Source organism: Stenella coeruleoalba (assembly GCF_951394435.1).
Source record: "Stenella coeruleoalba genome assembly, chromosome: 1".
Taxonomy (NCBI): Eukaryota; Metazoa; Chordata; class Mammalia; order Artiodactyla; family Delphinidae; genus Stenella; species Stenella coeruleoalba.
This window is the reverse complement of record NC_137169.1, coordinates 183,929,420-184,073,598: the sequence shown is the minus strand read 5'-3', so window position 1 is coordinate 184,073,598 and position 144,179 is coordinate 183,929,420. Positions and strand designations below refer to the sequence as shown.

Below are 144,179 nucleotides of genomic sequence, written 5' to 3'. Positions count from 1 at the left end.
TTTGATTTGCATTTCCCTGGTGATTAATGATGTTGAACATCTTTTCATCTACCTGTTAGCCATCTGTATGTCTTTTTAGGAAAAATGTCTTCTCAGACAAAGATTTTTAATGGGATTGTTGGGTTGTTTTTTTTTTTCGGGGTGTATGAGTTTTTTTTTTTAACATATTTTGGATATTAGCTCCTTATTGAATATATGATTTGCAATTATTTCTCCTATTCAGTAGGTTGCCTTTCCATTTTGATGATGGTTTCCTTTGCTGTGCAGAAGCTTTTTAGTTTGATGTAATCCCACTTGTTTAATTTGCTTTTATTACTTTTGCTTTTGGTATCAGTTTCAAAAAATCATCACCAAGCCAGGTGTCAAGGAGCTCACTGCCTATGTTTTCTTCTAGGAGCTTTATGGTTTCAGGCCTTACATTCAAGTCTTAGTTAATGTTTGGTATGGTGTAAGATAGTGGTCCAAGTGTCATTCTTTTGCATGTGGCTGCCCAGTTTTCTCAATACCATTTCTTTTTTTTTTTTTTTTTTAAATTTATTTTATTTATTTATTTTTGGCTGTGTTGGGTCTTTGTTGCTGCACGTGGGCTTTCTGTAGTTGCGGTGAGCGGAGGCTACTCTTCCGTTGCAGTGCGTGGGCTTCTCATTGTGGGGGCTTTTCTTGTCGCGGAGCATGAGCTCTAGGCACGCAGGCTTCAGTAGTTGTGGCTCATGGGCTTTAGAGCACAGGCTCAGTAGTTGTGGCGCACGGGCTTAGTTGCTCTGGGCATGTGGGATCTTCCCGGACCAGGGATTGAACCCATGTCCCCTGCATAGGCAGGCGGATTCTCAACCACTGCGCCACCAGGGAAGCCCCTCAATACCATTTCTTGAAGAGGCTGTCCTTTTCCCATTGTATAGTCTTGGCTCCTTTGTTGTAAATTAATTGACCATGTATGCGTGGATTTTTTTCTGGGATCTCTGTTCTGTTCCATTGACCTGTGTCATTTACTTTAATTTAATTCAATGAACATTCTGTGAAAACCTACTGAGCAATAGGCATTGTGTTGGGTGTTGTAGATCCAACAGTGAATATCATTGTTTTCTGCTCCTGAGAAGTTTGTGATCTAATTGGGCAGCAGAGGTAGGTTGACAGATAATCACAATGAAACGTTAGAAGTGCTGTGATAGAGGTATGCACAGGGTAGTAGGAGGGGTGGGGAAGTGAAGAGAGGGTTTCCTAGGAGAATTGTCCATAAGCTGATTTTAAAGAGCACTCGATATTGGATCTAGTGCAAAAGGGCAGCCTCTAAGGGGGTGAGGAACTATAGTGGTTATACGCTTGGACTCTACTCACGCTGGCTGAGTTTCCTCATCTGTAACACCAAGATAGTAATATACCTTATAGGGTTGCCATACAATTAAAGGAAGTAATTATGTACAGCACCTTAGCACCTAGCTCTCAGTATATATAAATTATTAATTCACTTTAAATGCAGTATTACCTGATGGATCTGAAATTGTGTTTGGAGGGCTCTTACTTTAGGGTTAATTCTGTGCTTAGAAGTCTTTTTTTTTTCTTGTAGAATATTACACAAGAGTCAACAGTGGTGATGTATTAAGGAGTTGATAAATTAATTAGAAATGTGGCAGTGTGGAGGTTTTTTTTGGCTGCTTTGGGTTTTTTTTGGCTGCTTTGGGTCTGCTGCTAGGGAAAGCACGTGGGCTTTCTCTAGTTGTGGTAAGTGGAGGCTACTCTTCGTTGTGGTGCACGGGCTTCTCATTGCGGTGGCTTCTCCTCTTGTGGAGCACGGTCTAGGTGCATGGGCTTCAGTAGTTGTGGCACACAGGCTCAGTAATTGTGGCGCATGGGCTTAGTTGCTCCATGGCATGTGGGATCTTCCCAGACCAGGGATTGAACTCGTGTCCCCTGCATTGGTAGGCAGATTCCTAACTACTGCACCACCAGGGAAGTTCCACAGTGGTGGTTTTAAAAGGAGTTAATAATGTTTAACAAGAAGGTACCTCAGCCCAATCCAACATTTGCTCTCATTCATACTCATACTTGAGTTCCTATTGTGTACTGTATGGAAGGCTTACAAAAAAGATTCCAACATAATACTTTTCTGTAGAAACTCACAGTCCAATGAGAAAGACAACGTGGAAACAAAGCATTACAACACCATATGATAAGTGTGATCATAAAGTCGTGTGCAAAATACCGGTTATGACATTATTTGGATTATTTGGCTGTGTAATACTTAACTGAATAAGCTGGAGAAAAGCATGATCAGAACTGGGTCTGAGAAAGAACAAACAATGGCAGCTGAGTGGAAGGAGGAAACACCAGTTGGAGAGAGATCAGTTAGAGGCTTTTGCAATAATCTGGCAAGGTTGGTAAATCTTGGTAGTTTCTAGCTGAATATATGGTCTGGCCCTAGGAAGAGAGATCTGGACTGGAGGGTCATGTCTAGGAGTCATCAGTCTAAAGGTGGTATTTGAAGCTACGGGTACCAATGAAATGTAAACCTTGGAGCCACTCTCCTAGCTATGCTTGGGCCTTTGACATCTATCTAAAGTACAAGGTCTCACTAGTATCATATCTCTCCCCCAGGCATTCAGTCTCCCAGTGTTCCCACAGTCAATAGTTATAATAATGGCACTGTATCAGTCAAGTCAGATTCTTATTCTTTTCTGACTGACTGTAGAAAATGAAGTAGTATTTTCATTTGCTGCCACATCCCTTTTCAGTGGCTTTCTCCCCTGCTGTGGCACCCTCATTCCACATACCATCTCACATTCCATTTCCAAAGTGCTAGACTTTCTAATTAATCACTGTATGTTACCCTATCTAAGATGCCATCCATGAAAAGATGCACCATTATTTTATATACCAATAAAGAAGGGACTTCCCTGGTGGTCCAGTGGTACAGAATCTGCCTTCCAATGCAGGGGATGCGGGTTCCATCCCTGGTCGGGGAACTAAGATCCCCCATGCCGTGGGGCAACTAAGCCCGTGTGCCACAACTACTGAGTCCGTGTGATGCAACTAAGACGCAACGCAGCCAAATAAATACATAATTTTTTTTTTAATGCCCAAGATGAAGAATCTAATGGGAGACCCCTACATAAAGCTGAGACACCAAAGGGCCACACTTTCCATACAGAAGTAAACAAGAAATAAACTCACCACCCAGAGAGAGACAGCAAAAAATCTTGCGTGCCCCGGTCTCGGCACCGATGGAGAGAGGGTGAAAAACATCTCATGTGAGAAATGAAACTACAAGCTGGCACTCATACAAGTGGTCTAAGGTCACACTGCTAGTGTGGCCCAAATATTCTCAATCTCAGAATGTAATTTGTAGTCGTGTCACAGTGACCAGTAGAAGAAAAAGTAAATCCTCACAACCAAGGTTCTCAATGCCCATATGATGGTCCACCAACTCTAGCAGTAATCAAAATCAATACATTCTACTGAAACCAAAGGACACTGAGTATCTGGTAGGCTTCCTTGTGTAAGGATTTGGACTATAGTCTCTTTCCTGTGAGTTTAAATTATGAAGGTAATATTTTGTCTATTTAGACCACTCCAAATTACAGATGGAGAAACCAAGGTTTATATATAACCATGGCACTGGGGTGCTCATTTAGTGCTCCCCAAAACTACTTCTTTTTCTCGGAAAGATCATAACTTGTCTGTGTCTGGCATCTTAGGCTCTTCCTGGAATGAGGGAGGGCTAGATGGTAGCTTTTATTAAGTATCATGTTGGCATTTACAGACATGAACATAAGTTGCTGGAGCCATGAGTCGTAATGTTGACAGAACCTCACTAGAGACTAATTCTGGGCTCCGCATCTGGAAGTTACAGATGCTGGTAAAGGTTTTGAGAAGAAACATAAAAACTGTTGTAAAACAGGAACTAGGTAGGAAGGGTAAAATTCTGGGCTTTTTTTTTTTTAACCGGAAGGAATTCCAGAGACCATCTAGTGCAGTTCCTCAGGCCATCTGGCAGGGCTGCTATGCAGATCAGATTTTTGCATGGCTCAACCTTTTGCATAAACTCTGTTTAAATGCCCCCTTTTCAGAGAAAACCCCTTTGATTATCTCATCTATAATAGCCTACCTACAATCCAGGACGCTTAATACTTTATTCTGCCTCTTTTAATCATGGCAGTTATCACTATCTGATACTGTCTGAAATGATTAGTTAATTGTCAACTTGCTTTTTTTCTCTCTTCTCCCACTAGAATGTAGAGACCTGGTTCAAACAACTCTGTAAACCCAGAGCCAGAACAATACCCCTAAAATAGAAACTCAAAAATATTTGTTGAATGACTGAACAGTGAATGAATCAATGAAGAAAATAAGGACAGAAGCTGTTATTATTTCACTCAGACAGATAAGATTCCATATCAGGTTTAGACTAGGTTTTAAGTGATTCATTTTCTCTGAGGAACTAGCTATAATGTTTCTGTGTCACAGCTCTTAGCATAGTGCCTGCCACATACAAGGCTCTCAGGAAATATTTGCTGGGTAAAAGAATGTGTATCGTATACCCCATAATGATGAGCTGCTATAATTACCAGGAAGAGTAATCAGGGAACAACATATAATCTTATTAACCAAAAAAAAATTGGGAAATACAGATAGATTTTATATGACATGAAGATTGAAAGAGATGAAAGATTTAAAGATTTAAAATAACATTTTTAGAATAAGAAGTGGAAAATCATTAAGACTGGGAATGGAATGCAGGGGACTTTTAAGGAAGAAGGAGAAATTCAAGATGTCATGATTGTCCATGTTCCTCTCATCTCCTTTGTTAAGTAACCCGGGAAGGTTATAAAATCTTCCAGGAGGGCTTTAAAAATAAGAGCACTGGGCTTCCCTGGTGGCGCAGTGGTTGAGAGTCCGCCTGCCGATGCAGGGGACATGGGTTCGTGCCCCTGTCCAGGAAGATCCCACATGCCGCAGAGCGGCTGGGCCCGTGAGCCATGGTCGCTGAGCCTGCGCGTTCAGAGCCTGTGCTCCGCAACGGGAGAGGCCACAGCAGTGAGAGGCACGTGTACCGCAAAAAATAATAATAATAAAAACTAAGAGCACTTTCTCCTTGACTGGAGTGCCCCCAGAATGAGGGATAAACCAAGCAGCCTTTCCAACATCTTCCAGCCTCATGATACTCTGAATTTGGACACTGAGAAACTACTCATTTGTAATCCAGCAAACACTTACAAAGTGCCTCCAAGTGCCAGAGAAGAGTCAGGATCCTTTGGCTGCAAGTGACAGAAACTCAATTCATACAATTTAAAGAGAAAAGAAAAGAAAAAAAAAGGACGTATGCTTGAAGGATACTGGGTTTTCTCCCAGAGCAATAAACCCACTAAAAGGGCAGGGATGTAGCAGACCCTAGGAACCACTGGAGCCAGGAACTTAATATGGTGTGGATTCTTTCTCTACCTTTTCCCTTCTTCCTGGTGTTAGCTTTTTCCTTCCCCTGCTGCAGACTGCCTATTTCCCCATGGCGGAAAACCTGACAACAGGCATCTTCTAAGATTTATGCCTTATAGCTTTTGGCCACTGTGGTTCCAAGCTGAAAAATCTAAAAGAAGGCACCTAGCCCAACTTGAAAACGCACACGATCAAATCAAGGCATTCAATTATGACCATTGCAATGGGATTAGATTAGAATTCCATAAAGATTAAGTGGTGGGGAGAGAGAAACAGTTTCTAAAGGAAGTGGGTGGGGCTGAGCAGGCAATGCCACATACACTCATTATGGTCTGGCACCGTGCTGGACACTGGTCAAAGGTGACTGAGGCCTTATACCTGTAAAACCAAGGTGTCATCAACTACTGAAGCACACAAAAATGCTGGCAGCGATATCAACGGGAAGTCTGACGTGGTGCTGTGTTTGGGTGCGGCTGAGTTTGGTGCCTGTCTCCGAGAAGGCAGCCTCCAATTTCCTTGTAAAAGGTGTATCCTTGTCTCTCCAGTTCAGAAGTCTGACCTGTCCCTTGGAGCTAGTGATGACAGTGGAGGTAAAGGTGATGGTTAAGGAACTGGTTTGTCAACACTTGGGAACCTGCAGAAGAGGTCACTGTGACACTCTTGGGGGTGAGCATGATCAAGTAGAGTAGATGGAGAGAAAGAAAGAGAGGAAACAGGAGAAGAGTGTTGTGAATGAGGTTAATGTCAAATTAACCCCAAAGCTCACTTCCTCGTAGTTCTGCATGTCTTCCTCCATTGAGGAATGAGAAAGTTAAGCTCTCCTGGAAAATACTAAGAGTGTAAAGCTTTCTGATCTGGAAGTCTCTGATCACAGACTGTCCCTTCTACTCTGTGGCTGTGTCTCCTCAGCCCCGCCCCCCCGGCCCCCCACCCCGCCGCCCCAGCAGTGCCTGCTTGGAAAGGGGGTATGAGACTGAATGAGCTATTTCTGTCCTAGCTTTGTTTCCATGACAACTGATCCTCAAGCATTGCATTTAGGCCCTTCTAAGTCACACCTTCCCAAGCAGGACTCTGTAGGTTTGCGGAAGGGATGGAGTTGGCTTCTGGTCACATAGCTGGGCTTTTCAGAGATTCTCCAAAGGGCTGATGTATCTTTTAGAAATATTTCTGTTTTCAATGCTTAAAGTAATAGTAATTCTTTCCTAAATGACTTGAAATCAAAATTCTTCACTTTTCCCTTTAGGCAATGGCCGCAGCCCGCTAACTCCCAAATAGGCCTATAAGAACAGCACGGGCTAGAGTATGCCTGCTCATTTGTCAGTCAAACGGGAAAGTAGGAGGAAGTAATGCATTGGTGACAACTGACTCAGCCAGTCAGCCCAAGTCAGGAATCATCTCTCTTTTCCCTGAACTAGAGTGACTGTCCAGAACTGGAGCATTTCAGGGGAAGGAGTGTGTTAAGATTTCTTTCAAGTTAAGAGACACATGTGGCAAGCATCACAGAGGAGATGGAAGTGTTCAGGGAGATGAAGCTGATAAACATCCGTATTGTAAGAATGTCAGTGACTGACTCTGAGTTCCTCCTTTAGGCTTGAAGGAAGAAACCATGACTTAACCATTTCCCTGTATCTAGCTAGCATGGTGCCTGGCACTGAGCCGATACTCAGTAAGTTTTGGTTGATGGACTGATTAAAAGTAATATGTGGTATTTGCAAGCGTATCTCAGGAGCTATGCAGAATCTGGGGCTTCCTAAAAGCACCAAACTTGCTCTCTAGAAGTAAAAGTCATCCTTTTTAAATTTTTAAATGATCACTCATTTAACTCTGATGGATTTTTCTTAATCGTGCTCCATGTTAACTAGGAATTTGATTCCCCAAAACTGGTTCTGAGTGAAATAGAGGGAATTAGTTTTCTCTCTCATCATCCTCTAAAGGAGGAGCAACTCATTCTGAGATCCAGAAACTGAGCTGAGGATAGAAATGCCTGTGGATTCCCAGCAAAACTCGAGTTTGAAATAAAGTGAAATGCCTTGTGGAGTTATCTTCACTGAGGGACCACGAAACCACCACAGAAACGTAGAAACAGAGTCTAGTCAGCATGGAATTCTCTTTGGTTTCCTTTCAATTTGTAACCCCCGTAGACCTTAGATAGTTGAAATCTGGAGTTTTTCACAATTAGACCTCTTATTTGTGCATGAGAATTGCTGAAGTAAACTGTCTTAAAATTGAAAAACAGCAAGGAAAAGGTAAGCAATGAGAATTGACATTTGTTAATGAAGAACAACAACGTAAGATGTTTATATTTTAGTGGCTGAGAGCAGGTCCGCTAGTGGCAGCCTGTCTGGGTCTGTGTCCTGACACTACACCTTCTTGCTGCCATGTGGCTTTGGGCGAGACTGTTGTGAGACTGAAATGTATTATATCAAGAAAAGTGCTCAAAATATGCCTGGTACATAATAAGTGCTCAATAAATATCAACGAATCTTACTATTATGATATTATTTTTAAATGCTTTGTAAGCCACAATTTTAATCAGTCTATCCTCCTGCTTAAAATACTTGAATGGTTTCTTGTTTTCCCCCTAAACTGCAAGTTCTTGAGCATGGCCAACAGATTATTCCAGTGCTGGCTTCTACCTACTCATCCCCTGCCTCTCCTCTCTGATCAAATCCTAAGCTCTGTTCTTAGGATTTGAGTTCTTTGATATGCCTTGTCCTCTTATGTCTCTACACATGTTCTCTTTCCAATGCTTGAAACACCGTCTCCCTACTGCTCACCTGGCTAATAGCTATTTGTCCTTAAACTAGCCTAGATATCTCCTCTTCCAGGAAGCTCCCTCTAACTTAACTAGTTTGGCTTAAGGACCCCTCCCACAAGCTCATCAATCCCCTTGTTCTACTGCTTTGCATTCCCTAACATACTCTGCTCACATCTTTCCTTCCCTTTCTCTCCCATGTGCTCCTTTGTGGAAGGAAATGACATCTTGTTGTCCAATGTATCCTCAGCATGTATCACAGAGCAGGTGTTCCAAAAAATGCTTGGTCTCTTAAGAATAGAGGAGGCTTACAAATGAAATCTTCTAGAAAAATCAGCAAAGGTAAAGAACTGAAGCCCACAAGAAAGAGAAATAGAGAAAATCTGTAATTCCCTCACGTCTCAACCCACTCCTGCACCCTCACATTTGCAGGCCTGGGATTTGCTCCTTTGCTGTCTTCCGTTCTCAAGTTGCCCTGAAGAGAAGGCCAGGAGTTACATTCTCTGATGACCCGTGCCTTTGAGGGCCACCTGATCCTGCTTTATTTCCTGTTGTGCAACCAAAACAGGCTGTGCACGGGAATTAGGGGGGTTACAAATTGAAAGGAAAGCAAAGAGAATTCCATGCTGACTGGACTCTGTTTCCACCTTTCTGTGGTGGTTTCGTGGTCCCTTAGTGAAGATAACTCCGCAAGGCATTTCACTTTATTTTCTTGATACTCAATGGAAAATCCGAGCAACCACGGTTTCAGATCCTTCTAAGCTGATTATGGTTCTTAGAGGTAAGGGAACCAAGGCTTTCCATAATCTAGACAATGCAGAGCTTGTCTTTTGGACTACCATCACTGGATAAATACTAATCAACTGCTTTTCTCTTTTCTAAGAATCCTAGAGGGCCACAGTTAATCCTTTAAAGGCTCCTGTGGGTGGAAACACCATTCTGTTACACATTGATTAGGAAAGTGATAGCTCAAGGTCATTCAGCAGTTAAGCGGCAGAACTAGGTGGTACTGGGGTCATATAACGCAAGTCAGTCTCCTTTTCCCTTTGGCATTTTTAATTCTGGACACAGAGCTACAGAATTAAAACCAGAGCAGGGGGCAGGCTAATGAGAAAATTATATATTTGAACAAGATTTAAAAATAAATAAATGATAAATAGAATTTATGGAATCCCTATGAACCTATTCCCAGCAATCTGGAAAGCATTAGCAAAAGCAAATACCCCAAGTTATCCCAGGGAATTACCCTACTATATTCATTTCTTTAGCATGAAAACCCCCCAAGGATCCAGAGTAAGGGTTAGAAGAGAAAGAGGAAGAAAAATATTTCTAAAGAATCAGGGATTTGATTTTTCTGCCATTTAGTAAAGATTTTATTTTGAGATGAATTGGTTACAAGCTTCTGAAATCTTTTTCTTAGGATGTTTGATCATGGAAAGTGGAAGAGACTTCAGACTATTTCAATCTCAAGTGTGAATAGATCCAAAGCTTTTCACCTGTCTCTGAAGTAGACAGGAAAATAGTCAGGGAGCTTCTCCAAGTTAATGAAGCCTCTTCTGGCCCAGAGATCATATATCACCTATCATTATGGCTCTTATTCTAGTAATTCTAGTATAAGGTCTGTCATTTAGCAGATGCGCAACAAATTTTGCTGAAAAAAATTGTGAATGCATAGCATGTTTGGTGAAGGGATAGTGGTCTCTTATTTTCAGTTCTCAAAGAAAGAAAAGCCCTGATTTATAGCATTTGCCAATTACTGTGGTGTAAATACTCCCAGCCAGGCCACTTTCAAGTTACCCATGGCTTAACAACAAGCTCACAAAGTTTCTAGAAATTTAGCCATTGGCTCTCGTGATGGTCAGGAGTCAATCCAGCACACCCATGCTTGTGGCAGTACATTCTTGGCTCCCCATGTATACAAAGGCAGAGCAGTACTGAATGTTTTCAGTATATTTAGCCTTCAGAAGGAAAAGGGGGTTCTAGATAAAGCCAGAGGTAGCTTGGGAACAGAAATTCTGCAGCATGATGAGGCCTCCCACGTAGAAAAGCACATCAGTCGTGTCCTGGGGGGACTGCCAAGGACCAGAATAATTTTATGTCTTTAGCTTAGTGTGAAACATTGAAGAAGTGCATGTCCAACACGCCTCTGCATTCTGCATGCCTCTTCCTCTAAGCAAAGAAGAAAAAAACCCTTGGAATTCCCAAACCCTCTTTAATAGAGCTGAGGTTTGTGTGAACAATTAAAAAACACTAATCCAGCTCTGAGTGTACTCAAATCACAGTTACCAACGTAAGATGTCTTTGTAATGTGGGGATTAGACCAAAGAGGGTTATTTCTAATTATCGAAACCAGGAATATTTTCTGTGTGTGATTGGCAATAAGCATTCTTCATCGCAGTAAATAGATCATTATTTCCATTCCCTCACAATTTACATCATTCATATAGTTTTTGTTCAGAGTTTCTCCGTTTGTCATGCTGCTGAATTAACAGGGTTTCCCGCTCCTGAGTGCTTAGGATGAGTGCTTGGTGACAGGTGTTTCTCAGAAACACATGTATGTAGCCAGTATGACTTCTTTCAGCCAATTCATCCTCTCCACTGTATGCTCTGGACAGAGCCGTAGCCTGACACAGGGGTTCTGATTATGGATCTCAGGAAAGTAGCTGGGACCAGGTCCCACCTGAAGCACATGTCCCTCCTCCCCAGTTCTGCCCTGTCCAGGAGGTGGGAGCCTTGAGTAGAGCCCGGGAAGGTGAGAGCCAGACCGGCAGGGCTTTCTTTCAAAACACACACTTCCCCCACCACCCAAACGGGCATTATGTAAAAGACGAGCCCCAGCCTGCACTTCTATTCACAGATTTAGTTAAACATCACTCACCGCAATCTTTTTACTTGTCCCTTGATCCTACTCTTGGTCTTTCTCACATTCACTCTGCTATTATTCTCTTCCTCCTTTCCTAAGATCATTCTTTGGAATTACCCTGTGCGTCTGGGTCGGCTCCACTCGGTTTAGCATAAGAGATAGCACAGAATCTGAGAAGTCAAGTGGTCTGGGTTTGTGCCTTGACCCCTTCACTTGCTGGCGGTGTGACCTTGGGAAAGTGACTTGACCTCTTTAAGCCTCAGCTTCCCCATACGCAAAACCAGGTCACTACAAGTCCCTATTTTATGAGTGTCGTGAGGTGAAAATGAGGACATACATGCCAAATTCCCAGCAAATATCTCAGTGGTAGACACGTAAACAGGTTAGCTCTTGTGACCATTACTTCCGTCCTTGTTATTATTGTTGTCATCAGTGGAAGTGATGTTTCCAAGGCACAACGCTGCCCCAAGTGCCTTGGGGGAGGCCCACACTGCAGCCCCAGAGGTTCCCATGGCCAAGGTCCCTGAGCGAAGTCTTTTTTATTTATTTATTTATTTATTTATTTTGGGCCGCATTGGGTCTTTGTTGCTGTGCGCAGGCTTTCTCTAGTTGCAGCGAGCGGGGGCTACTCTTTGTTGCAGTGCGCGGGCTTCTCACTGTGGTGGCTTCTCGTTGTGGAGCACGGTCTCTAGGCGTGCGGACTCAGTAGCTGTGGCTCGCGGGCTCTAGAGCTCAGGCTCAGTAGTTGTGGTGCACGGGCTTAGTTGCTCCACAGCATGTGGGATCTTCCAGGACCAGGGCTCGAACCCGTGTCCCCTGCATTGGAAGGCGGATTCTTAACCACTGCGCCACCAGGGAAGTCCCCTGAGAGAAGTCTTGATATACGCTTACCGTGCAGAGGTGCTTGTGAAAGTGATGCCAAATCTACCTCCAAGCACAGAGCCTGGTAATAATCTGTCCCTTGACGTGCCCTTCAAGTTTGTCGTGGATAAGAAAATCCTTAATGACTTTTTGATTTTGCTTGCCATGTGCTTTGTTATTGCTGACACAAAATTATGTCTAGAAAACATACATCTTTTCAAAAATTTAATTTGATAAACACTGACTTCTTAACCTTTAAAATGAATAATGACCATTGTAACAATGTCAGGAATGAAATGGTTTTATTGTTTGTTCCCCCTCTAAGAAGCTGAACCAGGGATGGGTAAGATGGCTTCTTATACCTCCTGTAATTAAGATCAGTCTGGAGTCCTGCTTGAAAGCCCCACCTTTTTTCACTTCCCTCCATTTATTCTGGGGAAACAGCCAAGCTCCTGAAATAGGACAGATGCTGCCTGGATTTTTCAGGTCTGGAAGCCCTTGAAACCGCAGTTGAACTCATCTGTCAGGATCGGCGGTTTGAGTTTACCTTCAAGGTCAAAAGTACCTTTGAATTTTCCAAGATACATGAAAAGAGATTCCATGTATGCAGTCATGTGCCACCCTATATGTCAGGGAATGAAACCATGCCTTCTAGATACTCCAACAATAGACTTTACAAGAGTCTGAGAAACCTGGAGAAGGCAGGAGATGGCCAGGAATAAAGGCAAAGAGGAGCACTTGGGCTTTTCCAATGAGCAGGAAAGGTCACTGCCCAGGGTCGGCAGTGTTAGGACTCCCAGCATTTCCTGACAGCACCGTGACCATGGCGTTCCACTCTACCCGAAGCCTGTCTCCACCCTCCCCCCCCGCAAACCCCTTCCTCTAATTCTTGGCCTCCTCCCCACCAGCCTGCCGTCCTGTTCCAATCTTCAATTTCAAAATGGTGGTGGTGGGGGGAGCTACATTTGACAAAAAGGTTCCTACAAGCTTTGCACAGGGGTCTATATTCCATTTCCCTCAGAGAGTTCTTTTGTCACATATTGGAACCTGCCTGTTGCTGTAAGGGGGGCTCAGAGCCCATCCAATACTTCCACTGTCAAGTCACAAGTCCTCAGCCCTGTCCTTGAGCAGTGAATTTGTATTTTACAAATTCAAATTCAATTTTCTGAAGAACTTTATGTATTATGACCAGCAAATCTAAGAGATGGAAGGTCATCAGAGGTCATCTTGCCCAATGCCAGAAGCCACAGGCCATTTACAGTGTTCCTCAAAGAGTGGTCTGGCCTTTGATTAAATACCAGATGACAGAGGTTGTCTCTTCAGAAGAAAAAGGAATGTCTGAGAAACAGGGATGGGAGGGGGACTAACCTTTCATAATATATTTTTTTGTTCCTTTTAAATTTCATCCTGTTGCATTGGTTGCCTATTCAAAAACAGTGAACTAGGTATTTTGAAAATACCTTTAGTATGATGAAACCCATTACACCACAAAGCAGATAGATCATTCCATTTCAGATGGCTGGCATTGGCAGACAGCAGTTTCTCCTGCTGAGCTGAAATTAGTCTTTGTGTCGCTTCTACTTTTCTACCCATCCCTCTTAGTGAGTCGTACAGAACCCGCCAACCCCTCTTTAGCATCAAAAATAAAAAAGTCAAATATATGAAGACAATCATTCTACTTTCTTTTAGTCATTTCTTCTTGAAGGACAGAAAGGTCACCCACTTTGCTACATCAGATCTCTCAGCTAGAAGCACTGGAGGAAAAAAAAAACGAATTTTAGTATTTATGGGGAAAAAAAAAAAGAAATTGGTCCAGGGATGAGTTTCCCTCGTGCTGTTTTGTTGAATCTGGCCTCCACTGCTCACTGAAGGGTAAGGATTGGTAGAGCCAAATTTTACTCCAAAATAAAGAGGTAGCTCTGGCCTTACCTTTGCAGCCTGAGGGGAGGGAAAGAGAGGCTCCCTTTGACAGTGGACATTTCCTATGAGCCTCAGAAAAGTTTCGTGAGCTTCTGTAATAGATTGCAAAGGCTTTGGGGGCAAGGGAATGCCCATTTCCACAACACAGAAGTTTTGCACAGGATTTCATCCAGAAGTTTATAAAGCCAATAAAATCGGGACTAAATTTAAGCTCACTGTTCTTGGATTGGAAAGACAATGGATAGACATGGAGCTTTGTACCCAATGCCTTTTTTTTTTTTTTTTAATTTATTTATTTATTTATTTTTGGCTGTGTTGGGTCTTCGTTTCTGTGCGAGGGCTTTCTCTAGTTGCGGCAAGCTGGGGCCACTCTTCATCGCAGTGCGCGGGCCTCTCTCACTGTCGCGGCTTCTCTTGTTGCGGAGCACAGGCTCCAGACGCGCAGGCTCAGTAGTTGTGGCTCACGGGCCCAGTTGCTCCGTGGCATGCGGGATCTTCCCGGACCAGGGCTCGAACCCGTGTCCCCTGAATTGGCAGGCAGATTCTCAACAACTGCGCCACCAGGGAAGCCCCCTTTCTCGATTTTTATTATCATTTCAACAAGTATTGTCTCCCCTCCCCGCTCCATCCCAAGTCCCCAGAACTGTGCTAAAATACAAAGGAAGCACCAGGATATGTACCCTGCCCTTCATCCTGAGAAGGCTATATGCACACAAAAGCAATAAAGTAAGAATACAAGACCGATTAGACTTGGCTAGAGAGTAACTAGTCACGGGGGCAGCATTCAGCCCATGGAGTCTTTCTGTAGCAGGTGCACACACAGGAACCCCTCACATATTATATGCCTTCCCAGACCTGAATATTGTCCTCATTTCCTCTCTTCTACAGAAAAAGGACCCTACTGACCTATTAGGAAATGACCTTTGACATATCTGTCCAGTTGCTAAAGAGGTACCCCCCCACCTACCCAAATACCTTTTCATCCTGGTTTCCCTTATGGCTAAGGTACACATTGGGGACCTACTGACTGGAGTAGAAGAGAAAGTCTGCAATTATGAGGTTTAAGGAGTAGTCAGAGAGGTTTGTCTGCCAGAGGGATATCTTTAAGGCTCAGATTCAGGCCAGAATAATGTTCACCCCTATGAGATGGCAAATCCTATAATGTCTCCCTTAGCCCACCTGTGGCACTCCTGAGCCCCTCAACAGCATGGTAAAGCCTGTCCGGAAAGCTGGTCTTCCAGAGCCTTGGCTTACCTTAGCAGCACTGTAAACACAGGAGGAGCTAGGTATCTAGAAAGGCATGAAACTGGACAGTAAGTGCTTCTGTTTAAGCCCGTGTTCTTTCGTCTCAGTGCAGGCACTCGTTCATCTGTCTACTCTGGCCCAGTTCACAACACGCTGGCAGCATCTCTCTTTGCCCAGCTCTATCAATTCAGCCCGGCTTTAAGCTGGAGCACGTCAAATGTGTTCTCACCCCAGTGTTTACCGCTAACCAAGCTGAACGACTCAGCAAGTGTTTCCTGCCTTTTATTGTTCTCTTTGAGGGTAGGAGTCAGGCCTTCCCCTGGTGGAAGACCCACAGCAGGCACTGAGCCTGGCGAGGAGAGGGTGGGCATGCCCAAAACACCACTCAGTGAATATTCAGTGATTACCCCCCATCAGCCTGGTGCTGTGCTTGGCACTGGGAGATCAGGGATGAATGAGGTGCTTCTGCCTTCACGTTGAGAGAGGGAAGCAGACAAGCTAGCAAGCCGCGCACGGTACAGAGAACCGCGATGAGAACCGGGGCCAGGAGTGCACTGAGATGGGCACCGAATCCAGCCTTGGTGAGCAGAGGGGCTGGGGAAGGGAGTCTAGGAAGCGTCGAGGGGAGTCACGCCCCACCTGTTGAGTAGGCGCTAGGTGACCCAAAGACAGGGCCGGGTGTGCACACAGAGAGGAGGTTCAGGAGCCAGTGGAGCCGCTGGGAGGTGAGAGAGCATAGGTTAGAACTGAATGATGGATCCTTGCATCTCAGAATAGTTTCTTATAGCTGGAAAGTTCTGAAGGTTTAATCATCCGCTTTTCACTCAGTTTAGTGATGGTGATTGATACCAATTCATATTCATATTCAGCCTAGGTTTAACAAAAGCCCTCTGTCCTGATCTATGAAAGGACAGCTTAAAAAGTGTGGAGGTCAGGAAAAGCAAAGGCTCAGTCTCTAACCCCGCCCCTCCAGCTCTGGTAGAAAAACAAAGGCCACTAGCAAGTGTCTGTCCTGCTGGAATGTGCTGGCGCAGCTCAGGGTTTGGGGAGCTCTTTCTCCTCTCTCTTTCTCTCCTCTTTTGGTCTGGTGAGCTTGAAAACAGTCTGCATTCTCAGAGCTGCCCCATCAGGTCTCATACACGACTCCCTGCTTGATCAGCCGCACACACCCGACAGCTTTCCTCACACACCCTCTTGCAGCCCTCCCCATGCCCACCTCCCCACCGCGCATGCCCTGGGGCCCTCAGAACCGTGACCGCTCTCCAGAGACAGAAGGTCTGCAAGAGGGCAGCCCGATCTCCTATGGGAGGACCTAAACACGGGAGGAGATGTGCATGTGATTTGTAGGTCTTTTCCTTAGGACCCAGGAGGAAGTGGGATGGGTCATCCTCTTAGGCAAATCCTTAAAAATCTCAAGAGAAGGAAAAGGACCTTCAAATCTTTGTTTCCACATTGCAAGTAATTAACATTCTTAGATCTTCAAATGAACGTTTGACGTGGATTATCTCACTCAATCCAAATGATAATCTTACGAGGTGTTTGCTATTATTATCTCTCTCTGTGCCTCTGTCCTCATTAGGGATATAATGGCACCTACCTCATAGTCTTGGAAGAATTTAACACACAAATAATAAATACATTAGAGCTGTGCCAGCTCTCAGAAAATGTATATATTATTGTGAGGAATCTGGGGCACAGAGGCTAAGTACTTTGGCCAGGATCACGCAGCTGATAAAATGAGGCCAAGATTCAAATCCAGCCAGTCTGACCCCGAGCCTGACCTCCTAATGGCAGCACTATCCACCCAGTGGCTCTGCTCCAAAGAAGGATTAAGGATGACAAGGAACCGGTGACTCTGGGTTTTGCTAGAGAGAAGCTGGAAAACCCCCTTGGCTGCGTAAATCAGTGGTTCTCAGAATCTGCTCCCAAGTGGCATCCTCAGCATTTCCTAGGGACTTGTTAGAGATGCATGCGCTCAGGCCCCACCCCAGCTACTGAATCTGAAGCTCTGGGGTGAGACCAGCATGCTCTGCTTTCAGGAGCTCTCCCGGTGACTCCGCGGCACACTAGAACCCCAGAAGCACCGGTGTAGACTCTCAACTCTCAGTTATCTCATACGTAATGTGCTCTTAGGCTCCACAGATGAACGTGGCTCTCAACCACATTATGATGAACTGTCCCTCACCCAACTCCAGGCGGAGGCTTAGAAAAGGCTTAGCTGAGGGCTGGCCACAGAGGGCTCATGGAAGCCCCAGCTGCCCTCGGTCTTTTGTCAGAGAGCAGATGGCAGTGGGACTTTCTCACCTTCTCTGATATTCCCTCCAGCAGTTAAAGAAACAATCCTCTGAAGAAACAGACCTCTAAAAATGTGGATTAATTTGGCCTCATGGCCACAGCACACGGAGGCCTCAGTTTTGGGAGACACTAGGTCTCACAGTGGAGAAAACAGATTTGGTACCCAGGTTTTGGTGGTGGTTATTGATTTCCCCCCAAAATTGACTGAAAGTAGAATTTAAGGGCCAGAAAGGCTAAAAAGTGACCAAATGAATTCTTCCCCTTGGGGAGTGTATCTATGGGGCGTAGGGGTGGGCAGAGGTATAACCGAGCTCTAGGCTCCATAGCATTAAAATCTGGGTGAGAGTTCATAAAATTTACAAAAGAAGCCCAATTTCCCCAAGGATCAGGGCAGGAGAAGGGTTGGCCCGTGGGTGGGCATGGGGATCAGGCTTCGTCACGTTCTTTAGCAACTTCACATTCTTGAATGTCTTCTACCTGGCTTAGTCTGCAGCAGCAACTTCTAGAGGGCTGTAAGAAGCATTATGGTGATGACTTAATACTGTCCTTTTCGAACATGTACCCTGAGGCAGGCACTATTCATTTTGCATGTGTTAACTCTTTTAATTCCCATAAGTCTTGAAGTAGGTATCATTTTTTCATCCTCCTATTACAGATGGATTTAAAATACTGAAGCACAGAGATATAAAGTAATTTACCTAGGGACAAACAGCTACCCAGTGGTGGAGTTCAGGTTAGAACCCAGGCATTGTTGGAACAGAGCAGGCCCTACGATGTGATTCCTCCTCTTCAGGAGAGTTTGTGCCCATGCCGGGGGAAAAGGAAAAGAAGGAGAGGGGGGAGGAGAGCAGGTCAGAAACACGAGGCCCTCAGCTGATCCCTGAGCCAGATTCCCTCCCTGACACTGCCGCAGCCAGCCGCTGCCACATCAGTCCTCCGGACTGGAGTATGACACCCACACCCCGTTCATCAGAGTCAGGTGGCAATGACACATGCAGTCCTTTGCCAGGGAGCATCCCGAGACAGGTATCAAAGTCCACCTCCAGCGCTGGACTGCACCTACCCCGACTGAGACCAGAGCTCAGGAGGGCACCCGGCAGAGCTGCCCTGGCCCTGGGGAGTTTTGCTCAGGCCCTGCCTGCCTCTCTGCTCAATAGGAAATGGGCTCCGCGCAGGATGTCCTGGCCCAAGGGAAGGGCCTGTCACTCCATGGCATCTATTTCAGCTGAGGAAGCCGGGCTGACAGATGTCACCAGGTGTTCCCTCACCTGCCCACACTTCCTAGAAGACAGTAGGAGGTTTCTCACTGAGAGTCTTTCTTCCTGGGCATTTTCAGAGGGAGGGAGGACTGCCTTCAGGTTTTCTCTGGGGGAAAGGAATTCAAAGCCAGCAGGCCTCTCCCTGGGAGACTGCAGCCACATGCCAAGGTTCCCAGGAAACAGCCAGCTCACCTGATCTGACAAGTGACCTCTCCTGACAAGTGGCCAATCGAGTTCCAAAACAACAGTGCCACTGACTAAGAGCAATTTGCCTCTTTTTAAGGAACACAAGGTGTTTTTGACAGGTGGGGGCAGACCCCCTTTGCTCTTCAGACGCAGGAACACGGAGGACTCTCAAGCCTACTCCACAGAGCAGGATATTTGGATCACCCCTTCACAGAGGGGCTGACACATTAAATGACCCTGCTGACGCGTGAGGGGATTGGTAGCTTGAGGTGGGCGCAGACCCTTGATACTGCTGACACTGTCTGAACACAGGAATGCCTACCATGGATCCACTCCTTCGTTGGGCAATGAGTGCTCGGACTTGTAACTCCTGGCCTCTGAACAGTGCATGTTTTGTTTCCTTGTTTGAAGCCAATTTTAAACTTAAATGTATGTAGGGGAAAAAAATCATGTTTTTGCTATTGGACAGTATAAAAAAACTGGCAAGGATACAAGGAGCCCTTGTTACCTGGACCAGGATCTGAGGAAATGCTCCTTACCCAGAAGAGGACTCTGGAACAAACTGTTCCTTTCACCAGGGCTGGCACAGCCCCCAGTGAGAACTGAGGGAACAGATGAATAAAACCTGAGGGCTGGAAGAGCCAGTGGGGCCTCCCAAAGTTGTCAAGCCCCACCAGGGTCCTCATCCTCCTACCTAAACCATTCTGGATCATTTAGCCTAAAATCCATCAGTCCTTAAACATCTTCTCCCACCTCCTCAGGGAAGATGTCTTCCTCCAGTTCCCAGAAGTTTCTGCCTTTCATTTCTGAGAGCTTGCTTTTCACCTGATGTTGAAGACCATCCATTCGAGAAGCAGGCTGGCAGGCTTCCCTCCACAGTCCGGCTGTGAGCCCTGGGATGCCTAAGCCTACATTGGAAGCACCCCACGTTAACCCTGAAACTGCTGGTGGACTCATTCACTGAGCAAATCTTTAGGGAGCACCTTCTACACACCAGGCCTGATCTAGGCCCTAGAGAAATACCAATGAACCAGACCCTTATCCCTGCTCTCACAGAGCCTACATCTATGGGCTTGGCCAAAACGTTTGTTTGGGTTTTCCGTAACATCTTATGAACTTTTTGGCCAATCGAGTAGTACATATAAATAAATAAAACACAAATTTTAAATATGGTATATTAGGAAGTGATGATTGCTGTGGAGAAAAGCACAAGGGGGTAGGAAATAACCAAGGAGACTGATAGAGACATGAGGACCCAGGGGGACCCAAATCAGGAGTGAGTCACTGGGTGGGGTTGTCTTTTGGCCTGAATGCCACAGCTCCCTTCACCCCACCTCCTGCACTTTTACCAAGAGCTCCTTCTAATGCCTGCCTCTCTTCTTTTGATCCTTCTGTTCCTACCCTTCCTCCACCACCAAATACCCTGGCTCTTCTTCTATCTTTCAAATTCTCCTGGTTTTCAAGGTCCAGCTCAAGCCCAGCCTTATCGCAGCTCCTCTGAAGTGTACAGATCTGTCCCTTCTCTGAGCTCTGTAAAAACAGTAAGCCATGCAAGTGCTGTTTTTTGTTTTTGTTTTTGGCTGTGTTGGGTCTTTGTTGCTGTGCGCCAACTTTCTCTAGTTGTGGCGAGCGGGGGCTACTCTTTGTTGCGGTGTGCGTGCTTCTCATAGAGGTGGCTTCTCTAGGTGCACGGGCTTCAGTAGTTGTGGCACGCGGGCTCAGTTGTTGTGGCTCGCGGGCTCCAGAGCGCAGGCTCAGTAGTTGTGGCTCACAGGCTTAGTTGCTCCGAGGCATGTGGGATCTTCCCAGACCAGGGATCAAACTCTTGTCCCCTGCATTGGTAGGCGGATTCTTAACCAATGCGCCACCAGGGATGTCCCAAGTACTACTTGATCTTATCTTGTCTTCTGTAAGTGTCTCTTCAGTAGCATTCTCAACTTGTGCAAAGCTATAAAAGAAGGAGGCTGAGCTCTCAGCATACGGCCTTGAATATAGGATGCCTTTAGTCATCATACTAAGTGGCTTCAGTGCAGTTTGCTAGGAGAGGACTTCTCTCCCCCTTCCAGGAAGCCGCAGCTTTTTCTCCTCAAGCCTTAACCACTCCCCCAAGCTCTCTCAGCAGAATCTCCATCTGATATGAATTCGCTCAGTGTTCCCTCTCCTCAAAATGTAATTTATATTTTCATCATCTTCTTATTTAAGAAGAATTAGTGCTGACTTTGTTCAAGACTAACAGTTTCATCTACACTTTCCCACCATGGCTGCTCATGGCTCCGGCATCTTGTTCTTTTCATTATCCAGAAATTCCTGTTCATCCTCTTAAAGGACTGGCTCCTTCTTAGCATCCCAGCGAGTTGAAGTCTTCCCCGTTAAAAATAAGAAAAAATCCTGATACTTCTTCCTCAAGCTACTACCAACTCATTCCACAGGGAAAAGTGACTTAGAACATGGACTCTTGAAAAAGATTGCCTGTAGTTTAAATAATACAGTTCTATTGTTGCTAACTGTGGGTTTGGGCAACTTACTTAACCATTCCATGCCTCAGTCCTCAGGGGATAATCATAATAACAACTATCTCATCAGGCAGAGCTGACAATGAAATAAATTAATTGTCAACCACTTAGAACAGTGTCTGATACGTTATAAATGCTATGCAATTGTTAATTAAAATATATAATTGTTAAGCATTAGCTATTACTACTTCTTTCATTTCTTTGGTCTTATTTCTTCCTAAAGCTACCATCCAATCTCTCTATTGCCTTTTATCACCAAACTTCTCAAAAAGATGGCTTACGTTGCAGATTCTCCACTAATTGCCTCCTTTTCCTCATGTCTTTCATTCCTCGACCCACTCCCATACTGAAACCACCCTCTTCAAAGACGCCAATGGCCTCTTAGGCTGCGAATCCAAAGTCTCTTTTCCTTCCATTTGCCTTCTAATATCTGACTTAGAATCTCTTCCTCCCTTTGGAGAAGGCACTCCAGCTTCCCCTCAGCCATTACCTCTCCATACACTCCAGCCCTTAACGCAGGCCTTCCCAAAGGTTCTTGGCCTCTTGTGCTACCCTCCCTCCCTGGTGATGTAATCCGCACTGCTGTCTTCAGTTACTGCCTACATGCCATTGCCTCTTACACCTGTTAGGCCTGACATTTCCCCCTGGGCACCAGCCCAAAAGCCTGACTGGCCAGACAGATAGATAACCTATCAAATATTCAGTTACAACATGTAAACCTTCTCCCTCTCATGTGTTGCTGCAAGTCTTTGTTTTGATATTTAGCCTCAAAAGCTTGAAATCTTAGAGTCTTTGTTGTTCTCTACCCCTACATGCCTTTGCATTTTACAAATCAGTTGTCACCTCCCTTAGCTCAGTTGCTCCCCACAATGACCCTAAGAGCATTATTTGATTAGTGATTTAGTAAGTCTTAATTTAGATGAGTCTTCTTTTCCCAGACTGACAAAATGAGCATATTTGCCAATTCTTTTAAGAAAGGCTGGTATAACTCTGATTTACAAAGGAAGAAAATGAGGCTCATGAAGGTTAGGTAACTTGTTCAAGGTGTTGGAAGGGTCAAGTACAATAGTATGTGTAATGGAAGCTTCATGGACCATAAAACATCGTGTAAATACAAGGGTTTCATAATTACTAATAAAATATTAAATTATTCCTGATACAACAAATTTGGTAAATGTCATAAGAGAAGTACTAGGTGTACAGAACTACAGAGGGGAGGGAGATCCATTTAGTTTGGGGTAATAAGGATCTTAGAAAAAGATCTGTCAAAATCAAGTGAAGAACATATGGGTTAGATTTCAGTTTGATTATCTTCTAAATGACCAGAGGTGAAGTCTAGCAGTTGCCAACCTAATTAGGCCTGAATGGGATGCATTCAGAGACTTTGTCCCTTTCTCCCCAATCTTCCAAGTACTACACTGTCACTAATGATGACCCCCCATTATTTAAATGATTGAGACAGTCTTAACTTGCAATACTCCTTTCCTCAGGCTGGCAAAATGGACAATTTGCCAATTCTTTTAAAGGACTCTTGTGAGGATTAGTGAGATTATGCTTGTACAGGGCTTGAGTTCCTATGAAGTAGAATGCTGAACAAATACTGAACATAGTCATTATTTAACCCAACTGACATTTCTTTTTGTTTTTGTTTTTGTTTTTTATTTTTTGCGGTACGCGGGCCTCTCACTGTTGTGGCCTCTCCCGTTGCGGAGCACAGGCTCCTGACGCGCAGGCTCAGCAGCCATGACTCACGGGCCCAGCCGCTCCGCGGCATGTGGGATCTTCCCGGACCGGGGCACGAACCCGTGTCCCCTGCATTGGCAGGCGGACTCTCAACCACTGCGCCACCAGGGAAGCCCGACATTTCTTTTAATAGTTACTCATGAATAGTGATATCTTGAGAACTAGGCCTGAAACTGGACCAGCTATGAGCTGTCTAGCCACAAAAATCAGGGGATGCCCCTTTACCTAAAAAGGTAGTCACAGAATGAGATATTGCCAGTCTGCTCTGACAGCTGTAAATAAGTTATGTCACATTTATGTTCAGATCACTAAGAGGTCCTGTTCCTGGTGGGCTGGGGAGAGGCCACTTTCTCTGCCTGAGTGGTCATCAGATGGTGTTCACCCAGTGCCCCAGCCTGGGCCGCTTTGTCCCAAGATGGGGGACAAAAGAACTAGAAGGAATAGAGCCAATCCCAGCTTACCAACAACTTCACAATCTGTTGAAGGTGTAAGAAAGCTTTGTTTCACAAATTGCAGTGCCTGAATTAAAAAGTGAGAAGAGGGGCTTCCTTGGTGGCACAGTGGTTGAGAGTCTGCCTGCTGATGCAGGGGACATGGGTTCGTGCCCCGGTCCGGGAAGATCCCACATGCCGCGGAGCGGCTGGGGCCGTGAGCCATGGCCGCTGAGCCTGCGCGTCCGGAGCCTGTGCTCCGCAACGGGAGAGGCCACAACAGTGAGAGGCCCAAGTATCGCAAAAAAAAGAAAAAAAAAAAAAAGTGAGAAGAGACCTCTCCTAGGTCCCAAAATCTTCCCTGTGGGTTGCAGTGGATGTAAAGGACAGGGAGTGGAGGAAGAGAACTGAGTCACTAGCCAGGGAATAATTCATTTAAATCTCTGGGTTTGGGGCTGTAAGTATTCACTGGTGCTGGCAGCTTTTCTCAAGGTTCTCCTGTTACCTACTTTCTTGAGCACCCCACCCCTGAGGAACACTAACCTGGAACGACAGTATCAAAAGAAACTCCTAAAGCTTAGTCCATAGCAGGACAGCTAGATGGTGGGAGGGCCAGCTGGAGAGGGCCTCATCTCTACAGCCAAAGGGGGTGTGGGGAAAGAACCTACCACAAAGTACAGTTGCAAAGTGACATGCTTAACTAGAATTTTTTACTACTTGCTTCCAGTTGAAAAGGAAAACCTAGCCTATGATGTCAAAAGTATTGTCACTCACACAATTATGTAGGCAGCATAATTGACTGACAACCTCACTGCTCCTCTGGACCTTCCACCGCGCTCCTGCTGAGGCCACACTTCCTACGGGCTGCTCCCAGCCACTGACAAAGCACACAGGGCATAAGGAGGCAGGCCCTTTCCTGCAAGACTCTTCCAGTAGGTGACTTTGGCTCAGGGACATCCTATCAAGTTGGCCAAACCCTTCTTGTAACTGTGCTGTAGTCCATGATTCTTCCTACCCATTTCCCCTTCCTTCCGCCTCCCCTTCACAGTTACCAGAGCTGCATCATGGTCTGAAAGCTCTTCCCAGCTTCTCTTCCTTCCCCCTTTAACCTTCACAGGCACCGACCCTGTGAATCTCCTTCACATCTAATCCTCTCTTGGCTCTGTTAAGAGGACCTGAATTAGCACAATCATTAACAATAATATATCTATTGCATTCTCTGTGGAGGGTACTCTACCAAGACTGAGGGATGGAGGAAGCATACAAAGAGATACAGGCTACAGTCCCTACTCTCAGGGAGCCTTTCACTGAGTAAGTATCCCACAGATAACAATGGTGAACAGTAAAAAGAAGTATATGCTTCTAACACAATACTGTAATCACCTATTTACATGACTGTTTCCCTTTCTATATCTCAGTGGGACCAGTGCTTTTTAAACTGTAAGTCAAGACTTATTAGGGGGCTATAAAATCATAACAGCAGGTCACAACCAGCATCATTTAAAACAAAATAGAAGGTACAGAAGGCAGCATACATAATAAATATTATATTGTGAAACTCTTGTGTCTATATGTGTGTAATGGGCTGTGATGTAAAATATATTTCTCACTGGAACACCATTAAGAAATTTTGGAAGTGAGTGAGCTGGACCATAAGCTTCCTGAGGACAAGGACAGTGTCCTTACTCAGGGCTACAGTCCCAGGGTCCAGGCACTCAATATTATATGTAGGCATTCAATAAATATTTGTTGACTGTGTGTGCTTTTGATGGTTAACTTTAGATGTCAGCTTGACAGGGCTTAGTGGTGCCCAGATAGCTGGTAAAACATTATTTCTGGATGTGTCTGTGAGGGTGTTTCTGGAAGGGATTAGCATTTGAATCAGTAAAGCTGAGTAAAGAAGATCACCCTCACCAATGCAAGTGGGCACCATCCCATCCCTTGAGGGTTTGAATAGAATAAAAAGGATGAGGAAGGGTGAATTTGATTTCTCATTGAGCTAGAACATCCATTTTCTCCTACCTTCAGACTTCGGTGCTCTGGTTCTCAGGCCTTTGGACTTGGACTTGGAATTATACCATTGGCTCCCCTGGTTCACAGGCCTTTGGCTGTGACTCCACCCCTTGCTTTCCTGGGCATCCAACTGGCAGACGATAGATTGTGGGACTTCTCAGCCTCTATAATCACATGAGCCAATCCCTTATAATAAATCTCTTTTAAAATATCTCTGTATATCTCCTATTGGTTCTATTTCTCTGGAGAAGCCTGCCTAATACAGTGCTGAATAAGACAAAGAGAGTCACTTCACAGAGGAGAGGAAACCTGAGTTAGACGTTGAAAAAAAGGACTGGATTTAGAAAACTGGAGAGGAAAAGCAAGAATAGGCAGGGGGCATGATATGAGCAGAGAATCAAAGGTCAAGATGCTCATAATATACTGGGGAGATTGAGTAGAGCAGTTATTTTGGCTTAATGCCCATTAGTGTGGAAAGAAAGAAGGGAGGAAAAAGAAGTTGGCCTGAAATGTATGTCAAAATGGCCAACACAGTTCTCCAAGCATGTGTTTTTGCAATGGTAAGGTGATAAAGTAATCATGATAATGACAAAATCATACCCAGAACTTATACAAGGCATCTTTCAAAGGTCTCAAAGCATGTTACCATGCTGCATTATTCATCTTCTTGATAATTCTGTGAGACAGGTTCAGGGAATTTATCAATCATCTCTATTATACGCATAGGGAAACGCGGATAGAGGCAGGTAGAGTGTCTTAATTCCACATCCCTATAGTGAGCAGGCTGGCGTTCATTGAAATGCAGTCGCCCCATTTCAGCTACCTTTCCTAGGGCCAGTCTCCGTTGTTAATGTGTGTCCCAATTCCCATTCTGTGTAAGTCTGTAGATGTTTATCTCTTCCAGGCAACTAACTGGACTTAAAGCCACTTCTCCACCTTGTCCCTTGGAAAGGTGGACTGGTTACATCTTCTCTTTTAGTGGGATACAGATATTTCTCACTGACACCTAAAATGAAATCTTTGTGTCTAAAGCTAATAGAGCCAAATGACACATGGGCTTTAAAGTGAATTTCCAGTCTAATATACATTCATTCTCTTTGTCTACTGGAGTCTTCTGCCTTTGAATTCCATCAAGTTCTCTCTCTTTAGGCTGTTCCTTTGCCCCTCTCCCCGCTTTTACCACTGATAAGACATGATACATAATCTCAGACACTGATTACCAAATCTAGTGAAAAAATTGAATGGTCCACAAACCTCCTCAGCCTCCAGTTACTGCCTTTTATTCCTCATGGCCCACAGTAACTGATTGGATCTCTGACCCAAGAGCTCCTTAGAGACTATTTTACTTACCCTATGGCAGATGCCAGGGCCAGTTATGGCTTCTCCTGGTTTTCCCGGAGCTCTGTTGAATAGCAGCCTACCTTTGACCTCTTCAAGGTCACCTGAGCTTGCCAAGAGTTTCCCAATCATATTTTACTTCTTCCTGCTTTACAAAGCCAATCAATATTCCTCCCATTGATTGAATGTAGACCTCTATTGTGTCAGGCTCATTCAGGTTACGTCAACAAGGTGTGCAATGACATGGTCGGCCATGGCTTGTACTTTCTTTCCTGCCTGTCCCCAAGCTAAATTGGCCGTACTTAATGCCAAAAGAGCAGCAGAGTGTTATCAGGAAGATCATGAACTCTGGAGTCCTGCTAGGTTTCCGGTTCTGCTGCACCTACTTGCTTGGAATCTTTAGATAACCCCTTTGAGTCTCAGTACACTGCTTTAGTCTTTCTCTTCAGTGCCTAGCAGAGTCCTAGACACAAAGTACATCCTTTGTTAGTTCCTGTGGACTTGATGTAACTGACCTGCCTATAGGACATCACAGCAAGTTTAAAGCTTCACCTCCCAAACTGTAGCTAGGTCAAAGTCATCAGGGAGCAAAAGAGACAGTGGTCATAGGAATGGCTTTGGCAGCAGCTGAACACTAGTTGATACTTTCTTTCCTCTTCCGGTTCTCCCAGGACTTCTTCCTACCTGATGGAGAACTCTCTGGTCTGGTATTGGAGGGTGGGTCACACTCTCAGGGAAACTCCTGAAGATTATACCAGAGCCCTGTTGCTCCCTTATGACATCAACAGTGACTGGAATAGGAAGAAATGGAAAACTGAAAGAAACACTCCTATCTCTAAAGCTAAGGCCACGTGAGAAGGCTGCTAAGGGACATGGCACCATCTGGTATTTATACGGGAGCACTGATGGAAGAGCAGCAAGGATGTTCCAAGGATAATGGCATGGCCCCTCCCTTCCTTACTTGCTCTCCCACAGCTTCCTCACATATGTGCCAAGATCCAGGCATACTGAACTGCTTGCAATTTCCTGAAAGTGCCTTTTTTTTTTTTTGCCTCTAGGCTTTTCTTTATGCTATTACTCTGTCTTCCTAGATGCCCTTCCCATGTCTGACTTCCTACTACTTATCTTTCTGGGCTCAGCTAGGTATTAATTTCCCTTCTCTTGTTAGCCTTCTTTCTCATCACCATCCCAGACTATGCTGTTTTAAGACCTTCTCCCAATCTTCATACAACACAAGGGATATTGTAATTGTTAATTTAAGATCATAATTGACCGTCCCCAGGATGATGGTGACAGTGAGATCATAGATGCCATCTATTGAGCTCTGTCTATATTCCAGGTACTATATTTTAAGCCACTAATTCTCACTCTAACCTCATGAAGTAGGACTGTTATTCCCACTTTAGAGATGGGGAAAAGGAAGCTTAGAAAGGCTTTGTCTGCCTTTATACAGTTAATAAGAGGCAGGGTCAGGATGAGAACATGTCTGGTTTTCACCTGTTGGGCTGTGTACAACCTGAAGGCGGGGCCACATCTTTCATCTCTGTATCCTCAGCGTCCAGCACAGTGCCTGGAACAAAGCAGCTGCTAGCAGGCACCCAATAATGTATTTGATAAATCAGTGAATGAATGGTGATGAGTTGCCATCACAGTCGGCCTTGGCTCAGACCTGATAATCTCGATATGTATTTCCTGGCCCTGGGTACCCATTTTAGAGAAATAGTTAAGTCCGAAGTAAAAAGATACTTCAAGGACAGCAGCAAGGGAGTATTTTGTAGCTTGGCTCTGAGTACATTAGGCATGATTGAACTGGGCTGAGTTACTGGGCTCGATAGCTATACAAAGCAGGTCAAGGATCCAATGAGGAAATGAATATAGATAAACTGTATTTACTCCCAGGAACTGCTACAAAGGGTTTAACAGAGTCTAACATTCTGCTGAGGCAAGGCTTTGGGCAAATAGCTTGGCTTTATTTGCACAATAAACAAGTGGTCCCCTGTATGAGCTAAATTTCTCAGCCAGGAAGGCTGCTTGGAAAGCAGATCTAGGCTCAGAACAAGTTTGAAGCGGCTTCTTTTTGTGGGAGAATGAAAGAACAGGTCACTTTTGGTGGAAATAATAAACCTGAAGAGAAGAGGCTTAGAAAGACCTTGTCCACATTCATACATTTAATAAGAGGCAGGGTCAGGAAGAGAACACGGGTCTGCCTGACTCTAAGCCCGATTTTCACCACTATGTCGTTCAGCCGTCCCTGGTTAACTCATCCTTGGCCACCAGCTGATTAGTGGCAGAATGTGGACTAGAATCTGCCAATTCCTCAGAATTCTTGCTTCTCAAGCAATGGTTCTCTATAGAGGGCAGACCTCAAGTAACCAGTACGTTCTTTAAGCTTCCTTGTGGAGCAGTCAAATACAAGAATTTTCCTTCTTCCTTGGGGAAATTCCTCCTATAAAAAAGAAATATATCTTTGTCCAAAGATGCCCAAAGATGCAGGGAAATAAAGGACTAAAAGGGGTTTTAGAAGAAAAGATCAAGGACAAGTCTTTCTCCATTCAATATTCAATGTTACCAGACTTAGTCTTGGCCCAGGTTATACTTAGACACTATAAAAGAAGATTTAAACAAACTTAATAACACATTAATAAAAAACTTGAAATGAATCTAGATGTCACCTTTTCAAATTCTTTCATTTATATTTCCTTCACACTAATCAGTAACATAATTGCTGCAAAGTGAATACACAGTTTGTTTAGTTCATGCCATGATCTGCCATCCCTCTTCCATTACAAATTCCTGATAATCTGATATGCCTACCTAGGTGAGAACCTGCCTACCTAGGTGAGAACCTGCCTACCTAGGTGAGAACCCTGTTGTCTAAACCTCTCCCTGACCTACACACACCATCAGCACTTGCGTTCTGGATCTAATTTCAACATGACCCTGCTCTCCACTGAGGAAAAAAAACCAGTGAATCAACAGCAGTATAGAGCCTCCATTAAAGGAGAAAATGGAGCTGGTCCAGAGACAGAGATGGATTTAGAGAACTAGGAAGGGAACAAGGGAAGCCAAAAGAGGAATGAGATTAAAAAAGGAGATGGTGAACCATTAGGCCAAATGCTGAAGAGCGGTCTTGGACAACTGAGAAGAGTTGGATTTAGTGATTAGAACTGATGAGCTGAGTAGAATGAGGGGAGAAAAGACAGAATGCAGCACGTTAAGGAAAAAAATCAGCCCGTGAAGAAATGGAGACAGGGTTATAAAAATAATGATGATAACCAATGTTTATTGGGCACCTTAGCTGTGTGTCTAGAATTCCACAAACCACTTGGCATGTATTATCTACTTACAGAGACCCTATTAAGTAGGCACTATCATTATCCCCATTTTACTTAATTAATTAATTTATTTATTTTGTGGTACGTGGGCCTCTCCCTGTTGTGGCCTCTCCCGTTGCAGAGCACAGGCTCCGGATGCGCAGGCTCAGCGGCCATGGCTCATGGGCCCAGCCGCTCCGCGGCATGTGGGATCTTCCAGGACCAGGGCACGAACCCGTGTCCCCTGCATCAGCAGGCGGACTCTCAACCACTGCGCCACCAGGGAAGCCCCATTATCCCCATTTTAGATGAGCAAATTGTAACACAGCCTGGACAGTAATTTATGCAAGTTAATTTACTATGATACATTACCCATAATCTGGAAATGATGAAGCTCAGATCAAACTCAGAACTGTTCAACTCTTCACTGCCAGCTTACTGTGATTCTCACTCTAGATTTGTTTGATTCAGAGGAAGGAAATAGTTTTATCTGTATCTCATGAGGAGAATGTGGTTTGGGGGAACTTTTTGTTAAGACAGGGAAGCTGTAAGGATATATGTCAGCAGATGGGAGAGGAGCACTGGAGATGGAGGTTGAAGATATAAAAAGAGTCTACTAAATGGAAACGTGCAATTGATGGGATAGAATTTCCCAAGGATAGAAAGAGCTCTGATTACAAACACAGCTGGAAAACTTAACAAGACATAAGAAAAGGAAGAAAATGCTTACTGGGTTTGATGATCAGGAAATAATTTTGTTTGCAATAGCTTTAAAACTTAGATTTTACAGAGGAAGTCAGTTGTTAACAAATATTCAGTTATTTCTCAGATGAGTTATGCACCCTGTCAAGTAGAGTCAACAACAGCATTGCCTGTCATTTCTAATTATTTTCTAGTCACTGATTATGATGATGAAAAACAATTTATCAGTACTCCATCATGTAAAATATTTACGTTGCTCCATTCATCTGAGAAATTATATTCCTCAGGTAGTCTCTGGATAGGTAGGGCATGTCAATTGGAATTCTTTTGATTTCAAGGGTCAGGAACCCAACTGGAACTAACTTAGGTAAAAGAGGATTGCCTTGTCTCACACAGCCAGACCCCAGGAAGGACAGGGATGTAGCCAGCCTTGGGAGAACAGGAACATGGGGCTTGAATAGCAGCAGGTTTCTCTATCCCTTATCTCTGTTTCTCTCTGCCGCTAACTTCATTCACTCCTACTCCAGGCTACAAGCTGTTCCTGGGTTCAGTCTCCATCCCTTCCCTACCAGAAAGAAAGAAAGACACTTTTCCCAAACTCCAGTGTGAAAATCCCAGGGAAAGGCTCAGAGTGCATTAACCTGGGTCATGTTCCCAACTCACGGGGCCAATCACTGACCAGAGGAGTGAGGTCAGCTGCCATGCAAACCACTTGCAGCCAGGTGCAAGGTGGGGAAGTTCAGTTCTTCTAAAATAAGGAAATGCTGTTTCCAGAAGAAAGAACGGATGATGGTCAGAAACAAATAATAAAAATCTACTGCCTAAGTGTAGTCAGTTCTTTTACTGATGGGGAAAGTGAAGTACAGAAGCATTAGAAAATCAACTCAGAGTCTTCTTGAGTAAGAACGGACAATAGATGCGGTTCTTTTTATTAATCTTGCTGCTAAATTATTCTGGCTATTGTGTTAAAAGTTGGATTTGGTTTTGGTCGTAATGATTGCTGTTCCCCAGTTGTATTCTTTGTAAGCAAAGAACAGTATGTGACTAGGAGTACGTATTTCTGGATATATCCTCAAGAGTCAGCTTCCCTCTTCTCCACAGAAAGTAGTAGGAAAATACTGATAAAAAATTTACCTTGGGCCACCAAGACTCTGCTTGATTCAGGCCTGTCTTCACCTGAGTTACTCATGGTGCTCTCAGAAAGAGCCCCACCTGCAGAGTCATAATGAGTGAGCTAAGAAATAGGAAACTTCAGCTCCATCTGGTCTGCGGACACAAGCCTTTGAGCTATCATTTCATTTGTCACAGTTCATTTAAAGTGAGGACTTGCTTCCTTCCCAGTCCTGAGAATATAGACATTTAGGCATTCTAGAATATGGACAACATGTCCAATTTGTATCTCTTCACTTTAAATATTTTAAAGGAGTTGGCATATTTCACACAGCTTAAGGATAATTTTCTCCTCATTAATGAAAGGAATTTACAAAAGTAATTATTGAATACTTAGAAGTAAAGCAGAACATAAGGATTATCATTGTAGGCAGAGCTCTTGGAAATACATATACATGAAAAGAAGGCAACGTGAACTTGAATAATGCTTATGTCTAAATTATTCTGTGCAGATCTTTGGCTGGAATGCTGAAAGATTCATTGAGAAAAACTCAATTCATTGTTTCAGTGTTGAGAAAATAAAAGGGACTTTTCTATTAACCTCCAGATTAGTAAGTACAATACACAAAACATGTTTCTTAACTAGCAGAATGGCTTTTAGGACTAAAATTAGTCCTAATGGATATTTTTCAAGTGTTTCCTTTTCTCTGCCACCCACTCATTCAGATTCAGATTCAACTAACTGTGATTGGCTGCTTTGTTCGGGCACTTTGCTACATGCTCCTATTACCTCGTTTGATTCTCACTTCAGCTTCCTGAGGAGTCTCAGCACTCTCATTTTACAGAGACTTAGGGAAATTAAGAGCCTTAAGTAAGGCCTGATCAGTGTTAAGTGAGGAGCTGGGGTTCTGGCATCAGAATCTGTTGTTTTCCAGATACCATGACCTGTGCTCCTTCCTCTGACCCTTGTCTCCATTTTATCAGAGTCAGTGAGTTGTATCAACAATTAGATATCAAACAGCAAAAGGAATGGGAGTGAGAAGAAAAATATTCTTTCTTTGCTAATTTCAATTTTATGAACAAAAAAATCAAGCCGTTTGCAGAGAAATAACAAAGAATAGAGCAACCATAGCTTGAGTAGTCATGAGGCATGATATAAAACCATCTGTTCTTTCCCATGTCTTTTGCGTGTGTGTCTGTTTGCTTTCTGTAGTGTCACCAAGTTCTCTGTGTGGCAGAAAGGCGTGAAAGATGAAACACAGCAGGTTTGAATTACAGGGTTGTATGGGTAGGAGCTATCCCCCCCACTCATGGAATTTTATTTACTGATTGAAAGCCTTGTGTAGCATGTGTTCAAAGATAGCTGTGTCTTGGAAGAAGCGATATCACACTGGTGATATCAGAGGGTCATGTAGCCATGTGGGACCTTAAGATAAACAGTCCTGCACAGTCTGTCCCAGTCAATACACAATTTGCCAACTTCACATGAAATGTCCTTTGGCAAATAAAAAGGTTCTCTTAGGGAAACGTAGGATGGATACATGCTGGTATTTTTACCTCAAATTAAAATAGAGTTATCCAGTGGATTATTAAGGAACAAAAATTAATTATTCCTGAACACATCACCCTAATAATAAAACTAATTTCATTTTTGTGTATTCCCTTCCTGGGGACATCACTGTCTTTAGGATGCATCACTTTGGCTCCTGTGATCTCTTTTGAAGAATGACAGTTTGCAAGAGTTGGAATGCCTGACCTTGTATGTTATTGTGCAGGGTCATGGCCCTCAGCAGTATGGTTGCATGGTGTTTGTTTGTCCTTTTATGCATTCCCTGGTGGTGTCTAGATGTTCAAACCAACATACTAAGAATAAAATAAGTGTGCTAAGGAAGACCCATTTCTCTGTAGCCCGGCTCTCCCCAGTCATTTCTGGTACAAAAGGCAAACCACAGGGACTGCTTCCTGATCATGCATTTTCAGTTTCTTAAGTAAGTGCAACAGGAAGCCATGAGGCTAGGCCTTATTTCCTAAGATGCATTGCTTTTGTCAGCCCATTGCTCCTATCACTATTCAGCTTCTAGCTTTTTACATTTTTAAATAAATCCCTTTTTTTTTCTTTAAAAAAAAAGAAAGAGGGTGGGAGGGAGGGAGACGCAGGAGGGAAGAGATATGGGAACATATATATATGTATAACTGATTCACTTTGTTATAAAGCAGAAACTAACACATCATTGTAAAGCAACTATACTCCAATAAAGATGTTAAAAAAAAAAGAAAAGAATTTTAAATTAATATGAATAAGAATTTCTCCTAAGAGCCTCTTCCATACAAATAACTATTAGGCCATGTCTCCCCAATCCTATCCTATCTATTAGCTTTTGATCGCATTTTCATTGTTGCTTTTAGTTGTAAATGACAGAAATCCCATTTCAAGCATCCTTAGGCAATTAAGAAACCAAACCAAACCAAACCAAAGAAAGGTCATGCTCAAAACGCAACACTCATTCCTGCCAGTAAAAGCAATGAAAAACAAAAAAGATATAGGAGCTTTTCCACTGTTCACTAGGCTTCCTTCGACTATAGGTCAACCCTTCCAAGCTTGTTTTTCTGTGAACAAGCAGGAGGACAGAGAAATAGCTTCAGGAGGGTCACCTCGATGCACACAAAGTTGCATGACTCAACCCATTTTAATCACTCTTCTCTCCCCCAGCTCCCCGCTCTCTCCTCTTTTTCTCTCTCCCTGTCCCTTGTCCATATTCTCCCCCCTCCCTTTTCTCCCTTATATCCTTTTATCTGGACAGGTTTTTAATATGGTCAGAATATTAAGATTAATGAAATAATACTTGAGTGTTCTGATGACCTCCGAGGATTGTTCTTTGGATTTCCTTGTTCTCTCATAACTAATGTCTTCTCTGGGAGTTAACAGTTCATCCATCAAGCATATTAGCTCTTCTCCAGCAAGTTAACCATTCATTAGGCGATTTTTTTTTTCCCAAGATTAAGGCCAAGGATCTGTATTGGCTCCTTGCGGGAAGGAAATGGAAACAATTCCAAGGGCTGCTGTCCTTGGGTGAAGAGGAGAGCAGTACCATTGCGGGGAGGTTGTGGGGGGACATTCAAGGCCTTCTATAATCTGCCCCAAACTACCTTTTCAGCCTTGTCTCCTACAATCCCTGACAGGCCTGTAGCCTTCTCCCAAGGTGAACTGAACTTCTTCCTTTTCCCTTAGTATATGAAGCAGGGCCCAGACCTTAGCTTATATGCTCTTCCCACTGCCTGGAAAGCACCATCCCATACCTGAAACATGACAGGCACACACGCAGTGCCTCACATGCTCCTTCTGCCAGGGAAAGTGCATCTATCCTTGAAGGCCCAGTCCTAGGCCCATCTCTTCCTCTGCCTTTCTTGAGTAGCTCACCTTGCTCCATCCCTTCTTTTCTTCTCTGAACACCTACAGCACTTACCTGTGTCAGGCAAAAGTTAACCTCCATGATGAAAACACATTGGCACTGAAACTGAATATGATGTTCTTGATAATATGTATCAGGCTTTGAAAAAGTGATGTGTGTGTGTATGTACGTGCGTGTGTGTGTCTTAGTGAAGAAGCTGAAGGCTGAGAGGGTGAGAAGAAGAGATGATGAATACAGAGATGAGAGGAGTGATGAAAATAAAGTATCACCTCCTGATCCTGGTCACTTATCTTACAGAACCCATTTTTACTAGTCCTCTCCCATAGCTGTGCTAATTCTCTCTCTCTCTCTCTACTTTGGCCTTCATCCTGCAGCTGCCAGTCTTATAGATGGTAGAAACTCACCAAGGCTTCTCAAACACCAGTTCAGGGCTTCCCTGGTGGCGCAGCGGTTGAGAGTCTGCCTGCCGATGCAGGGGACACACATTTGTGCCCTGGTCCGGGAAGATCCCACATGCCGCAGAGCGGCTGGGCCCGTGAGCCATGGCCGCTGAGCCTGCGCGTCCGGAGCCTGTGCTCCGCAACGGGAGAGGCCACAACACTGAGAGGCCTGCATACGGAAAGAAAAAAAAAAAAAAAAAAAAAAAAAGATATAGGTAACAGAGGAGAAATTTTCAGGCCTGGAAAAAAATTACATTTAAAACACTAAATAGGTGGTTCTGAAAGCAGGGGTAGTGGGGAGAGTTCTAGTAACACTTTCCTATTCTAAGAGAGAAAAATAATCAATAGGAAAATGTTCATTTGCCCCACATCTCCACTTTTTATTATCTTCTTCCATTCCATTCAGATTTTCAAGTCTAAGGACTGAATAGAACAATTGTGAAATCCACACATCGTAGCAAATAGTTTACTTTGTTCCACAGATTTAGGATAGACAAATGGAAAACATATTAAAACATGAAAAATATGAATTTATTTTGCCACAAATCACAAATATCATGATAAAGTATCTTAAGTTTTTAAAATTCAAAGTTATACATGCACATAAGAATCAACTAGTTCTAACAGAGTTATGAAGAAAAGCAGTTCCCTGCTGCCCTCCTTCTTTTGCTCCCTGTTCAAAAATCAACTGCTTTTACTACTTAAAGTGAGTTATTTTGATATTTACCTCCATGTCCTAAATAGCATGTGTTGTTATTCTTTGTTTTTGATTTTCCGAGTTTTAGGCATTATTGCTTGACTTTGTGCTATGGAAGCTGAGGGTTTTGCTCTTTTTCCTTTTTCCTGACCAATCACTCCTACCCGAGACCTATAATCCTTCCAATCCTCCCATCCTCCTGATGTAGTTATATCATAATTTTGATTAGATTTAATTTCATTGTTCTCAAGATCACGTAAATGCTATTCACAAATGAAACTTTCCTGCAGAGCTGTTTTCTAAATTGTTTTATTTTAGTTTTCTAAAAGTGCTTTTCACTAATCAACTCTCTTTTCAAAAGTGTCTAAGTTTCCCTCCAAATCACTCAGATGCAGTAGATGTTCTGTGGCTGTCAACTTCTCGAAGAGGTCTCTCTCAGTGTCTTCTGACCTGCCCCAGTCCACAGTGGCTGCCTCCTATGCCTTGATACTCAGCTGTCATGCTGGGTTCTTCCTTCACAATCACGCTGGGGATCCCCTTCACCTCTTTCCTCTGTACTGGATTTCCTGTTTCCTATATCAAGTGTCTTCTTTTTGGTTTCCTACCTTGTTTTGGTAGAGCAAAATCTCTTTTCATGAGAAATGCACAGCAGGTAAGTTTATTGAGAACTTGCCTGTCTCAAAATGTCTTTATTCCCCCTGACACTTGGGGATTGATTAATGGCTTGGATGAGCATATAATTCTTAGTTGGGAATAACCTTCCTTCAGTATTTCGAAGATGCTGCACTACTACCTTTCAGCTTTCCATGTAAATGTAGAGAAGCCTGAAACTATTGATTCCTGATTCTTTGTGCATGGTCTATTTTTCTCTCCTATCTCTAAAACTTCTGTGATCTTCCCTTTGCTTCCAGTGTTCTCAAATTTCCCAATGATGCAGCTTACTGTTGGTCATTTTTATCCAGTGTGCTGGGCACTTAGACTAAGGAATTTTCAATATGGAAACTCCCAACTGTAGAAAAATGTCTTCAGAATTGTTTATTACCCCATCCCTGCCTTCTCTCTTCTTCTATTGCAGGTATACTGGACCTCCTGGATTGGTCCTTTATCTTTTGGTCTACTTTCTAGATGATTTCTGCAACTTAATCTTCCAGTTTTTCTATTGAGTTTTTTATTTCATAGCTTTACTTTATAAGAGATCTTGTTGTTGTTCTTGACAGGTTCCTTTTTTATAGTATCCTGCTCCTATTTTATGGTGGCAATATCTGGCAATGTTAGAATTTCTTTCTTTTTCTTTTTTTTTATTTTAAGATTTCTTCTCACTGCATAGTCTTTTTCTTCTACTCCAAGCTGTTTATCTTTCCCTGTTTGTTTTAGTCTCTATCCATCATGTCAGAGTATTTTCTCATGCCTGGTAGTCATTAGTTATCTACTCCTTTTAAAGAATGGGGCATTAAAAAGCTGATTGGATACTCCGAGTACATGGCTGGGACTTGACTACACTTTCTCATAGGGCGAACCAGTTGGGAAAACTCAGGTCTCAGTATCTTTTAGGTCTTTTCTCTTGGGATAATCAAATTGCCCAGAGAAGACTCTTCCAGTCTCCCACCTGGAGAATGAGAGACTGCCTGCCAGTGCAGGAAGATGGCTGGGGTCTCAGCATCAGGTATGTGTGCCTACCCCCTCCAAATTTCTATTATAAATTTTTTTTTATAAATTTATTTATTTTATTTATTTATTTTTGGCTGCACTTTGTCTTTGTTGCTGCACGCGGGCTTTCTCTAGTTGCGGTGAGCAGGGCTACTCTTCGCTGTGGTGCACGGTCTTCTTATTGCGGTGGCTTCTCTTGCTGCAGAGCATGGGCTCTAGGCGCGAGGGCTTCAGTAGTTGTGGCACGTGGGCTTCAATAGTTGTGGCTCGTGGGCTCTAGAGCGCAGGCTCAGTAGTTGTGGCTCCTGGACTTAGTTGCTCCGTGGCATGCGGGATCTTCCCGGACCAGGGCTCGAACCCGTGTCCCCTGTATTGGCAGGCAGATTCTTAACCACTGTGCCACCAGGGAAGCCCTATAAAAATTTTAAACATAGAAAAGTTGAAGGAATAGTACAATGGCTACCTGAATACCCTCTATCTAGATTCAACAATAGTTAACAGCTGCGCCTATTTGTTCTTGCTCTCTCTCTCTCTCTCTGAATCTTTGAAGGTAAGGTGCTGTCACTATGACATTTTACTCTTCAATATTTCAGCATGCATCTCCTTAATGTGAGGACATTTCCTATATAATTACAATGGTATTGTCATATATAAGAAAAATAATTTATTATTTAATGACCAGTCCTAACTTAAGTTTCCCCAACCGATTGTCACAAAAATACTCTTGTTTTTTGCATGATACTTCTGCCTTAAACTATGCCAGGTGTTCCCAAGTCCAAGCTTTACCTTTTTCCCCCCCTGATAATAAATCTATAGTTTTTTGAGGGAGATGGGGGAAGGGCAGTCACCTAGCCATGTAGAGTCGTGGAGGGTCTCTAACTATTTCTTAATTTGCAACCCCCTCTCACTACTACCACCACCAAACACATTTACTGTTAACCTCACTTTCCGTCGTACTTTGGGCTGGCCTTTCCTGAATGAGCTTTCTGGGGATTTCCTGTCACAAATTGGGTCAATTTTTGCCACTTCCTATTGCTAAATTAGGGTTCAGTTTTTTCATGTCTGCTATGTTGAGGATTATTATCCATTGTTCAAACCAGAACATATTTGAAAGTAAAAGTTGGCACTATTATTAATTATGCCAGGACGATTAATAAGGGTAAACCAGAGTTGTCCTTGGAAGACCAGCATATGGTCACTTTAAGAAGTCGTTTCCTTACAGATATGCTTTCCAGTTTCAAAGTTTTGTTCTTCTGATTCTCTCTCCTGATCTCCCCATCCTTGTGGCTTTATGTACAAACAGCAAACAAAACTTTCCTGTTGTTTTGTGGGGTTTTGTGAGTAAGGTAATTGCATGTGTTCAGCTGCATTATCTTTACCCAATTTAATGATCCTGAACTCACTGTGATCACTTTGTACTTGGCACCACATTTTGTTATTTTAATGTTCTTGAAGGCTTTGTTTCAAAGAAGATAGTATCTCTAATGCTTAGTCTTTAAAGTCATCACATGACCTAAAGTGAAGTATTTTATGTAAATATTCAATAAATATCTGTTTCTTTCTTTCTTTTTTTGATGTCGTTTAGAGTTCACCATCACTGTTTGTGTCAAACGCAGAATACCAGATAAGTGTCAGGCAAACCAAAACTAGAGGGCACATGATAAAAATTGTAAAGGTAGTTTTTAATTAGATTATAGGGTTTACTGTTCCCTATACCTGAAATAGGTTCTCCTCACATCTCTATCTATGAAAATCCTACTCAGCTTTAAAAACTAATCTCAAATCTGCCTCCACCTTTAGGTCTTCCTTGATAGTTTCCTCAAAAGAAAAAGTAATTTCTTTTTCCTCTAAAATCTTGTGACACACATGATTTGTATTATTTGTGGCATTTGTTCTATGTCTTATGTATCTTATTTCCCCTAGTGCAGTGGCTTTCACTTTATTTTTACTGCAATCCACATTAAAACATATATTTTACATTGCAACTCAGTATGCATATACATATATAACAGAACACACACATATATACACATGTACACATACACAATACATACGTCACTGAAACAACAGTAACTGAGATAATACTACCCCTTACTGAGACACTGATATTTTATAAAATATTATCTTTTACTTTTTAAAAAGTACCCCTGGAGTCTCTTAAAATTGTTTTCTTGACTCTCTAACTAATTGTGACTCACAATTTTAAAAATAATGCCTCAGTGCAGAGCTTCTTAACTTGGAATCCACGTATACAATTCACTGGTCCATGAACTTGGACAGAAAAGTAATTATGTCTTTATTTTCACTAACCTTTTACTGAAATTTATAATTCTCTCTTATTACGAATGTAGGTAAGTAACCTTAGTAGTACTAACAATATCTATAAATTTGTCACTAATGGAAATCTTTATATCACATGATACATATTGTAGGTATCTTTTTAAAAATTAATTAATTAATTTTTTATTTTTGGCTATGTTGGGTCTTCGTTGCTGTACGCAGGCTTTCTCTAGTTGCGGTGAGTGGGGCTACTCTTCATTGCAGTGCACGGGCTTCTCATTGCGATGGCTTCTGTTGTTGCAGAGTACGGACTCTAGACGCGTGGGCTTCAGTAGTTGTGGCACATGGGCTCAGTAGTTGTGGCTCGCAGGGTCTAGAGCGCAGGCTCAGTAGTTGTGGCACATGGGCTTAGTTGCTCTGCATCATGTGGGATCTTCCCGGACCAGGGCTCAAACCTGTGTCCCCTGCATTGGCAGGTGGATTCTTAACCACTATGCCACCAGGGGAAGTCCCTATAGGTATCTTGAAATACCTTTTAAACTCATCACTCTTTTGGAATTATTGAAGCTACTAGACCTGCTGTTGAGTCTTATTATTTAATGTGTTAATAAAAAAGCACGTGTATTACTAATCACAAATTTGCTTTGTAATATTTTCACAACTGTATTTCAGTTTAATTGGTTTCCTTTGTAATCTATTATTTTATTTTATACCCTTATAAACCCTCTGAGAAGGGTCCCATGTGTATCACCAAACTGCCAAAGGGGTGCAGTCTGGAAGAAGGTTAAGAAACCTGCTAGGACAATGTGAGTTTCCTGGAGGCAATCTGCTGCAGCACCTTTCATATAAGAAAAGCTCGGTAAGTATTTGTTAAACACGTTATTTCTCCAGATTACTCAGGGATAATTTAAGCCCAGAAAAATCGAATCACATACAAGTCAAACAGTATTATGCTAAGAAGCTAAGTTGGCTATTTGTAATGGAAGAGATAGCTGGCTAGGGGCTCTAGACTAGTCAGTTACATAAAACTTTCCCAGCTTAGGGCATTGCTATTCCTAGGAATTAAAAATATTGGGCAGGGCTTCCCTGGTGGCACAGTGGTTGAGAGTCCACCTGCCGATGCAGGGGACACGGGTTCGTGCCCCGGTCTGGGAAGATCCCACATGCCACGGAGCGGCTAGGCCCGTGAGCCATGGCCGCTGAGCCTGCGCGTCCGGAGCCTGTGCTCCACAACGAGAGAGGCCTGCGTACCACCAAAAAAAAAAAAAAAAAAAAAAAAAAAAAAAAAATATATATATATATATATATATATATATATATAGGGCAGATTGTAATGTGGTATGATTAGACAAATGAAATAGTAGTTAAGTAAAAAATTATTTCTTGGGCCCCTATAATAATTAAAAAAAGCATTGTGTTTTTCATATATAACACATGACCTCTTTGCATAAGGAATTTACACGCTGCTTGGGGAGACAGACATTACAAGAACTAAGAACACAGGTGTTTCAGGACATGGCAAGGATGTGATGAAGGTAACGTTTTAGGAAGCTTCATCTGAGAGCATTGTACAGGAGGTACTGAAGGGCACAGCAGTTAGAACTCCTAATACATCATCATCAGTTGCGTCGTTCCTCTCCCTATTTGGAAATATGTATTTATAAATGCTTGCTAGATCCTTCCACCAGACCTCAAGCTCAAAACTATGCTCCTAAAATCAAACTAATCTCTCCTACAAACCTGTGGCTCCTGACTTTCCCATTCATGTCATGACCACACACCCTCCTGGAAGCTGTCTTAGATTTCTCCCTCTCCATCACCCACTTCCTGAGTAATCCTTCCTCTGGCTGATTTCATTACTAGCCTGCTAAACTCATGTATTTTCAAAGTAGACATTTGTAACCAGCGATAGAAGATTAGATTGGCGATCATAAAGTACAAAAATTTTAAGGGGAATTCTTATCTTTTGTTATTTGCAGTATAAACAGAACTGAACAAACCAACATTGCAGTTTGTGATTCTTCTGTTAAGGGACTGAGTTCTCAGGCTGTCCTAGAGAAGCAATTCACTTTCTTATCTCCCTCTGAGTTCTACATTTTCCTCCTCCAGTGGCCACATTATCAGTGCTCTAGGGTAGATTTGGCAAAGTATTTTAGGCTCCCCTCAGGCAAGGAGTGACTGAATAAAACAGGTATGTGCTATTCTATGTACATATCTACACACACTCAAAGAAGCAGCAGCAAGTGGAGTGAAGACAAACAGTAAGAAATCTCTGTACTGTATCTATATGTAGTTAAAAATTTAAGTGCTGATCACCACATTCCCCCTTCTTTCCATCTGGTTTAGTCCCTTTTCTTGTCTCTGTATATGTCTTTTCTCAGTTCCCTGGCATTTCTTTCACTGATTTCCAGGGAACTTTTGTCCTAAATGGCTTTTACTCTAGAAGCATCTAATTTCATTGAGCCTCAGCTGTTCCTCTCTAAGACACATAGTATCTCAGCATTTTATAATATTGAAAAGGGCAAATAACTTTTCAACAAATTCAAAAATAAGTCAGAGCTTGCTCATCAAATATCACCAACTTAAATTAGACAAATATTTCTTCTCTTGTGCTTTGAAAGTATGATTTATATATGAGATAAATGACAAAGGAGATGGCTAGAGTGGTTGGCTTCTTTTCTGAGATCTGCTTCTTCTTCTTCACCATCAGCAAACAGAGTATCTGATCTCTATCAGGGCAGGGACAACCTGTCCAGAGTTTCTGTGTCTTTAACCTTTTAGGAATGGGAGAGCTCCTGTTCATCATGCATTTTAGTTCTTGGTGACTTCCTGAATAATCCAAGGGTCTGCAAGTCACATGAGTTATCCTGTGTGTTGTCAGTGCTTTATAGATTTTATTGAATTGTGAGATTCTGCTATGGCACAGTTTCTCAAGCTGGGTACTTTCAGCTTTTCAGGCCAAATAATTTTTTTGTTATGTAATGCTGTCTTCTGCATTGTAGGATGTAGCATCCTTGAACTCTACCCACTAGATGTAGCATTACCTCAGTTGTGACAACCAAAAAATTTCCAGACATTGCCAATTTTCCCCCAAGGGAAAAAAAATTGTCCCTGGTTGAGAATCACTGTAGTGTAGTTAAGAGATGGTAAATGGTGATTACTTAGCGTGAGCCTTAAAGATTATATACACATTCTGATTTTTCTATATACTTTCTTGCCATTCTTTGGCATATGTTATACTTTTGAGTATGGTGGCATTTATCTATACTCAATTTATTTTATATAATTCTTACTCATTTTCTTATTATATTTATCTATTTCATTATAATATAATTTTTTCCATTATTTTTTGTCATTATATTTACCAACCATGCAGAAAAATGTCTACCAGTTTTTCAAACGTCACCTCCATGGAACTTCTCTTATTCTCACTATCTGAAGCCTTAAAACAAAGAAGAATTAACACAACTAGAAACTCAAGCGAAGAAGTTAATTTATGGGGAAACAAGTTCTATTTTATGCAGGTAAAATTTGAAGTGATGGTAGAATAAGTGTTATGTCCAGCACCTACTTGAAGAGAAGTTGGGATATAGACCAGGGAGTCAACAGTATAGATGAGAACTGAAATTATGAAATATCCAAGAGAAAAATGAAAAGGCTCAGAGGGCTGAAAATTACACCTTAACATGAAGCAATGGAAATGAAACTAGCAAAAAGAGAAAAAGATATTTATTGATTGAAATAATAAAAGCTAATGATTGATTAATAATTAGGTGAATGACAACCCTACCACAGGGGTCACAATAAAGCCCCAACTGTAGGAAAAAGGAAGAAAGAAAGAAAAAAAAGAAAGAAAGGAAAGAAGGAAGGGAGGAAAGAAGGAAGAAAAATTCTATCTACTAACTGTATATTCCAAAAGATCATTGCAGAGACTTAGTGGAAAAGCAGTGGGTGGACTTGTGGGTTTGGGGTGAGAAGGAGAGGATACAAGAGAGGCACATGATAACTTGCCAGGCTTGAGTTGAGCATGTATTCTAACAGAACTTTCTTTGCTGTGATCTACTGAGGATCAGCTCAGGAGCACCTGTTCCTTGCCATGAATAACCTATTTCCTGGAGTGAAAGGAAAAGGGTGCCTCACATGGTAATGAATGTAAAATAATCCCCATCCTTCTGTTGCCCCTATCTTCCTTTTAATTTACATATTAATCATTTGATACTGCTCTTGGGCGAGTTAAGTGCTTGCCTACTGCAGTGAGAGAGATGAAGTGATTTTATTGTCATATACTAAAAGTGCCATGAACAGATCATTGGAACTGTTACCTAATTATTGCCAGAAAAATTAGTTTAGGATGAATTCTTCTAAAACCAAATCATCCTATGTAGAATTTTTCTAATATCCAGTTGACTTAGAGTAAGAATTTTAGAATGAGTCAAAACATTCTGTTCCCTGGGAATACAATTAACAATTAATTCAACTTAGAAGGTTTACAAGGAAATTACGTGGTTCAAAATTAAGTGTTAGATGGGCACTTTACTGAGTCTTTTTTCCTTCGACCACATGAGCACCAAGTGGCCCACGCTTTAATAACACCTGCTTTGAACATTTCTTACACTAGACATTGTGCCATGTTCCACGGCACAGACAACTGGAGTCTCCATTCTCCCATATGTCTGGCTGCTTTCTGGAGAAGGTAGTTCTGAGTTTCTGACAGCCAAGACAAAAAGGGAAACACCATTGAGTTATACTTTTATATTTCTTATTTTATAAAAGAAATATCACTCGGTAGAGACTAACTTCCCTCTTAGTGTCAAGAGTCAAATACATCACCAGAGATAGAAGAAGGAACACATGAGGCCAGAGGCCAGACGTCTTCTCCCGAGCAAAAGCTCGTGCGTCTTCCTCTATAACACCTCATAGAAGAGAACTACGTCAAGAGGCGCTTGGGAAGAAAAGCGGTCAAGCATTGTGGACTTTCAGGCAGAGGGTCCCTAAACTAGCTTCTGAGAGATCTTTAGGGGCCTCAATGGCATAAAAATCTCGCGGCGGGGGGCACACTGCTCGTTTTAAAGATTGAGAAGCGGTCACTTTTTGTCTCAGACTGTAGCAACAGACGTGTGTACGCGACCAGCTTCCCCGCTTTCGGTGAACCTCAGAACTTGGAGCTCCCCCATAAGGAGCCGCAGTTTTCCCTTCCGGCCCCACCGCAGCGAACCCAAAGCACGAATCCAAAAGACTGAAGACCAATCGAGCCGATCCCAATGGAGGAATCTGGCGGGGAGCGAAATTCTCCAAGAGGCGGAAAAGATGCGGAAGACTTCTCACTCCAACCAATCAGATGAGAGGAATTCTTGGCACACCTCTTTCCGCTAGCCAATCAGCACCTAGCTTGATGGGCCCGGCCCACTGACACCCGGAAAACGTCTTTTAAATTTTATTAGTATAGCTTTTCCCCCAACGTCATTCTAGGCCTTGCCACAAACTGTGGTCAAAAAAGGAAAACTGGATGTAACAATTCCAAAGCTGGCCAGTCTTGCAGTGAGAAGCGAAACCACAGACCTCTTCGTCAAAACAGTTATACTGGGAAGGACAGGGAAAGGGAAAGGGAAGGGTTCCGGAGAGAAAACTACAGCTCCCAAGGGCCCTTGCACGGACTCGGCGCGCCCTGGGCTAGAGGGCGGGCCATCGTACAAAGAAGGCTGAGGGTCACAAGGCTCCTCTCGGACTTCCTGAAGTGGGCGGGACTTGAGATGGGCGGGGCGGTGGCCACCGCCGCCTCTCTTGCTTTGTGTCCTCCTCCCTCTGGCTCAGCCGCCTGAGACGTCGAGGGGGTGTGGCCCGCGCGGAGGCTAGTTGGGGGTGCGAGCGCCGCGGGACGTGGGTGACGCGTATTCTTCCAGCTCAGCGGTGTATGAGGTGTCGCGGCCCCGCCGGTGATTGGTTGTTGAGAGGCTAGTACGCAGCGGCCGTTGGTCGCCGGCAGCACGGAGCGAGAACCGGGGAGGGCGGGGGGGATATGGGGCGGCAGCGGCGGCGGCGGCTGGAGGAGGCGGGCGCGGACGAGCTGGCGGCCGCGGCAGCAACGGCGGTCCCCGGAAGCCTCCTGTGAAGCGCACCCGTCGGCGCCGCTGTGGGCCCCTGGGAGAGAGCGGCCAGCGCGCGAGCCGCTCAGGAGGCGCTCCTCCAGCGCCGCAGCCCTTCGAACTCTCGGTCTCATCCTCGTTCTCCTGTTCCGGCTCCTCCATCTTGGCCTCGGCAGTAGCAGCTGCCGAGAGGATGTGCCGCCTTCTGGCAGGGGGAAGAAGGAGGAGAAGATGAAGAAGTACCGGCGGGCCTTGGCCCTAGTCTCCTTCCTCTCTCTGTGTTCCCTGGTCTGGTGAGTAGCCGCGACCACACGGGAGTTTCCCGTGAGGGGAGAGGGGGGCAGGGAGCGGCCCAGGTCACACCCCCAAATCATCCCGGCTTTTAGGGTGCGGGTCTCCAAGGCTCCTATGAAGCGACAAACCGATTACTCTGTGACTCCTCGGCGGGCTGGCCTGGCAGCCCTCTCTGCGGAGGTTTTCGTGGTGCGTTTTGGAATTTACAGAGACTAAGTGGGAGAGGGAAGCGCCTGGGTGCCTTTGTACCCGGTTACCCTGGCCCTTGGTGTTGGTGGGTTGTGTGTGGGAAGTGTTCAGATAGAGGCTGGGCAAGTTGCTCGGGCTTAGTAGCAGCCACTTGTTTTCATGGTGTGGGAAGGGCATAAGGTATGTCGGATGTGATGTGTTCCCCACAGGCAATTTTAAAAACGCGACTTGTCGTGAAGGTGACTAATGTACGAGCACTGGTTTTCCTGGACCTTTCTCTCCTAGTCTTTGGCCTCGGGTACACTTGGGGTTGCTGTTCTTCGAGACTTTTGGGAGGCGTTATGAAGCACTTTTTCAAGGGGTAGATGATACGAAGCTGTTTAGCAGACAGTGTCTTAGGGTGTAGTGTGTACAGGGGTTTCTGGTAGTGTGGATTGGATAATGCCCCGTAGTAATGGAAGGATAAGTCCTGCATTTTGAAGGCGGGAAGAGTGCTTTGTCTATAAGTTTGTGGAGTTTCTGTTAGTCCCTGGCACATTTGGGGTTTTTTGAAGGAGAAGAGAAAGCTTGTCAGTCAAAGGATCGCTACTACGATACTTGGAACATCCATTCTGCCCTCCGAGGGAGTTTCTTCAGAGATGTGTGACATTTGCTGACTGTAAAGATGCTTCTTCAGTCAAAGTGATTTGCTGTTACATTAAAATCTAGATAAACTAAGTTTCTTGTTCAGCTTATTTCTGCAAAACACCAACAATTTTTTTTCATTTATGTGGGTGCCTAATGGATTCCAAAGACACTGAAGTTGTAGAGTTGTTGTTCATAGAAAATAATATGTAAATAAGAAGAAAAGAAAACACTTGCCTGGCTGAACAATTTTGATTGGCAGGTTGATAGACGTTTTAGAGAACAAGAAATTTGGTCTCTTGACGTTCATTCCGAACCCTTTAATGAGACCAATGTTATCTCACCTTCTACTTTTTAGTATCATGTTGGTTACCAAGAAGTGCATGTAGGAGATGAGTCCACTCACCTCATTTTAAATTTAAATTTGTACATGAGATACAGAAACCTTGTGTTCATATCCACTTCTTTCTGGGGGCTGTTTAGTTGTTTGTAGGTTATATATGTTTTTTCTTTCCTCTTTCTACTTGATCTTGCCCATCTTTAGGCCATGTTATTCTTCATCACTTTCTGAAATGGTTGAGACAGCAAAGAGGTTACACTTTTCATTCAAGTTTAAAACACCAGGAGCTCTGATTTTTTTTTTTTAGTTGAAATATACTTGTCATATAACATTGCGTAAATTTCAGATGTACAACATGTTGATTTGATGAATTTACATAATGTAATACGGTTACCATTGTAGCAGTAGTTAGCATCTCTATCACATCACATAATCATTTCTTTTTGTGGTGGGAATAATTAAGATCTGGTCTCTTAGCAAGTTGATAATTATAATACAATAGTGTTGTCTATACTCACTATACTGTGATCTCCAGGACTAACTTATCTACCAGTTGCAAGTTTCTACCCTTAAACATGATTTAAAAAAAATTAATTGGCTGGTGGCAGTGAAATCAAGCATTACAGTGTGGTTTTTAAAATCATTTGCAGATTTAAATTAACTATCCTTCTATTACTTTGTTTAATTTCGGGCTGTCTTTTGCTTAAGCTGACCTCAATATGGTTTCTCAACTTTATTCATTGGAAGTAGTGAGGAGATCATGACCTGTTGGGGAAGAAAAAAAATCAGCCTAGTATTGAAAATAATAGTCATAAAGTTCTGTAAAGTTTGTTGACTTTCACAGTGAAAAATGGATGTTGAGGGATTAAGTAAATAGTGCAAAGTTTAAGAAACTTTTGTTTAAGAAACAATTGGATTAGTTTGTTTTGAGATTTGTTTGCACTGCTAAATTTTAAGATATTTTAATTGTTCTTTACTGAGGCCGTGGAAAGGCATTATAGGATATTAAATCTTGAGAATTTTTTGGAAGGGTGATGATGATATCAGGGAAGAGAAGTGGTGTGTGGTGTGATTGGCAAAGGGTATGTTGTGTCTTTTGAGTCTGTTCTTCCTTGGGAAATTGGAATAATTAAATTATGTCACTGACTCAGCTGGAGATCTAACTCTTGCTACAAGATGGTCTGTTAGGTCATTTCTCAACATCTCCATTCTCCCTTAGCCTAATGCCCTTGTAGGGTTCGACAAGTTTTGCAAAGAGTCATTTTTGTTTCTGTCATTTATAAAGTGTTCCAAGATTTTGTGAGCCATTTCTTTTTTAAGCCGTACCATTTTGTAGATTTATGAGTGCTATGTGTTTATACTACAATACTCTATAAGTTTCTAAACTCCTCATCCTACGAATATTACTGAATTTTGCAATCACTTTATTTATACTGTCACATATTTATAGATCTTGCTTATGTCTCCCTTCTCCTTTTGTCTTTCCAGCCTGGAGTCCTAACCTTAGATTACTTTCACAAAAGACTCATCCTATCCTTCTTATTATTCATTCTGGTTGCTATTATTTTCCTTTTGCATACTTCATGTGATTCTTTATCAAATAGTACAGAGTATTTTAGGCATAAGTGTACTATAGCTGTGGCAAGAATAATTATGATAGCTATTATTTATTGTCAACTATCTCTGACAAACCTGTGGTGTGTACTTTGCACATTTTAGCACCTTTAATCTTAACAACAACCCTATTAGTATTATTGATAATTTACTTTTACATTTTATAGTTAAGGAAGTGGAGAAGTTAAATAACTTGACTAAGGTAAAGCAGCTATTAAGTTTTGGAGCTTGGATTTGAACCTAGGCCGCCTGATTCATGGGATCCTGACTACTATAATCCTTTGACTATAGGTCAGGAAACCTATATTGTAGATACGGCTCCATCACTTACTAGATCTGCATCCTTGGACATGTTTTGTAATTTCTTTAAACCTTAGTCCTTATATCCTAAAAGTGGGAAAACTAATCCATTCACACCCCACAGGGTTGTTAGGAGGATAACATGAGATAACATATATGGTAGATCTTTATAAAATAGTAAGGGTACATTATCTGTATGTTTCATCATAAAGTCATTCAACAAAAGTTTTTCTCATGTTCATTAAGTACCAGATGTTGTTATGGGCATTGAAAATGTGAAAATAGGGTGACCAACTTATCCTGGTTTTAGCAGTGAAAGTCCTAAGTCCCAGGAATCCCCTATGTTAGTTTCCTATTGCTGCTGTAACAAGTTACCAAAAATTTAGTGACTTAAAACAACACACATTTATTATCTTACAGTTTTGGGGGTCAGAAGTCCAAAATAAGTCTTAACTGGGCTAAAGTCAAGGTGTCAGCAGGCCTGGTTCCTTCTTGAGACTCTAAGGGAAGAGTCTGCTTCTTGACTTTTTCAGCCTCTAGGGGCTGCTTGTATTCTGTGGCTCCTTCCTCAGATTATTCCAACCTCTTGCTTCAGTCTCCACATCTACTAATGACAGATCCTCCTGCCTCCTTTTACAAGGACTCTTGTGATTACATTGGGCCCACCCAGACAATCCAGGATTATCTCCCCATCTCAAATTCCTTAATTTAATCACTTCTACAAAGACCTTTTTTACCATGTAAGGCAACATATTCAGGGATTAGGACTCAGACATCTCTGGAGGGGCCATTATGAAGCCTAGCATACCCCGCCTTGGTCCTGGCAAACTAGGAAGATTGATGACCACCCTAAAGAGGAAAAAAAAAGACTTGGTCAAGTGCCTTAAGTGGTGGATATTCAATTTTTATTGTATTCCCCCATCAGAAAAGCATTGTGCATGCACCTTTAATATGTAATTAATTGTTTATAAGATTTATACATATGTAAATATGGTATTAGTATACTAATAGCATATTGGTACACATAATAAATTACACAAATTAGATGATTAAGAAAGATGAGAAAGAAAATAAACAGTCTAAACCTTTATGTTAACAGACCTTTTTGTTCTTATTTAAAAAGTAGTAGTTTGATGAGAGGTGTGTGATTGACTGACTAGATTATTTTACATCAGAATGTGGATGAAATAGCTTGTACTTGCGCTGCTATTTTCTTGTTGGCTTGTGCTTGCATTATTATTATCTTTGCAGTCTTTGCAGGAATTTTTTCAAAGCTACTTCTCCATGTTGTGAGAGTCAGTTTAGTTAAAACTAAATAATATAATCCCTAAATTTGCTTCATTGAGCACACATAAATTGCAGTGCCTCACAATGTGCTGGAAGTAAAGCCCACTGTTTGTGGAACTTCTGTTCTTTCCTCAGGTTTCTGACTATATAGTCTCTGCTGTTATGACCAGCTGACCTTCAGATCAAGTGTGAATCCTTATATTAATCTTGATAAAGCTAAATTAATTAAAAAATAGCCTTTATTTTTTAGGGCAGTTTTAGGGTCATGGCAGAATTGAGCGGAAAGTACAGAGATTACCTTTAGTACTTGCTCTCTGTGCCCACACGTGCACGGCTTCCTCCATTATCAGCATCCCCCAGCAGAGTGGTTTAATTTATTTTTTAAGACTAAAAAAATCTATTTTTTTCTTCCTGAACCCGAAAGGATCATCTTGGAGAAGCTCATATATAGAGCTAATGAGAAGAGCCTGACATTCAAACAATTCTCATACATTTGACAAATAGGTACCAAAAATAGTTTAAAAGGTCTTTAGAAACTCGAAAGGAAGACTTTGTATTCTAGATAACGGTCTATCACTAGCTGTGTGTCCTCTGACAGATTATTTCTATGAGCCTCAGTTCTCATCCATAAAATGCTTTGCAGAATGGCTAGTTCAAGATGGGAGAATTTTGTTTCAGGCAGAGGAAAGATTCCTGTTGGTGGAGAGAGATGGGAAGGGAGATTAGAGCCAGGTTTTGAAGGGACTTGATTATAGTGCAGGTGAACTCTGATTTTAACCTGACTGAGAGGAGAATTAGTGAATTAGTTTAAATAGGAGAAACCGGAGAGTGAGGTCAGATTGATCTTTTAGTTAGATCACTGGGGGATAGAGTGGATTGGAAAGGACAGACATTAGAGACAGGGAGCCCTAAAGTGGCAGTCATACTAGGAGAGAGTTGATAGATATCCACAATATCTTGTGGATAGATATCCACAAACATTTTGTTAGGTAGAAACATTTATATGTTTAAAATACTTTAGTAAGAAACTAAATACTCTTTGTTGAAAACGTACATGTTGCAGATTGTACTTTAGTGCCAGGTGTATGTTACCTGTTTTGTTTTCAAGACCATATTTTAAAGTAGATTCCAAAAATAAAATTGTACCTGTCTCAAGGGAATGGAAATTGCTTTTGAGTATTTGTAGTATAGGAATGTCAATCCTTTGCGATAGACTAGTTTCATAAATACCGAATTTTTTGAAAGAAAATTTGGTTTTATTTTAGGACTTTGTTTTTGTAATGAATCACTAGTTAAAATTATTTTATATTTTCCGTAAAAGTAACAACTAGCTTTGGTAGAAAATGTTTTGTAGCATTAACATGGCTCATAAGTACTAAGCTTATTTTATATTTCTTTTTTTTTTTTTTTTTTTTGGTGGTACGCGGGCCTCTCACTGTTGTGGCCTCTCCCGTTGCGGAGCACAGGCTCCGGACGCGCAGGCTCAGCGGCCATGGCTCACGGGCCCAACCATTCCGCGGCATGTGGGATCTTCCTGGACCAGGGCCCGAACCTGTGTCCCCTGCATCGGCAGGCGGACTCTCACCCACTGCGCCACCAGGGAAGCCCTATATTTCTTTTTATGGAGTATTTGAAATCGATAACAGGAGAAAATGTGTAAAGTGCTTAAAACAGTGCTTTGCTCACAGTAAGCCCTATTATGTAAGTTCTTATTATTCATTCATCCTGGGTGCTTTGGCAGAAGTAGGATCCTAGGCTGAGGTATCAGAGTTTAGAAGTAGGAATCCATACATCTGTTCAAAATATCAATATTATTTTGTTGCCAACAATGTATTTGGTGTGGTGGGGGTGGCTGAAGAAGCAGGAGACTTGAGCTCTGCCCTCAGGAGTATACAAGCTGCTTGTCAAAATACAGGTAGTTACTGGTGTAGTGGAAAGGGCATGAAACTAAGTTAGAGCTTGGCTGTAATCCTTTATTTCCAGTATTGACAGTGAACATTTATTGGGCACTTATTTCTTTTTTTAAATTTTTTGTACAGCAGGTTCTTATTAGTCATCCATTTTATACACATCAGTATATACATGTCAATCCCAATCGCCTAATTCATCCCCCCCCCATCATGGCCACTTTCCCTCCTTGGTGTCCATACGTTTGTTCTCTACATCTGTGTCTCTATTTCTGCCCTGCAAACCGGTTCATCAGTACCATTTTTCTAGGTTCCACATATATGCGTTAATATACGATATTTGTTTTTCTCTTTCTGACTTGCTTTGCTCTGTATGACAGTCTCCAGATCCATCCACGTCTCTACAAATGAGCCAATTTCGTTTCTCTTTATGGCTGAGTAATATTCTATTGTATATATGTACCACATCTTCTTTATCCATTTGTCTGTTGATGGGCATTTAGGTTGCTCCCATGACCCGGCTGTTGTAAATTGTGCTGCAGTGAACATTGGGGTGCATCTGTCTTTTTGAATTATGGTTTTCTCTGGGTATATGCCCAGTAGTGGGATTGCTGGGTCATATGGTAATTCTATTTTTAGGTTTTTAAGGAACCTCCATACTGTTCTCCATAGTGGCTGTATCAGTTTACATTCCCACCAGCAGTGCAAGAGAGTTCCCTTTTCTCCACACCCTCTCCAGCATTTGTTGTTTGTAGATTTTCTGATGATGCCCATTCTAACTGGTGTGAGGTGATACCTCGGAGTTTTTTTTTGGTTTTTTTGCGGTACGTGGGCCTCTCACTCTTGTGGCCTCTCCCGTTGCGGAGCACAGGCTCTCGACGCGCAGGCTCAGAGGCCATGGCTCACGGGCCCAGCCGCTCCGCGGCATGTGGGATCTTCCTGGACTGGGGCATGAACCCGTATCCCCTGCATCAGCAGGCGGACTCTCAACCACTGCGCCACCAGGGAAAGCCCCTCATTGGAGTTTTGATTTGCATTTCTCTAATAATTAGTGATGTTGAGCAGCTTTTCTGGGCACTTATTTCTGTTCTAAGTGTTTTATATACACTAACTCATTTTGTCCTAATTAAACTCTTTTGAGATACACACAGCATTTTAAAGAGATTAATAAAGATACAAAGAAATTAACCAACTTGCCTACGTTCTCAGTAAGCAGTGAGCTGGAATTTAAGTAGCCTGAATCTGAGCCTGTGCTCTTAACCACTACTCTCTGCTGCGTGTAGGCCGGGAGGTGGCCTTAGGCAAGTTTCTTTACCTTTTCTTTGTCAAATTTTTAATCTAAAAAATGAGGCTGACTGGATTGGCTCTACAAGGAATGAATAATAGAATTATTCATGAAGCTTTTAAAAAAAAAACAAACATGCCTACGGCACTTACCTTGGAGATTTTGTTAAGTTTGGGATACTCTTGTGCATTCCAGTCATTACTGCTAAATTAAATGAATTCTGAGATTTTTCTTTTGCACTTTTAATATTCTAAGGTATCTGATTTGAGCGTTAGTGAACAATACAAAGAGCTGAATTGTTTAGTAGTTTCTTAAAAAAGGGAAAAACTGGACTGGAGTTGTCAAGGCAGACGTGGTTTTAAGAGAAATGACATGTGTGGTTCATATACCTTACTTCTGTGGAATACAGGTGCTTCATGAACTGAAATAAGATACACTGGTGCTGCTAATATGAATAGTGGCCTTTACCTAGTTTGTGTGTGTGTGTCTGCTTGCCTGCCTGCAGTGGGCAGATAGTACTTAATTGTCAGGAGAAATGAGAAAGATTATGAGTAAAAGAGACGATGTACTTGATATGGGTGGAAGTGATAGCAGACAAGCCTGAGTAGAAAATAAAAGCTAAAGTCATCCCTTGGTATCCGTGGGGGATTGGTTCCAGGACCCAACCTTGGATGCTCAAGTCTGTTATGTAAAATGGCGTAGTACACTCAGCCCTCCCTCTACCCAGATGTGGAACCTGTGGATGCGGAGGGCTGAGTGTATTCTGGAAATTGTGATGGGTTTTGCAAGCTAAACCAAGGAGTAAGGCAGTAAAGATCCAGCAAAAGAAGTGGTGTTTGGAGAGTGTTATTTTGACATCATGTGTTACAGGAGAAAGGCTGGAGGGATGAATACTAAATGAAAAGCAATTGGAATAGTTGAAGTTTCTCGTAACAAGGACTTGGCAGTAGAAATGAAGAGGGTTCATTGAGCAGAGATTTTGAGGAAGTAAATGATCTGGTTTGGTGATAGGTTGGCAAGTTGGCAATGCAGTACAGTAGAAACAGCATTGGGCTACGATTCAGAAGAACTGGGTTTTAGTTTGCCTCTAACCAGCTCTTTGTCTTCAACACCACCTTTCTGTTGTCCATCTCAATGTCAAGAGATGTTTACCGAGGCTTTTCTATGTGCTGCCTTCTGTGCAAGATTCTGGCAGACAAAACAGAAAAAGTAGCTGCTTTCTTGGAGCCTACTGTGGTTGAGAGAATAAATTCTAGGGTCTAAAATGATGATTCTGTGAAGTAAAGTTCAAAGAGAGAAGAGGAGTTAATTTTTTTTCTTTTAACTTGGGCAACTAGAAGAATTGGAGGTGTTAAAAAAGAACTGGAAGAGTTGCAAAGAGTTTTAAAGGAGAAGGAGATGTTAGTTGAGGCGAGTAGAATACCCTAGTATTCTAGGGTATTTGTAGGCACTTAAATGCAGACTTCAGTGAAAATGAGATTTGGGCTGGAGCTGTCCTCATAGAGGGGATCATTTTTGAAACAGAACCTTTGAACATGGAGTTTCTGCAGATGCCTAGAACAAACAAAGGTGACAAGCAAAGTAAAGCTCTGAGAGCGGAAACTAGGGAAGGTGGAAAGAGGTTTAAGGAGGTCATTTGAATGGTCAGCAATTTAAAAGTCTCAGATAGCCTGAAGAGCTTGAAATTTGAGAGAAGGGCCTTGTTTTCAAGAGAGGTGATTGATAAGTTTTTGTGAGTGGAAATAGAAGGTATTTGGAGAGTGGTAAGTGTGAGCCCATACACATTTGTTTCGCAGCTGGAAGGGATACAGGAAGCTGGAGTAGCCTCATACTTGTATGTTTCAAACCATTCAGCCCATTTCGATTTGAGGAGGGATACTGAGGGCCTACTGCAAAAGACTTGAGCATCTGTGGATTTTGCTATCCGCGGGGGGTCCTGGAACCAAGATACCTAGGGACAACTGTTTACACTACTCTGGAATTTGATAAATGAAAGAAGATAAGGATAGTTGCTGATAACAATTGCTAACATTTGAGTGCATATTCTATGCCGGGCTAAGCATTGCACATGCATTATTTCATTTTCCCATTTTACAGTGGAGACATACAGGTTTTATAATTTGTCCAAGAGAATGCACCTGGGATTAACACTTGGGTCTTTTGACTCTGAAGTCCATGCCCTAGCCACTACACTACAAAGCTTTGTGTTTATCTCTTGTGGCTGCTTTCTAAATCAAGAGGTAAATATTGCCCCTCCCTTGTAATAGTTCTTATATTTTTATGTTCTGCTGTAACTAGCCATGACTAACATCATCAGTTCTTAAGGGAATGGATTAGTGTTATTTTCTCACCTTTCTTTTCATTTATCTATTGACCAGAGAGTATTAAATAAGAAATGTAGCACTAGAGAAAGATCGTAGGCTTTGGAGAGGTAGATCTAGATTTGTAGTCACAAATTGAGTGACTTTGGGCCTGTTAACTTCTGAGCTTTAGTTTATTTGTAAAAGTTAGATTAACATTTTAATCTAAACTGCCTGACACACTAAAAAAAAAGACTGTTTTCTTCTAGAGACATCAGATATTTAGGATTGGATTGATCATACTCTGTTTATGCCACCTTCTGTATGGGTCCCCCTTTTTCCTCCATTTTACATCATTACTCTTTTATCTTGTCTTCATTTTCACTCCTATCTCCCCCATGTTAGGCATTTACCCTAGAGTATATTTGATGTGTTTTTCCAGTTGACCTTCAGGTATTTACTTCATATATTTGTGTTTTCTTCCAAAATAATGTTTTGTTTATATGTTTTAAAATTTACATACAGGGTATAATGCTATTAATCTCATTCTTTTTCCTACTTTTTTCCACTGAACACTTTTAGAAGCTTGTTTTAGTTACTAGAATCATCAAGTGAATTCTACGTAGTTAATGATGTGGCAGATGCCTCAGGAAGGCCTGATGTCATTTATTCATTCATTCAATGGGTATTTATCAAGCCCTTTGTGTGCAGGCTGCTTCTAATGAGAGACTTTTTATGCCAACAAATGCATTTGGGAGTATTTGTTTCAGTTGCTTGTCTTTTGCACTCCCAGTACTACAGATGAATTAGGGTGGTTTTGTAGTAAATCTTAATTATCTGGCAAGGTGAAACACTTGTCTTTGCTTTTTTTGTTAATGTAGTTATTCTTAGACCGGTTTTTCCATATCATATTTAGAACATTAGGATCCTTCAGGTTATTTTGTTTGTTTGTTTTTGTCTTTAGGATTTTCTTTTAATTTTTATTTTATATTGGAGTATAGTAGATTTACAATGTTGTGTTAGTTTCAGGTGTACAGCAAAGTGATTCAGTTATACATATACATATATCTATTCTTTTTCAGATTGTTTTCCCATATGGGTTATTACAGAGTGTTGAGTAGGGTTTCCTGCCCTATACAGTAAGGATCCTTCAGGGTTTTTTGTTGTCTTTGTTTTGGCTGTTTTGGCTGCGTCAGATCTTTCGTTCCAGCGTGCGGGCTCAGTAGTTGCAGCATGCGGGCTTAGTTGCCCTGTGGCATGTAGGATCTTAGTTCCCCAACCAGGGATTGAATCCACATCTCCTTCATTGGAAGGCGGATTCTCAACCACTGGACCACCAGGGAAGTCCCCCTTCAGGTATTTTGATAGGAGTTATATTTGAGTGGTGAATTACTTTGGGGAGAATTGCTGTCTTTACTCTGCTGCTAGTAGCATTCCATCCATGAACATATTAGATCTTCATTTATTTGTCTCTTCATTTTTTGGTCATTATTAGAGTTAACACTTTTTCTCTATAAGTGTTTGTAATTTTTAAGGTTAATTTCTATAAATTATTTTATAATTTTTATTATTGCTAATAGTTTATTTTCTATTTTGTTATTGCTGGGGAGGAAAATACTGACTTTTTTGCTTATATTTTTAAATTGAAATAATTTACATACAGTGAAATGCACATATGTTATCAACTGTATAGTTGGATCAGTTTTGACAAATGCATACATCTGTGTAACTCACACTCCATCAAGATACGGAACATTTCCATCACTCCAGCATGTTTTTTCATTCTACAGAATTCCCTGAAGCAACCGGTGATTTGATTTCTATCACCATGGTTAGTTTTGCTAATTCTGGAACTTTGTTTAAATGGAATTATACAGTATTTATTCTGGTGTCTGGCTTCTTTCACTCAGTGTAATGCTTCCAAGATTTATCTATCTTGTTTCATTCATTAGTAATTCATTCCTTTTTATTGTGAGAAGTAGTACATTGTATGAATATACTACAGTTTGTTTACATTTTCCTGTTGAACATCTGGGCTGCTTCCAGTTTTTGGCTATTAGGAGTAAAAGCTACAGGGGACATTTTTGTATACATAGTTTTCATTTCTCTTAAGAAGTACCTAAAAGTGGAATTGCAAGCGCCAAAACAGATGGATATCGCATGCTTCTGGATATCATACCCTGAGAAAGACACAACATCGCTTATGAAGGAGGCTTCCAGCCAGGAATACATAACCTGAATCTGGTCGTGATGAAACATCAGACAAACCTCAAAAAAGGACCATATTATTTCAAAATAAAAGGACTATGTCCTTCAAAATGTCAGTGCCACATAAGGTAAAGGCCAAGAACTATTCCAGGTTAAAGGAGGCTGAAGGCACATGAAAAATACAGGATATGGTCTTACACTCGATTCTGTACTTGAGGTGGGGAGAGGGGGAATGCTGTAAGGACACTACTGAGACATAGATTATTGTATCAATGTAACATTTACTGAGGTTGATAATTGTGGCATGGTTGTATAAGAGAATATCCTTATTCTGAAGAAATACATACAGAAGATATTTAGAGATAAATTACATGCAGTGGGGAGAGAGGGAGGGCTATGTGCTTGCCAGGAGCAAATGGCAAATGATGGAACCAATGGGTCAAAATGTTAACAGTAGGTTGATATGGGCAAAGGGTTTGTGGATGTTCTTTGTGCTATGTTGGCATTTCTTCTGAAAGTTTGAAATTATTTCCAAATAAAAAGTGGGGAAAAAAAGAGTGGGATTTCCTTTTTCTCTGTGTATGGTGTTGATTAATCCACTCAAATTTCTTTAATTATCATCAATTAATTCCAATTTTTGTATACTTTGTGCCAATTTTGTTATTTTTCTAGAAACATCCATTTCTTCTGAGTTTTCAAATGTATTAGTATATGTAGCTGGTAATATTTTGTAATTAAAAAAAATCTGTTTTGTTTGTGGTTATTTCATGCTTTTAGAACATATTTTGTTAATTCACGTCACCAACTCTCCTTTATCGGTTTTTCCAGAGGTTTATCTTTTTAATATTTTCGTCGAAGAACTAACTTTTGGTTTTCTTAATCTTCTTTGCTTTTTTCTGGTTTTGTTTTTTATTTCAGTGATTTCTGTCCTTATAGTCTTCCTTTTTTCTTTAGATTTACAGTCCTTTATCTTCTTGAGTTGAAAGATTAGCTCTTTTGTATTCAGTGTCTCCAAATGTGCTCAGAAGCAGTTTTCCTGCTGCTGTCTTACCAGCATTACTGGCATCCCCACCAATTTCTACCTGTAGTCTTCTGCCACAATGTTTTGTAATGTTCCCTATTGTTTCCTCTTTAACCAAAGGATTATTCTGCTGCATAATTTTGTTTCCAGGCTTTAGAATGTTGTTAGCTGTTGTTATCCTAAATGACACTCAAATGTGAATTTTACAAGACTTTAAATTACATTTACTCAAAGTTAATACCTTTCTATATGAATGGTGAATCCATGCCACATTATTGGGGAGGAATTGGCAAAAAGGGATAAATGTCCTCTTAGTTTACAGATTCTATTTTTTGAGTTTGTGTGTGTGTGAGGGGATGGTGGGTGGGTGGGTGGGCGAGTTGGGGAGTGGTAGTGGTGGAGGTGATGGGGCTGATGGGAAGAGGAATGAAAAGTGGCCTAATTTCCTTTCTGCTACTTGCTACAAAACAGTTCCCCTTAGAACTCTTATTCATTTAATAAGTATTTATTAAGCACATAATGTTTGCAGGTTTTGGCTTTGTAGGGAGGGGCTAAAGTATCAATAGTTAGGAATATGGAATTGATTCTCAAAGAGTTTAAGTGTAAGAGAGGATATACATGGCACAGAATCAACTTACAAATAGTAGAGGGGAGTACTCATTTTGAACTGAGGGAGAGTGTCAGAGGCTCACAGACTGCCATTTATCTTGATGTGATTTGTGGTGCTGAACTTCTTAAAAGTTTTGAAACTCATCAGGCTTGGGATTTTCATAGTACAGTTTTTGAAACTTGCTTAAGTAGTATGGAATGAGACCCATTTAATCATGCAACAAAGTGCCCTCAGCCATTGTAATGTGACCCACTGATTCTTAATGAGGGGGCATGCATATCTAATTCACCTGGGGGAACTTGTTGAAAGTAAAGACCCCATTATAGAGATTCATTCTTCTTCAGTAGAGTTGGAGTGGGTTTGGGGTATTTCATTTTACTTTGGTGATTTAAAATTCCTTGACAGTTATTAGTTGGTGATAAATTTTATCTATTTTAGGCTTTTTCTTATACACAAAATTAAGGTTATCTTTACAGGTCTGTCCTTAATTAATATCTGTCCTTAAATAGGGACTGATATGTTAGAGGTATTTAAGTGATACTATTGATAAAGCTGGAGGAATAGGGTAGATAGGTAAAGAATGTAGTCTGTATTAATGTCAGGTGTATGCGCGTTCTTCAGAGAAATAGAACCAACTCTCTCTCTCTCTCTCTCTCTCTCTCTCTCTCTATATATATATATATATATAAAATGAGGCATTGGGTCACACGATTATGGGAGCTGAGAAGACCCACGGTCTGCAATCTGAAAAACTGGAGACCGAGGAATACCAGTGGTTAATTCAGGCCAAGTCTGAAGGCCTATTAACCAGTAGAGCTGAAGATATAAATCCCAGTTAAAGGGCAGGAGAAGATGAGATGCCTCAGCTCAAATAGTGAGCAGAGGAAAAAAGGGCAAATTCATCTGATTTTTGTTCAATTCAGGCCCTGAAAGGATTAGATGATGCCCACTTACATTGGAGAGGGCAGTCTACTGAGTCCACTGATTCAAATGCCAATCTCACCCAAAAAACTCCTAACTTTGGGTAATGGGATTTGATTATATGATAGTAAGAGTAAGGATCATGAGATTTAAATGTCTTTGGACATCTTCACATTAACTGTGAATATTAGGATTTATACACACATATACACATACACATGCAGAATTCTTGATGATAAAACTAGTATGTGCTCATGGTAGAAATTCCGAAAGTATAGAAAGGAATATAGAAAATAAGGGGGCATAATCTCGAAAATTCTAACACCCACAGTTTTGAATATCTGAAACTTTTTGCTGTCCCAAATATGTGTATATATACACACTCACAAATGCACCTACGAGCACACATGTGTACACACACACAGCTGAGAAACAATGCAAAAGTCTTATCAGTAAAGAAATATTTAATAAATAATGATATATCTGTATGAAATTTTGAATAAGTAATATATTCTTGTGGTTCAAAAGACAGAGTATTATAGAGTGAAGAATATCCATTATCCTGTCACCCAGTCACTCAGTTTTCTACCCTGGAGGCAACCAAGGTGGTGCTTTTTTTTCTTTTCTTTTTAATTCTTCCAGAGAAATTTATGCACATACAGGTCCCTTTAGTACACATATGCACACATGGTAGCATACTATATGTGTATATTATTATGTACTTTGCTCTTCTCTATTTTTTTTTTTTGGTTTTAATTTTTATCAAAATGATGTATTCATATCAAAAAGTCAGATAGCTCTAAAAGGATTTTGTTTGTTTGCTTTTGCAAATAAGCCATTCCCTCATCCCTCTTTCCCCATTATTTCTTTCAAGGAAACCACTTTTATCTCTTGGCTGATGAATTTTATGTTTACCTCTTTGTCTCTAAAATAATTGCTTTAATGTCAGTTTTAGGTATTTTACTACAGATGATCAGATTCTCTTAAGCACATGCTAGTAATACAGTTTAGTCATAATTTGGGTTAGATCAGTATTCAGTGTTTATATTATGACTATAAATGATACAGCTGAGCTGTGTAGTAAAACATGATTACTTTTCCCTTTTCTGTTCTACTTTTCCTTTTTCATGGTACTAATATTTGACTTGTTTTGTTATGTTTGCTTATTTTTCTATTTAATTACAAATTATCTGCCAGTTATGTAAATCTGTTCTTGAGATTTTCAAGACTCATCAGTTGTGCTGTTAATTTCATCCTCCTAAAGAAGACTCTTCCAGAGCTTCTGATGACCTCCAATTTAGTATGGTTGCCCTCTGTTCTTTGTGTACGTACAGCTGTCATCCTAGGAATTCTCTTTCCAGTCACCCTGGGGATTCCCTTTTCCTCTCTCATCTCACTACCATATTGTGATTATTGTGGTTTCTTAGATGTCTAGTTTCCCCACATTAAAATCTTCTTGACTATTCTATTTATATAAAGTTTAGAGTCAGTCTGTCTAATTTTTTAAGTTTCCTTTTTTGCCACTTCAGTATGTGGTTTTCAGATCTTCCATACATATTACCTTAAATTGTGTAAAATTGACTTCTTTTTTTCAACTTAAAGAATTGTCAGTAATGGCAATTTCAACCATTTCTACTATTAACAACATAGAATATGTACTAGTATATGTATAGAACATTTCTCACTAAGTTTAGTATTTTATTGTAATACTATAAAATACTATAAAATACAAAATAATAGTATTATATTGTAATACTATAAAATACTAAATAAAATATTTAGTATTTTATTGTTTCTATTATAAACGGGGACTTTTCTTCTGTTAAATCTTATAACTGGTGGTGGTGATTTGAGTAGAGAGTCTGTTGATTTCTTTCTAAATTTTATACCTAGGAATATAATTTTATACCCAAGACTTCTTTTTTTTTTCCAAGACTTCTTTTAATAGGTGTTTCTTTTTAGTTTACCACCTATATAAACTCATTATCTGCAATTAATGATAATGTTACTGTCTCCTTTCCCATTTTACACTGCTTTTGTCCTCATATTATGTAATACTAGTGATAATGGACATTTTTGTCTTGTTTCAGATCTAAATAGGGGTATTTTTTGGTTTCTTCACTGAGTATGATACTGGCTTTTAGGCTTATGTGTTATGCATATGTTTCCCATGTTAAATGTCTACTTATTACTATTTTATTGACTTTAAAAATCTTGATGGTTGTGTAAATTTATCAGATGTCTTTTGGTGACGGTAATCATGAGATGTTTTTCCTTGATATTTTTGCATGACAAACTAAATAGGTTATATTATATTGAACCATTTTTGAATATCGGAGCTAAGTTCTACTTGACCGTAACAGTGGTATTTTATATCTTTGGTATGTTATTGGAGACTTTTTAAAATTTTCTTTAGCTGTTTTGTGTCTGATTTCATATTATTAACCTATAGTATTTATATGTATGTGCTCTTTCTGTTAATTTTTGATATCACTGTTATGTTCCCTATATAAAAATAATTTGGAGGCTTCTGTGCTTTGAAATATCAATAGTTTAGGTAGCTTTAGAGTTATCTGTTCTTAAATATTTGGTAGAATTTAGAATATCATTGGCATTTGATGCTTTCTGAGGAGGTTAGCTCTTTGACAACTTTCTCTGTTCCTTCTGTGATAATTATCAGATACTCCTTTTGTGAAGTTTTTACTGTTTTACCTTCATGAGATTCATGATGCCTTACTTGGAGTGTTGATAACACTGTTCATGGTTTTCTTAGAACATTAAATAAAAAATCTTTACCTTATGTACATTTGTCTTCATCATTAAATTGTTACGTTCTCAAGGGCATTAGGATAAGAACCATCTGTTTATTGCCTCAAATTCTAGTCCAGGTATGGAATATGTTGGCTTAACAACTTTTTTTTCTTCTTTCTTTCTTCTTTTTTCTTTTGGTGGTGGTGACGGTGGATGTTTTACAGGCTTCCCAGTTGGCATGTATGTTGCAAAGAGAGTTCTTCAGCTTCATCATACTACTCTCAAGATGACAATTGTGCACTAGAAAATGAAGATGTACAATTCCAGAAAAAGGTACCTTAAATGAAGTTGAAGTTGTAGTTTGTGTATTAGCTTTCTGAGACTTCCTCAAAACATTTGGAATAAAAGTATTTCAAAAATACTATGACATAATTTTTGGTGGAGATTTGTAATTTTCTTTGCTGTAATATGAGGAGTTACTCAGGTAATTCTGAAATTAATGTGACTCTGAGATATTTATATATTTATTCTTATTGCTTATATTTGGAATGTTGTAATAACATCCTTAGTCCTATAGTAAGGAGAAAAAATAGTGCCTATTCAGAGAGAAAACTAGGGTTCTCTTTTTAATGCTTTAACTAGCAAAGGGTTTCTAAAGAAACCCCAGTCTTATAAATTAAATACTATTAGAAATGAGGATTGTAGGGAAAGTCTGCAATTAGTGGCTATGTACTTTGTTTTATATAATTGTGTGGAGTGAATAGACAGAGTCCAAAAAATCTGATGGTGTCTAAATAATTTATTATTTTATCATTTTAAATGATAAAAGGTGAGTATTGACTTTAGCTAGATTTGGCTCCCCCCCCCAAATCAATATACTTATTTTAAATTACAGATGTAATTTATACCCACTATAAGATATTCATATTTATATCCCATTCCCCTCCTCGAAGGAACCACAATTTACGGTTTCTTGTGAAAACAGACCATTTTCTGTGGTTATAGATATATCATTTTATAGCACACAAATTAATGTTTTAATTTTTGTTCAAAAAATATTGTACAAATTTATTTCCCCTCTTCCCCAGTAATATCTCATGGATACCTTTGCATATTACTGTATTCTTCTGAATAGCTACATTTTTATTCTGTCATTTGGGTATATCACAATTTATTAAGCATTTATTTATTGATAGACTTGTGCATTGTTTCTCAGCTGTGTGTGTGCATGCATGTTTGTGTGTACGTTTGTGTGTATGTGTGAATGCACAAACTCATAATTACATGCTTGGGCTGTTTTTATTTTTGGCATGATACTGTGTTTAGAGTAGATTATTTAAATTTCTGAGTTACACAGGATATATTTCTGGGATGGAGCAGTTAAAATTTTGAAGACTATTGCTGGGTATCTCTCTGAGTAAAGTATAATTGTGTGCTTCTATCTACAGCCTATAAGATTTAGAGCTAATATCTTCTTTGATGAGAAATTTGAAAACTTAAATGTAAGAATGAGTTTAAGCAAAGCATTAAGGAAGGGGAAACATTCTTTCAGCAAACATTTGGGTACCTAGTATATGCTCTACTGGCTTAGATAATGATGAATATGAACTTCGCTTTTATGAAGCTTATATGCCAGAAGATAAATTTAAGGACAATATATCTGAAATTCTAATTTGAAACTCAGTGTCAAGAGAGATGACACAAAGAACTATAAGTACATTCATTTATCAAGTATTTACTGACACACAGTGCTGGGTAGTAGGACTAAAGTGTTTATTAAGAAATCAGATGTAGTGTATATTTGGAAGGCAGCTATGCTCATCACTATACCACCAGCGCACACATGTAGTATACATTTGAAGTGAAGCAGTAAGGAGGGTAATGCAGGAAGGTAGACAATAAGCATGGAAACAAATAAAAGACATTAAAGTCACAGTAAAGTGTTTTGGTTGTAAAGTATAGAAAGATGGTCTTTAATGTTGCTTCAGGACTGTTTTGTGAAACAGTTTTATCCATTGACCTTTTCTTTGTTGCAATATAGGATGAAAGAGAGGGACCTATCAATGCCGAATTATCGGGAAAAGTGGGTTCAAGCTTACCTGTTCCTCCAGAAGAACACAAGTTAAAAGATGACTACATTGTGAATGTACAAGTAAGCTTTGTTGCTTTGATTTTTAATGATATGCCTTTTCAAACTGCTGCACGAAACAGAAAACCTGTTTGGTCACCATATTGTGTATTTTTATTTTTTTCTTTTTGTAGTACCATGCAACTGGCCTTAATACTAGTCACCTGCTAAGAATACTACTTTTGAGAAAATTCGGAATTACAGGTTTAGTAGTAAATGTGACTTTTCTCTGTAGTATAGGTTTGGTTGTAAGTCCTCCTTTCTTTTAGATCCATTTTGGCTTTCTGTAGTTTATCTTGTCTCTTCAGTTTTTCAGATGTCAGGGGAAATTATATTCTGACTTAACATATTTGTATGTAGAACACAGAGCATTTTGATACCAAAATTTTACCACTTAGTGTGGAATATGGATTAATAAACAATAGGTTGAGTGTGTTTTTTCCTTTTTCTCTCATATTACATCCTAAATGTTATTTTCCATTTTGTATACCAGATTTTATGAAAGATATTAAAAACTAGACCAGAATGTAAGCTGATCAGAATGCTGAAGCATCTGGAAACCATTTAATATCAGGAGCGACTGAAGGAACTGGGGATATTTGATCTGGAGGGAAGAAGGACTAAGGAAAAACTAAATATCTCAAATATTAACAAATACAAATTTCAGCTTAAAAGGAGGGAGAATTCTCTTAAAAAAATGCAGCCAGAGTTATCTTATAAGTTAATTGGGTTATCTAAGGAGATATAGTAAGTTTCATTTTATTGGATTCTGGAGGACATTTGGAAAAGATTTGTGCATAAGAATAAGAGAAAAGTGATCTCTGTAGCCCTTCAGTTTTATGAGTATCCTGAACAGTCCAGCCATTGTTCATTTTCCTGAATCTTTATTATGGTATTCTCTTGTTCAAATACTTTGAAGTGCTTACTGCATCTTAGAGACCTGTGCTGTTCAATATAGTAGCCATTAGCTACCTGTGGCTATTGAGCATTGGAAATGTGGATAGTTGAAGTTGAGATTTGCCGTTAAGTATAAGATACACATCGATTTTGGAGACTTAGTAAAAAAAAAAAAGTGTAAAATATCTTACTAATTTTTTTATATTGAATGCATATTGAATGATAATGCAGTATTTGATAATATTGTAATGGTTCTTTTCTAAAAGTCTCCATCATAAAATGCAAACTATTTGTACTCTTTTGTGAATTTTTCGTTCCAGTGTAAATAATTCCCCAAATGATGACATTTTATTTTGTATTCTTCTGACTCTGCCTCATGTTTTCTTTCTGCTGCTGTACTGGCTGTCCTATTCTTCAGAACCCTAGTTCTTCTAGTCCAGAGTAGTCCTTAGTTTCTCTTTACCTTGAACTGAGCATGAGTACCTCTCACTTGATATTCATTTAGTAACTATTAAATGTCTACTGTGTGCTAGATACTGTGCTAGGCACTAGGAACATGAAGATCAAGAAAACATAGTCGGGCTTCCCTGGTGGTGCAGTGGTTGAGAGTCCGCCTGCTGATGCAGGGGGCATGGGTTCGTGCCCTGGTCCGGGAAGATCCCACATGCCGCGGAGCGGCTGGGCCCGTGAGCCATGGCCGCTGAGCCTGCGTGTCCGGAGCCGCTGACCCTGTGCTCCGCAATGGGAGAGGCCACAACAGTGAGAGGCCCGCGTAACGCAAAAAAAAAAAAAAAAGAAAAGAAAACATAGTCCTTACTCAAGACATTTATAGTGTAGTTGAAGAGAAAGAAATAAATAAGGGCAATTGAGGTGTTATAGATCCTGTGATTAAAGTCTGTACAGAGAACAAGTGGAGGCATAGAGGAAGGGGAATGGCTAATTCTATTTAGGGTTAGTTGTGGGGGAGGAGGTACTGATAAGAGGTTTTCAAACATGAGGAGGTATTAAGTACGTTTCAGTTTGTGTTTTGGAGGAGTGAATGGCCCAGAGCATATGGGCCTTGAAGGAGCAGCAAGAATCATGTATTGCTTCGTAATGTTATTTATACATGCCTTGTGTTGTTATTTGTTGATACACATTGTCTTCTAAACTGCTCAGGGGCAAAAACTATGCGCTGTACTATTTTATATATTTATATAGGATTTCTGTGTTGCTATTAGCATTAATTAATTACAGTAAGAGGGAAATTTTGTGGGTCCTGGTATAAAATAGGAAAGAAGAAAGACAAACTCCTTTGTCCTAGTTTATGAAATGCCATGAAAAATGTGTAGAGCCTGTATTTTAATATGAAATATATTCCTTAGGGTGGTAATGTTAGAAGAAAGGACTTTTATAAAAGTACTTTTTTAGCGAACATTATTTATATTGTTACTTTTGAGACATACTTTTTATGATACCCTCTTCAGCTAAAGAGATAATTAATCCCAACATTAAATATAACTGACTTTTTTAAAAACAGAATACGGAGTCAAAAAAGTTAAGTCCATCTGTGATTGAAACACTCCCTACAGTTGATCTACATGAAGATTCTTCCAGTGTAGTTGTGGACAGTGAAAACGTGGAAAATATTTCCAGCTCATCTACCTCAGAGATCACTCCAATCTCAAAGCTTGAGTAAGTCATTACAAAGAAAAAAAAATATGATTAGATAATGACAGAAAAATTTCTTTGATTCTCAAATTTGGCATTTAGGCTATATAGCAGATCTAAGTAATAATGCCTATTTTATTTTTATACATTGTTTAAAGTTTACTTTCCATTTATAGTTATTACAAAATATTGGCTATATTCCCCATGTTGTACAATACATCCTTGAGCCTATCTTACACACAGTACTTTGTACCTTCCACCCTGCCACCCCTATATTGCCCCTTCCCACCCTCCCCATTGGTAACCACTAGTTTGGTCTCTGTATCTGTGAGTCTGCTACTTTTATTATATTTATTAGTTTGTTGTATTTTTTAGATTCCACATATAAGCTATATCATACAGTATTTATCTTTCTCCGACTTATTTCACTTAGCATAATGCCCTCCAAGTCCATCCATGTTGCTGCAAATGGCAAAATTTCATTCTTTTTTTTGGCTGACTAGTATTCCATTGTTTGTGTTTATGTGTGTGTATGTGTGTGTGTGTGTATATATACATATATATATATATATATATATGTATATATACACCACAGCTTCTTTATCCATTTATCTGTTGATGGACTCTTAGGTTGTTTCCATGTCTTAGAAATTGTAAATAATGCTGCTGTGAACATTGGGTGCATGTATCTTTCCAAATTAGTGTTTTTGTTTTTTTCAGGTATATACCCAGGAGTGGAATTGCTGGGTCATAGTTTTAGTTTTTTGAGAAACTTCCCTACTGTTTTCCACAGTGGCTGCACCAATATACATTCCCACCAACAGTGTACAAGGGTTCCCTTTTCTCCACATCCTTGCCAATATTTGTTATTTGTAAACTTTTTGATAATAGCCATTCTGACAGGTGTGAGGTGATATCTCATTGTGGTTTTGATTTGCGTTTCCCTGATGATTAGTGATGTTGAAGGTTTCCTTAATTTAGAAAATCTCTTTTATACTCCTAGCTCCAGCAACACTACAAAGAACAAAACAGAATTCCCTTCTCTTAATACTACATTAAACATATCCTTTATCAAATGAGTTAATTTATATAAAATGTATAGGACAATATCTGGCACATAGTAAAAATACATGTGTCAGTTAATATCATCGTTTTTATCATCACTACTATTTTTTTTTTTACCACAAGCACTTTTTAGACACCTATTCTCTTCAAGAATGTAAGGGAATGGGTTGAAGGAGTTGTACACAAAGATGTTACAGTTACCATTTAGGAGTTTGCCCTGGTAAGGGACAAGGTAACAGAAGACATGCTTAGAAATAATGATAGTATTTAACATTTTTAAATATTAAATGCTTAGAAAGAATTTAAGGCTAGATACTGTGTATCTGAACAGTACATCTTATTTTCTCATTATATTGAACATGACAGTCTAGTGAAATGGGAGTGAGGTAAAGAAAAATATTAAGGTATATATTTTTTAAATGAAATTATAGACGTGCTTTAAGAATTTTAGTGAAGCGTTTTGAGATAATAGATGATTTCTTGATACTATAGGCAACAATTCTAATATTGGTAGACTGTACTAATAGAAATGAAACATTAGAGAATATGCATTTAGAATAAATAATTTAAAAATCTTATTTTTGGCAAGATCAGATATTAACCTATAATATTTTGTTTTAAAATTTGGTAATTAGCTATTAGGTTGGCCAAAAGTTTCGTTCATTTTTTTTCTGTAAGATGACTCTAGTAGCACTTAGTTGTCTTTAACTTCATTCGAAGCAGTTTTGTTAGATTGTATGTGACAGCTGTCATATCAGCATGCATTTAAAAAAAGACATCAAAATTGGTGAATTTTTGTGTAGCCATTTTAATATTGAAGATGGAAGAAAAAAAGCAGCATTTTCGGTCTGTTATGCTTTATTATTTCAAGAAAGGTAAAAAAGCAACTGAAACACACAAAAAGATTTGTGCAGAGTATGGAGAAGGTGCTGTGACTGATCGAACATGTCAAAAGTGGTTTGCGAAGTTTCATGCTGGAGATTTCTCGCTGGACGGTGCTCCGCGATTGGGTAGACCAGCTGCAGTTGATAGAGATCAAATTGAGACATTAATTGAGAACAATCAACGTTATACCACGAGGGAGATAGCCAACATACTCAAAATATCCAAATCAAGCATTGAAAATCATTTGCACCAGCTTGGTTATGTTAATCGCTTTGATGTTTGGGTTCCTTATAAATGAAGTGGAAAAAACCTTCTTGACTGTATTTCCGCATGTGATTCTCTACTTAAATGTAATGAAAACATTCTGTTTTTAAAACAAATTGTGACGGGCAATGAAAAGTGGATACTGTACAATAATGTGGAATGGAAGAGATCATGGGGCAAGTGAAATGAACCAACACCAACCACACCAAAGTCTGGTCTTCATCCAAAGAAGGTGATGTTGTGTATATGGTGGGATTGGAAGTGAGTCCTCTATTACGAGCTCCTTCCAGAAAACCAAATGATTAATTCCAACAGTACTGCTCCCAGTTAGACCAACTGAAAGCAGCACTCAACAAAAAGCGTCTGGAATTGTTAATTAGCATTTTGTTATTAGTAAACAGAAAATGCATAATCTCCCATCAGGATAATGCAAGACTGCATGTTTCTTTGATGACCAGGCAAAAACTGTTACAGCTTAGCTGGGAAGTTCTGATTCATGTGCCATATTCACCAGGCATTTGCACCTTTGGATTTCCATTTACTTCGGTCTTTACAAAATTCTCTTAATGGAAAAAATTTCAGTTCCCTGGGAGACTGTAAAAGGTACCTGGAACAGTTCTTTGCTCAAAAAGCTAAAAAGTTTTGGGAAGATGGAATTATGAAGTTGCCTGAAAAATGGCAGAAGGTAGTGGAACAAAAGGGTGAATATGTTGTTCAATAACGTTCTTGGTGAAAATGAAAAATGTGTCTCTTATTTTTACCTAAAAACCGAAGGCACTTTTTTGCCAACCCAATATTTAAAGGCCAAGCAAGGGCACTAACAGATCGAGTCAACAGTTTACGTAATTTAAATCTTTACATGATTTAAAATATCTGAATTCTTGAAAATCGTCTGCAGAGCTCTAAAGCATTCTTTTCTGGCTTAGATTTGTTTTGGAAATCAGTAATATCACTTTTAACTTATGGTTCATTATATCCATTAAATTGTCAGATTGTCTTTTTTGTTTCTATTTTAGTGAAATAGAAAAATCTGGTACTGTTCCTATAGCCAAGCCAAGTGAAACTGAGCAATCTGAAACTGATTGTGATGTTGGTGAGGCCCTTGATGCAAATGCTCCAGTTGACCAGCCTTCCTTTGTCAGTCCGCCCGAAAGGTGGGTGTGAGCAGTTTGCCCTTTGTATGGTTCTGTAATAAACAGCAGTGTCACGTTTTAGTAGACTTTGGTGCATGCTTAATTCCACTTTATGACTGAGAGGAAACTGATCCCTTTGTACTCCTTTCTTGGTTTACTTTGTACGCATGTACACTTATAATAGTTTAGATTGCATATACTCGTTATTCAGCTAAAATTTGTTTATTTAATATGCCTTTTGCTTTCAAATAGCCTTGTCAGCCAGCATATAGAAAATGTGTCATCTTTGCATGCTAAAGGAAAGATAACAAAATCGGAATTTGAATCAAAAGTTTCATCAAGTGATCAGGGTGGTGGTGACCCAAAATCTGCATTGAATGCTTCAGATAATTTAAAAAGTGAGGTAGGTAAATAACTTGCACTATATCCTACTTTATTATACAATGCATTTTTGTTATTAGCTAATCTTGTAATTTGCTATCCGTATTTGCCGTAAAGTCAGGGGATCAGTAGTTAGTGATGAATGTGGAACTGAGGTGAACTGTGCTCCCAGATAGCAAGTGGTTACTTCACAGAACTATTGCCAGTATACTGTTTATACATAGTGTTGTCCAAAGTATGAACTCTCTTGGGTTATATTTAATTATAAAGGTTTTTTGCCACCATTGATTATTTGATAACCAGATACATAAAGTCCTTATTTAAGCAGTTAAGAGAGCTATATAGAAGAAGTTATGATTGTTAAGTATCTTCAGAATAAAAATTTAACTCAATAATACAAGATTAAATTTAGTCTCTTCAACCAGAATTATTTTAAAGGGACATTTTACCCTTTGTTATTTGTGTGCAGACTACAACTAGACCAGCTTATATTAAAGAATATGGTTCTTAAAATAAAGACAGGGCTCATTCCTGTGTAGCAGTTTTACTTTCTTTTCTTCTTTCGAGTTCTACTTTGACTTCACGTAGAGGCCAGTACAGAATTTCCTGAAGAAATGTTGACAGAGAAGTCTGCTCCCTTCAGCTAAGAAATAGCTAAATAAAAGAGATGAAGGCCACTCTATGCACTTAAAAACACGTGGAATCAGAGTATTTTAAAATACTGAGTACCACATCCACATTTATTTCTTTATAATTTGGATCTTCTGTTCTCCACCTTTTCTTTCACATATTTTCTGTGAATCTGCACTCATAACTAACTAAACTTCATTCTGGAGACTTTACTATCATTGGGCCAGCTGTTTATTTGATGTTTTTTATAAATATAGAAGGTCCCCATTTCCTAGTCCAACATCTTGAAGGAAGTAATTTTCCCAGTGAAACCAAATCAAGCATATGTTACAGTTCAGTTGTCAAATACCACAGGCATAAATAAAATTAGACAAACATTACAAAAATGTCTTCTTTGAGCTATTTAAGTATCAAACGTAAAACTCAAGCATGGCAGCCAGTTTTGTCCAAGATTTGCTTGTTCTCCTTAACCATTTGCAGCAGTGTCTTGCAGATCCTTGAGATAACAGGGATAAACTCTCTCCTACTCACACAAACTTAACAGGGCAGAATTATTCTGAACTGGATAGTATACAAAACTACTGGACACTTTATAATATGCTCATTATCTGACAATTTTTCTGGAATATTAAGTTATTTAGGAGGTAATTAATACAGTTAAAAATTCCACTCTTTTGCCTGTTATAATGCTTTACAAAGTAATTTTATTGTGTTGTTTAGTTCTCTTATTTGTTGCTAAGAGGCGATAGTGATTGCTCTGCCTGAGTCTCACAGAGTGTGTGTACGTTCTTATGTATTTCTTTTAGTATTTGGGCTTTACTCTTAAGTATCTCAATTATATTAATTTTTATAAATAATTGTTTATTTTCTCATTCAAACTAGATTTTTGTTATTTAATTTTTAAATTAAATTAGTATAATGCTACTTCTTTAATTTTATTTTCTGCTATGTATTTTTTTAATAGCCACATACTTTATTTGATAAGTTAGTGTGTTCTGCAAAACGCTCCAACGTGGAGGTTGTATAGGAACCAATTTGCTAATAAGTCTTCCTAAAGGGAGATAATAGGTATTTGTATTGATGTATTACACTAATACACTAATTAGTATTAGTACTCGAAAATGTGCCCTAATACAGCAAATATATACTGTATGAGATTTGTGCTATTTACCAAAGTACGCTGTCTAAACAGATGTTTTGTACACTTCTCAAGGTACTGTTAATAAGTACATTATGTGTTGTTTTAGGAGTACAGAAGTAATTTAAAAATGGAATGAACATCATTGCATACATTCTTCCAATTAAGAAAAAAATTACAGATTGAATTTTATGCCCTTCCCAGTTACATTTCTTCTCTCCACTTCAGATATAACCACTGTCTTGAATTTGGTGTTTTTTACATTGGTAGAGCATGTTTTTTAACTTTTACCAAATATGCATTGCTACAAACTATACATACTATTATTTGGCATATTTTGAAACAATGTAAAATGGTATCATTCTTGTCTTAAGTATCATTTTACTCAACATTGTTTTTAAGTTTTGTCTATTCATTGTTCAATTCTACCACAATTTATTCTTCAATTAATGGATATTTAGATTGTTTCTAATTTTTTTGATGTTATCCATAGTGCTGCAGTAAGTATCCTTATGCATATTTTCTTAGGCACATATGTGTGTTTTCACTGATATTTATACATAGGAGTGGAATTATTGAGTCATAGGGTATGCATATCTTTATTTAATATTCCTAAATGTGAAACTCACTTTAGCTATCTAATAGATGTACCATGGCTCAATAGGCTGTCACACTTTAACCTCAGATTAGTATAATTTATTTAGTATCTTTAGCTTTCCTTTGCATTCCCTGATTATACTGAGAGTGAACATTTTGTATTTTCTCTTTGCTTAGTTTATTGTTATTCCTTTACTCTCCCCCATTATTGATTTGTAGGCAGTCTTTATAGTTGGTAATAATTGTTTGTTGGCTGAATGTGTTGCAGGTATTTATTTCTGTCTCTGGCTATTTGAACCATGTGGTTTATGGTCTTTTGATATATTTAATTTTTAAATTATAATCTATCCAAATGTATCAGCCTTTTTTAAAATGATTTCTTTCTTCATCTTGTTGAATCCTTTTATAGCCTGAATCATGAAGATGTTTTTCTGTACTTTCTTTAAGCTTTGCTTTTCACATTTAGGTTTTCATATCCACCGTAAAATTTTTATATAAATGGTACTTCTTTTTATTTTAATTTTTATTGGAGTATAATTGACTTACAATGTTGTATTACTTTCTGCTGTATAGCAAAGTGAATCAATTATACATATATCAACTCTTTTATTTTTCTATTTTTTTCATTTTAACATCTTTATTGGAGTATAATTGCTTTACAATGGTATGTTAGTTTCAGCTTCACAACAAAATGAATCAGTTATATATATACATATGTTCCCATATCTCTTCCCTCTTGCGTCTCCCTCCCTCCCACCCTCCCTATCCCACCCCTGCAGGCGGTCACAAAGCACCGAGCTGATCTCCCTGTGCTATGCGGCTGCTTCCCACTAGCTATCTACCTTACGTTTGGTAGTGTATATATGTCCATGCCTCTCTCTCGCTTTGTCACAGTTTACCCTTCCCCCTCCCCATAGCCTCAAGTCCATTCTCTAGTAAGTCTGTGTTTTTATTCCTGTTTCACCCCTAGGTTTTTCATGACATTTTTTTTCTTAAATTCCATATATATGTGTTAGCATACGGTATTTGTCTCTCTCTTTCTGACTTACTTCACTCTGTATGACAGACTCTAGGTCTATCCACCTCATTACAAATAGCTCAATTTCGTTTCTTTTTATGGCTGAGTAATATTCCATTGTATATATGTGCCACATCTTCTTTATCCATTCATCCGATGGTGGACATTTAGGTTGTTTCCATCTCTGGGCTATTGTAAATAGAGCTGCAATGAACATTTTTGGTACATGACTCTTTTTGAATTATGGTTTTCTCAGGGTATATGCCCAGTAGTGGGATTGCTGGGTCATATGGTAGTTCTATTTGCAGTTTTTTAAGGAACCTCCATACTGTTCTCCACAGTGGCTGTATCAATTTACATTCCCACCAACAGTGTAAGAGGGTTCCCTTTTCTCCACACCCTCTCCAGCATTTATTGTTTCTAGATTTTTTGATGATGGCCATTCTGACTGGTGTGAGATGATATCTCATTGTAGTTTTGATTTGCATTTCTCTAATGATTAGTGATGTTGAGCATTCTTTCATGTGTTTGTTGGCAGTCTGTATATCTTCTTTGGAGAAATGTCTATTTCGGTCTTCTGCCCATTTTTGGATTGGGTTGTTTGTTTTTTTGTTATTAAGCTGCATGAGCTGCGTATAAATTTTGGAGATTAATCCTTTGTCAGTTGCTTCATCAACTCTTTTTTAGATTCTTTTCCCATATAGGTCATTACAGAGTATTTAGAGTTCCCTCTGCTATACACTAGGTCTTTATTAGTTATGTAAATGGTACTTCTTGTTAAGGATTTTGTAGAAACAATATATGACATCTAAAGTTAGTTAGCTTCTTTTATTGTATATATTAATGTAGATTTTAAGATGGATGCATTAAAATTATAATATTTGTACAGTTTTTGTATGGTAATTTTTGGCTTACGATATTATATAGGTTTTTTTACAGCCTGTGCTAATATTGCTAACATGTGAAGGGATTCATCCTGTGGTGCTTAGGTAGAAGATTTTAATTCTTTGAAGGGAAACTCAACTTTTAAGTTAAACCAAAACTTTTCTTTTTACATTTTTTGTTTTTGTTTTCAAAATACTATCCTTCATTATAAAATTGGACTTTTATTTGACAGAAACATTTGTATTTACTATTATAATTTATTAATCTGTTTTCTCTATATTTTTTGAAATCTGAAATCTGTTTATTTTTGACATTTCTGTCAGAGTTCTGATTATACAAAACCAGGAGAAATTGACCCTGCATCTGTAACAAATCCCAAAGATCCAGAAGATATACCAACATTTGATGAATGGAAGAAGAAAGTTATGGAAGTAGAAAAAGAAAAAAGTAAGGAAGCACTGTGACTCTTTTTTTCTTTTTTTTAAAGGGACTGGTTTAAATATGTAGTTCTCTTTTTAATTGGTAAAACAAAGTAACATTTTTGAAAACTTTTTAAAGGTGAAACTTACCAAGATGCCTTTGATTACCCACATGTAATTTACCTGTGCATATGTCTTAATCCTGATTAAAATCCATTATTGTAAATTATTAAATGAGGCTAAAATAAAGTAGGCAGAGCAGTGATTTTTCATCTCAGTTTGTAAGAGGAAAGTTGAGGCATGGAAAGTTCTGAGTCATAAAGCTTTAAACTGTAAACAGAATTGAACTAAATTATTATACTCTCCTTTTGTTGTAAATTAAATCTCAGAGTTAAAAATTATTATGATTGGGATTAGAGATAGAAGGATAGCATTCGTCCTTAATAGAATAAAATGTATATGCAAAAAGTTTTGATTTTCATGGATAAGCTTCATTTTGTGAATTGTACTAGGCATAAATCGAGTAATGTGGATTTTTGTAGTTAATTTGTTTATTGGGGATATTTTAAAGTTATTGAGCTGAAGCATTTTGATTTTCATGTGGGTTTTTAAAATTAAAACATTAATTTTATTAAGTATTTAAAGTATTTGAATTTTTTTAAGTATTTAAAGTATTTGAAGTATTTAAAGCATTAAAACCTGTTCTCTAGATGGCAGCCTGTTGCTCTTGAGATTGTTTGCTCTTGGTATTTTCAATCATAATCATCATATATATATGTTCATAATAAGGTTTGTCTGCAGGTCAGTCAATGCATCCATCTTCTAATGGAGGTCTACATGCCACAAAAAAGGTCCAGAAAAATCGAAATAATTATGCTTCAGTAGAATGTGGTGCCAAAATTTTGGCAGCTAACCCAGAAGCCAAGGTACTGAAGTGTAAAATTCTTCTGTACATATAGAAAACTAGTGACTTTATTAAATGTAAGCAGTGGTTTCCTGGGAACTGTATTTTAACATGAGCTATTTTCCTAATCCACTAATAAATGCAGGATTATGCTTTTAAAGACATTTTCTTGCATGGATTCTTAGTGTATTGGTTGATACATTGCACCCTATTTTTGTTTTTTCTTTTTAAAGACAATTTTTTTAGAGCAGTTAGAGGTTCACAGCAAAATTGAGAGGAAAGTACAGAGATTTCTCATATACCCCCTGTCCCCACGCCTGTTAGCCTCCTCCATCATCAACATCTCCCACCAGAATGGTACATTTGTTACAGTTAATGAACTTATATTGACACATTGTTATCACCTGAAGTCCATAGTTTACATTAGCGTTCACTCTTAAACATTCTGTGGTTTTGGACAAATGTATAATGACATGTATCTACCATTATAGTATCATACAGAGTATTTTTACTGCTCTAAAAATCCTCTGTGCTCTACCTATTCACTGCTTCCTTCCCCCAACTTTTGGGAACCACTGATCTTTTTACTATCTCCCTAGTGTTATCTTTTCCAGAATGTCATATAGCTGGAATCATACCATACGCAGCTTTTTCAGATTGGCTTCTTTCACTTATTAGTATGCATGTTAGATTCATCCATGTCTTTTCATGGCTTGATACCTCATTTCTTTTTAGTGTTGAATAATATTCCATTGTCTGGATGTACCACAGTTTATCCATTCACCTACTGAAGGACATACACTCTGTTTTTAAACTTAAAACCTGTGTGAAATTTACAGATGGAAATAGCTAATAGAAAAATAATTTTTCCCCTATAGTAACAGACATTTAATTTTAAATGTCTTGTTATAAGGCTAACTTAGCACAGTATAGGCAAAACTTATAAATTTTAGCTACTTTTATGCTTTCTTCCCAAAGTGAATGTTTCAGAGTCTTAGGTGTATTTTAAGATCTAAAAATACAGAAAACCTAGAAAGCTTGATAGTTGAAATAAATCTTTTTCTTTAATTTATTCCCTTCCCCCTTTCTAAAAATAGAGCACATCTGCTATTCTTATAGAAAATATGGATCTTTATATGTTGAATCCCTGCAGCACTAAAATTTGGTAAGTAATATAAAATTTAATAAAGTGTACTCTATACATGTATTATATTCAGCTTTTATTTTGGGATTAGATTGATTTGTTCATATAGTCACTTAATAAGCATTTATGATTGGTTGGTGCTGGTACTGTACTTACCTTAGGTCCTGGGGTACAAAATTGAAGACAAAAATGTCTTTCCTTTTAAGGACGATGTCACACAAAAAAATTGACAGATCTAGTCCAACAGTTTTCAAATGGTATAAAAAGTACTGCTGCAAAGGTATTATAGGAAAAGAGATGATATATAACTGCAGAAGAGGATGAGCTTGCTAGAAGAGGTAGTTCATGAGCTGAATCTTGAAGGATGAATTCCTTGAATTCATAGGAAGTCACAGATGAGGGAGGCAGAGGTATTCAGGAACTATAAGAATAAGGGGATAACACTAAAAGGAGCATATTTCTGGGCAACCATAAGTAGAAGCAACCTGAAGAAGTTATTTTAGTGATTACAAGAATAGAGGTACAATTAGAGTAATCATGGAAGATGAGACAGCAGAGTCAGTTTAGCAATAACCAGGCCATTCCATGCTACACATACCTAGCTTAAAAGTTTCTGAAGTTTATCTTAAAGACCGTGGAGCGTAGTGTTTGTTTTAAGTAAGGAAATGACATGACCTCACTGGCATTTTAGGAAGGCTTATCCTTAAAAGATGGCCTACAGCATAATGCCGTTGGAAGCAGGGAAACCAGTTAGGAACCTGTTGTCATAGCTCAGGTGAGAAATGAGGGCTTTAAGACATTGGCAATTTGGATAAAGAAGAGAGGGGAATCTGAAAAATTTGTATAGCAGATAAAATTGACAGCTCTTGGTTAGTAATTGGATGTGAAGAGAGAGGCATCTGTTAGTCTCCCTTGATTTTGGCTTCCCTGCTTGGATCTATGATTCTGCCATTAACTAAGAATATAGGCAAAGGAACCGATTTATGTGGGAAATAAATTGATATACCAACAATTTTATTAGATTACTTGATTTCATTGATCAAAAGCAGCTGTTTTAAAAAAGAATTGAGGTAAATCACCACCATCAAATTGAGTAACTAATATATATGATATATATATATTTTTTTTTAATTTAAAGAGAAACTCTTTAAAGATAATGCTTATTCTTTTCTACTTTTGGTTTTCACTCCTTTTGTTAATATACATATTTAAGTTCAGTTTGAAAATTAACACCAAGCTATTTAAGGGTAGTAAGGGATAATATTAAAAAACTTAATTTTCCCATATGCCATTTGGTCTGGAAACTGAATTTGAGGAAATAGTTATCTGAGATCATAATCAAAATGTTATTTTTTGGCTTTTGTTTTTGTTTGTAAAAGCCCCTGTAGTCAGTAACAACTCAGTTTTTATGCTCTAAAATTTTGTATTTTAAGCAAAGACATGCTGGGATGAAGTTATATGAAGCAATCATTTTGTTTTATTCTGGTTTACAGAATAAGTGATCATAGCTACCCGTTTTTTTGTTTTTTTTTTTTTGCGGTACGCGGGCCTCTCACTGTTGTGGCCTCTCCCGTTGCGGAGCACAGGCTCCGGACGCACAGGCTCAGCGGTCATGGCTCACGGGCCCAGCTGCTCCGCGGCATGTGGGATCTTCCCGGACCGGGGCACGAACCCATGTCCCCTGCATCGGCAGGTGGACTCCCAACCACTGCGCCACCAGGGAAGCCCTGTATTTTAACATTTTTGCAGACAGCATGTATTCGTGTATATGTGTTTACTGTATATTTTACTTTTTGCTCATCTATTTATGCGTCTTTTCATTGTATAATTAAAAAACCTCAGAACACCTTTACTGATTTCACCTGATTTGACTGGGTTGACCCACCTAAGGGTATATTAAGACCACAGTCTCATTATAGCTTTATAAATCCTAATATCTGGTAGAATAAGTTTATACCTCATCTTCAGATGTATCTTCACTATTTTTGTCCCTTTGTTTTTTCTTTTAAATTTTAGAATCATCTTGTTGAATTCTAAAAAAAGAATCATGCTGGCATTTTTATTGACATTGTATCAAATGTCTAGATGAATTTCAGGATAATCGACATTTTAGGATTTTGAGCCTTCTTGTTCATTTGATAGTTTGTCCATTTGTTCATTCATTTGTTTGTTCCTTCTTTCGTTCTTTCTATGTTTATTGAGCACCTGTTATGTGAGGTTGCTGTTACTAGAAATAACATTGTTTCACAAATTAGGCTGAGATCCTAGAAAGGTGTCAATCCCTAATCACTAATGAGATTGAACATATTTTCATGCACCAGTTTTTCCTGTAAATAATGCTGCTATGAACATTGGGGTGCACGTATTGTATCTTTTCAAATTAATGTTCTCATTTTCTTCAGTTTTATGCCCAGCAGTGGAATTGCTGGATCTTATGGTAGTTTTATTTTTAATGTTTCGAAGAACCTCCATACTGTTTTACATAGGGGCTACACCAATTTACAGTGTACTAGGTTTCCCGCCAACAGTGTACTAGGGTTCCCTTTTATCCACATCCTTGCCAACATTTGTTATTTGTAGACTTTTCAGTGGTAGCCATTCTGACATATGTGAGGTGATATCTCATCGTGGTTTTGATTTACATTTTTTGATGATTAGCTATGTTGATCATTTTTCATGTGCCTGTTGGCCATCTGTATATATTCTTGGAAAAATGTCTATTCAAGTCTTCTGCCCATTTTTAACACATTTTTGACCAGAGACGTATTATGGCCACAGGCGTTAGTTTCTGCAAAAATCCCCCGGTCAGTAATGTGTTGGGCTTCCCTGGTTGCACAGTGGTTAAGAGTCCACCTGCCAATGCAGGGGACACGGGTTCAAGCCCTGGTCCGGGAAGATCCCACTTGCCACGGAGCACCTGAGCCCGTGCGCCACAACTACTGAGCCTGAGCTCTAGAGCCCATGCTCTGCAACAAGAGAAGCCACCGCAATGAGAAGCCTGCACACCACAACGAGGAGTAGCCCTCACTCACCACAACTAGAGAAAGCCCGCTTGCAGCAACAAAGACCCAACACAGCCAAAAAATAAAAATAAATAAATAAAATAATGTGTTAAACTGGGTTCTTTGTTTTCTTTGATATTGAGTTGTATAAGTTGTTTATAAATTCTGGATATTAACCCCTTATCAGTCATCATTTGCAACTTTTTTCTCCCATTCCATAGGTTGTCTTTTTGTTTTGTTGATGGTTTCCTTTGCTGTGCTAAAGCTTTTAAGTTTACTTTTGCTTTTATTTCTTTTGCCTTAGGAGACAGATCCAAAAAAATAGTGCTGTGATTTATGTCAGAGTGTTTTGCCTATGTTCTTTTCTAGGAGGTCTGTGGTTTCAGGTCTTATTACGTTTAGGTCTTTAATCCATTTTGAGTTTACTTTTGTATGTGGTGTGAGGAAATGTTCTGATCTCATTTTTTTTACATTTATCTGTCCAGTTTTTCCAGCACCACTTATTGAAGAGACTGTCTTTTCTCCATTGTATATTCTTGTCTTCATTGTCATGGATTAATTGACCATAAGTACATGGGTTTATTTCTGGGCTCTCCATCCTGTTCCATTGATCTGTTGTCTGTTTTTGTGTCAGTACCATGCTGTTTTGATTACTGTTGGTTTGCAGTATAATCTGAAGTCAGGGAGCATGATATCTCCAGCTTTGTTCATTTTTCTCAAGATTCAGTGTTTGGAACTCAACTGTAAAACCTTCCAGGCCTCTGGGAAGATGTTAATTTTAAATTAAATTAAGTATGTGATTTCAAAAATAAATATTTAGTACAGTCACATGGCTCAAACCCAAAAAGGTATTTAAAAGAGGTAGGGGAGTTACAGTGAGAAATATACTTCCAGTCTGTCATCTATCTTCCTATTCAGTGTTAAATTTTTAGGTATCTTTTTAGTTTCTTTATGCAAAAAGTTAGAGATTTTAATTTATCTCTCACTTTTCACAGTAGCATATTATACTATCTCACCTTGAATTAAGTTTTAACTTAAAAATATCTGGTCATGTTTCTGTTTCACTCATATAAAACTTTCTCATTTTTTTTTTGATAGCTGCATGAAAATCCATTGTATGATTGTACCAAGATTTAACTAGTCTTCTGTTGATGGTATTTGGGTTGTTTATAATCTTTTGCCATGACAGGCAGTTATTATAAATAAGCTTGTGCATGTACTGTTTTATACTTGTGTGAATAGATGGGAAGTTTTAAAAATTATTTTTAAAAGAAATAATTATGAGACTATATAGGTTTTCTATTTCTTCTTGAGTTAGTTTTGGTAAATTACATTTTTCTAGGAATTTGTCTTTAATCCATTTTGAAAGTTTTTGTAGTAAAGCTGTTTATGGTATTCTCTTATTGTTTAAAGATCTTTTCTTTGTAGCTTTGCAGTATAGTCTGAGGTCAGGGAATGTGATTCTACCAGCTCTGTTCTTTCTCAAGATTGTTTTGGCTATTTGGGGTATTTTGTGTTTCTATATACGTTTTAAAGTTATGTGTTCTAGTTTTGTGAAAAATGCCATTGGATTGCATTGAATTTGTAGATTGCCTTGGGTAGTATGTTCATATCATCTAAATTTTGACACATGGTATTTTATCAAACTATTATGTTTAGATCTGCTACTTTACTGATCTTTTAAAATTCCTGACCTATAAATAATAAAGGGAAGTATGTTGAAATTAGATTTGTCAGCTTTTTATGTAGTTCTATTAATTTGCAGTGTTGTCTGCCTCTAAGAAAATAGAAAAGGTGAGGCAGTAAGATAAGAAAGCATTTTAAAATCAACTTTCATGTGGAATAATTACATATGTACTAATGTTTTATGAGTCTGTTAGTTTCATACAAGTTTTAGAATTGTTAAATTTGCCCAGTGAATTGACTCTTTACACCTGGAAATACATTTGTCCAAAAGTTTATTTTAACTGTTAGTAATATAGCTTCTATTTTCTTAGAAATTGAGAACACATTGTATGCAAAAAAAGGAGGTAGAGGAGAATTTGCTTTTTCTTCTTAATGCTCTTTTAGATTTATTTTTCTCCATTGTAAATAAAAAGCAAAGTCTTGAGTCTGATTTTCTTTAGTTTCCTCTCCCCAGGGTGTTGTGGTGGTACGGACAATGTTTAGGCTTTGGAGCCAGATAGATGTTTGTTTTGACTTTTAGCTTTACTATGTATTGGCTAAATGACTATTAGTTAGGGCTCTTGATTCTGCTGCTTTAACAGAGACCAGATAACTGTGGTTTAAAAAAGATAGGTATTTAATTTTCTCTGACATAAAAACCTCAAGCTGGTAGATGGTGCAGGGAACAGAGAACAATGAAAGGACCCACACACCTTCTGTCATGTTTTTCTACCACCCCTGAGATGTTGTCTCTGCCTGCATTGCTGAGATGATTTCCTACCACACCCTCATTCTAGCCTGCAAGGTAGGAAAAAGCAAATGGAGAGGTAGCAGCTTCTTTTTAAAGGCTTGACCTGGAAGTTGCACTGGACACGCCGCTCACATCCCATGACTCATAACTAAGAAACATTGCCAAGTCTGGGAAAAAGTCTTTGATGGGTGGCCGTATGCTTGGCTACATCTTTGGAGGGGGGGACAGGTTCTGTTACTAAAAAGGCAGAAGGGAAAAATGTGAAGTAACCAATTAGTGATTATTGAATGGTTCTATAAAATGGAGATAGTGTCCTATGCAGTTTGGTTGTACGAATTAAATCAAAGGATGGATATGAATCATCTACCATGGTATCTGACCCAGAGTAAGCATTCAGCTAATGTTAGTTTCCTTTTTTTCATGAGCTTTTCTCTGAATCATGGCTGTCTTTACCATCTCCTGGAACTCAGTTCTGTTGCTTTCCAGGATTAACACAATATGTTAATTTCAATGCCTTTAATTTATTTAACATTTAATTGTCAGTGTATGTAATCTCATTTGATATAATACTTAGTTTATTAAAGTATTGGAGTGCTAGATGTCATGAGTATTTCTTTTCCCTAAATGCCATGCTTTATGCAGTTTTATTTTACACATGTAGAACGATACTTTTAATTTTTTCCTAAACAGCAATATTTTGTGGCATCTTTTCCATGTCCATAAATATATATATCTCAAGTATCATTTTTTTCAAAAATTTCATACACATGATTTCATATAATCCCATAATAACCCTTTTTTTTCCCCTTCCCTACCCCTATTTCCCCTCCTCCTTTCCCTCTCCCCACTGGTAACCACTAGTTCTCTATATCTGTGAGTCTGCTTCTTTTTTGTTTTATTTACTAGTTTATTGTATTTTTAAAAACAGCTTTATTGAGGAATAATTGGCATAAACAACTGCATGTAAAATAAATTGTGAAATGTTAAAGTGTACGATTTGATAAGTTTTGACATTTATACATCTATGAAACCATCACCACAATGAAGATAACAAGCATGTCTGTCTCCCCCAAAAGTCCTCATGCCCCTTTATAATTTTTCCCTCCCAGCCTTAACCCCATAGCAATTAAAGATCTGTTTTATATCACTATACATTAGTTTATATTTTCTAGATTTTTATGTAAATGGAATGTATGGTTTTTAGTACCATTTTTAATAGCTGTTTGGTATTTCATTGTCTGGGTGGGGCCATAATTTGTTAATCAATGCTCTGTGCTAAACATTTAGGTTGACTTTCCCCCCCTGCTCTTATAAACTGTGCTTTGTTATATTTATTAAGATGTATATTCAAGGGTGATCATTTGGAGACGTGTATCCGTAGATTAAATTTCTAAAAGTATATTGCTGAATCAAAGGCTATGGTACCTTTTGAGACAATATGGCCAAACGGCCCTCTAGAGTGGTCAGGTTACTCGTACTAGCTGTTCTTAGTCAAGTCATTCCTTCTCCAAGAATGAGGTTTGTCATTAGAAAAGAATCTTCTAAAACAATATTATAGGACAAAATCAGTATCTTTTTTTCCCACTAATGATATGGCTGGGAAATACTTAAGGGTGTTCCTTTTTTATAACCAAGGTTGCTAATCCTCTTCCTTCCTTACATTTTTTTTAATGAGTAACTTCATGAGTAACTTCATGTCTAGTTTATGTAAGCTGTTAATGTCATGTTTAATATGAAATGTTATTTTGGTTGGTTTATCTAAATAATTGTCTTGTGTTCTTTTTAAAGGTTTGTTATTGAACTCTGTGAACCAATTCAAGTAAAACAGTTTGATATTGCAAATTATGAATTATTTTCTTCTACTCCTAAAGACTTTCTGGTTTCCATCAGTGACAGGTAAATTCTAAAGCTGGTTTCTACAGAGTTTATATTGGATTTTCAGAATAAAAATTTAAGAACAGGTCACATTTTAAAACTTTAATTATTTTATTTTTTATTTTAATCAACTTGTATCAATTTGTAAGAACAGTAGTAATACTATTGTAGGAAAGGCACTTGTTAGTTTACTTTCATTAACTTATGTAGTGCTTATAACAGCCCTCTGATATTATTCCCTTATGAAATGAGGAAACAGACAAGGAGAGATTAAGTAGCTTGCCTAGATCACATGACTTGTGACTTGGACAACCAAGATTCAAATGTAGATCTGTATGACTTTAAAGTCCTTACTTTTAATATATTATGACCTATTGCTTTCAGATATTTCTTTAAAAAGTTATTAAAAACATACATGAGCATTTTATATCATGAGGTATATTTTTGTTAAAGTATATTTTAAAAACTTCGGTATATGTGTGTGATTATAAGAGAAACATATGTTGTAAGGAATTTGGTAGAGAACCCCAATCCTGTCAACCATAGATAACTGTATTAGCATTTTAATACATTCCTTCCAGTCTTTTATACACATTTATTCTACCAAAAAAGTCAGTTTTTAATGCTTACATCTTGAGAATATCCTTTTGTGTTTTAAACACATCATTTTTAATGAATACTTGATATTTTCCTCCCTGTGGAGGTGTTTATTCCTTCCATAAATCCTTTTTGAGTGCCCATAATATACCATGTAGGAAGCTGTTTTTTTTGTTTGTTTGTTTTGGTTTTACTTTTGCGATACACAGGCCTCTCACTGTTGTGGAGCACAGGCTCCAGACGCGCAGGCCCAACGGCTGTGGCTCACGGGCCCAGCCGCTGCGCTGCATGTGGGATCTTCCCGGACCGGGGCACGAACCGGTGTCCCCTGCATTGGCAGGTGGACTCTCAACCACTGCGCCACCAGGGAAGCCCTACCATTCTTTTATCATTGATCATTAAGGGTTTTCCGTGGTGTTTCTTCCCTCACCCCACACTTAGCATTGCCAGTATACAGTTTTTGAAATGAATTCTCAAAATCTCTCCTTCATTTTTCTTTTACTAATCTTGCTCAAATGATTTCCTTTGCTCTAAGCTGTAATTTTCTTATATGTCAAATGAATATTCAGCTTTGACAGCTTAAGTGTTTTTTTTATGTGATGAGAGAACACTCGTTACTTTGAGGGATTCTTTAAATGCTGTAGTAAAAATAATAGTTTTGTACTATTACATTAGATTTCCGTTTAAAGGGGGAAAAGCTATATAAGAGCTGTGAAATTCAAATATAGGAAAGGATTTTTTCTTTTTCCCTTTCCACCAGTACTTATACTTCATGTCATCACACACTTATCGGTACATGAAGAATAGTACCTCTTTCTTCCAAAACAATCTCTTGGCTACTTTCTGTTTTAAAACCTCCAGTTTACTTGGAAGCCCTCCCAAACCCCAAGAAGCAGTCCTGGTCCTACTTTTGTCTTCCTCTGTCTTCTATTTGATAATGGTGTAATTTTTCAAGACCATCTTTCCTCATAAGGAAGAACCTGTCAGAGTTTAGCTGGAAGAGAAAAATGTATTTATTCAACTCGATGCTTAACTCATATTTAAACTATGTTAAGTGAGTGTGTTTACCTGGAGAGGGGAAAAATAATGCAATAGGATCTCTTTTGAAAATATGATGGAACCTCTCAATATGTGATTTATGATTTTCTAAAAAGGAATATTTATATGTTATATTTTCTAGATACCCCACAAATAAATGGATTAAGCTGGGTACTTTCCATGGTAGAGATGAGAGGAATGTCCAGAGTTTCCCTTTAGATGAACAGATGTATGCAAAATATGTGAAGGTATGTTCATATTTGCAGAACTATGTTCTATAATGAAACATACCTGTTATTCATACTTTGTACCTCACCTGTTTAGAAATAAGAAAAATTAAGAGGAAATTTACTGCAATATTCCTTTTAATAAAACAATTCTTACTTGATATATTATTTTATGGGACAAATACTAATAAAGTCCCTTTTGTATAACTGGAAACCTAGGCTAGTTTTTTGATATCTGTGGCTCTGATGAAATTCCAAATTATAACTCGTAATATTTTTGGAGTCGATATAAAATGTCATTTTTATAGTATTATATTTCTTTATATTTTAAAACCCAAGTCAGTTAGTCACTGCAGTCTTTAAAGCAGTTCTGATTGTTAGAATCTAATATCATTTCCATTTTCATATCTAGTTATTTATCATTATAGCTTTTTGCCTTTTGTATACTCAAGTGAAATATTATGTCTAAATAACAATTTCAAATAAAGGTTTAACCATTTAAATTCCTGCTGCAACCTAAATGTCCATCAACAGAGGAATGGATAAAGAAGTTGTAGTACATATATACAAAGAAATACTACTCAGCCATAAAAAAGACTGAAATAATGCCATTCGTAGCAACATGGATGGACCTCCAGATTGTCACACTGAGTGAAATAAGTCAGACAGAGAAAGATAAATATCATATGATATCACTTATATGTGGAATCTAAAAAAGAAAATGGTACAGATGAACTTATTTACAAAACAGAAATGCTACAAATGAACTTATTTACAAAACAGAAACAAAACACAAACTTTTGGTTACTGGGGAGAAAGTGGAGGGTGCGGGGAGGGAAAACTTGGGAGACTGGAATTGACACGTATACATTACTATGTATAAAATAGATAACTAATAAGGACCTACTGTATAGCATAGGGAACTCTTATATAATACTCTGTAATGACCGATATGGGAAAAGAATCTAAAAAAGAATGGATGTATGTATAACTGATAACACTTTGCTGTACAGCAGAAACTAACGCAACATTGTAAGTCAACTATACTCTTAATAAAAATAAAAAATAAATAAATAAATTCCTGCTGCTTCCTGCCCCAATGTAGAGGTGGAATTATCTACCAAAGTAGAATTAATTACTCTTGAATTGAATTTAGACAAAATATGGGAATTTCTTACTCCTCTTATTTCTTCCTTTTTTTCTTTAAAATAATACAGCCATACCTTAAAGTACAACTGTGTTAATAATAAGATCTTTTGGAATGACAGCAGCTCTAATTTTCTTTCTAATCTTTTCTTCTTTAAGTGTGAAAACGTATAGCTACCTACTTGTCTTTTGGGATTTTACTGTCTATGTCTTTTTTAAGCATGTATTAAATTGGCTTCTGTAAATGGGTAAACTTGTAGTATTCCTAGTCTCCGTATAAAAATGATTTTATAAAAATGCTGTTTTTAAAGTACAGTTGATATTCTCAGTTAATGATTCAGCTGTGTTCAGAAAAGTCAAAGGTACATTTTCAGTTTCTTTTAAAGTGAATACTGAAACAGTTGTTTAATGACTTTTATATAGCACAGTTTCTACACTGTGATGAGGAAAAAAAATGTTAAAAATAATTTGGCAGGTGATAACAAGTGTACCTAATTTTACAATTAAGACAACTGACATGTTAAAATAGTTCCAAGAATCATTCTTTATATCATCTACTTTGTTAATAATGGAAAAACATTTTATTGGTGATACAAAAAATGCCATATAAAACTCCCTACTTTGTCCTTTTTATGATGGGAGACTATAGAGCATTTTGATGGTTGGTTTTCTTAAAAGCCCTTTTTGGTAGAATTAAGTCTGAAAGCAAAAAATATTTACTTCTGATTCTTATTTTATACTGATAAATGTTATGTAAGTTTACCTGGGTTTTCTTCATCCCAAAAAAACTAAATCCAGATTTACAAAATACTTTTTAATAATTTGTATTTTAAAAATGTATTGATAAATATCTTCTACTTCTATAAGTTATACTTGAAATAGCATAGCATATCAAAAATTCATGCTTTCCCTAAAACAATTTGTATACAGTACTGTGCAAGAATAAGTATTTCATATTATGCTAGTTAATTTTTTTATCAATATGAATGTTCATAGATATGTGTAGCTGCATATGTATCAATATATAAATTCATATGTGGGTATATACATGATAACATATCTATAATATTTAAAGTAATATAAGACAGGTTATTTCTAGATACTCTTTATAATTACTTTTAGAATGCTTTCATATCTAATGGATAAATAAAACAGCAGCAATGAATTTTAGGTTAAAGTTAATTTATTTCATTATAGTTAGACTATACTTTCTAGTTGTGTTGGTAAAAATTTAAATCATTGCTTTGGTTTCTGCAAAGAAATAAGAGTACTACAATGTTATCCATCACAGTACATTGCTTTCTATTCCTTAATTATATAATAATTTACAAATATTAAATGTTGCTTATGGTATGTTATCCAGACTTTGGAACTGATTTCTTTTTCTTTTCCTTCCTCTTGCTTCAGATGTTCATCAAGTACATAAAGGTTAGCAACCTTCTCTTTTGCAATATTGAATAACAGGGCATGGCATATTATTTATGGCAAAAAGCAAAACTTTACAAGTATTGATTTTTGGGGAAATGAGGACTTTATTTTTAGAAATGTTATAATAAAAAATTAATATATTGTTAGATAATCTCACATGCACTGTACTGGCTTCCCATTTCATGTGCTTTTATTCTTTAGGTGGAGTTGGTATCACATTTTGGATCAGAGCACTTTTGTCCATTAAGCCTTATAAGGTAATACAGAATTAAAATATTTACTGAGTGGTTTAAAAAGAAAAAAAGGGATACATAAAAATCCCACTATATTTAAAGTGAAGAAATAATGTTCTGCTATGTGAAGATAGCACCATAGAAATATAAGCTACTAAAAAAAAAAACAAAAAAGAAATATAAGCTACTATACCTTTCTTACTCTTGAATACCGTTTAGAAAAATATAAAAATTTCCTTTAAGAAAAAAGAACCTTCATTTTATGTGTTCGATTTAGCTTGCTTGATGTGATGAAAATATATGGAAACATTTTAGACTGATAGAAAACTTAGTCATTGTATTTTTTTTATTTTTTATTATTTTTTTTTGCGGTACTCGGGCTTCTCACTGTTGTGGCCTCTCCCGTTGCGGAGCACAGGCTCCAGACGCGCAGGCTCAGCAGCCATGGCTCACGGGTCCAGCTGCTCCGCGGCATGTGGGATCCTCCCGGACCAGGGCACGAACCCGTGTCCCCTGCATCGGCAGGGCAGGCAGACTCTCAACCACTGCGCCACCAGGGAAGCCCCAGTCATTGTATCTTTAAATGCCTTAAATAGATTAACATTTTAATGGGAACAGTGGATTGAGAAACAGTGGTCATTATTTTTGAGTCCAGAAGTTAATGGCCCTCAAAACATAACCAAAGTTATTATATTTTGTCATTTATTATGAAGAGATGAGTCTTAACAACTGTTTAGTTTTGAAAGACTTTAATGAAATTGTTGTTAATAGGGTATTTGGCACTAGCATGGTGGAAGAATATGAAGAGATTGCTGATTCCCAGTACCAGTCAGAACGTCAAGAACTATTTGATGAGGACTATGGTAAGTGACTTTAAAACAGTGACTATTTATGTATTATTTTTTTCTTTTTAAAATCTAATGGTAATGGGTAAATGTAGGTCACTTAAAAAAATCGATGTGATGGTTGTCTTTAGTTTTTTCCTTTTTTCCCCCCGGTACGCGGGCCTCTCACTGTTGTGGCCTCTCCCGTTGCGGAGCACAGGCTCCGGACGCGCAGGCTCAGCGGCCATGGCTCACGGGCCCAGCCGCTCCGCGGCATGTGGGATCTTCCCGGACCGGGGCATGAACCCGTGTCCCCTGCATCGGCAGGCGGACTCTCAACCACTGCGCCACCAGGGAAGCCCTTTTTCCTTGTTTTTAACCCTAGTAACTATAATTTTTTCTTAAACCTATTTTCTAAAATAATTTTCTGCTTTGTAAATTGAGCTGTTTTCCAAGCTTATCAATCAGTTATTTGTGACTGGAACTCCCTTCCATAACATCAGTGCTATAAATTATGGTTATATCCCAATGCCAGCCCCCAAAACCTGTTACTCATAAGGCAACTGAAATAGTAGAATTGAAAATTAATTTCTTTGATTTGCCTTTAGCCTCAGAGCAAGCATATTGAGGCCTGAGTTTTTGAGAAACTCCCATGAACCTGCAGAGGTCGGAGAAGGTTTTATGATACCCTCCATTTCTACTTTATCCAGTTCTTGTTTTAAGATGTCTTAAACTGTAGTCTGAAAAACCTAATTTTTCCCTTCCCTAGTTTTCCCATAAGTGAAGTGAAGACATTTACTAGGGGTTGGTAAACTACATTGAAAGGTTGAATAAAAGTCTTACAAATGTGATTACAATTTTGGTAAGCAGTAGAAATATTTTCCTTGGTTTATATCTGTTTGATAAATGGCTTGTGAATTTCATTTTCTTTTTGTGAATGTGTTTTAGATGTATAATAAAAATTATAAAATTGTTTTAAATGTCAGCTGACTTTGACGGGATATAATTTGAGCTTTTAAACATATTGGAGATAGTTCTTAGCATAAGTACCTTCATTTTCTCTTTGAACAGATTACCCACTGGATTATAATACTGGGGAGGATAAATCCTCAAAAAATCTTCTTGGATCTGCTACAAGTGAGTATTTTGGGTTTTGTCAGTCACTAAAATTAAAGTATTTCTCAACTTTTTTTTCCTGGCATATGTGAACATTTTGTTGTGGTATAGTTTAGGGGGCTCCTGCTCTCCCAGTGTTAAACTTTGAGTTGAAATCAAAGAAAATACTTTTGAAAAGTATTTCCGTGGAAATAAAATAGGAAGAATATATGAAAACAAGAGAGGGAAAAATGCAAGCACAAGTTGGTTCTTCTAAAATTAAGCAGTTATATTTTTAGGCAAATTCCTTACAGTGAAGAATGGGCTGTGAATTTACTTGGGGAAAGAATTATTAAAGAAGTCCTAGACCATATGAGTAAGAGCATCTGGGTAATCATACTGAATGGGAAAGGAATTAGTTTTAGAGGTGGTACTCATCAATGAAATCCTACCAAATGAGGATTTGTTAATGTATGGGTATGGTTAGTTTCCTACTTAATTATAAAACATAAAGTCTGTTTCTTATTCATAATAATGATGATTCCCAACCAGTAACAATAATAGCAATAACAATATACTCTTTGTAAACTAAAAAAAACAATGACTAACATACTAGTTGTTTAATTTCTTGTCATGCCAACCTATTATCCGAACTTAGTGGTAGGCTAACTAAGTAGACTCCTTGAAAGACCATTACCGACTGACACTTTAGTTTTACTGTTAGAATGAAGGTAGGTATATTTTATGTTTGTTATCTTTGGTTGTTCCTGAAGAATATGGAACTTGAAGGAATTTTCTTTTTCTTTGGAGATTAATAATTGAATTTAATGAAAGTAAGTCTTAGTAAAATAGAAAACTATTTGTGCATTTCTCTTTTAGTGAGTTGAATTGCTTGAATCCCAGTCTCACTGTGTACATTGTCCTTATAGCTTTTTAAGATACTCAACCAGTAGTACATATACTTTAGGTAGATATTTGGGTGGCTACAGTATATGGAGTTGAGTCACTTCTATTTCTTTTCATCTTTTTTTCCCTTTCTTCCCTTCGTGTCCTCTTCCTCTCCATAGAAGACTATAGATTTCAGTGGACTTTTTAGGGAATAGGAAGAAGAGTGTTAAAAATACCTGCATAAAGGGAATGCTTTTATGTACTATTTAGCCTTGTTACAGATTAGCTCAATATATTTTGTTTTACTCTATTGCTAGTCAACTGACATTTTAGATATTATAGACTACTTTTAAGTAGGTTCCTTAGCTATATCTAGCTGATGATAGCATTAAAACAGGTGCCTCATTCACTGCTATGGTGTATAGTTTTTTAGGAGTGAAAAAATGATGCTATTTTATTTATCTGGATATTAATATTATTGTTCATGTCCTTAAATTTGTAATAAAAAACTCTATGTTATATAATAGTCATCATATCATAGCTCAGTAATGCTGACTTAGCTGTGAGGAGGAATTTTTATTTTATGGGGTCAGAAAATAGCCCCAGACTAAAAGCTCTCTAGTATCCAATGGTTACTGGGAAGGAAGAGGCACCTTCCAGAAGTAATGACTTAGAAGTTTTAGATAAGGGAAAACTGTTGATATTCTTGCTTTCTTTTTCTATCTTCCTATGGGATTAACTCCAAGACACCATTAACACGTTTTCAGTGGAGGACATTTCCCTATTTGTAATCACTTCTCTGACTAATATATTATTTTAATTAATGAGACATAGAATTTTTTTAGATCCTACTCTTTGGATCTTTTTCCTCGAAGGTGTGTTTCTTGGTAACACATCATTTTTCTTTTTTGTGGCTTTCTAGGACAGTCCATTTACCTTCCAGTGTTCTAGATGTTGAAAGATTTTGTGTAGTGAGACAAGATGGGTGGGAGGATGTCAGCTGAGCCTAAGCATGAAAAATGGGGTTTAAAAAGATCTCTATTTCTTGAAGTTTCAGAACAAGAGAGGCAGTAGTAACTGAGTGATAAGACTGCTGTCATAAAGTTTATAGGCATGACCTAACACTGCTGCCTTCTATACCTGTATCCTTCTAGTTTTCTCTGAACAGTCTAGGACTGGTTTTGAGCCTGACCTAGTTACTGCCTCCAATGTAGTATAACTTTAAGGCGTAAATAACAATGTGGAATCAGGCCAAAGAGCTAGGCTCTGGCACTGGAATGCCTGAATTTGACTATAATCATCACCACTTTCTAAATTAGCTTGAAATTGGCCAATTTTGCACCTCATTTATTTTCAGTATTTATGTAATGTCTCCAAAACAGAATCCTGTGGCTTTAATCTAAAGAGAAACTCTTTTTTTCTTTTTGTTGTTGAGCAATTAGTAGTCATAGGAAATATACCTCACCAGAGTATGTTGCTTCTGATTGGACTTGGTTGTCAAAGAGCATGCATGCTGCATATTTAGACATTGTTGATATTACATAATTTACTGAACTGCCAGAAAGGGAGAAACTACTATTTTAGAGCAGCATTCTTGGCTTTTACATATGCCAGTTCTGGCAACTCTTCTGCCTGAATCTTTTTTTTTTTTTTTTTTTTTTTTTTTTTTTTTTGCGGTACGCGGGCCTCACTGTTGTGGCCTCTCCCGTTGCGGAGCACAGGCTCTGAACGCGCAGGCTCAGCGACCATGGCTTACGGGCCCAGCCGCTCCGCGGCATGTGGGATCTTCCTGGACCGGGGCACGAACCCGTGTCCCCTGCATCGGCAGGCGGACTCTCAACCACTGCGCCACCAGGGAAGCCCCTGCCTGAATCTTTTGTTTACATTCTTGAACCAGAACATTTAAATATTTTATATCACCAGAAATTCTTTGTATCACTTTGCTCTACTTGTGCTTGGTCATGTGGCTCTTCCTGACCACTCTCTACCTTGACATTCTTGCAAGTCTGCCTTTACTCCTATATGTGGTCTGCATTTTATTAGAATCATCAGATTTGCTGAAGTCCAGGTTTCTGTTTATGTTTCTGTATATGTTTAAGACAAAGTATAGTTTTTGTTATAAGTCAGAGTATTTTTTATATTTTAAGGTCCTAGAAAGAAAAGAGAATGAAGGTAGGCATGCTCAGTACACATGGGAGGAAGTAGTTTTTTCATTGGTTTGTCTTGTGTTGTAGCGTAGGCAGTTTGTTTCCTCTCTCAAAAGAGCTATTGGTGTGCTGGAGACTGAGTATAACATATTGATATTTGGTCCCTAGGGGAATTTCATCCCTAAAGGAATGGGATGGGATAAATAGTTGCCCAACTCAAAGAGAAAGGAGTTGGCTAATCCATGAGAAATTAAGGATGGATATCTCGTTTGGCACTATATTCCAAATTATACTTTTACCCTTTAGTCTTTCTGAAGGCTTTTTAGTGGCCAGATTATCGTCCTGACAAGCAGTCACGTGTTCGGATGCAAAGTGAGAATGGTTAAGAAAATTCACAAAGCTCCTTTCTCTCAAAAGACAAAAGAAAAAGGTTGTATTTGTCATTGTTCTGTGAACATAGCAAGATTCTTTCTTACAGGTTAGATGGGCTGAGAAAGAAGAAATTTGCCAGATTTTGCTTTTGTTATCAAGTGGCCCCCTGAAATGATGATAATAATATTTTAAAATGATGGGTAGCATAAATCTTCCTTATTATAGGTACTAGTATTAAAATTTAGGTTAAAAAGTAATACTCTAAAGCTTCTTTCTCTACACAGATTAATAGATAACAGATTTTTTTTTAATTGTTAATAATACCAGAAAATTTTAATGCAGAAAGTTTGAAACCTGTGGTAAGATTGCCCTTTGAAGCACAAGGGACTTAGAATATAGACTTGGTTACAAAATTTGGGTTCTGTGAAGCCATCGGTTTTTGTTTTGTTTTTTTTGTTTTTTGCGGTACGCGGGCCTCTCACTGTTGTGGCCTCTCCCGTTGCGGAGCACAGGCTCCAGACACACAGGCTCAGCAGCCATGGCTCACGGGCCCAGCCGCTCCGCGGCATGTGGGATCTTCCCGGACCGGGGCACGAACCCGTGTCCCCTGCATCGGCAGGCGGACTCTCAACCACTGCGCCACCAGGGAAGCCCAAGCCATCAGTTTTGACTGAACTTCAGCTGTCAGGCTAAGTAGAGGATCACATAGTACTATTGCAGTATTGGGTGACATTAAAATTGTATTTATGAGGAAATAACAGAGTTTCCTTTGCTACTTTATCTTGGTTTGTAAGAAAATAGAGTTTCCATTCCTGTTTTTATCTCATGCTGAGGCATCTCTTTAGCCTAAGATCCAAGACTGCTTCTCTGTTTAACAGTTTGCCAGGTCAAAGGGCAAGGTTGACCTGTAATCCTAGATATTTAAAAAGCAAATATAAAGCTTTTGTGTGTCAAACTGATGATTGGAAACAAAGTACCACTGCTTATTGTCTTTCAGAATATAGAATCATAGTTAATGTAAAGATTAAAATTAATAATTGTCTACCAGATATCACTTTTAAAAGTCTAAAATATACTATTTTTACCTGCCATAAAGCATATCTTTACAGTATCAGTGCCAGGTGACAGTGCTTGGCTTGTTCCCAGCCTTCCTGATGTGCTAGCTTTTACTTCTTTAGATCCTTTTGTACTTCTCACATCTATGGTTTTCATGAAAGTGTGATGAAAACTCTATGGATCTCTTTTAGGAAAGGAAACTAAAATGGAAAAAACTGATGAGGCTTAATATGTAGCCCCTGCCAGATCTTAGTATTTTAATAGGATAAATACCTGGTGAATTAACTTCTAATAGAATTTCAGAGATTAGATTGGAGTTGGAAGTTAATTTCCCTTGAAATTACATTATATTACTAGAAGGAAGTCTTCTGTTCCCAGCCAGCTAAGTTTTATGTCTTTGACTTTCAATTCATCTTCCCTTGCCCATACTCATCCAGTTCACTAAAGAATTCATGTCATTTATTGGCCATAAAACATTGTTAAAAGTCATCAAATACATGATCCTATGCAGTATCATTTTGGATTTAAGCGTATTACCTAGATATTTTAGTTGAAAATAAAGTCTTTCTGCTGCCCTTTGGATAATAATCTTCCCATTTCATTTATTTTTACCTATGATAGTCACATGTTTAGGAAAAACTTTTATTTCTTCAGGCTTTCTTGTTTTTGATTTAAACTGTAAAACCCCTTTCTAAAGAAAAAAAGACTTTTCTATAAAATACAAATTTTGGTTGTCACATTGCTTTCCTATCTCAGTACAGGCTATATGTTGAATTATACTTGAATTTTATAATATGCTGAAGGTAGTGTTTGCTAAAAGGTTTGGGGAAGTTTTACAAAAAAGTATAATTAAATTTTAAAATCCTTCTGAACATAAAAATTCAGATTTATGCGTAATACTTTTTGCCTGAAATTTGTGTCCTATATTGGACTTACATAGTAAGGCAAGCAAAAAGGTAATTAGTCCAAAAAATGAAAAAAGACCATTACAAATGGTTTTTGACTATCTGATATTGAGTTTTATGAAAATATTTAGGTGTATTGGTATTTTTCTCTGATTGAATTTTGTTTTAGATGCCATTCTAAATATGGTGAATATTGCCGCTAATATTCTGGGAGCAAAAACTGAAGACCTGACAGAAGGTACCTAATCATTTTATGGGTCTTTTAAATATATGATACTCCAGGGATTTTCCTAGTTAGTAAAATTAATTAATAAGCCAAGCAATTTGATTTTTCATTTAGAAATATAGAAACCATTCAAAGGAACTTAGCAGTCTTCTATTATTCATTGCTTATTTGAATTTCACAAGTTCTCTTTAATAAATAGGATCCTGTCTATATAAAATCATGAATTTGTTTTTTGATTCTTCCCTGCTGTAGAAGTAATGATTTTATCCCTTATCTCTTTCCTGAGGTTTTGTTGCTCTAGAGGTACTTCAAGTATGCTTTTATTTATCAAACAGCTATTCAATTAAGAAAGCAATTATTTCCTTAAAGAATGTCAGATAAGAATATTATTAGCAACGGGAAACAATCTTGCCTTTTTTGTTTTCAAAAATACTTCGTCCCAGTTATAAAATAAGTAAGTCATGGGGTTGTAATGTACAACATGGGAAGTACAATATGGTGACAGATGGTAACTAGACTTATTGTGGTGATCATTTTGCAATGTATACAAATGTCAAATCACTGTGTTGTACACATGAAATGAATATAATATTGTATGTCAAACATACTTCAATAAAAAAATTTAGTTCCAAGTGCAAACTTAAAATGACCCATTTCTTCTCATTCTTTTAGTAACTCAGATGTCTTATTAATCATGTAAGATTACACAAATTTCGTAGTCATCTTACTTGCTTTAATTATCTGAGAAGCTGAGAAAGAATATGCACTACTTGTAGTTGTGACGTTCTACGATTATTTCTTTCCAAAAGAACTTTATGAAAAAACCCACAAAGTCTGCAGTAGTAAACGTATTTGACTTTTTTTCTCGAGAAAAACTAAAGTCCTTTATTTGTTATAGTGAAATATTTTCATGGTATAGCTTTTTAAAATTAAACTCAATATGGGCATCTTTCTTAAAATAGGAAATAAAAGTATATCTGAGAATGCCACTGCCACAACTGCACCTAAAATGCCTGAATCAGCTCCTGTTTCAACTCCTGTTCCATCACATGAGTAAGTTATATTGTGATATTAGAGTTCTATTAAGATGGAAAGCTAAGTATACTTGTACATAAAAAGGTACTTGTAACTTGTGGGAAATGATTATCTATAGAAAGCTCTGGATCATGGGACAGATATTCCACAGCCACTTAAAACATCTTTGAGTTGCTTTTTGGGTACTGGGAATTCACTTCACTCCAGACCAAATGTTTGTTGTTTTGATTTTATGTGTTACTTTTATTATTTACAATACTTAATCTTTTCCTTGTTGCACATAATTAACCTAACTCTGCAGGTATAAGTTTGAGGACAAATATTAAAGACCTGTTTTTATTAAGTTCAAATTTAAAAGCATTGATTAAGTATCTATGCTATGCCTAGAAAGATAAAAAGGGTACCTGAAATACTTAGAGCAGTGATTTTTAAATGATTTGTTTGCCACACAGCATACTCTTACAGTGTTCAGTTTCTGAAATCGAATGATATAGGTCTTTTCCCAGGGTGCAGTGGGCACTTTGGGCAGGGATGTATATATGTAGGTAACATATGAAATAACCTCATTTGGCCCTTTATACCAGAGGTGATTAAGGTTTGTCGGTACCTCAACTTCTGATCTATAATAGATAGGCTCATTAATGATTTGGGTTATTGGGACAATAATTGGGATAATTTGGATATAGTTATTACAAATGTAACTTCCATATATTTCATTGGATATACTCCCTGTAAACTTTGACAGCCCTTTCTCTCAGAGGAACTCTACTTAATGGGATAAGATATTTGAACAAGAAGCAGTTAGTTCAGGGTTATAACTAATGAAACCTCCAGTGGGTGTGCTTCAAGCTGTAATTCCTAAGTACTATCTTAATTAAAAAATGAGATTTTTGTGCTTTGAAGTGCACAGTGTCAAATCTGTATTTTCCTGTATTAATCCTGAAAGTGACTAAAGATATTTATTGGGTGATCAGAGTGAAATATATAGCATTATGTGCTATTGATTCCTAGAAGGTCCTAAGAAATCTCTTTGGGATAGAGATTCTTGGTGTTTCTAGTTATGTGGAGCTGACCGGTTTTTGTAACTGAATTCTTTAGTTAATAACATATATCAATAGTATGTCTTATTTTTCAAAACTAAATGAAATTAATTTCATTTTACACACATATACACACATAGGCACATATATACCTATACACATTCACCCCTCATACATATGTATGAATATTTGTTGAAAGGTATCACATCAGGCTAATGTAGCAGTTTTTACTTTTCTATATTAGAGTTTTTTAATAGATATTCTTGCATACTTGTTTGTTTCTTTACTTAATGTTTCTTCATGTATGTTTGTCTTAAATTCTTTTTGATGGTTATATTGCAGTCCTCTGAAGAAAATAAAAGAATCCATGATAGGGTATCACTTTTAAAGTTATGAAAAGATGACTTACTTTCTTTTCCCAGGTTTGAGTTTTTTAAAGTGTAACTCTGATTAGGGTGTATATATATATATATATATATGTTATATAACTTAATTTTTACCAAATTAGTTCAGTTTAGTTTCTTTCCCTCCCCTTCTTCAGACATTCCTCCTTTTTACTGTTATAATTTATTTGGTAGATAATAAGCAGTACACCACCTGAGTATGTAAGAAATGTTGTATAGTGACTATATATTGATATCTGTATCTATATCATCTATTTAGGGAAGCATAGCCTAATTATGTTTTAGTTTAGTCCATTTACTATTTTATTATCAACAAGATGAAAGTCCTGCTTTTAGATATTGTCTTTTTTATTCCTACTTTTGCTATTTTGATATTAGGCTTTGTTTGAAGACATTTCCTGGCATTCTTAGTAGTGTTTCACAGTAGGAAAATTTGCATATGAAGGGTTTTTTTTTGGTTTTGAAATTACTTTGTTTTCTCAAATTATACCTTTGGTGCTGCAAGGGCTGCACCCGGAAATTCATTATCTTTATCTTGGAAGGGACCACAGATATTATAATTTATAACACTGTTCCCACCTGCTCCATTTCTCACTCTCCCTACCCTACACACATACTCCAGAGCCCAAAGATAGGACTGGGTTAGTGGCACTACTAGTTTATTATTAGTCAGGATTTTCATTAAAATGGTTAAGTATTTAGCTTTCAACAATTGAAAGTTAGCCAAGGTGATACTGAGATTATCTGGGGGGAGTGGAGATATGTTTCTTCTCCCTTTGCAGATAATTGTTTGTGTGTGTGTGTGTGTGTGATGCCATGTTGAAATTCCTCAAATCATCCATAGAGAAATAATCTCTGAGAAATCTGCAGTTGACCCTTGAATAACATGGGTTTGAACTGCACGGATCCACTTATACATGGCATTTTTTCATTAGTAAATACTAATGAAATACAGTACAGATGATTTTGGTTGGTTGAATCTGTGGATGAGGAATCGTGGATATAGAGGAACTGTGGATATAGAGGGCTGACTAAGTTATACTGCATGGAGGCCGACAATTCTAACTCCCCATGCACTGTTCAAGGGTCAACAGTAATTGCCTTTTGAAAGTAGGATATTCCAGCACAAAGTGCATTCATAATAAGAGTCCTGCCTTCTAGTTCTAGCTCTGGGACTAGCTCTGGGTAGCTCAATTTCTGATATAAGGGGTGATGAGTCTTGTAATATTGGTGAATATTTATGGGAGGAAAGTTACATGAAACTTTCAGTAAATGGAAATATTCACATACAAACAACTCTTAAACAGAGTTTAAAGAAAAATTTGATTTGGTAAATATGGTGATTTGAATTATCTGGCTGTTCACTTGATAAATTATCTTTCTGTTACCATTTCTGAGTAATACTGTTTTTATAATGAAAGTGATTTGAAGGGAAATAATTCATCCAAAGTAAATTGAGTGTTTTCTGTATTTCCAGCGTTCCTTTTACCTTATGTATGATACATTTATTTTCCTTAAACATAATTATGGATATGTATTTCTAGGTTTGTAACTACTGAAGGACTTGTACATGACACAGAGCCATCATCACCAGATACTACAAAAGAGGGTCCCATTGTACAACTAGTTCAAGAAGAGGAAGAGGAGGCAAGTCCTTCTACAGTGACCCTTCTGGGTAGTGGTGAACAAGAGGATGAAACGTCACCTTGGTTTGAGTCAGAGACACAAATATTTTGCAGTGAACTGACCACAATTTGTTGTATTTCTAGTTTTTCGGAATACATATATAAATGGTGTTCAGTTAGAGTTGCTCATTATCGGCAACGCAGCAGAACTGCTGTGAGTAAAGAAAAAGAGTATCTTGTGTCAGCTCAATCACCATTAGTACTTCCTGAAGAATCAGTAGATGTTTCAGTATTGCAACCTCCAGCTGGAGAACCAGACAGTAAGAGTAAAGAAAAGAAAGCTGAAACTGTTGTTCTAGGTGACTTAAGTAGTGTGCACCAGGGAGGTTTGATTAATCACACTTTAGATGCAATTGAACTTGAACCAAGCCATCCTCAAACTCTTTCTCAGTCTCTTCTCTTAGATGTTACTCCAGAAATCAATTCATTATCTAAAATAGAAGTATCTGAGCCTATTAAATATGAGGCAGGGCGTACACCATCACAAGTGATTCCCCAAGAGAGTTCTGTTGAGGTTGATAATGAAACAGAAAAAAGGTCTGACAGTTTTAGTTCTATAGAGAAACCAACTGTGATCTATGAAACAAAAAAACTTGATGAAGTAATGGATAATATTGTAAAAGAAGACTCCATGCAAATTATCACAAAGCTATCCGAAACAATAGTGTCACCTGTAAACACAGCTATTGTGCCAGACAGTGAAGACGGGGAAGCCAAAATGAACATAGCTGACACACCAAAGCAAATTTTGACTCCTGTTGTGGATTCTTCTTCATTACCTGAAGCAAAAGAGGAAGAACAGTCTCCAGAAGATGCCCTTTTAAGAGGGTTACAGAGGACAGCTACAGATTTTTATGCTGAATTACAAAATTCTTCAGATCTAGGATATGCTAATGGAAATCTTATACATGGATCAAACCAAAAGGAATCAGTGTTTATGAGACTTAATAACCGTATTAAAGCCTTAGAAGTTAACATGTCTCTCAGTGGTCGCTATCTGGAGGAACTTAGCCAAAGGTAAGCTTTATTATGAATTAGCACAATACACTTTGCACAGTGAGTTAAGTAGCAAAGTATAATCTGTGACTAGAGAAGGAGAGGATTTAATTATCTCATGGTATAACAGTAATAAGCACCATTTTAGCTGGAGAGAGAAAGAAAGTTATTTGGATGTTGATCAGTGATCTTAAGAATTGATTTCCTTTTCTGGAAGTATTACTAAGTGACTATTATTAGGCTGATAACAAGTTTGAATTATCTATAATCAGTTTCTCCTTTCTTCTGTTGCTTAACTTCAGCCACTTTTGCTGTTTGATTCCCAGAGCACTCATGGGAAAAATTAGTCTATAGACTTTAAAGCTCTATGTGGAACATGACCAGATATTTTTTAAGAGTTTAAATAAGTGAAGATTAGAAAAATGCCAGAGGCCATGCCAGTTTGCTTATGCAGTGATGAAGATCTCAGGCACAGTTCTCCACTTTTTAAGCCTATTTACTTTTTTTTTTATTCCTTAAGTATCCAGCATCCTTAGGGCTTTTCCAGCATTTTGTAACCACCTAGGCACTCAATGCCCAGAATTTCTGAAATGCTACCTTTTCATAATCTTCTTAAATTAAAATGCTGCTGATGAAATGTCACTACGGTCATCATTATATCCTAAAAGGGGTTTCTTCTTAATTCATACATATAATATATTGGCAAATTTTCTGTGGGTGTGTGTGCATGCCTACATCATACCTGTTCTTGCCTCTCCCCACCCCCAACCTATTTGCCCCACTAAAGGAACCACAGAAATCACTAATAAATCTTTCTTTAATTGAGATGTAATTGACATATAATATTGTATTAGTTTCAGGCATATAACATAATGATTTGATATTTGTATATATTGCTAAATGATCACCACAATAAGTCTGGTTAATATTATCACCACATACAACTTTTCTTTTTTCCTTGTGGTAAGAAATTTTAAGATCTACTCTGTTAGCAACTTGCAAATATACGATCCAATATTATCAACTATAGTCAACATGCTGTACATTATATTCCTGTTACTTATTCATTTAAAGTTTTACCTTTTGACCCGCTTCATCAGTTTTGCCCACCCCCACCTTGGCAATCACCAATCTGTTCTCTGTATCTATGAGTTCAAGATTTTTTTTCCTTTTATTTAGATTCCACATGTAAGTGAGATCATATGATATTCGTCCTTCTCTGTCTAACTTATTTCACTTAGCATAATGCCCTCAAGGTCCAACCATGTTGTTGCAAATGGCAAGACTTCCTTCTTTTTTATGGCTGAATAATATTCCTTGGTATACACATACCACATTTTCTTTATCTATTCTTCTATTGATGGATACTTAGTTTGCTTCCAGGTCATGACTATTGTATATAATGCTGCATTGAACATGGGGGTACAGATATCTTTTCAAGTTAGTGTTTTTTTCCTTCAGATAAATACTCAAAAGTGGAATTGCTAAATCATATGGCAGTTCTATTTTTGATTTTTTGAGAAACCTCCATACTGTTTTTCATAGTGGCTGCACCAATTTACGTTCCCACCAACAGTGTACAAGGGTTCCCTTTTCTCTGTATCCTCACCAACATGTTATTTTTTCTCTTTTTGATAATAGCAATTTTAACAGATGTGAGGTGATAACTCATTGTGATTTTGATTTGCATGTCCCTGATGATTAATGATGTTGAGCATCTTTTCATCTATTACCTGTTAACCATCTATCTGTTTTCTTTGGAAAAATGTTTGTTGAGATTCTCTGCCAATTTTCTTTTTTTAATGTTTTATTTATTTTTGGCTGCATTGGGTCTTTGTTGCTTCACGTGGGCTTGCTCTAGTTGTGGTAAGCAGGGCTACTCTTGTTGCGGTGCGGGGCTTCTCGTTGCAGTGGCTTCTCTTGTTGCGGAGCACGGGCTCTAGGTGTGCGGGCTCAGTAGTTGCAAGCACGCGGGCCCTAGAGCGTGCGGGCTTCAGTAGTTGTGGTGCGTGGGCTCTAGAGCGCAGGCCTCTAGGTAGCCTTTTCATTAAGTTGATGGTTTCTTTTGCTTTGTAAGAAGTTTTTCAGTTTGATGTAGTCCCACTTGTTTTTTTTGCATTTATTGCCTTTGCTTTTGGTGTTAAATCCAAAAAACATTTCCAAGACTCATGTCAAAGAGCTTACCGCCTGTGTTTTCTTTTAGGAGTTCTGTTGTTTCAGGTTTTATGTTCAAGTCTTTAATACATTTTGAGTTAATTTTTGTGTATGGTATAAGATAGGGGTCCAGTTTCATTTTGTTGCATGTGGCTGTTCAGTTTTCCCAGCACCATTTATTGAAGTGACTGTCCTTTCCCCACTGTATATTCATGGGTCCTTTGTCATAAATTATTGACTATATATGCGACTAGTAAATCTTTTATAGCAGTGAGGAACATAGAATTGATGTTGAGGTAGCAAATACCTCAAGGGACCTCTTTATTTTACCTTTGTAAGTTTTCCTGTATCGCACAGGGTTCAGTAAGAGTCATTTTCAGAAATATGGATTTATCTTATATATTGAAATCAGAAGTGTGTTTCCAGTAATAAATTAATAAATAAGAAATTAAAACCAATTTAAATCAATTCTTACTCCATAGGTACCGAAAACAAATGGAAGAAATGCAAAAGGCTTTCAATATGACAATAGTAAAACTTCAGAATACTTCAAGAATAGCAGAGGAGCAGGTTGGTCATCTTCATATCTTATTTAATTTTTATATAAATTTCCATTGAATTTTGTAGGATCTCTCTGGTAAGAAGGATAAGTAATGTTGGTTCACTTTTTCCCTGATAGCTGATGATTAAGCTGTAATGTGATGTTTTCTAGCTGTTAGCATCAGTATCTGCTCAAGAGAAAATTTTCTTGAGCATTATTTGTATTACATTTCAAGATTTGTATGTATGTGTATGTGTGTAGAAGTGCAGTGGACTTTTTGGCAACTTTGTTAAACTCTAAAATCATTTGTGGTTTTCTGTGTAGACAGTTTTATTGGTTGCAAATAAACAGCTCTATTTCTTTTTAATCCTTATACCTTTTTTTTCCTTCCTTTTTCCTCTTATCTCTTGCCTAGAGCTGTACAGTGATGCAATAGGACTGATAGTGGCCATTCCCCTGTCTTGTTGATTTTAAGGGATTGAGTTCAGTATTGCAGCATTAAATGTGATATTCATTAATAAGTTTTTATAGTGTGTTACCATCATGAAGAAATTTTATATTTAACTTTTCTAAAAGGTTATTTGGGACTAAGGGAAGGTGAGGTGAGGTGAGGAGGCCTCAGGTTGCAGAGTTTAGTTGCATCTTACTCCCAGTTTGTGACATGTTATAATTGTGGTTCTACACACAGTTTTTCCCCACCCCTCTTTTTTTTTCTTTCTGAAATTGAGGTTTGAAAGTTGTTTACATATTCTTAGTATGAGTCCTTTATCAGAGACAGGCTTTGCAAGTATTTTCTCCCAGTCCATTACTTGTTTTGTCATTCTCTTAAACATATCTTTTGAAGAGCTGAATTTAATTTGTTGAAGCCCAATTTACCTGTTTTCTCTTTGCCTAACCCAAAGTCACAAAGATTGTTTTCCTCTGTTTTCTTTTAGAATTTGCATAGTTTTAGTTTTACATTTGGTTTATGATCCATTTTAATTTTTACGTGTCACAGAGTATGGATCAAAGTTCCTTTTTTGTGAGGGAGGGGATTGAGAAACATGAATATTCCTTTCTTCCAGCATCATTTGTGGAAAGGACTATCTTTTCTCCACTGGATTTCCTTTGCGCTTTTGATGAAAATCAATTCACCATATACATGTGGATTTGTTTCTGGAATTCTCTTCTGTTTTGTTCATCTGTATCTGTCTTTTTGCTTATACTGCACTGTTGTGATTACTGTAGCTTTATAGGAACTCTTGAAATCAGGTAGAGTGAATCCTTCAACTTTGCACTTGTCCAAAATTGTTTTGGCTAATCTGGATTTGACTAATACAGATTTTAGAATCAGCTTGTCAGTTGCTACCAAAAACAAACAAACAAACAAAAACCTGTTTGGATCTTGATGGGGTTTGTGTTGAACTTAGAGATCAATTTGGAGAATTCACATGTTAATAGTATTAAGCCCTCTGACCCATGAACACAGTATTTATTTAGTTCTTCATTAACATTTTCCCTCTGTATTTTCTCTTTATATTTAACATCTATGCTTTATTAAAGACTTAAGTACTTTTAAATAATCTTGTGTATCATTAACACTATTGAAAGTAAATCTTGATTAGAAGTGTTAACCAATTTAATAACTGTAATAACTTATCTTTTAAAACTGTCTAGAATTTCTCAGTGTTTGTCAAAAGTGAGTCAAAAGAAACAGTTTAATGAATCACATTCAGCATTTTAAAAATATGAAGTAGGATAGAAAGTACCACAGTGGATCACAGTGAGGGAAGTAAGTGAAACTTCTTGTTACAGTTTTATACATCCGCCTACTCAACCCCATATACACAGTGGAGACTTAAAGATTACTTAAATCTAAGTTTGAAAAACTTAGGTTTAGAATAATAAATGGTTATGTAGCTATTTCATAGAGGGTCCTAAATTAGAGTGTTAGATTTCCTTGACTTCTTTCTGCCCTCTTTTCATTCTTCCTAAATTCACTAGTTAGTTGAAATTTTCAGTACAGTCTACCTAACGTAGGTTCATGACCATGAGTATGTTGCATAAGTCTCTAAAATATGCATGCGATATTTTAAATAAAGACATGTCTGTTGATTATAAAAGTTTCTAAAATTCAGAGCTGGAAAGATGGGTGTTTTTGATGAATTTCTTTTCACTGGTTGACTAGAGGATCTGTTGTAGTTTTTTGACTATGTGACATCCTAAGTTCCATCCTAATATGCTGTGAAATAGAACTTTTAAAACCTTCTTGGTATGAGCCTGCTTGATATCCAGAAACATTCTTCAAAAATTTTTCAACATGTCTTTGTATTGACTGCTTTGGTTTAAAAAAAAAAAAAAAGCATGCTTGACAAAGTGACTATTCTGCGTATAGCTGGTTATATACTGGTTTATACATATGGAGCCCATATTAACTTGAAAAGCAGTTTATTAGCGTCTGTTAGACAATATTCTACATGGTAGCAGTGAATGGTGAAAGGTTTTTTGGTTTTTGGCTTTTGTTTTTTTTGGCTCAGGGCAGGGGAGGAAGGTTGAATAGTCTTAGATTCTTGAAGTGGTTTATGTTTTTTTTTTTAATTTCTGGTCCAAGTTTACAGTATTCATTCATTAAGAGCTTCCTATTAATATGTCCCCCGCCCTGAGGAATTTAACAGTTTTTCCAGATTTTTTACTTGAATTTATAATGCAGTTAAAGTACACATGAAACACAAAGGAAAATAATATTTATTTCCTCCTTTATTATAGGATCAGCGGCAAACTGAAGCCATCCAGTTGCTACAGGCACAACTGACCAACATGACACAGCTTGTTTCAAATTTGTCAACAACAGTAGCAGAATTAAAACATGAGGTAATTGTTATTGATGGTATTGTAGGAAATGGTGTCATAAAGGCAGGCTTCGTATCTAAGAACTTTAATCGAAGAAGATTGTCATTTATAAAGAACTTTTTCAGAACACCAGAATATGGCATTTTAAAGTTTTGGAAATATATTAATTATCATAAACTTTTGGAAAACACGGCTTTCATAGTTTAGGTCTAAATTACAGTTATAAAGCAATTCTGTCAAGCCTTTTGTAAACCATTGGTAGTTGCAATATGTACTTCATTTTCAGTTCAAATAGGCTTATTAATTGCTTAATGAAACAAATTTTTCATTGATTTAAGCAGTATTTATTGAGCTACCGGTATGTGTGAAGCATGAGCTGTCCAGTTCTAGGTTGAGGCATACAGCAGTGAAGAGTCACTAGCCTCACAGGGCCCTCTCACCTGGGGGAGAGAGGGAATACATACAGTAAATATATATGACGGACAGTGGGGTAGAGAGTGAAACTTGTGTGTGTGGACTGGTGGTGCTTTAAGTGTTGCTGCTTTAGCTACGGTGATGTTGGAAGGCTCGCCTGAGGAGGTGGCATTAGAACTGAGTGCTCAAGAGGAGTTAGCATCCACACAGAGCCTGGGGTCAGAACAAACTTGTTAGTAGCAGAAGTAGGGCAAAGGCCTGTGACTAGAAACAGTGTAATGTGTTTGGGGTCAGAAAGAAAGCCGGTGTGGCTGGAGCAGAGTGAATGAGAGAAGTAAGGGTAAGAAATGAGTTTAGGAAATTGGCAGAGACCTGGTCATGTAGGCCTTTGTAGGCAATATAGAGTTTGAATTTTATTCTAATCACTGCAAGTCATTGAAAGTATTCAGTAAAGAAGTAACATGGATCATCTCATTGAAAACACTTTGAGAAACTCCCTGTTTGTTGCTCTATAGAGAATTGCCTCTTAGAGACCAGCAAGAGTGGAAGTGGGGAGGAAACCAATTAAAGAGGCAATTGCAGTAGCCTGGGTGAGGTGATGTTGGCTTGGACTAGGATTTTAGAAGTGGAGAACATTGTGAAGTTGCTGAATTCAGGATACATTTTAGAGGTAGAAAGACATGCCTTGCTGAAAGATTGGATGTGGGACATGAGGAATTAAGGGTGATCCCCAGGCTTAAATCACTGGGCAATTAGTGGTTTAGTTTTGTAAGGTGGGAAAGATAGGTAAGAGCATGATTTTTTTTTTTTTCTTACCAAGGAGAAGATAGTACAAATGAAAAAATGGAACATATGTGGCAAATAATGATTGAAGAACATGTTAATGATTGGTGAAAGTCATATTATATTATATTAATTGTATTATACTATTTTAAAAACTTTTCCATAGGTTTGAAAATTTTTAAAGAATGGAGGGGGGAGAAGAAAAAGTAAAACATTGCCTTTGTAGTACATTTTCAAAGAGCATGCCCTGCATTTACAGTTTTGAAGCACTCTGAAAAAAAATGTTTAAAATGATTTGTCCTTTGAACTTTAGATCCCATTGTATTTTTTTCTAATATGGTTTTCAAATTATTATTATTATTAAGCCCTCTTCTCATCTCAGGTTTCAGATCGACAAAGCTATCTTGTCATATCTTTGGTTCTCTGTGTTATCTTGGGACTGATGCTTTGTATGCAGCGTTGTCGAAACACTTCTCAATTTGATGGAGATTATATTTCAAAACTTCCTAAAAGTAACCAGTATCCAAGCCCTAAAAGGTAAGGCAGCATTATATTTCAGTTTTCCTCTTATTTTTATTTTTTATTTTTTGGCCACTCTGCGCAGCATGTGGGATCTTACTTCCCCGACCAGGGATCGAACCCGTGCCCCTTGTATTGGAAGCACGGTGTCTTAACCACAGGACCGCCAGGGAAGTCCAGTTCCTCTTATACCTTTGAGAAATTTGAGCAAATAAAGGATACTGAGATAATTTCTTTCCCCGTATGATTATCTTGAAACCAAAATGTTAAAAACATCATTGGAACTAGTGAGATGGTCCTATGCATGCCTGGAAGGTTCTATAGACTCTAATAGAGAAAACACTGATAGTAAGTGTATAAAAACCCTTGAAACGGTTGTGAAAGATGCTTCAATGTGGAATTTAAAGGGGGAGGAGGAGAATAGGTATTCTAATACAACACCTTTTAGAGAATGATCCTTAAATTTTTTTTACATGTGTTATCAATAACTGGAGTGTTACTTTAGAGGTTAGTCCTATGTGGTATGTACAGTTCTCTAGCGTCTGTCTAGCCCCAACTACAGAGTAAATTACATGTATTTTACTCATTGTGCCCAATGTTGTTTTTTCTTAATGTTAGGTGTTTCTCTTCCTATGATGATATGAGTTTGAAAAGGAGAACTTCATTCCCACTTATCAGATCCAAGTCTCTACAATTAACTGGGAAAGAAGGTAGATTTTTGTGGATATGTACTATGTGTATAGAAATGTGAATCTAGCCTCCTTCTAGCAGAAGCATGTCAATGTTGTGTTCGAGACCATCTGCAACAGAACAGTGGGTATAAGTAGCCTTTGTTTGTGCGGTGTCAAAGCCACTTTACCATTTCCACACTTTAAATCTATCTTTGTTCCTAAAAGCCCAGAGGGTGGGGTGGGGGGCTTAGTGAAATTAGCCATTGGTAGCCTTATTTGCACATGCTCCTGTTTAGAAGTATTTCTTTTTAGAAAGGGGTGTTTGAGAAAGTTCAGCAGATATGGAAAACCTGAATGTGCTCCCATAGTATCCTGTGCTTATCTGCCTTCTCTTCCTGTACAGGTAGGACCCCTTTTGTCTCTAGTTTAGGTCTGTGAGGCACTTTCCGAAAAATAAATCAGGTCTTTCTCTTTTTCATAGCCCAGGGTCTATAATAGTATTCCATTGTCTAACACTTAATGAATACTTAAATTTAAATGAATGGGTGTGTACTGAGTGGTTATTCTCCTGTATTAGTACTTTTTATAATTAGTACTGTAATTAGTGCTTATTGAGAGACTTATCTTTATAGCAATATTAAAATAACCAAATTAATGATATATTTCAACTAGTGCTTTCTTAATCATTGGATTCTCTTTCTTTAGGATTTAGTAACTGAGCAGCATGTTTCAATTGATTCAATCATTTAAGCAATCATTCCTGAGATTCTCTGGTTTACTGTTATCACAAAACTTTACAGACTTAATCCATTACATGTGTGTTTACTTACGACTAGTAAATTTCATCCTAGTTCCTGCCTTTTTCTTTCTCTTTTTCTTCTTTTGGCTGATGTGTCTTTTTATAACTGAGTTTTTTAAATGAAGTGTAACTTGTACAGGAAAGTGTACTTACTGTATGTGAAGCTTGGTGGATTTTCACAAACTGAACATACCTGTGTGACCAACACCCCGATTAAGAAGCAGAACATTATCTAGCACCCCAGAAACTTCCTTGTGCTCTACACTGCCCATCCCCTCTCAGTATAGCCACTACATATTTTGATATTGTGAGATTCACCATGTCATTGAGTATAGTTGTAGTTTGTTTACTCTTATTCCTGTATAGTATCCCATTATACAAACATAACATTATTCATTTACATTGGATTATTTCAGTTTGAGGCTATTACATATCTTTTGGCGAACACATGAACACACATCTGTTGGATATATACCTAGAAATGGGATTGCTGGATCATAAGATTGTGTATATGCCACCTTAGTAAATACTGCCACACAGTTTTGCAGAGTGTGGTATGAATTTGCCCTCCCATCAGCTCTTTTTGAGAGTTCCATTTGTTCCATATCCCTATTAACATTTAGTATTGTTGGTCTTTTAGCCGTTGTGGTGGGTGTATGTGCATTACTTATTTGAGCTGTGTTCATGTGATTAGGAAATATGTTGAGATGTTTTTCCTTCTCAGCATTTCTAGTCTCATTTCAAATTAGTTGAAATCCTATTTTACTATTTCTTTTCTCTATGTCACTCTTCAAAGCCAGATAGAATAGCCTTTTGTACCTGAGAATAGAATTACTTCTGTTTTAAACAACTGTGTCATCTTGGTTCATCTTTACAGTTAAAAAAGTTGAGTACAGTAGGCAGGAAGGTGGCTTTAATTCTGATTCCACTGTTTGTTAATTCATTTATTTCTTCTCCTGTTTGAATTAAATCTCTTCTTAAGGCATTTATTATAGTCTACTTTGATTTTAGCCATCCTGTACTGGCCTTATTTTTAATTCTAAGCTCAGTGAGAAGGGTCCATGTCTTATTTTGTTTTCTTACTGTAGTAAAAGACATGTAAAATTTACCATCTTGAAATTTAATTTGCTCTTAAAAATTTACTTTTTAAGTGTATAGTTCAGTAATGTTAAGTATATTCACAATGATGTGAAACAGATCTCCAGAACTTTTCCATTTTGTAAATCTGAAACTCTATATCCATTAAACCAATCCCTTTTTTCCTCTCCTCCCAGCCCCTGGTAACCTTCGTTGTTTTTTCTGTTTCTGTGAATTTGAATATTTTGATAAATAATATGATTCCTCTTATATGAGTTGTCTTTCTCTGACTGGCTTATTTCATTTAGCTTAGTGTCCTCAAGTTTCATCCATGTTGTAGCATGTGACAGGATTTTCTTCTTTTTTAAGACTGAATAATATTCTGTTGTACAGATATAATCACGTTTTGTTTATTCATCTGTTGATGGGCATTTGGGTTGCTTCTACCTCTTGGCTATTGTGAAATAATACTGCTGTGAACATGAGTGTGCAAATAAATCTTTAAGACCTTGCTTTCAGTTCTTCTGGATATATAGTTGACCCTTGAACAGTGCTGGAGTTAGGGGCACTGAGTCTCTGCGCAGTTGAAAATCCATGTATAATTTATAGTTGACCCTCCATATCCATGGTTCCTCCGTATCTAAGGTTCTGGATCCGCAGATTCAGCCAACCACATATTGTGTAGTACTGTAGTATTTACTGTTGAAAAAAATCCACGTTTAAGTTGACTCATGCAGTTCAAATCCACGTTGTTCAAGGGTCAACTATGTACTCAAATGGGATTGCTGGATCATATGGTAGTTCTATTTTTTGAAGAAACTTTACAGTGTTTGTCATAGTGGTTGCACCATTTTACAGTTCCACCAACAGTGCACAATGGTTCCAGATTTCTCCACATCCTCACCAGTACTTGTTTTCTATTTTGATAGTAGCCATCCTAATGTATGTGAGGTGATATCTCATTTTGCTGTTGATTTGTGTTTCTCTGATGATTAGTGATGTTGAGCATCTTTTCATGTGCTTGTTGGCCATTTATAAATCATCTATGAAGAAATGTCTATTCAAGTCCTTTGCTCATTTTTAAATCAGGTTATTTTTTGTTTAATTGTAAGAGTTCTATATATTCTGGATATCAATCCCTTATCAGATATATGATTTGCAGCTATATTCTCCCATTTTGTAGGTTGCGTTTTCACTCTGTTGATTGTGTCCTTTGATGGACAAAATTTTTTTAAGTTTGATATAGTCCCATTTGTCTATTTTTGCTTTTGTTGCTTATACTTTAAATGTCACATCCAAGAAATCATTACCAAGGCCAATGTCATGAAGTTTTCCTTCTGTGTTTTCTTCTAGGAATTTTATAGTTTTAGGTTTTATGTTTAGGTTCTTAATCCATTTTCAGTTAATTTTTGTATATGATGTAAGATAAGGGTTCAACTTCATTCTTTTGCATATAGATATCCAGTTTTCCCAGCACTATTTGTTGAAGAGACCGTTCATTCCCCATTGAGTGGTCTTGCCACCCTCGTTGAAGATTATTTTACCATTTGTGAGAGGATTTATTCCTGGGCTCTTTTTTTTTTATTCCATTGGTCTGTATGTCTCTTTATACCAGTACCACACTGTTTTGATTACTGTAACTTTGTGATGTGTTTTGAAATCAGGCAGTGTGAGTCCTCTGTTTTTATTTTTTAAAAATTGTTTTGCCTATTTAAGATCACTTGGGATTTGATATGAATTTTAGGATGCATTTCAGCAAAAGAATGCTATTAGGATTTTGATAGGGATTATGCTTAATCTATAGATCGTTTTGGTAGTATGGACATCTTGACAATATGAAGTTCTCCAGTCATGAATGTGAGATGTCTTTCCATTTTTTTGTACCTTCTTTAATTTCTTTCATCAGTGTTTTGTAGTTTATACTTTGATTTACGTCTCTCACTTTTGTTGACCAGCCAGGTGGACCAAAATTGTTTTGATTTTTGTAAGACATTTTTATTATAAGTGAAATACAAAAAAGTGCACAAAACTGAAATGTACAACATGCAAAGTAATTATAAAGTGAACACCTGTGTAACTAACACCCAGATCAAGAAATAGAACAAGGCCAGCACTTTTGGCATTGCTCCTGTAGAGATAGCTACCTTGACTTTTGAAATAGTCATATTCTTCATTTTCTTAATAGTTTTACCATCAATGTTTGGATTCCTCAACAATATAATTTGATTTTTACCTGGTTTTGAGCTTTTGATAAATGGAATCATACCATATATACTTTTTTGCCTTTCTTTCAGCATTCTATTTGTGAGGTTCATATACATGATTATACTTCATTTTCAATATTGTATAGTATTTCAGTAACTGACTAAATCACAATGTAGTTATCCATTGTACTGTGTTGTTTACAGTTTGGGGCTATTACAGATAATGCTGCTGTAAACATTCCCTTTGTTTGTATACCAGCACATAGTTGCATGAGTTTCTCTAAGAATATTACCTAGATGTAAAATTGCTGGATTGTAGGGTATGCTTATCTACAAGTTATAAGATAATGGCAAACTTTTCCAAAGTGGTCATATCAGTTTATCCTTCCACCAGTACCATGAGAATTCCCATTATTCTATGTTTTTACCAGCACGCACTTAGAATTGTCAAATTTTAAAGTGTTTAACCTCATTGCAATTGTAATTTGCATTACCTGATTACTAGTGGGGCTGAGCATTTTTACTTATGCCGTTTATTCATTTGACTTTCCTGGGCATTAAAGGTTTTTGCCTGTTCTTTTACTGGGTTGTTTCTCTCTTTCATACTGGTTTATAGTTATTTTTAAGATTTGGATTCTAATTGTTAGTTGGTTAAATGTTGCAGATATCTTATTTCATGTAGATATCTATTTCACTCTTGACAACCTATTTTACATGGAGTCTTTTTAAAAAAAATATTTATTTATTTATGGCTGCATTGGGTCTTAGTTGTGGCACGTGGGATCTTTTGTGGCTGTGCACAGGCTTTGTCTAGTTGCAGCAAGCGGGGGCTGCTCTTCATTGCAGTGCGCGGGCTTCTCATTGCGGTGGCTTCTCTTGTTGCAGAGCACCGGCTCTAGGCACGCGGGCTTCAGTAGTTGCAGCACGCGGGCTCAGTAGTTGCAGCACGCAGGCTCAGTAGATATGGCGCTTGGGCTCAGTTGCTCCATGGCAGGTGGGATCTTTCCAGACCAGGGTTCGAACCCATGTCCCCTGCATTGGCAGGTGGATTCTTAACCACTGCGCCACCAGGGAAGTCCCACAAGTCCCCTTTCAAATCACACTATACTACTTTGCAGGTAGTATGAATATTTTATAATAACAAAATATTCCTAATTCCTCCCTTTAATCCCTTATATAATTTGTCATTCTTTTTACTTCTATATAAGCATGTATAGTTACATAAGCATACCCAAATACATTGTTGCTATTATTGTTTTGAACAAGTTGTTATGTTATGGATTAAGAAAAGTTTTTATCTTACCTTCACTTACTCGTTCTCTGATACTCTTCCTTTTTTTATGCAGATCGGAGTTTCTGACCTGTATTATTTTCCTTTCTGAAGAACTACTTTTAACATTTCTTGCAAAAGCAGGTCTATTGGCAACAATTCGTCAATTTTAGCTTGCATCTTTGATATTTTTGAAATTTGTATATGAAATGCCTGGGTGTAGTAATTTTGGCATTTGTCTTTCTTGGTATTCTGAGTTTCCTGGATCTGTGGTTACTGTCAGACATTAATTTGGGGAAATTCTGTCATTATTACTTACAATATTCCTTCTGTTCCATTCTCCTACTCTTGTCTTTCTGTATTCTCATTACTCATATGTTACACCTTTTGTAGTTGTCCCGCGGTTTTTGGGTATTCTGTTCATTTTTTAAAATTCGTTTTTCTCTTCACTTTTTAGTTTTGGAAATTTCTATTATCATATCCTCAGCCTCAGTTATTCTTTGCTCAGCTGTGTTCAGTCTACTAATGAACCCATCAGAGGCATTCTTCATTTCTGTTACTGTGTTTGATCTCTAGCATTTCTTTTTAATTCCTTTTTAGAATGTTTCTGCTTACATTATCTATCTGTTCTTGGATGTTGTCTACTTTTTTCCACTTAAATCCTTAGATTAATCATGGTTTTTAAAAATTCCTGGTCTAATAATTTAAGCATTCCTTCCATATCTAACTCTGGTTCTAATGCACGTTTAGTCTTTTCAAACTGTGTTTGCCCCGTTTTAAATGCCTTATAATTTTTTGTTGAAAGGGGAGTATAATGTACAGGTGGTCCCCAACTTATGATGGTTTCACTTAATTTTTCAACTTCACGACGTGTGAAAGCAATATGCATTCAGTTAAAATAGTGCTTTGAATTTTGACCTTTCCCAGGCTAGTAATATGTGATGCTGGGCAGTGGCAGCAAGCTCTCAGGACAGAAATGACTTCTGTGTTCCACTTGACTGTCTGGGTTCCTACTTTTTCCTTCAATTGTGGCCTGGAATTACTTACTTAGTCTGGACAGCCCTTCAGTGCTGTTAGTGATTTTTTTTTAAAATTCATTTAATTGCTTGAGGTTGATCTGAAAACCATTAACAACCATTCCTAGAAGTACACGTCATGTTTTTTAAAAAAGCAATTTGAATGAGATTAGTAATCTGATAGAAATGACTATTTAAAGGAATCTTTGGATACTTTTATATATTTGATGACTTTCTCAACAAATTTCTAAGACAATGTAAAAAATTATAATTCATTGAATCATGTTATTAGTAGATTTCTGGTACATGAACTTTTATAATGAGTTTGCTACTTATAAACTTCTGCCTACATCAGACTATAAATCATCTACTTTTAGTGGGTTGAATAGGACTGAAGTCTCAGAGTGCCTCTTTTATATGCGTATTTATCTTGTCAGGATGGGGGTGGCATAGAGCTGTCGTGAATGTGCTTAAAGTAATGAAATTTCAGCAACCTAAGGCCAGTATTTCTAATTTACTCACCATGCCAGAGTGTTCATTCATTATTGCTTGATCGCTGATACTGCATATTCAAGCTATTTTAAGATTTTGGAGTTCATAGTTTTGATCACAATAAATCATAGTTTTGATCGCAGTAAATCATAGTAATAAACAATTAGAAAAAACTTCTTAGATCTCTTTTTGTATGTTCCTTTAACTGGCTTTCATACAGTCATAACTGCTTGTTGCACAGTTAACCCATATTTGCAACACAGTATAGTCTTCTGGAAAAATATTCAGATGATCTATAGGTTTGGTATTAGCTTACCTGGAATGTGATTTTTCTCATTACATATAAGAGGGTAGAGCTGGCCCAAACAAGGATCCTTACTGTGTTGGCTGATAGCTGATAGCCAACACAGTAAGTTAAAAACTTAAGTTATTTGATGATGATCAGTGAAGCCCAAAATAAGAATGGTGCCCTCTCCTAACTTATTGCTTTTGGCTTACTAATTTCAAGTGTATAAATATATGATATATATATATATATAAATTCATTGGTTCTGTTAATAATCATAAAGGGATAATATTTATAGTATTTAATCATAGTATAATCTACATTTTATGTCTGCTTTTTTTCTTATAGTAGACCCAAATGATCTGTACATTGTAGAACCCCTCAAGTTCTCTCCAGAAAAAAAGGTAATGTTTTGTTTCCTTTTAAGTATATTGGTGTGTTATGTGGGTGTAGATGAAGAAATAGGTTGAAAGTTTTAATATAACCTTTAAGTGGTCCTTAAACTTACTGTTTATTTTCAATCATGATAATGATGTAAATGTTTACAGGGGTCAGCAAACTATGACCCATAGGCTATATATGGCCTGTGGCCTGTTTTATAGGGGCCTGAAGCCATTTTTAAAGAGTTGTAAAATAAAAAAGAATATGCAAAGAGAGGGTATGTGACCTGAAAAGCCTAAAATATTTACTATCTGGCTTTTACAGAAAAAACTTGCTGACCCCTGGCTGATTGTCTGACATGCACTGATAATAAAGAATGACTCAGTGTGTGTGCTATTCCTGTAATCCTCACATCAACCTGAAGACGATACTCTCCCATTTTTTAAGTGAGAACACTGAAACTCAGAGTTTGTATCTTCTTTAAATGACTCATTAAATAGGTGGCAAAAATCAGACTGTACTTAGGCTTTTTTGGTTACAAAGTGTGTGCTTTTTCCATTTTGCCTCTTAAAGTAAGTTGTCCTCATTTTGATTAGAGGTAATTGTCTCCAGGTGAAAGGACTTGGCCATTAGAACTTAACTATCTTGTAACTTGGCCCAAGTTACAAGGTAGTATGTGGCGAAGTTAGGATTGAAATAGCCTAGGATTCAATCCTAACTTCACCACATACTACCTTGTAACTTGGGGAGGGAATTAAACCTGTGAACCTTGGTGTTTTCATTTGGTAACCAGGGACAAAATATTGATACTCACCTTTCAGGGTTAGCAAGTAAGATACACATGAAAGCAACTAGAATGATGTCTGGCACATAATAGGCATTCAGATTTTAGTTATCGCCCCCTAATCTATATTCAGAGGTGGCAGATAAGAGTTTGACTGAGTAGTATTTACAAAATGAAAAGGTAATTATGGTATCTGTAAAGAACATAACAGTATGTCTTGCTATTTATAATACTCTTTTACTTTCCACCAGGAGAGGGCACTTTACTCCAGTACCTCAGCTCTCTGAATTTGGTTAGGTAACTATTGGAGGTCTAATTCCTACCCTTTCTTTTCCTTGTGTTATAGAAGAAACGCTGCAAGTACAAAACTGAAAAAATTGAGACCATAAAGCCAGCACATCCATTGCACCCTATAGCCAATGGCGACATAAAAGGAAGAAAGCCTTTTACGAACCAGAGAGATTTTTCTAATATGGGAGAAGTTTATCACTCTTCTTATAAGGGTCCTCCGTCTGAAGGAAGCTCAGAAACTTCATCACAGTCAGAAGAGTCTTATTTTTGTGGCATTTCAGCTTGCACAAGTCTGTGCAATGGACAGTCCCAAAAGACAAAAACTGAGAAGAGGGCTTTGAAACGAAGGCGGTCTAAAGTCCAAGACCAAGGAAAATTGATAAAAACTCTCATACAGACTAAGTCAGGATCATTGCCAAGCCTGCATGACATAATCAAAGGAAACAAAGAGATCACCGTGGGAACACTTGGTGTTACAGCAGTCTCGGGACATATTTAAAATTAATCGAACTTTTCATACTGGAGACTTTTGTTGTTGTTCTTTGAAGAACAGTCTGTGGTATTTGAAGGGTTTGGGGGAGGGAGAAAATATTACTGGGAAAAGTATTCAGAAATTATGATTCCTGCCTTTTTAAAAAGTAGGTGGGATTGTGTCAATCTTGGTTAGTGAGCTGCAGTTTTACAAGGCTGATCACTTCCTACAAGGACAATGGTAGACATTTTATAAAGATTTTTTTCACAGATTAATTACTGGGACAAAAGTAATTCGGAAGCCCAGTTCCTTGGGTGGGATAGGAATGAAAGCCTAAACCTCTTCCTTTAGCTTTGTTCCTACTTCTTGCACCTTCCCATATTTATGTGCCTTTTGTCTATTTATAATGCCACTGGAAGAGGAGGGAGAACTTTTCCTGTCATTTGATTTCTTTTATAACTTTGTTAGTTTTTTGAAGCTGCAAACACTACAAGGCTTTAATGTGATCTGCGCCTGGAGTTCAGTAAAGATCAGTAAAGACAGTGTAAAGATCCTAAAGACTTGGCCAACTAGACCTCTGTTTAGCAAACTCACTTGAAACAGACACTTGATGGAATTTTTACATCTGTTCTTTTAGGTAAGTGGTGATGCTTTTGATGTTATTTTCATTTAACTTATTCACACTAGTTTTCTTTGGTTACTAATTCAATGAGAAGGGGAAGAAAAAAACGACAGGATCTTTTCTTGAAACTAACTAGTACTTGCAAATAATTGTTTTATAAACTCACCTTTTAAACACATTTAGCCACTTTTAAGGGTTTTCTTTAGCTACATTACATTTTCAACATTCACAATAAGCACTAATCCTCCCAACTTTCAGATCACTGTTTTCTCTTACAAATGGAAAAGTCAAAGGTTTGTCAAATGAGTCCAGGTCTCATAATCACTGCCTATGTATATATGCACAGAACCAGCTAGTGAGTTTGTCAAGCCTTGTCTAATTGGTCAAGTCTAAAGGGATTATTATTCCTTGATGTTTGCTTTGTACTGGCTACAAATGTGCAGAGATATACATGTGTGATGTCAATGGGTTTGTCTTTGTCTTTTTTCTTTAAAAATAATTGGCAGTGACTGTATTTGAATCAAATGATTTCTTAAGTATGTGTTTGTACAGTAATGAGTGAAAGTGGAAAGTTTCTTTTTGAAAGGGAGAGAATTGACCGTTTTGTGTTGCAAGATTTAAGTTATTGAGCACTTTTAGTAATAACTGTTTTTAAACTTGTCTAATACCTTTCTGGGGGTATTGGTTGTAATGTGACTTATTTAAAGCCTCTTTTGTTTAAGTTGCTGCTTTAGGTTAACAGTATGTTTTAGATGATTTAAAATTTTTTCCAATCTGTACAATTAGCCATTCAGAGCAAGAGGGCCTGATTGTATAGAAACCCATTGAAAAGAGGTCCAGATGAGAGCAGAGGTAGAGCGGGAAGTTACACCATCTGTGTGCAGCATCCAGGGTTGTGGAAAGAAGACTTTCAATATGTAACTACGGAGCTGTAGTGCCATTAGAAACTGTGAATTTCCAAATAAATCTGAACACTTGTCTTTATTAATTACTGGCTCTTCTGTTCTTTGAAGGAGAACTTTTACAAACTTGTTACTCTGAACAGATTTGTTTTTGCCACTTTTAAAGTTAAATACAGCAGCATCCTGTTAAATAATTAGTCACATTTCAGCCAACTACAAACTGATTGAACTTTGACAGAAACATTTTGTTCCCTATACAGTCAGAATTTCACCATTTCAAACACTGAAATGAGAGTTTTGAATATTTAGTAGACTACGTTTATGTGCTTTTCTCTTATTAGGTGCCATCTTTAAGACTACTAATTGTTAATTTTTTCCATATATAAACATGGCATAACATTTTACAATTTGGGGTTTATTTTTCCTCTCTGAGATTATACTTACATGAGGGGAAAACATGAAAATTCTTGCCAATAATAGATTTGTGACTGGCGAGAAGCAAAGCTATACGTGTGTGTGTGTATGTGTGTGTGTGTGTGTGTGTGTGTGTGTGTGTGTGTATATATGTAATAGGCTTTCAATGTTCCTTGGTAGTCAACTTTATTTTATTTCTTCTTATATTAAGTAAAGCATTAAAACAGCAAGAAATAAGAAGAAACGAAGGGATCTGTAAGAGCAAGAACACAAAGTAAAGTTCTTATAATTGGATTTTTAAAAATAGAGTTATATAATTTGAGGAATGAAATAGTTTTATAAGGTAAGGTTTGCACAGAAAGACAGCTGTTCTCTATTCTCTGCCACTACACGTCCCTCACACCCCAGCCTTTCCCCCATCAAGGGTTCCTTGCTCCCCAGCAGCAACCATTTTCAACTCTGTATCTCCAGTTACTGTGCTTATTTTGCCACTTACTGATTTGCCAGTTTTTGATGTGTCCCCAGTGTGAATATATAAACTTGTCGGCACGAATATGAAGTAGATATAAACTTATATTTGTTAACCTGGTTGAACAAATTTAAGATCACAGTATAATAAGCAACATGTCTATTTAGAAATATGTTTTAACTCTCTATTTCATAGAACAAAGTTACTTAAAAGCCTCATGCTTTTCCCCAACTTTTTAACTTGAGAAATTTCAAATCCATAGAAAACGTGAATTCCCATGCACTGTTACCCAGGTTCAACAATTAGCATTTGTAGTTTTCTTTTTATACATACATACACATGTATTAAACACATTTTTTGGGTGAGCCCTTTGAAAGTTAAAAGATATCATGCTCTTAACCCCTGAATACTTACGCATGTGTTTTCTAAGAATAAGAACATTCACCTACATGACCATAATACTAGTATCACACCTGAGAGTCAGTAATTCCCTAATATCTAATACACACTCCATGATCAGATTTCTCCACAGGTCCACATGCATACTCTTTCCTTCCTTTTCCTTTCCTTCTTCCTTTACCAAGGGCCAGTCAAGTTTCATTTGGTTTCATTGTCTAGTTTCTTTTAAAATGTACAGATTGCTTTATGACTTTGCATGTCTTCCTTGTGTAAGGGCCATACTTATTTTCTCTGAATCATTCCAGTTTTAGTGTCTGAGCTACCAAAGTGGCTATTAAGAGCTTTTCTAGTGATGTATCAACACTGTCACTATAAATTTTATCCCAACCCACAAGTATTCATTTATATGACATTAAGACATTAAAAATAATCCTATTGGAACATGTATTATACTCCACTGCACTATACTCCACTTAGTCTATTACTTTCAAAATTAATCTTTAGAATATTTGTTTACAACAGAGTTCATCACTTGCATTTATAAGGTCATACACCCTAGATTACCAACTTGGCATTCCATTTTTTTGACAAATCAAGATATTGAAAACCCAAACAAATACCTTCTGTTATAAAACTTGTAAAATAAGTCTTTTTGAGCAAACAGAAGCATTTGTGATTTTTAAGTTTATAAGGGATAAAAACCAAGTTTTACACCCAGAATAGTTCCCTATGTAGGTGGTGTATTATCCCACTTAAGAGCAGGTGTTTAAATCATACTGCCTAGTTTCATATTTGTTCTCTATCTCTTGAGTTTGGCATTAGACAAAATCACAATCAGTCATAATCTCATTAAGCATCAGATTTCTCACCTGTAAATATGTGTAACAGCACCTATTTCAGATAATTGTTCTGAAGATCAGTCATGCTTATACATGTAAAACTATCATGTGCCTAGCCTGTAGTACACACAATGTTAGCTATTAATGTTTTGATGCTCAGAGTGAGATCTCATCCCTTTGTCTCTGAGCATCAACCAGCAGGTGTAAGACTGTCCTCTCCAGCCTCAGTCTACAACCACCATCCATTAGCAGGGTCAGCAGGGAGCTTTGAGCCAGATGTGCTCTGAGTAAGATTCCACCCTCAGTGCTTCCATTGCAGGTGTCAATAAGTCACTCCAGAGCTCTGCAGGGCCCCTGGAAAGACCTTGCTACCCCTTGTTATAAGGCCTTGCCACAGTTTTATGCCTCAAAACCATTAAGGCAAATTTCGTATGCCTTTGATTCCTATTAATTTTATCACCACAAGAAACCCCATATGGCTCTTCACATCCTTCTTTCTGGACCCATGTTCCTTCACCAACACCTAAAAACACTTCCCCTGTGTCCCCTGGAACTCAAAAGTCAGTCATCAGTAAAATTTCCTAAATCTTTAACTTCTTTCAACCTTCTCTTCACCTCCTTATTCTAACTGAAACTACTTTCCTTGAATCCTTTCCAGGAGGTCACTTTTTTTCTTCCTGACTGCCTCATACCACTCGACCTAGAGGTAGAATAGATGGTCTCCTTAATCTTCAGTGCCTAAAACGCCTCACTTTGTGTCTTATATTGACAAACTCTAGCATCTACTCTTTCTCCTTGTTGCAAGTGAACCCCTGTTTTCTCTCACCCTCTCTCATCTTCCTTCATGGGGTCACTGTCATTCTAATACTGTTTCTGTCATAATCCTTGGTTTCAATGTCTACACATTATTTTTTCTAGTTTCTCACTTCTTTGCCTTCTTTCCCCTAAGATCTTATTCTCCAGCCTGTATTAGCCACTTAACTCCCATGATTAAATCCTAGTGTTTATCACTGTCAATATCCATAATCCTTAATACCAATTTCAAGCACCCAACTCTGAACACCTCCTATTTTTCTAGCTCATGCCCCCTCACACCCTAACTCTAACAATTCTTCGATTTCACCGAATCCTACAGTCCATTGGTCATACTGATAAGAACAGAGTAAAGGGACAAAGTAGGTGATTAAATAGATAATCCCACTAAGGGAACATAAGAAAAATGTATGGGAGACCCCTGTAAGTTAATGATCACTCAAGAAAGCAGGTTTGCCTAACCACAAAACCAAGCAGGCTTCCTTAAAAACAAAACCATGCAATAGTCATGAGACATGCCCTACAACAATAAAACGATGATGGCTTTCTTAAGTTCCCTTTACACCCTGGTCTTTCTTGTCCCACTCCCAAATCACTTTTCTTTCACTCAAAAGAAAATTCTCTTTCCTATAGGGGAGGGGAAAAAATGACACTTTCAAAATATTTTCAAATGAACCTTATTCTTCATTAGGGCAAAGGCAATGCTTCCTATCTTTGTCCTTGACTTCCAAGAATGGCTGAATGATGGACTTCCCTTTTACCATTTCAACTCAACACCCTTAAAAGTCAACAGCAATGGAAGAGGAATCAAGATGGTGGGGCAGTAGGATGTGGAGCTTACCTCTTCCCAGAGATACAGCAAAAACACATCTACAAGTGGAACTATTCACACAGAATATCTACTGAATGCTGGCAGAAGACCTCAGACTTCCAAAAGGGCAAGAAAACTCCATGTAACTGGGTAGGACAAAAGAAAAAAGAAAAAGAAGGAATTGGGACAGGACCTGCACCCCAGGGAGGGAGATGTGAAGGAGGAAAGGTTCCCCCACCATGGGAAATCCCCTCAATGGTGGGGAGACCAGCCTGGATGGAGGGGGAGCCATAGAGCCTCGGAGGAGAGTGCAGCAACCAGTTTGTGGAAGGACCTGCACAGATGGTCAGTACCTCTGCCCTGTGCTCCCCAGCCTGGGACGCTTGTATGCTGGTGTGGGCGGGGCTGGGTGCTGAAGCTCGAGCTTCAGATGTCAGACCCAGGGATAGGACCAGGGTTAGCTGCATGCAGACAGCCTGAAAAGGTTGGAGAGTGACAACTGAGTGTGCACTCAGAAGAGACCTGGGCCCACCAGAGAGGCAAAACACCACTTGAGAAGATGGGCAGGACTGCCATAGGAGTTTCTTTTCCTACCTGTGGGCTCTCAGGCAACAAGGCACCACTTACACAAGTTCTGGGGGCAGGTGCAAGCTGCTGCCACCATCTTGGGCTCCAGAGACAGACATGGGCCACTGCCACAGCTAAGGGACCGGCAAGCAGGTGCCACTTGCTGTCCTGGCGGGGGGAGTTGCACAGCCCGCCACTACCACTGTGAGACCCGTGGGTGGGCGCCGATTGCTGCCACCACCATATGGGGAGCGCGCACAGGCCATGAGCAGGCACCAATTGCTGTTCCTACTGTCCTGCAAGTAGGTAGGTTATTGCTGCTGCTAAGAGACACAAGAGCAGGTGCCATCTGCTGCCCCTACTGTCCTGGGACTGCATGGGCCACTGCTGCCACTGGGAGACCCGGGAGCGGGTGCTGATCAATGCCCCCGCCATACCAGGAGTGTGCACAGGCCACCGTGCCTGCACACGTCATATCAAGAGGATAAGAGCCAGCACACACACTGTGGAAAGAGGCAACAATCATCCAAACTAAAAGCAGCCCCTTGATTCCAGACAAGATGGCAGGGGTAGAAGGACGTGAACTCACCTCCTCTCAGTAAAACACCAAAATTACAACTAACAACTTAATTACCATTGACAAAAAAGACTGGAACCCACCAGAAAAGATACTTCACATCCAAAGACAAAGAAGAAGCCACAACAAGACGGTAGGAGGGGCACTTCCACGATATAAGACAGATTCCATACCCGCCAGCTGGGCAACCCAAAAACTGGAAAATAATTATATTGCAGAGGTTCTCCCACAGGAGTGAGTTCTGAGCCTCATATCAGGCTCCCCAGCCTGAGGGTCTGGCCACAGTAGAAGGAGCCCCCAGAGCATTTGGCTTTGAAGGCCAGTGGGGCTTGAGTGCAGGAGCTCCACAGGACTGAGTGAAACGGAGGTTCCACTTTTGGAGGCTGCACACAAGATTTTACGTGCACTGGGACCCAGCACAAAGCAGTGACTCCATAGGAGCTTGGGCTAGACCTACCTGTGGGTCTTGGAGGGTCTCCTGGTGAGGCATGGGTCAGCTCTGGCTCACTGAGGGCAAGGACACTGGTGGCGGAAGTCCCAAGGAATATTAATCGGCATGAGATTTCCTGGAGGTCTCCATTTTGGCACCGAGACCCAACCCCACCCAACAGCCTGCAGGCTCAAGTGCTGGGATAATTACAGGCCAAACAAACAGCAGGGGGGAACACAGCCCCACCCATCTGCTGACAGGCACCTAAAGTTGTACTGAGCTCACAGCCACCTCTAAATACACCCCTTGACATGGTCCTGCCCACCAGAGGGACAAAACCCAGCACCACCCACCAGTGGGCAGGCACCAGTCCTTCCCACCAGGAACCCTGCACAAGCCTCTGGACCAACGTCACCCACCAGGGGACAGACACCAGAAGCAAGAGGAAATACAATCCTGCAGCCTGCAGAAAGGAGACCACAAACACAGAAAATTAGACAAAATGAGACGGCAGAGAAATATGTTCCAGACAAAGAAACAGGATAAAACCCCAGAAGAACAACTAAGTGAAGTGGAGATAGGCAATCTACCTGAAAAAGAATTCAGAGTAATGATAGTAAAGATGATCCAATATCTCAGAAAAAGAATGGAGGCACAGACTGAGAAGATGCAAGAAATGTATAACGAAGATCTAGAAGGTTTAAACAATAAACAAACAGATGAATAATACAATAATTGAAATGAAAAACACACTGGAAGGAACCAATGCCAGAATAAATGAGGCAGAAGAAGGAATAAGTGAGCTGAAAAACATAGTGGTGGAAACCACCGCTGCAGAACAGAAAAAAGAAAATAGAATGAAAAGAAATAAGGACAGTCTTAGAGACTACTGGGACAACATTAAACACACAAACATTCACATTATAGGGGTCCCAGAAGGAAGAGAGAGAGAGAAAGGGCCCGAGAATATTTGAAGAGATTATAACCGGAAACTTACCTAACATGAGAAAGGAAACACTCGAGTCTAGGAAGGAGAGAGAGTCCCATGCAGGATAAACCCAAGGAGGAACACGTCAAGACACGTATTAATCAAACTGACAAAAATTAAAGACAAAAAAATATTGAGAGTAACAAGGGAAAAGCAACAAATTACAAGGGAATCTCCATAAGGTTATCAGCTGAATTTTCAGCAGAAACTCTGCAGGCCAGAAGGGAGTGGCACAATATATTTAAAGTGATGAAAGGGAAAAACCTAAAACCAAGAATACTCTACCCAGCAAGGCTCTCATTCAGATTTGATGGAGAAATCAAAAGCTTTACAGAAAAGCAAAAGCTAAGAGAATTCAGCACCACCAAACCAGCTTTACAACAAATGCTAAAGCAATTTCTCTAGGAGGAAAAGAAAAGGCTACAACTAAAAACAAGAAAATTACAAATGAAAAAGCTCACCAGTAAAGGCAAACAAAGTAAAGGTATGAAATCATCTGCACACAAATATGATATCAAAACCAGCAATCATGAGAAGAGGAGAGTACAAATGCAGGATATTGGAAATACATTTGAAATTAAGAGATAACCAACTTAAAACTATCTTGTATCTATACAGACTGCTATATCAAAACTTCATGGGAATGCAAACCTAAAATCTACAATAGATACACACACACAAAAGAAAAACCCATCCAAACACAACACTAGAGATAGTCATCAAATCAAGAGAGGAAGGGAAGAGAAAAGACCTACAAAAGCACATCCAAAACAATTAACAAAATGGCAATAAGAACATACATATCAATAATTACCTTAAATGTAAACGGATTAAGTGCTCCAACCAAGAGATATAGAATGGCTGAATGGATACAAAAACAAGACCCGTATATTTACTGTCTACAAGAGACCCACTTCAGATCTTAGGGACACATACGGACTGAAAGTAAGGGGATGGAAAAAATGTGTTCCATGCAAATGGAAATCAAAACAAAGTTGGAGTAACAATACTCATATGTTTACTCATAAAGTAAACAATATTTTTTTAAATAAAGACTTACAAGAGAAAAAGAATAATGATTAAGGGATCAATCCAAGAAGAAGATATAACAAATGTAAATATATATGCACCCAACGTAGGAGCACTTCAACATAAGGCAAATGCTAACAGCCATAAAAGGAGAAAATCGATAGTAACACAATAATAGTGGGAGATTTAACACCCCACTTTCATCAACAGACAGGTCATCCAGACAGAAAAATCAATAAGGAAACACAGGCCTTAAATGACACATAAGACCAGATGGGCTTAACTGATATTTATAGAACATTCCATCTGAAAGCAGCAGAATATAATTCGTCTCAAGTGCACATGGAACATTCTCTAGAATAGGTCACATCTGTGCTACAAGTCAAGCCTCAGTAAATGTAAGAAAATTGAAACCATAACAACTATCTTCTCTGACAACAACACTGAGATTAGAAATCAATCAGAAGGAAGAAAAATATAAAAACCACAGACACATGGAGGCTAAACAATATGTTACTGAACAAGCAATGGGTCACTGAAGAAATCAAAGAGGAAATCACAAAATACCTAGAGACAAATGGTAATGAAAACACAACAAACGAAAACCTAATCATGGGATGCAGCAAAAGCAGTTCTAAGAGGAAAGTTTATAGCAGTACAATCTTACCTCAGGAAACAAGAAAAATTTCAAATAAACAACCTAAACTTACACCTAAACCAACTAGAGAAATAAGAACAAACAAAACCCAAAGTTAGTTAAGGAAAGAAATCATAAAGACCAGAGCAGAAATAAATGAAATAGAGACATAGCAAAGATCAATGAAACTAAAAGCTGGTTCTTTGAAAAGATAAACAAAATTGATAAACCTTTAGCCAGACTCATCAAGAAAAAACGGGAGAGAGCTCAAATCAATAAAATTAGAAATGAAAAAGGAGAAGTTACAACTTACACCATAGAAATACAAAGGATCATAAGAGACTTTTATAAGCAACTATATGCCAATAAAATGGACAATGTAGAAGAAATGGACAAATTCTTAGAAAGGTACACCTTTCCAAGACTGAACCAGGAAGAAATAGAAAACATGAACAGACCAATCACAAACACTGAAATTAAAACTGTGATTAAAAAATTTCCAACAAACCCAAGTCCAGGACCAGATGGCTTCACAGGCAAATTCTATCAAACATTTAGAGAAGAGTTAACACCTATCCATTTGGAACTCCTCGCACAGGAAGGAACACTCCCATTCTATGAGGCCACCAATATGCTGATATCAAAACAAAACAAATATACCACAAAAAAAGAGAATTACAGGCCAATATCACTAACGAAAATAGAGGCAAACATCTTCAACTAAGTGCCAGCAAACGACTCCAACAATTTGGTGAAAGGATCATACACCACACTCAACTGGGATTTTTCCCACTGATGTAAGGATTCTTCAGTAGCTGAAAATCAATCAGCGTGATATACCACATTAACAAATTGAAGAATAAAAACTGTACGATCATGTCAATTGAGGCAGAAAAAGCTTTTGACAAAATTCAGCATCCAGTTATAATAAAAAGTCTCCAGAAAGCGGGCATAGAGGGAATCTAACTCTACATAATAAAACGCCATATATGACAAACCCACAGCTAACATCATTCTCAATGGTGAAAAGCTGAAAGCATTTTCTCTAAGATCAGGAATGAGACAAGGATGTCCACTCTCACCACTTTTATTCATAGTTTTGGAAGTCCTAGCCGTGGAAATTGACAAGAAATAAAAGGAAACCAAATTGGGAAAGAAGAAGTAACACTTTCATTGTTTGAAAATGACATGATACTATACAGAGAAAATCCTAAAGACACTACCAAAAAACTACTAGAGCTCAGTGAATTTGGTAAAGATGCAGGATACAAAATTAATACACAGAAATCTCTTGCATCCCTATACGTTAACAAGAAAAGATCAGAAGGAAAAATTAAGAAGACAATCCTACTCACCATCACATAAAAAAGAATAAAATACCTAGGAATAAGCCTACCTAAGGAGGCAAAAAACCTGTACTCCTGAAACTATAAGATGTTGATGAAAGGAACTGAAGATGACAGAAACAGATGGAAAGATATACCATATTCTTGGATTGGAAGAATCAATATTGTCAAAATGACTATACTACCCAATCCATAAGGCAATCCATAGATACAATGCTATCCCTATCAAATTACCAATAGCATTTTTCACAGAACTAGAACAAAATTTTAAAATTTGCCTGGGAACACAAAAGACCCCAAATAGCCAAAACAATCTTAAGCAGAACAGAGTTGTAGGAATCACTGACTTCAGGCTATACTACAAAGCTACAGTCATAAGAACAGTATGGTACCGGCACAAAAACAGACACAGAGATTAATGGAATAGGATAGAAAGCCCAGAAATAACCCCCTGCACTTATGGTCAATCAATCTATTACAAAGGAAGCAAGAATATACAGTGGTTTTTCAAAGACAGTCCCTTCAATAAGTGGTGCTGGGAAAACTGGACAGCTACATATAAAAGAATGAATTTAGGAGGCTTCCAGGAAGATGGTGGAAGAGTAAGATGCGGAGATCACCTTCCTCCCCACAGATACACCAGAAATACATCTACACGTGAACAACTACAGAACACCTACTGAACGCTGGCAGAAGACCTCCCAAAAGGCAAGAAACTCCCCACGTACAGGATAAAAGAAAAAAGAATAAACAGAGACAAAAGGATAGGGATGGGACCTGCACCAGTGGGAGGGAACTGTGAAGGAGGAAAGGTTTCCACACACTAGGAAGCTCCTCCGCGGGCGGAGACTGTGGGAGGCAGAGGGGGAAAGCTTCAGAGCCGCAAAGGAGAGCACAGCAACAGGGGTGTGGAGGGCGAAGCGGAGAGATTCCCACACAAAGGATCGGTGCCGACTGGCATTCACCAGCTCGAGAGGCTTGTCTGCTCACCTGGGGTGGGCGGGGCTGGGAGCTGAGGCTCGGGCTTCGGTCGGAGCGCTGGGAGAGGACTGGGGTTGGCGGCGTGAACACAGACTGCAGGGGGTTAGTGCGCCACGGCTAGCTGGGAGGGAGTCTGGGGAAAAGTCTGGACCTGCCAAAGAGGCAAGAAACTTTTTCTTCCCTATTTGTTTCCTGGTGCGCTAGGAGAGGGAATTAAGAGCGCTGCTTAAAGGAGCTCCAGAGACGGCTGCGAGCCGCAGCTAGAAGCGCGGACCCCAGAGACGGGCATAAGACGCTAAGGCTGTTGCTGCCGCCACCAAGAAGCCTGTGTGCGAGCACAGGTCACTATCCACACCCTGCTTCAGGGGAGCCTGTGCAGCCCGCCACTGCCAGGGTCCCGGGAACCAGGGACAACTTCCCCGGGAGAACGCACGGTGTGCCTCAGGCTGCTGCAACGTCACGCCGGCCTGTGCCGCCACAGGCTCGCCCCGCACTCCGTACGCCTCCCTGACTCCAGCCTGAGCAAGCCAGAGTCCCCGAAGCAGCTGCCCCTTTAACCCCATACTGTCTGAGCGAAGAACAGACGCCTTCTGGAGACCTACACACAGAGGCAGGGCCAAATCCAAAGCTGAGCCCTGGGAGCTGTGAGAACAAAGAAGAGAAAAGGAAACCTCACCCAGCAGCCTCAGAAGCATCGGATTAAAGCTCCACAATCAACGTGATGTACCCTGCATCTGTGGAATACCTGAATAGACAACGAATAATCCCAAATTGAGGAGGTGGACTTTGAGAGCAACATTTATGATTTTCTCCCCTTTTCCTCTTTTTGTGACTGTGTATGTGTATGCTTCTGTGTGAGATTTTGTCTGTATAGCTTTGCTTCCACCATTTGTCCTAGGGTTCTACCCATCCATTTTTTTATTTTATTTTTCTTAATAATTATTTTTATTTTAATAACTTAATTTTATTTTAGCTTATTTTATTTTACTTTATCTTCTTTCTTTTGTTCTTTCCTTCCTTCCCTCCTTTAGACAACGAATCATCCCAATTTGAGGAGGTGGACTTTAAGAGCAAGATTTATGATTTTTTCCCCTTTTCCTCTTTTTGTGAGTCTGTATGTGCGTGTGTATGTGCATGCCTCTGTGTGAGATTTTGTCTGTATAGCTTTGCTTTCACCATTTGTCCTAGGGTTCTATATGACCATTTTTAAAAAAAAATTTTTTCTTAATTATTTTTTATTTTAATAACTTTATTTAATTTTATCTTACTTTATTTTATTTTACTTTATCTTCTTTTTTTTTCTTTTTTCCTTCCTTCCCTCCTTCCTTCCTTCCTCCCTCCCTCCCTCCCTTTCTTTCTTTCTTTCCTTCCTTCTTTCTTTCTACTTCTACTAATTCTTTCTTTCTACTTTTTCTCCCTTTTATTCTGAGCCATGTGGGTGAAAGGCTCTTGGTGCTGCAGCCAGGAGTCGGTGCTGTGCCTCTGAGGTGGGAGAGCCAACTTCAGGACACTGGTCCACAAGAGACCTCCCAGCTCTACATAATATCAAATGGCGAAAATCTCCCAGAGATCTCCATCTCAACACCAGCACCCAGCTTCACTCAGTGACCAGCAAGCTACAGTGCTGGACACCCTATGCCAAATAACTAGCAAGACAGGAACACAACCCCACCCATTAGCAGAGAGGCTGCCTAAAATCATAATAAGTCCACAGACACCAAAAAACACACTAAGAGATGTGGACTTGCCCACGAGAAAGACAAGATCCAGCCTCATCCACCAGAACACAGGCACTAGTCCCCTCCACCAGGAAGACTACACAACCCACTGAACCAACCTTAGCCACTGGAACAGACACCAAAAACAACGGGAACTACGAACCTGCAGCCTGCAAAAAGGAGACCCCAAACACAGTAAGATAAGTAAAATGAGAAGGCAGAAAAACACACAGCAATTGAAGGAGCAAGATAAAAACTCACCAGACCTAACAAATGAAGAGGAAATAGGCAGTCTACCTGAAAAAGAATTCAGAATAATGATAGTAAAGATGATCCAAAATCTTGGAAATAGAATAGACAAAATGCAAGAAACATTTAACAAGGACCTAGAAGAACTAAAGTTGAAACAAGCAACGATGAACAACACAATAAATGAAATTAAAAATACTCTAGATAGGATCAATAGCAGAATAACTGAGGGAGAAGAACAGATAAGTGACCTGAAAGATAAAATAGTGGAAATAACTACTGCAGAGCAGAATAAAGAAAAAAGAATCAAAAGAAATGAGGACAGACTCACAGACTTCTGGGACAATATTAAATGCACCAACATTCGAATTATAGGGGTTCCAGAAGAAGAAGAGAAAAAGAAAGGGACTGAAAAAATATTTGAAGAGATTATAGTTGAAAACTTCCCTAATATGGGAAAGGAAATAGTTAATCAAGTCCAGGAAGCACAGAGGGTCCCATACAGCATAAATCCAAGGAGAAACACGCCAAGACACATATTAATCAAACTGTCAAAAATTAAATACAAAGAAAACATATTAAAAGCAGCAAGGGAAAAACAACAAGTAACACACAAGGGAATCCCCATAAGGTTAACCGCTCATCTTTCAGCAGAAATTCTGCAAGCCAGAAGGGACTGGCAAAACATACTTAAAGTGATGAAGGAGAAAAGTCTGCAACCAAGATTACCCAGCAAGGATCTCATATAGATTTGTTGGAGAAATTAAAACCTTTACAGACAAGAAAAAGCTGAGAGAGTTCAGCACCACCAAACCAGCTTTACAACAAATGCTAAAGGATCTTCTCTAGGCAAGAAAAACAAGAGAAGGAAAAGACCTACAATAACGAACCCAAAACAATTAAGAAAATGGGAAGAGGAACATACATATCGATAATTACCTTAAATGTAAATGGACTAAATGCTCCCACCAAAAGACACAGATTGGCGGAATGCATACAAAAACAAGACCCATATATATGCTGTCTACAAGAGACCAACCTCAGACCTAGAGACACATACAGACTGAAAGTAAGGGAATGGAAAAAGATATTCCATGCAAGTGGAAAGCAAAAGAAAGCTGGAGTAGCAATTGTCATACCACACAAAATAGACTTGAAAATAAAGACTATTATAAGAGACAAAGAAAGACACTACATAATGACCAAGGGATCAACCCAAGAAGAAGATATAACAATTGTAAATATTTATGCACCCAACATAGGAGCACCTCAATACATAAGGGAAGTACTAACAGCCATAAAAGGGGAAATTGACAGTAACAAATTCATAGTAGGGGACTTTAACACCCCACTTTCAACAATGGACAGATCATCCAAAATGAAAATAAATAAGGAATATTTATTTCTTATTTACATATATAATATATATATTATATAAATAAGGAAACACAATTAAGATGGATTTAATTGATATTTATAGGACATTCCATACAAAAACAACAGAATACACATTTTTCACAAGGGGTCATGGAACATTGTCCAGAATAGATCATATCTTGGAACAAATCAAGCATTGGAAAATTAAAGAAAATTGAAATTGTATCAAGAATCTTTCCGACCACAACACTATGAGACTAGATACCAATTACAGGAAAAGAGCTGTAAAAAATACAAACACATGGAGGCAAAACAATACATTACTTAATAACGAAATGATCACTGAAGAAATCAAAGAATAAATTAAAAAATACCTAGAAACAAATGACAATGGAGACATGATGACCCAAAACCTATGGGATGCAGCAAAAGCAGTTCTAAGTGGGAAGTTCATTGCAATACAAGCCCACTTTAAGAAACAGGAAACATCTCGAATAAACAACCTAACCTTGCACCAAAAGCAATTAGAGAAAGAAGAACAAAAAACCCCCCAACCTTAGCAGAAGGAAAATATCATAAAAAAAAAGATTAGAAAAAACTGAAAAAGAAATGAAGGAAACGATAGCAAAAATCAATAAAACTATAAGCTGGTTCTTTGAGAAGATAAACGAAAGTGATAAACCATGAGCCAGACTCATCAAGAAAAAAAGGGAGAAGACTCAAATCAATAGAATTGGAAATGAAAAAGGAGAAGTAACAACTGACACTGCAGAAATACAAAAGATCATGAGACATTACTACAAGCAACTCTATGCCAATAAAATGGACAACCTGGAAGAAATGGACAAATTCTTAGAAATGCATAACCTGCCAAGCCTGAATCAGGAAGAAATAGAAAATATGAACAGAACAATCACAAGCACTGAAATTGAAACTCTGATTAAAAATCTTCCAACAAACAAAAGCCCAGGACCAGATGGCTTCACAGGCAAATTCTATCAAACATTTGGAGAAGAGCTAACGCCCATCCTTCTCAAACTCTTACAAAATATAGCAGAGGGAGGAACACTCCCAAACTCATTCTATGAGGCCACCATCACCTTGATACCAAAATCAGACAAGGACGTCACAAAGAAAGAAAACTACAGGCCAATATCACTGATGAACATAGATGCAAAAATCCTCAACAAAATACTAGCAAACAGAATCCAAGAGCACATTAAAAGGATCATACACCATGATCAAGTGGGGTTTATGCCAGGAGTGCAAGGATTCTTCAATATACGCAAATCAATCAACGTGATACACCATATTAACAAATGGAAGGAGAAAAACCACATGATCATCTCAATAGATGCAGAGAAAGCTTTCGACAAAATTCAACAGCCACTTCTGATAAAAACCCTGCAGAAAGTAGGCATAGAGGGAACTTTCCTCAACATAATAAAGGCCATATATGACAAACCCACAGCCAACATAGTCCTCAATGGTGAAAAACTGAATGCGTTTCCACTAAGATCAGGAACGAGACAAGGTTGCCCACTCTCACCACTCTTATTCAACATAGATTTGAAAGTTTTAGCCACAGCAATCAGAGAAGAAAAGGAAATAAAAGGAATCCAAATCGGAGAAGAAGAAGTAAAACGGTCACTGTTTGCAGATGACATGACACTATACAGACAGAATCCTAAAGATGCTACCAGAAAAATCCTGGAGCTAATCAATGAATTTGGTAAAGAAGCAGGACACAAAATTAAAGCACAGAAATCTCTGGCATTCCTATACACGAATGATGAAAAATCTGAAAGTGAAATCAAGAAAAAACTCCCATTTACCATTGCAACTAAAAGAAAAAATATCTAGGAATAAACCTACCTAAGGAGACAAAAGACCTGTATGCAGAAATTATAAGACACTTATGAAAGAAATTAAAGATGATACAAATACATGGAGAGATATACCATGTTCTTGGATTGGAAGATTCAACATTGTGAAAATGACTCTACCACCCAAAGTGACCTACAGGTGCAGTGCAATCCCTGTCAAACTACCACTGGCATTTTTCACAGAACTAGAACAAAACATGTCACAATTTGTATGGAAACACAAAAGACCCCGAATAGCCAAAGCAATCTTGAGAACGAAATACGGAGCTGGAGGAATCAGGCTCCCTGACTTCAGACTATACTACAAAGCTACAGTAATCCAGACAGTATGGTACTGGCACAAAAACAGAAAGATAGATCAATGGAACAGGATAGAAAGCCCAGAGATAAACCCACGCACATATGGTCACCTTGTCTTTGATAAAGGAGGCAGGAAAGTACAGTGGAGAAAGGACAGCCTCTTCAATAAGTGGTGCTGGGAAAACTGGACAGGTACACGTAAAAGTATGAGATTAGATTACTCCCTAACAACATACACAAAAATAAGCTCAAAATGCGATTAAAGACCTAAACGTAAGGCCAGAAACTATCAAACTCTTAGAGGAAAACATAGGCAGAACACTGAAATAAATCACAGCAAGATCCTTTTAGACCCACCTCCTAGAGAAATGGAAGTAAAAACAAAAATCAACAAATGGGACCTAATGAAACTTCAAAGCTTTTGCACAGCAAAGAAAACCATCAACAAGACCAAGAGACAACCCTCAGAATGGGAGAAAATATTTGCAAATGAATCAACTGATAGAGGATTAATCTCCAAAATTTACAAGCAGCTCATGCAGCTCAATAACAAAAAACAAACAACCCAACCCAAAAGCGGGCAAAAGACCTAAATAGACATTTCTCCAAAGAAGATATACAGAGTGCCAACAAACAAATGAAACAATGCTCAACATCGTTAATCATTAGAGAAATGAAAATCAAAACTACAATGAGATATCATGTCACACCAGTCAGAATGGCCATCATCAAAAAATCTAGAAACAATAAATGCTGGAGACGGTGTGGAGAAAAGGGCACACTCTTGCACTGCTGGTGGGAATGTGAATTGGTACAGCCACTATGGAGAACAGTATGGAGGTTCCTTAAAAAACTGCAAATAGAACTACCATATGACCCAGCATTCCCACTACTGGGCATATACCCTGAGAAAACCATAATTCAAAAAGAGTCATGTACCAAAATGTGCATTGCAGCTCTATTTACAATAGCCCGGAGATGGAAACAACCTAAGTGCCCATCATCGGATGAATGGATAAAGAAGATGTGGCACATATATACAATGGAATATTACTCAGCTGTAAAAAGAAACGAAATTGAGCTATTTGTAATGAGGTGGGTAGACCTCGAGTCTGTCATGCAGAGTGAAGTAAGTCAGAAAGAGAAAGACAAATACCGTATGCTAACATATATATATGGAATTAAGGAAAACAAATGTCATGAAGATGCTAGGGGTAAGACAGGAATAAAGACACAGACCTACTAGAGAACGGACTTGAGGAGACGGGGACGGGGAAGGGTGAGCTGTGCCAAAGCGAGAGAGAGGCATGGACATATATACACTACCAAACGTAAGGTAGATAGCTAGTGGGAAGTAGCCGCATAGCACAGGGAGATCAGCTCGGTGCTTTGTGACCACCTGCAGGGGTGGGATAGGGAGGGTGGGAGGGAGGGAGACGCAAGAGGGAAGAGATATGGGAACATATGTATACGTACAAGTGATTCACTTTGTTATAAAGCAGAAACCAACACACCATTGTAAAGCAATTATATCCCAATAAAGATGTAAAAACAAATTGAAAATACAACTACCATATGATAAAAAAAAGAATGAATTTAGAATGTTGTCTAACACCTTACACAAAACTAAACTCAAAATGGATTATAGACCTAAATGTAAGAGCAGATACTATAAAACTTCTAGATGAAAACATAGGCAGAACACTGTGACATAAATCACAGCAATATATTTTGAATCCGTCTCCTAGGGTAATGGAAACAAATGCAAAAAACTAATGGGACCTTATTACACTTAAGAACTTTTGCATAGCAAAGGAAACCATAAAAAAAGTTAAAAGACAACGTAAGGAATGGGAGAAAATATTTGCAAATGATGCCACCAACAGGGGATTAATTTCCAAAATATACAAAAGAGCTCATACAGCTCAATATCAAAGAACAAAACGACCTAGTCAAAAAATGGGCACAAGACCTAAATAGACATTTTCCAAAGAAGACTCCCAGATGGCCAATAGGCAACTGAAAAGATCCTCAATATTGCTAATTATTAAGAGAAATGTAAATGAAAACCACAATGAGGTATCACCTCACACTGATCAGAACGGCCATCATTAAACAGTCTATAAATAATCAATGCTGGAGTGGGTGTGGAGAAATAGGAAACCTCCTACACTGTTGGTGGGACTGTAAATATATATATATTATATATATAATATATATAATGAAATATTACTCAGTCATAAAAGAGAATGAAATAATGCCATTTGCAGCAACAAGGATGGACCTAGAGATTATCATATTAAGTGAAGGAAGTCAAATAGAGAAAGACAAATGTCATATGATATCACTTAAATGTGAAATGTAAAAAATGATACAAATAAACCTATAGAAAACATAAGTAGACTCACAGACGTAGAGAGAGGGATAAACTGAATCTGGGATTAAGGGATACACACTACTATACATAAAATAGATCAACAAGGACCTACTTATAACACAGGGAACTATATTCAATATCTTGTAATAACCTATAATGGAAAAGAGTCTGAAAAAGAATATATGTATAACTGAATAACTGGTCTATACACCTGAAACTAACATAACATTGTAAATCAACTATACTTCAATAAAAGAATAAAAAAAAGGATATATGAGTCCTTTCAAAGAGGTATTTTATTCAACGAGGTAAAATAAGTATTTTTTGATCATCATGTATTAGGGATGGACTGCCACAACCCTTAACTGTAAGGCATAAGGAAGTTTACACAGTCTAATTCTAAGAACCATACAGCATTTAGGAGAAATGAACAGTATTTTTATCACTGGCGAAGAAAAGTCTGCTCTCCCCAGGAGCAGGCAATCAGAATTCTTACTTATTGGGGTTTATGGAACTTTAAAAGAACAAGTACAAAAATGACTCAAAATCCCCACATGAAAAAGAATATTGATTTGAGGGGGCATGATATGTTAATGTGTATCACATCAAAGAGACTCTGCTTAAAAATAACAACTAGTAGCACAGCAGAGAACGGAAATTGTGGCTCTTCTTTTCTCCCCCAAGAGTCTCTGATCTCCCCCTACAGCCCCACAGCACCCTTCACATGTATTGCATGAGCCCCACTAGGGTTTTGCTAGCTCTGATCTGCATGTTTCTGTGAATCCCAGATTGACCAAGTTTATCAAGTCACTCAGAAATACCTTAAATATTTACCACAGGGCCATATTGCCTATCCCAGGCTAGACCTGGCCATTGTTTGCCTAATTATAGTTACAGCAAATAGATAAACCTGGGCATCTTAGTGTTTACTCTTTTTTTTTTCCTATAGTATAGATCAGTTTAGAGCTATCTCTAACAGCTATTTGATTGTAAAAATAGGTAAGCCTCTTTGTATGTTATCAGGAATGAGAGTCTGAACCTGGTACTAACGAGCTCAGTTTTAGTCAATTCTAGGGTGACTCTGTAAAGTAATTCAGAGACTATTATTTACAGTAAGGAAATGATCAATTCATCTGTCTTTGAAAAGTGGCTGTGGGTATTTCCATTCTGCGACATTCATGAAAGAGGAGTCATAACTAAAAGACAATTAAATGAAATTTAAGGAAATGATTTGCCCTCAAGACTTCTACTGAGGAACATTAATTGCTAATATATTTCATACTTCCTACAAGAGGAATTACAGATGCACAAACTTCCACTGGTCATTAGATGGACTAATTCCCCCCACACCTGTAATCTACTGACTTTCATCACAAGTTTTATAGGTCTAGGGCTCTTTCTGTGGAATCGAATAACTTAACTGATTTATTACCCTTAGCTCAAAAAGGACCCATTAGAGGGTCCTTTATTGCCTGACCATTTCAAAACTTTTCCTGAGTAGCACAGCATCCAGTTCTTTAAAATCTTCATAATCCAAGAATACACTCTCCTAACATAAGGAACCCTTTGGAAGGGCCAAGCAGACCCTATCCAGGTGCTGCTGGGCTGTGTCAAGTCTTGTTTCATTTTCTTTCATGGTGTGGCCTGAGAAGAAAAGGTCAGGTCTACCTGACCTCCTACCTTAGTCTGGGCCTGCTCCAGTCTCCCATGGGCACAGCTTGGACAAGTCCACGTGGGCATCCACACACTTGCTTGTGCACGCACATGTACCTTCCAGGAAACAAACCTCATAACTTTCAGATGAAGGTTAAGTATACATTTAGAAAAAGTTCTAACAACCTTCATCCCTCCACTTATTCCTCTATTCTAACATTTGACCATAGTAGCATAATGACAACAATTTACTTAGACATCTGTGTCTCCTCTTCCTCACTAGAACTGTGAGGTTTCTGCGATTGAAGTCTTAGAGTAATGCCAAAGGATATGCCTAGTTCAGTTACAAATCTTAACTAATGTTTTCCTAATTAAGATCTCTGTCTGAAACATCTTCATTTGGGTTACTTTGCAATTCTGAAGCTCCCCCAAGAACAAATGCAAAGGCTAACGGCAGGGCTGTTTTGTTTTGTTTTGTTTTTGCTGTGCGCGGGCCTCTCACGCCTGTGGAGCACAGGCTCCGGACGCGCAGGCTCAGCGGCCATGGCTCACGGGCCCAGCCGCTCCGCGGAATGTGGGATATTCCCGGACCGGGCACAAACCCGCGTCCCCTGCATCGGCAGGTGAACTCTCAACCACTGCGCCACCAGGGAAGCCCAGGCAGGGCTGTTTTGTTTTTACTTTTTTTTTTTTTTTTTTTTGCGGTACGCGGGCCTCTCACTGTTGTGGCCTCTCCCGTTGCGGAGCACAGGCTCCGGACGCGCAGGCTCAGCGGCCATGGCTCACGGACCCAGCCGCTCCGCGGCATGTGGGATATTCCCGGACCGGGGCACAAACCCGCGTCCCCTGCATCGGCAGGCGGACTCTCAACCACTGCGCCACCAGGGAAGCCCAGGCAGGGCTGTTTTAACACAGCCCCTAATCTTAGGAACCTCATAGTCTAGTGAGCAGGGGCAGACAGAGAAATGCAAACCAACAGCCATTAATATAATATCATGTTTAAGTGCTCTGGTAGTGGCATGATGGAAAGCTGTAGGCACACGGAGGGTATACCACTGCCTGGGCAGAGCAGATTTCAGAGAGAAATGTCTTTGCCTTTTGAGCTGTGTCTGCAAGAATGAGTAGGAGTTTACCAGGCAATGGAAGCAGTGGTGGTAGACACTGTGGGGGAAGGGTAGGAATTAAGACTGGCCGTCAGGTGGGCATTTCATCCACAAAAAGCCCTAAAAAGCCTAGAGGCATAAAGTGCGACGAGCTTCATAACCACAGCTGGTCACTAATCAGATGGATTTCAATTTCTCTCCCAGGGTAAAGATCATCAGATTCTTACCTGTACTCTTGGCTTTCTTTCGTGATATGAAGATGCCTTTACTGAACCATCATTATGAGCTTTTCTGCTCATGGAGATTAATTAGTAGGTGTGGGACCTCCAAATACCGTCTCTCCTCTGTTGTTACCAAACCAAACTTGGGTCCGCTTGCCTGCCACAGTAAAGCCAATCTCCAGACCACAGGTTGCGGTGAAGGAAAATGCAGTGTTGATTGCAGGGTTCCACGCAAGGAGTTCAGGGCAGCTAGTGCTCAAAAAGCCCAAACTCCCGGATGGCTTTCAGTAAGGCATTTTTAAAGGCAAATTGAGGGAGGGGCGTCACGGACATGTGATCAGCTCATGCGTAGTTCTCTGATTGGTTGATGGTGAGGTAACAGGGCAGAGTCAAAGGGGTTAACATCATCAATCCTTAGGTGCCAGTAGGTCTGGCGCCTACGTGCTTATGATCATTGAGTAGTTAATTTCTTCCATCTGGTGGTGGATTTGGCCTCTGTAAAACAACTCAGGAAATGTGCGTCAGATACTGT

General features: G+C 38.5%; 1 protein-coding gene across 4 annotated transcripts; it reads left to right on the top strand.

The window, feature by feature from the left end:
- The first annotated feature begins 46,421 nt into the window (after positions 1–46,421).
- SUCO (SUN domain containing ossification factor) lies at positions 46,422–122,951 on the top strand. Of its 4 annotated transcripts, none has more exons than XM_079922138.1 (24): positions 46,422–46,825; positions 64,408–64,516; positions 66,225–66,335; positions 68,728–68,882; positions 72,089–72,226; positions 72,458–72,608; positions 77,178–77,301; positions 78,063–78,199; positions 79,275–79,342; positions 86,528–86,635; positions 88,392–88,497; positions 91,030–91,050; positions 91,252–91,307; positions 92,055–92,146; positions 93,179–93,244; positions 98,740–98,808; positions 99,759–99,849; positions 102,820–103,977; positions 106,593–106,680; positions 109,397–109,501; positions 111,060–111,214; positions 111,815–111,906; positions 119,360–119,415; positions 120,523–122,951. In XM_079922138.1, the coding sequence occupies exons 1-24, from the start codon at positions 46,764–46,766 to the stop codon at positions 120,964–120,966; spliced, it is 3,762 nt and encodes a 1,253-aa protein (XP_079778264.1). In that variant the 5' UTR covers positions 46,422–46,763; the 3' UTR covers positions 120,967–122,951. The 4 variants fall into 4 exon arrangements, with proteins under 4 accessions (XP_079778264.1, XP_079778265.1, XP_079778262.1 ...); XM_079922136.1 differs by having other exon boundaries at positions 46,612–46,825; positions 78,075–78,199; XM_079922139.1 differs by lacking the exon at positions 91,030–91,050 and having other exon boundaries at positions 78,075–78,199.
- Positions 122,952–144,179: the final 21,228 nt, after the last annotated feature.

Excerpts from the sequence above, each read along its gene's own strand:
- SUCO (XM_079922138.1), top strand. The coding sequence starts at position 46,764 with ATGAAGAAGTACCGGCGGGCCTTGGCCCTAGTCTCCTTCCTCTCTCTG. Across the intron at positions 72,227-72,457 it reads TTTGTCAGTCCGCCCGAAAG|CCTTGTCAGCCAGCATATAG; the intron begins GTGGGTGTGAGC and ends GCTTTCAAATAG. Across the intron at positions 103,978-106,592 it reads CTGGAGGAACTTAGCCAAAG|GTACCGAAAACAAATGGAAG; the intron begins GTAAGCTTTATT and ends CTTACTCCATAG.